Raw genomic sequence first — 142,954 nt, 5'->3', positions numbered from 1 at the left:
CTGAGTTCTTCTCAGACCTTCACCTGTGAGTTTTTTAGAAATCCTCAACAAACTTTGATTCTCTTCACTGAACAGTAAAGTTTGTGGAGATCAGAAGGTAACATTAGTTTGATCAATGCCTTCAACTACTAGTAGACTTTATCTGGAAAGCAGTTTTCTTAAATGAGTTCTTAGTAAATCTGTCCACAATCAAACCAAGAACATAGAAAGAGGAAATGTTCAAAGAAACAACTTGATGTTTTCATTTCAGACTAGAAAACAGCTTGAAGACCTTTAACTGTTTTTGCTCTTTTTGATTGTTTTATTGTCTCTTCTGTTTAATTTGATCTTCTAAAGTCTAACTGGTGTCTTTTCAAATGTTTTGTCTTTAGTCTGATTCTTCTTAAACGTTTAGTTTTGCTTGTTTCTCACCTTTTATTCTTTTCTAATGTCTGATTTGATTTCCAAATGTTTTGTCTTTTTAATGTTTAATTGTTTTTTCAAATGTTTATTCGGCTTGTTTGAAAAATTTCCTTTTCTTTCCCAATGTTTAATTTTTCGATTAAATCTTTAAGGTTTTTCTTTTTAAATGTTTTACCACCTTTTAATGTTTAATTTTCTTTTTAAATGCTTCATTGTATTTTCTGTTTAATTCCTATTTAAAGTTTTATTGTCTTTAAGATTCAATTTTCTAATTAAACATTTATTTTTTTAATTAAATGTTTCATCTTTTTAAAGGTTTAATAATCTAATTAAAATGTTTTGTATTTTTTTTAAATGTTTAATATTCTTCTTGTTTAATTGTATTTTTTTAATGTTTAATTATCTAAAATATTTCATCTTTAATGTTTAATATTTTGGTTTAATAACTTTAATTTCATAATTACATGTTTTTGTATCTTTAATTATCTAATTAAATATTTTGTCTATTTAATATCATTTAATTGTATTTGATATTTAATTTTCTTTTTAAAAGTTTTATTGTATTAAATGTTTTTTTTCCTTTGATTTAATTGCTTTTTTTAAATGTAGTTTATTTCCTTAATTTTTTTTCTGTCAAGATTTTAATCCCAACCTTAAAAGTGAAACAAACTCTTAAATCACAATGAAAATACTTCTGTTGTCACAATCATGAGTTAGTCAATTATTCAGTTTATCAATTTAACTTTATTTGTTTAGCACCTTTCACACATGACAAAACTAAACAAGCAAAGAGAAAAAACTATGCTAAAACTATGATTAAAACTCAAAAACATTTAAAAAAAAAAAGATTTGACATGGTAATAAAATCTGTTGTGTCCAGGGGATGGAGGGAGTTTATTGAAGTCTTCTTGGGCTCACATGGGAAATCATTTAAAATATAAACTTGATATTCGGTCTAAGGAAACTGCAGAGCGACAGAAGAACCAACAATATCTCCCGTTTCCTCCTTTAATGAGTCGACTCTTCTTGTGCTTTCAGACCAAAGAACTACAGACTCTTCACAGCCTGCTCAAACTCTTGGTACAGGACCTCACCACACGGGTCAAGAAGGTTTCCTTCTCATTTCTACTCTGAAGCTCACCTTCTCCTGCTCAAACTACTGACAAATGTTTCTGCTGCTCTAAAGTCTGGTCTCCAAAACTTCCTAAAAACTCTCATTGTCTCTTCTGCTGCAGGTTGCTTTGTAGAACTGTTCCAGAAAACCTCACTAAACCACATGGAGGGGCCTCAAGATAGTCGTCCAAATGAAACCGTACAAAAACCAAACTAGCACAACCCAAACGCTAAAGTCTCCTGCAGCCTACCAGAGAACCTCTGAGAACAGAGAATCAGGACAGGAACTCTTACCTTCTGGACAACCAACGCTGGTTCTCAAACAAGAACACAGAATGTGTCTGACCAAAAACCTCTAAAGACTCACTACAGCCAAGATAAAGACACAACTCAGCTGCACCAAATCCACTAATCACTGCACACATTAGCACCATGTGCTAACTGTGGCTAAAGAACCTCATTTACCCAGACAACCATCCAGTACAAAGCCCTAAAACACACCAAGAAACACATTAAAGACGATTTTACTGCTGGAAGCTGCAAGCCAACGCCTAAAGAACAAACTAATGCAACGGAGCCAAACCCAGTTCAATTGTGAAGAGAAGCGGAGGAAATGTTTGTCTGCAGCTAAATAAAGCAGGAAGACACTGAGCTCCTCAGGTGTTCCTGATAACACCAAGCAGCCACCTGGACAGCCAATAGGAACACAGCTTACTGGAAGTCCAGAGGGCTGGGTTAGTGAAGGAAATTTAATTTAAAGTTGAAGCAGAAAGTTAACAAACAAAGTTGAAAACCACCTTCTGATACCTGGAATCTCTGAGTTTTCACACAAAGAACGCCTGAACATGTCAAACTAGTTCCATAGTAGAACCCTCATTGTAAAAACATCATAGTATGGTGTGTTGCTCAAAAAACATGACCCGGCTGTCTAGGGTCGCCGAGGAGCAACACAAAAACAGGACAAACGCTGGTTTCCAGGGGGTTAGGAGGATATTTATTTGAAAGAGTAAGTTTACAATAACACAACATGAGCAGAAAAATCACAAAGTCGGTCTTTAGTTCAACTGAAAATATTAGTTTTTGTCTTTTTTTATTGACCAAACTTTTCAGGAAGTAGATGAAGAATAATTGAAGCTCTCATGTAGAAGTCCAGCTTATTTTGGATCCTTATGGAGAGTTTAATCTTAGAGTTTGTAAAGCTGTTGAGTTTTTAGAGTCACATGGATTGTTTTGACATTTAATAACTGAGTCCTGAAATAAAATTACAGTTGTGGATTTCTGTCATTTAGTCTGGACTAAACAAATAACAGCAGCATAAATCTCAAATGTCATTATGAGGAGTCTGGATTGAGGTTTCTCACTTGATAATGATCAAAACATGAAATTTAGGTTGGTTTAAAGGAATATTCCACCTTAAATCTTTGAATGTTGACCTAAAAGGTTGGTTTCAGGAAGTATTCCACCTACAAGGTCCTCAAACATCCACTTTAAAGGAACATTCCACCAAAAATCCTTGGACATGCACCTAAAACGTTGGTTTAACCGAGTATTCCATGCAAAATCCTTGAGCAAAAAATCTTGGTGTAAAGGAGTATTCCACCTTAAAATGTAGACCAAAAGGATGATTTGGAGTAATATTCTACTCTAAAATCTTCCAATGTTGACCTAAAAGGTTTATCTGATGGTATATTCTACCCAACATTTACCTAAAAGGTTGGTTTAATGGTATATTCCCAGAAAAACCCTTGAACATTAGGCTTAATGGTATATTCCACCCAAAATACTTGTACATATACCAAGAATGGGGCGCCCGTATAGCTCAGCGCGTTAAGCGGGGGACCAATGTACAGGGGCTGGTCCCGACGCAGCGGCCCGGGTTCAATTCCTGCTCGCTTGGGGCAGTGGTGGCGCAACGGTTAAGTCTCTGGACTACCTGATCAGAAGGTCAGAGGTTCAAGCCCCGATGCGGCCACTGTTGGGCCCTTGAGCAACGCCCTTAACCCGTCCTGCTCCAGGGGCGCTGTACCATGACTGACCCGTCGCTCTGACTCCCCCAGCTGGGGAGATATGCAAAAATCAGAATTTCCCCTCGTGGGATTAATAAGGGATAATGAGAAAAAAAAGAGAGAAGTCAGTGTAAAGGAAATGTAGACCTAAAAGGATTGTTTAAAGGAATATTTAAATGATTATTTTCATTATTTAATAATCTGTTTTCAGTCAGAACCCTGGCAAACTTATTTTCTTCAGTTTTTTTAGTGGAAGTCACAAATAAAGGAGCTCTTGGTTTTTCCTGGCGTTACTGAGTCAAAAGCTGCTGTTTCAACACAGACATGTTCACATACATCCACAAACCTCTCAGCACTCAAACACCCACAGACAGGAGGCCGGCTGGACCGAGGCTCGGCGGCGTCCTCAGACCCACGAGTCGGGGAGTCGCTGAACTTGTTGGTCCGGTTTGAAGGCCTCCGTGTGGTCCAGTAGAAGTCCATGTAGTCGGTGTTGGCTTTGAACCGCAGCGACTGGCCACCATCAGGTGGACCAGCTCGTCCTCATAGGACTCCTCCTGTAGCCTTGAGGGGACCACAGGAACATTCAGTAGCTGTTGGAGTTCTTCCTGTCAGGCTCGTGGTAGAACGGCTCTGAAGAATCTTGTACTTGTCTTATCTGGAACAATCTAACAGCCTAAACCGTTAACAGCGGTGTAAAGAAGCAAACACACAGGCATAGATTAGGACTCAAACTAGATTTATTTTAGAAAACAAATCAACTTAGAGGCATTTGTTCACACGTGGCTGAATAGGAGGCCGTCCAATCAGATTTGAGGTCTTCACTCTGTAGGTTGTTTGTTTGGTGAGACTCCATCAGCTGACATGGATGTTTGATGGTCTTCCTCTCTAGTGCCAGATGATTCATCCATGAATTCAGCAGCTACAGACTGAAATGAAGCTCATGCTGCTGTTATTGAATTCCTGTTCCAGATCAAATGTTCAGAGCTCACCTTGAATGCAGCTGTCTGCTGTCTGATAGTTTTTCTCATTGTAGTCTTCAATAAAGTCTTTTTCCTCATGTCAGGATGTGGTGAGACTCTTTCTCAGTCTCTGCAGACGTCCCTCATTGTGCATCTCCAGAGAAGAAGAAAAACTGGTCACTGCTTCAGCATCACAAACGCTCTCCAGCATTGAGAGTGTTTTAGGAATTCATTCATTGTGTTATGAACTTTGAAGGAGCAGAAACTTTACAGCTGCCAAAGATATGAGCTCCAATTGTGTATGTTTTAGGAAATGAAGTTCATCAAATGAACACTTGATTTTTGCTGATAACTCTCATTATATTACTGAAGAAATCTAACATAAAAACCTGTAAACTCTCAGGCAGCTTTTGTTAAAGTTTGTCTATAATTCTATCATCATGTTCTGGAACCAGGACACTGCAGAAGTTCCTTCAATCAGATACTTGTGTGTTTCTATTTAAGGCCTCAGGTTTGAACGTACAGCAAAGGATTAGAAAGGAGTGATTTTAATATTTAAATCAGTCCAGTAAATGTTTGGCAAATTGAAGAAGGGTGACACAGTCGTACTGGGTGAGGTAGAGCAGGAGGACCCTCAGCACCTTCAGGTCCTGAACCAGAGCCTTGGTCTTTGCTCCTAGCTGATGCCACAGGGGGTCCAGGTAGTGACGGATAGTCTGGATGGGAGTGAAACAAACAGAACTTTAAAGAAAGAACATTCACCCTCCTTTATAGGTTATCAACAAGGTATTACAGCAACAGTGGTGTTGTTACAAGACTTATTTATACAATTTCCTTCTTTAAATACTGCAGTAAAATAATCTATATTCATATAAATCTGGCATGTCCGTTCACTAAAATGGTCATGTTGATGATGTCAAACTCCTGAACAAACAGATGCAGTTTTCTTGTTTTGGTGTTTGTCTCTTTTCAAGTTCGATCAGGTCAAACAAAGAATGAACTTGTCCCCAACATGTTTAAATGAAATGTGTTCAGTCTGATATTCAGTTCAGTCACATTACATTTTAATTATATTCTACCAGTTTACTACATATGTCAACTCCAGGAACCTCATATAATCAGGTTAAGAACAGTGAAACCCAACAAATCCAAAGTTTCCTCTTTCTCCAAAGAGGAGAGGTGCATCATGGGAAGTCACCCAGCAGTCTAGATTTATAGCACCTTCCTTTAGTCAGAGATACAGACATAACTATGTACTAAAGTCTTCTGTAAACATGCAGTATCTGTCGTCTTCTGACTAAAGCCCATTTAAATTAGCAGTGCATCCTGCTCCTCCACGCTCCTTAACATCCTTCCTGTTCCTCCACTCATGGCTGTTGGTCGTCTCTGGGTGTCGTTGTCTCGTGGCCTCGGTCCCTCTGTCCTTCTGTCCTTCTGTCCCTCTGTCCTTCTGTCCCTCTGTCCTTCTGTCCCTCTGTCCTTCTGTCCTTCTGTCCCTCTGTCCTTCTGTCCTTCTGTCCTTCTGTCCCTCTGTCCTTCTGTCCTTCTGTCCCTCTGTCCTTCTGTCCTTCTGTCCTTCTGTCCCTCTGTCCTTCTGTCCCTCTGTCCCTCTGTCCTTCTGTCCCTCTGTCCCTCTGTCCCTCTGTCCTTCTGTCCCTCTGTCCTTCTGTCCTTCTGTCCCTCTGTCCTTCTGTCCCTCTGTCCTTCTGTCCTTCTGTCCCTCTGTCCTTCTGTCCTTCTGTCCCTCTGTCCCTCTGTCCTTCTGTCCTTCTGTCCCTCTGTCCTTCTGTCCCTCTGTCCTTCTGTCCTTCTGTCCCTCTGTCCTTCTGTCCTTCTGTCCCTCTGTCCTTCTGTCCTTCTGTCCTTCTGTCCCTCTGTCCTTCTGTCCTTCTGTCCTTCTGTCCCTCTGTCCCTCTGTCCTTCTGTCCTTCATGTGCTGACTGGGAAATCTGAGTCAGCTACATGAAGAGGTCTAATCTTGATAATATCTGGCTGAATGTAACCTGATCTGCAATGTCATAAATAATTGTGAACAAAAGTTTACATACACTTGTAAAGACTTTGAAACACACGCATCTTTGTCACAAATAACAATCATACATTTTGGTTCATTCAAAGATATATTATAGGTCTTCTGGAACGATGACAAAATCTGCTGAGTCAAAAATATACATACAGCTACTTGAATTATCAGTTCTAGTGATGTAGAAAGCTGTGGGAATCAATTGAAAGTGCCATGGCCTCTTAAATTTTCATGAGTGATTATGACTGACTACAGCTGCTTCCCCGAGTCAACTTAATTACAACCCATTTGATAGACTCAAAGTCGAAGGAGCAGAGTACAGATATGAAACAACAAATCTCGACTTCAACAAGTGAGGAAAGTCACTTGGAGCCATTTCAAAGATGTTTCAGATTACAAAATCAACTGTGCAATCAGTTGTTTGCAAGTATAACAAACTGAGGTAAAAACAAAATGGGCAAAGGAACACTGAATCCAAAATTAGAATTGCTGTATGTATATTTTTGACTCAGCAGACTTAGCCATATCAGTGAAAACCCCAAAATGCCCGATTGCTTTTTGTGATGCGTGTGTTTCAGTCATTCCATTCTAGAAAATTAAGAGTTGTAGGAGTCATGGGAAACTCAAGGCTGTCATGATCTACATTGTCTTTCAGAGTGTATGTAAACTTCTGTTCACAGCTGTGCTCCTGCACTGTACAGGCATTACTGAAGACATTCAGCATTTTATCCACAACAGAAGGGACACAGAGTAAGGAAAGGAAAAAGGTTCCTCCATCATACAGAATTATGCTAATGTGTGCCATGCTTTATGCATGAATTCAAGTTCACATTTCTCAAGAGAAGTCTCTACTTAAAATCATGTTAATTATACTTTTGGACTTCATATTTTTCAAAGGAAATAAGATCATCTGTCCTGCTGCAGATTTATGTGCATTTAGCAAGGTAGGTTTGCTATTCCAGGTGCACCATTTAGCATCCTAAGTGACACTGTGTTGCTAAATGCATTGCAACTTATAACTTTCTGTCTGGAAACAAAGTCAACAATGTTATAATGCAATATGCATTTCTACTTTGATTTTGGCATTTTTAGTTCGATTAGATCATGTTTAGGTGCACAAAATCATTTTTAAAAATCCAATTTGAAATTTTAATTCACATCAAGCAACAATTCATACAACGCTGCCTAATATGGTGCCAGACTACGTCAGACAGCTGATAGATAATATGACATCATCCGCAGCATGGGGCAACACTATTACAGCTACAATATATGGTGTTAATGAAGTGCAAATGAAAAGCAATCTGGTGAAGTCCTCTGATGAAAGCAGCATGTGCACACAGAAATATCGAGGTATAAAGCAAACATGCTAAGAATAACCTGTGATCATGGGAGCAATAAACAAAATTATCATACTGCAGTTATCAGCACAGTCAAAACGACTTTATGCACTCTGAAGTGCAGGATCCTGAGGATGATCCTGAGGTCCTGCATGGATTTCAAGGACCTCTGCATCTCCAATCCTCTCTGCAAAGAGACACTCCAGTCAGATTCCTATAGGGACAGCACTTTTACGTTTGCCACCTGCTCTACTCTGAAAAGAATGGAAACTCATTATGCAATCAGCAGTTGTTTTGTGAATGTTTAGTTCTTACTTGCACTAGATCAGAAAAGTGCTCTTTTTCTGCAGCTACATATTATCATAGATACAGATCATTGAATCAATGACATACTGTATAATGCAAAAGAGGCAGCATTTTGTCTACATTGTACATTATTATCCATGCAGATACGATACAGACAGATATTGCGCAGTGAGAAAGACTGCAGGACCACTGCTCTGACTGTTTTGTGATTATTGTGAAACTGCATAGTCTACACCCTTTAAGAAAAAAAATACAATGGACAAATCAATCAAGAAAATTTGACAGGAAGACAATGAACATTTCAAAAAAGGAGCTGGCTGAAGGATTTTATTGATTCTCAGGGTTTCCTCTGGTTTCATCAAATAGATTGATGCTAAAAAACGTCACACTTAAAATTGATCGTATCGTATAAGACAGAGCGATGTAACTTAATCCAAGGATGCACATAAAAGGCAACTGCATAAAAAAATACTCAATCATGGCAATAAAAGAAGGAGCAAAAAATGTTGTGTTCATAATTAACAGCAAACTGAGACACACAAGGAACAGAGGAAGTGTTGAGTTACCTGGTTTGTCATCGCCGGAAATCAGATTCGCTTTGTATGAGCTGTGGAGGAAAATAAACAAGATTAAAGGTGTCAAACTTGAAATATTTGCCAGCAGAGAAAACTGATGAAAATGTGAGTCATCGCTCTGACCTCGTTCTCCAGGGTTTTCTCCACGGCTGGTCAAATGATGGACTGTACGCTGGTGGAGATGCACCTGGATGAAAAGCCTGGAGCTGCTGGAAGGTTCGCTGGTTACGACGGCCTGAGAGGTCGACGGCGTCCAGAGCTCGTCTGAGCATCCCCATCACAAGGTCCTTCTCTGAGGGTGTGTTGAATCACATAACACCAGCAGAAGAGTTATCACAGTAATACAGGAAAATATAAGCTTTCAGTGGTTCACTCAGAGAGCTCTATGAGTTGCAGTAATTAAATACAGAACAGAAAACCTTTTTAACTGGAGTCCTTAAATGCATTCATCATTAAAAAAAATATTTCAGTATCAATAATTAGCACAGATGAGGTTCATATTCACAAGATGCACCAAAAAGAAGAAGAAGAAAGTGGGCACAGCTTTTTTTAATCGATTCAAGGCAATATTATACGGCCGTGGCTCACCAAGTGAATTAAAAGCCAAAGAATTATAATAAGAGAGATCCATTACTATGAGCTATAATGCCACTGGTACCACATCTGATTGACAAGTTTCTGAGATCTCTGTTGTCAATAAGATCAGTCATTACCTAAAAAAGTATTGCACACAATCAGTCGCATGTTAAATGCCCTGTAGTGAATAATCAGCGCTGTGCAGAAATCAGATGTCCCTCTTTTGCTGGATTTAAGAGCATTGCCTCTGGGCTGTGGTTGACACGACCTACCAACTACTCAATTTTCATACTTTGAGAGAGATATGTATTGATAAGAATCTATTTTTAACAATATCTAAGAATGACTATTTCAGTTTGGATTGCAGCCGTCTGCAGAGGACATTTACAATGGAGTTATGGGTATTTCTAGATGCTTTTGTAAACTATTAACTATTATCTATTATTATTTACTATTATTATTAACTATCAGCGGTCTGCAGGAGGCAAAGTAAAAAATAAAACAGTCTGATTATTTTCTTTATGGTATAATTCAGGCACATGGCCACAAGTGATGCAAGACACTGAATGAAGAGCCATGAATAACATATAGAAGTGTATGTGGAAATATAATAAGTAGAGAAGAGAAAACATTAAATAGGAAATCTATTCAATAAATTGACAACAGAAGGCTATTAAGCATGTTAGACTGAAGAACAGGGTACAGTAATGAGCATTAGTATAAAATTTGAGCCACAAAACAGATTTTTATCCATTTTGCATTTTCAACGTGACCAAATAACTGCCAAAAATATGTATGCTGTGGGCCTACAAACCCCTCTATTGATATAAATTAATTGTCACTAATGTTTAATGTGCCATTTGATAAATCATGAGTGTGTGGGAAAAGTGCACAGTGTCAGACTGTATAAGTCAGTCTGGAAACTACAAATTTATAATGAAGCTGCAGGTGATACTTCTTTGAACCCTAATTTTATAATTTATGCTGTTTTTATATATTTGAACTCATACAATGTTCAAATAATTTAATGAAACTGACTAAACATTAAGAATTGATATGTATAGGGCATTTAGAGTGTAATTATGGGTATTTGTCCATAGTTTTATTAACTTGTCTGTCATAACTGGGGTGAACATCAGATTCTCTACAGCAGTCGGCAGGTGACACAGTAAAAATTCTGATTCTTTTTTGACCGTATAAAGCAAAACCTTAACCACACCAGTTTGCAAAACATCTGATGAATAACCTTTAGTAAGCTATATGCCGATAGAAACTTAAAAAGGAATTAAATTGCAGTATTCATTAAAGAATTGATATTAGAAAAATATTTAGCATGTAAAACCCAAAGCCAGTGTACAGAAATGTCTTTTTTTAAATGTAAAGTAGGGCAAGATCTGAGCAGCAAACTTATTCTGACCATTTGCCAACCATCTGAGAAATGCCTAGTTGATATAAATTCACTGCCATTGGCTTGTAATGTGTCATATATTATACCATTTGTGGGTGGAAGCAGACTTTGAAAGGCTCCTGCAATAGAAAGCATTAGTCTGGAGACTCCAAATGTAAGTGAGAGTTGGTGGTATTTATAACTTGGCTGTCCATGTGGAATGACGTGTTTTACCTCTTTGGCCTGCAAGCAGAAGCCACTGCTGCACTGTGGACAGCGAGTCTGTCTGCAGGATCTGACAGAGCAGCTCCAAAACCTGACACCAGAGCAGCAGACCATCACAGCATTAGCTCACAATCCACAAAAACTTCACAACTTACATCAAGCGCCTCATTAATCTCCCGTGGTTCTCTGTGACAAAGCTGCGTCGAAGGCTATTTTTTAACAAGTGTAACTTTAGACCAAAAGCTTTGCTCTCTGAATTATTTCTGTGACTTTGGAAATCTGCTTTTAAACCCTTCTTTACCGAGATAAAATATTACTTAGCTGTGCTTCATTTCAACGCCAAACTACCCCAAAATGCCACTTTTTGACGATTACAAAGGAACTCAAGATGAGTGGAGCTGTGAGTCACCGTGAGTTCTTGATCCTGGAAGGGTTGAGGACACTTTAGGTGCTGGGAATGAGATCTGTGCAGGTAAGACTTGCTGGATGGAGGGATGATTCTCCCAGTATCAGCTGAATACTGAGTCTTTTGGTGCACAAATTCATCCTCAGGTTGGTCCTGGAATATATCGATACATGCATCCAGTTTAATGTCTACAGGGGCTAGGAGGAGCCATACATAGAACACTGCCATGCTAGCAGCTTGATTCTTTTGTTTTGTCAAGCACTTTATAGCTAGAATTGGGCAAACTGTATACAATGTTTCTGCATGCCAAAAGCTTCTTTTGCCATATTACAATTAAAAATTCCACTTCAGGTGATCTCTACTGCTAGAAAAGGGCATATTATACTATTATACTGAAATTTTAGTGCAAAGAGGTATGTTGTAGCTTCAGGCAAAAACAGTAGCTCGGCAAAAAGTGTGTCGTTATCTGGATTACAGCAATATACATACCTCATTTTTTCCCCAATTGTGCTCGAAAAGACAGATTGACTTTTGCAACAAGTTCTTTAAGTTCATCCCTCCAGGCTTCTGAAAACAGTGCTGCGAAATAAATCAATAATCAATCAATAGATGCTAAAGTGCTCAGGGAGACTGCAGTGTCAGGTGAAAATTCTCTACAGTTCCCTCTGAATGGAAACGCAGGCAGGTGTCAGAAATAATCTGTTTTTTAATTTGTGTTGAATAGAGAGTCAATTATGGTGATCAATAATTGCTCATTTCTCCATCCAGTAATGATCATGATAATGAGTGGTAACAATTAAACACAGCTCTAAAAAAATGCATATAATTATTTGAAAGTTGTTTAGAGGAAAGGAAAGGAAAGGAAAGGAAAGGAAAGGAAAGGAAAGGAAAGGAAAGGAAAGGAAAGGAAAGGAAAGGAATGGAAAGGAGTTAGTTTAGAGACCTTGTTCTGCCTACCTTGAATATGTGTCACCCGGTGTGGATGAGGGTTGTGCCGGGAGAAGAATGAGTGGTGACTCAAGGCCCCAAAGCGTGGGCTGCTTTTTGTCAGTGTCTTGGTAAATTCAGTGTTGAATGGGTCTTGATTTATTTGATTGTGGCTCCTTTCTCCTGTCGTTCCCTGGGAGTCTGGTGCTGTAAACGTATCTGAGTGATGAATGGTAGTTTTGTCTAAATCAGAAGGAGAAAGAAGAAGTGAAAAGCTCTTTTGATATGATGTGACAGAAACACCAAAACCTTATTATAGTAGTAGTTTTTTGTTTCAAAGTTGCTAAAAACTAAACACCTGAGAACTTATCAACTACCCTGGTGCACACAACTCTGACTTCATGAACTAAACTTCAAGAACAAGTAATGTGTGTTTTGTGTCTGATTGGAAAGAAATGCATCAGGTAAACACATTTTGAGAAAATAAGATTGAAGGACCACTTTACCTCTGAAAATAGGGTGCAGCTCCAAACTTCTGGTAGTCAATGTTTGTGTTGCTTTGGTTGCTAAGAAACCTCAACTAAACAATGGCATCTGTGTACTGGCACACTCAGTCAGGAGTTTAGAGTGGATGTGCAAAGCAAGTGCGATTTACCTATGGTATAATATTCTATAATTATGTATTGTATGAACAGCTGTAAATGAAATTAATGCAGAGAGAAGAGACACTGCACCCGACCACACATGTAGTTTTATCTGGCTGTAGTTCTATGTGGAGGAACAAGAGAAAAAAAACAATGTCTTACCAGAAAAATGTGTTTGAATTGAAATTTTTAACCCTAAAAACTATCTGCAGATGTTAGCTTCTCCTCTGCTCATGCATATATGCATTTTAATGCAGTCCAGTTCCTGATAAATCTGTTTTTATTTAGCTATTATTCAGTTTTTCTGTTGTCAGACTGTGGAAAAGTGTGAAAAAGTTCACTGGCAAGTTTTCAAACTGCTGTTCTGTTTAGTTAAAACACTGATTTTATGACTGCAGTGTTATCTAACAACCCCAGTGCAGTGATAACATGAACAGATGGCCAATGAATTCAGCAATTATTTCCAGGTAAAATAATTGTTCAGAGAGAAAGTTAGGAGTGACTGAAAGCTCTGATCTTGCACTGATTCATGGCTCAGCAGTGTGCTGGTTGGTCAACTGTTTTGCTCTGCGTGGTTGATCATAGATGCAGAGAGAGTTTTCTTCCTGAAGTGTGTGTGGACAGCAGTTATATTTAAAGTGACATACACTGAAACAAGCTGTTTAGAGCTCAAACTGAAATTTTCTCTGATCATAATTGAAAATTGACACACATAAGAGTTTAGATGCAGTTGAGAGTGATGGCTATGTGCCTGCTGTTTGTCTTCATTGTGGTTTTGTTTCTGTGTGTGTGCATTTCATTTCCTTTATTCATGTGTTTTTGAAATGGTACAATTTGTATGAATGTACATTTTCATGTAAATACAGTAGGTTGTAGTCATACAGTTAATTTCTGTGTAAAGTCTCACTGGCAGATCAAAATTAGGGAACATCATAAGACCATAACTGAACAACAAAAACATATATATATATATATATAAATATATATATATATATATACACACATATATACACACACACACATATATACACACATATATACACATATATATACATACACAGACACACATGCACATATATATACACACACATATATAAAATGATAACACTTAGTGGACATAACAGACAGAAGTTGAGATGTTGAGGCAGCTACCAACCACTAATTAATTAACATTTACACATGATTCTATTGCAAATATCTCTTTGTTGCTGTTGCCCATATCTCTCTACATTATTGTACAGTCATATTACACTTATCTATGAATGTGTATTGTTGAGTGAAAGAAATTAACCATGGGTTGTCATCAGTCCAAATCAGGTGAGTCGTTGTTCAAATGTGAAATCAATTAATAATTTTCATAAAGAACAATCTGAATGTAAGTGTGATGCATTCACAGGTAAAGTTAAATTTCATGCATTTATGGTGGTCAGTGTAGCAGGAATTCAGTCATTAGTCAGAGCTAAGAACACAGATGAGAAACTTAAGATCATTGCTCTTTTTCAGGAAGAATGGAGTAAGATAAAGAATAAAGAGGTTGAATGTGGATTTAACACAGAACCTGAGTCAGGATTCGGCTCAGTTTGAGGAAATGGTGATGTAGAAAAAGGAGAGTAATGATGAGTTGATGAAAAAGGTTCAACAGTCTGCATGTTCTTCATGTGTTTGTCTTCAAAGTGATCAGATGGAGGAGTCAGAGCTTTGTAAAACTAATGCAGCTTTCCCTAAATGCATGATAGTTAACACAACTGTGTGTCAGGTTTGGAGCTCGGTGGAGGCCAGAGATCTAGTGTTTAGTGTATCAGATCCTTTCACTAGTGTGATGAAATATCTTGATTGGTTGTGGGTTCCAGCTCTATTGTATAATGTTGTGGTTCAAGAATGAAGAATGAAGTTATTGTTGCACTGTGTGTTTTGGAACAGAGTGGTGTGTGGTTGAGGAATGTTTTGATCTACTTCCTACTGAGAATGTCCAGTGACCTGACAACCTAGATGTGCAGACATGGTTAACAGAGAAGGTTAAAAAGGCAGTATTTAAACATGCATGCTGTATTGTAAAACTTTACAGGGTTGATGTTTGTGTGTAGGATGATGATGATGAGCCTCTGTGAATATGTAATGAATGGTTTGAGGAAATGTGGGAGTTAGGAATGGGTTGTGATATGAATGAGAACAATGCAGTGGTGTTTGGGTTAGTTGTAGGGAGTGTATGTTGTGAGTTGTGTGTTGATGGAAATGTACAAGGATTGTTGTTTTCCATGGAATGATGTGCAAAGGTTAAATATATGTTTGAATTCATAGATCAGTGTGAGTGTTGTTTTTCTCAGAAGGGTGTTCCCTGAACAGAGTGGAAATGCAGACAATGCTGGAAGTATAGGAGAATGAGACACTGTGCCAAAGACTGCAGAGTAGTAAAGAGCTAGTCAGTAGAATGGAATGTTTGTAATTGTGTAAGTACTAGAGTTTAATATTGTTGTGTTGAAAATCTAATATGATGAGTAGTAAAAAGGAAAGGGATCATTTCAAAAATATTTTTTTAAAATAAAAATGATTTTTTCCTGTGATATAACTTCAGCATGTAATGGTTTGGTATTGGTGTGTTCAATAGTGAGAAACAAAAATTCCATTTGTGGTGGATTTAAATAAATTGTAATTTTAAAAGTTAACTATATGAAGTAAATTAATCTGTCTCTAGTAAATAAAATAGTGTTAAAGTTTTAGTCTGTGTAGTTTAAGGGTATTCTACAAATATTTAATTTGTTTTTAACATTTATAGAGTAAATAGATAGCAGAATAAATGGAACAAGATCAATTGGTGAAATTGTTAAAGTATATTGCAAGTTGTACTGATCAATATTTTAGTACAATATCTTTTGAAATGCTGTGCATTATTATGTAATTAAATTGGAGCTATTAATTGATAAAGGAGGTATATTTTCTGCTGTATGTTTCACAGATAATGTTTGCATTCCAAGTTCTCAAATGGTTGTTGTAGGAGTTTCAGGCACCCCATAAGTAAATTAATTTTTGATCAAGTTTATGTTTCAAAATCAGGATTAGATGTGAACATTGTATGTGATTCTCATAATGGTATTTTGATTTAAAGAAGGAGACCTGATCAGTATTTTTATCGATTTCTCATTTAGTTTACCATAGAGTTTCTATTGAAGAATTTGTCGGTCTGAGTCGAGTCGAGTCGAGTCGAGTCGAGTCGAGTCGAGTCGAGTCGAGTCGAGTCGAGTCGAGTCGAGTCGAGTCGAGTCGAGTCAGGGTGACGCAGCGCTCCGCAGGGTGACGCAGCGCTCCGCAGGGTGACGCAGCACTTCTTCCTGCAACAATAACAGAGCAACAACTTGCAGCAACTGACATTCTTCCTGCAACAACAACAGAGAACCAAGTTGCAGCGACTGACGTTCTTCCTGCAACAATAACAGAGAACCAAGTTGCAGCGCCCAATGTTCTTCCTGCAACAATAACAGAGAATCAAGTTGCAGCGACAGAGGTTCTTCCTGTGACAATGGCTTACAATCCAAACAATTTTTTTCAATAAAGGTTTTTGTTTTTATTGACAACAAACTTGTACAAAACATAAAAAACAATCAATTCTTGCAATTTCTCACAATAATCTATAAATACAAAAGGCAATCAATGCAGTCAAATGGAGTCGAGTGGAAAGGAGTCAAGTGGAATGGAGTGGATTGGAGTCGAGTGGAATGGAGTCAAGTGGAATGGAGTTGAGTGGAGTGGAGTCGAGTGGAATGGAGTCGAGTGGAATGGAGTCGAGTGGAATGGAGTCGAGTCGAGTGGAATGGAGTCGAGTCGAGTGGAATGGAGTCGAGTCGAGTCAAGTGGAGTGGAATGGAGTCAAGTGGAGTCAAGTGGAGTGGAATGGAGTCAAGTGGAGTCGAGTCGAGTGGAATGGAGTCGAGTCGAGTGGATGGAGTCAAGTGGAGTGGAATGGAGTCGAGTCGAATGGAGTCAAGTGGAGTGGAATGGAGTCAAGTGGAATGGAGTCGAGTGGAATGGAGTGAAGTCGAGTGGAATGGAGTCAAGTGGAATGGAGTCGAGTGGAGTCGAGTGGAATGGAGTCGAGTGGAGTCGAGTGGAATGGAGTCGAGTCAAGTGGAGTGGAGTCGAGTGGAATGGTGTCGAAACCAGACTGTGGCAACAATGACAAAACTCCTTGTGCAACATCCTCCAGAAAGGTCCGTGTTCACCTTTGAAACATTTATCAGCAGGTCAGTTAAAAATCCAGCCAGTCATGCTTAAGCAGGTGGTGTATTTTACCCAGACTACACTTTTATCAATGTTTATTTTTCCCATCTTGATAGAATCTAAAAACACAGACGTTGGCACAAATGATGGTCTAGACTAAACAGTGTGTACTTTCATTTCTTACCCATTTTCAATTTGTCTTTGAAGGTTGCTAGGTCTTCATGGCAGAATGATTTCAATCTTCATGGAAGCTGAAGGTTTCTGCTTGAATATTTCTGATCTTCATTAGGTGTATTTGTTACCCAGTAATGCTTTGTAGCAGATGGTCTGGGGGAGAAAAATATCAAAAAAAATGTGTTAAAGTATAGAAAGCTGAAAGCCACACACTAGTGCATATATATGAAGCATTGCATTTTATCCATGAGGAAATTCACCTGTGTGGGTTTTAAACATTTATGAGGATTTATACATTCACTTCAACTGGATATTTCATTTCTTTGTGTTTTCATGCAATGTCAGTGTATGCAACATGTCAGCAGCTCAACCTTTGACCATGATATAAACTAATGTGAGGACAGAGTCTACACAGAATAGATGCGACATTTTTAATCACCTCAGCTGTTGTGTCATGCAACATTGCAGGCATCTTGTAAGTATACCTCAAGAATGAAAGTGCCTTCATGCTTTATCTTGTTTTTAGCAGAAAGTGCATCAATAAATAACTGGTAACCCAGATGCAAGCACAGAAGCAGACAAACTGGTTTTAACAGAAAAAGGACTTTTAAAAAAAAAAAAACCTATGGATACAAGCTAAGGATGAACTAGGAACAGTCAGGGAGGAAGGGCTGAAAGCTGACAAGCAAAATCTAATTAGGAAAACAGACAAGACTACAAAATTCAATAAAGACTCTAAACTCACAGAGGGTAAATTTAAGAAAGCCATAAATGAATAACCTAAACTAATCCATCAAAACTGGATACTTACAATAGGAAGAAACTCAGCTGAAGGGGTAGGTAGGAAACCCAAACAGGAACCAGCAGGGGTACAAGGGCAGCATCGTGTCCAAGAAGCTCTGGTGGTCACGAGTTGATGCAGGATGTGCGCATCCATGGTGGAGCAGGGAGTGAATGACAGAGCTGGCTTATATGCTGGGAGGTGGAATTGCAAACAGGTGACTGGTGGTGAGCCAATTACGGCAGCTGATTCTCATTGCTGCAATCAGACTGCAGGCAGGTGGAACAGTCAGGGAGGAAGGGCTGAAAGCAGACAAGCAAAATCTAATTAGGAAAACAGACAAGACTACAAAATTCAATAAAGACTCTAAACTCACAGAGGGGAAATTTAAGAAAACCATAAATAAAAACCTAAACTAATCCATCAAAACTGGATACTTACAATAGGAAGAAACTCAGCTGAAGGGGTAGGTAGGAAACCCAAACAGGAACCAGCAGGGGTACAAGGGCAGCATCGTGTCCAAGAAGCTCTGGTGGTCACGAGTTGATGCAGGATGTGTGCATCCATGGTGGAGCAGGGAGTGAATGACAGAGCTGGCTTATATGCTGGGAGGTGGAATTGCAAACAGGTGACTGGTGTGAGCCAATTATGGCAGCTGATTCTCATTGCTGCAATCAGACTGCAGGCAGGTGGAACAGTCAGGGAGGAAGGGCTGAAAGCAAACAAGCAAAATCTAATTAGGAAAACAGACAAGACTACAAAATTCAACAAAGACTCTAAACTCACAGAGGGGAAATTTAAGAAAACCATAAATAAAAACCTAAACTAATCCATCAAAACTGGATACTTACAATAGGAAGAAACTCAGCTGAAGGGGTAGGTAGGAAACCCAAACAGGAACCAGCAGGGGTACAAGGGCAGCATTGTGTCCAAGAAGCTCTAGTGGTCATGAGTTGATGCAGGCCATCAGAGCTCATGGTGGAGCAGGGAGTGAATGACAGAGCTGGCTTATATGCTGGGAGGTGGAATTGCAAACAGGTGACTGGTGGTGAGCCAATTACGGCAGCTGATTCTCATTGTTGCAATCAGACTGCAGGCAGGTGGAACAGTCAGGGAGGAAGGGCTGAAAGCAGACAAGCAAAATCTGATTAGGAAAACAGACAAGACTACAAAATTCAACAAAGACCCTAAACTAAAAACAGAGGGGAAATTTAAGAAAACCATAAATGAATAACCTAAACTAATCCATCAAAACTGGATACTTACCACAGGAAGAAACTCAGCTGAAGGGGTAGGTAGGAAACCCAAACAGGAACCAGCAGGGGTACAAGGGCAGCATCGTGTCCAAGAAGCTCCGGTGGTCACGAGTTGATGCAGGCCATCAGAGCTCATGGTGGAGCAGAGAGTGAATGACAGAGCTGGCTTATATGCTGGGAGGTGGAATTGCAAACAGGTGACTGGTGTGAGTCAATTACGGCAGCTGATTCTCATTGCTGCAATCAGACTGCAGGCAGGTGGAACAGTCAGGGAGCAGAGAGACACAGTAAAAAGTTTTAACTACAGATTAAAGTGTGGCTAAATGCAAAAAAGAAAACAAAACAGCAGGAGAAAAAGGTGAAACACTTAATCAGTCATTTACTATGGAAGTCTAAAAACAACAGAGTTAAAGCTTTATTAAACAGGATGATAAAACAAGGCTGAGTATTGAAAGACTTGATTTCATAGATTCAACTCTATAATCAGTCCTATCAGTTCTCAAATCTCTGAAAATGTGGTTTCTTACTCATTTCATTAACAAAACAGAATGAATTAAGACTCCAATAACTCTTCATTAACAAATCTGAATGTCCCTTGAGCTACTTCCTCCCCGTTTTAGACAGCAAAAAGCCTTAAAAAAAAAAGAAAAAGAATCCTGAACATTGGACATGTTCTTAACACATTTTTAGTCTGACTCACCAAATGTGCTGTTGCAGGTAGGTGCCTGCCATTTCCAGCAGCATTTCATGTAATATTCTTTTCCCCTTTTGCTATTCAAGTGTTACTGTTTTCCCATTTACTTTGGAAAAAGCAACAATCACAGTGCTAGTCACCGTGCTGAAAATGGCAGGCAGGTCCACTTGGTTCTTTCAGTGAATTAGCCATTTTAATGAAGGTGCTCACTTCTATATGCACAAATGTTCCACCAAAACAAATTCCCTCAGAGGTGATTTTGCAGGAACTCCATTGATGCATGCCTAATATGATTTTGACTGACTGGGGTAAAGACATACAAAGAAACCGGGACGTATTTCCACCCACAGCAGAATAGCAATAGGTGCACATAGACCGTTCTTCAATGCTGACACATTCATCCATCCATTCATTTCCCTCCACATAACCAGTTCCAGCAGGCTAAGCAGGTCATTCCATCTGCAATTCCATTTCAAGAGAATTTCTTGCTTTTGTTTTTCAGCCCTCCTTCAAGGACTGTTTTCTGGCTCAGCTCAGTCATTCTCACACAGTGAAAGGAAAATACATTATATTAAAATATACAAAAATACATCTATTAAATAGATGTAGAATACATTACTGACTACTCATTAGACGTTCTATTCAAAGTTGATGATAAAAATGCAGAAGAAGATTTTTTTTATCCCTTTTTCTGGATTTAAAAACATATTCACACTGCTTCTGACCACCAATCTGTACAAACAGCAGCTCCATTCTCCTCTTTTTTTATCTACTTCATCTGCATGATTGCCATCTCGGTAACTTCAGCGCTGCCGTTAATCACCACCCCACTGGCCTACACTGCCGAGTTTTCACAACTCTGCCTATCTTTGGTGGAAGTCATCCACCCACCCACTGCAGACACTCTTCATTAAGTCTCGCTGTATATGTACAGACACATAACAGTTCTTCTTCAGCAACACTCATGGCTCTCAGGGCTATGCATTGCACCATGAATACAAACTACATTTGTGAACAAAGATTTACATAGACTTGCAAAGAACATGTATTTCATGGTGGTCCTGAGTTTCCAGTGACTCCCGTAACTCTGAATTTATTGTCATGGAATCATTAAAACACACTCTGTCACAAAAAATAATCATGCATGTTGTTTTTTCATAGATGACAGGTACTTTGGAAATATGACAAAATCCACTGCTTCAAAAAGAATGTGCAAACAGCAATGGTAATATTTGGTTAAACATCCCTTGGTCATTTTCACCTCAACTAGATGCTTTCAGTAGCCATCTCCAAGTTTCTGGCTGTGTCCTTGACCACCCATCTTGACAGAATCGGTGCAGTCCAACTAAATTTGTTGACTCACACAGACTTGTTTCTTCAGCACAGTCCACAGGTTCTCAATGGGGTTAAAGTCAGGAGTTAAAACCAGTCTAAACCTTAATTCTTGCCTGATTTAACCATTCCTTTACCATGTTTTTGGTCATTGTCTTGTTGGAACACTTAACTCCATCCAAGATCCTTCTGGCTGATGATTTGAGGTTTTCCTGAAGAATGTGGAGATAATCATCCACAAGAACCAACATGCATGAATGTTTTTTGGGACAAAGACACGTGTTTCGTTCATTCCAGCATAGAAAATTAAGAGCTATAGCAGTCACTGAAAAGCCAAGTGTCAGTCACAGCAGTGCAAGAGGACAATAAATGGCAAATGCTACTGAATTACACAGGAAGAGGTAAGGGTGTTGCAGTACACAAAAATCACTGTTCGGCACACACACTCAGCTTTGAGATCATGGTTCATTATGTTCAGAGCGTAAAATGGGAACAAGAAATACAAAGCATTACAGTGCTTCTTTTATCCTTTATTCAAATTAAACACGGGTGTGATGAACAGACTATGACTGCATTTTCTCAAAAAAGCCTGTCAACACTGCTGTAAGTGGCAGCAACTTACTAACAACAAAGTAAAATTTACAAAAGTAAATTCAAATCTTTTTTTTTTTACGCTATTTTTTTGGCTTTTTATCGGCTTTATTTAGGCACAGTGAGATAGAGACAGGAAACAGGGGAGAAGAGTTGGGGGAAGACATGCAGCAAAGGGCCGCGAGCGGGAATCGAACCCGGGCCGCTGCGTCGGGGGCCAGCTCTGTACATGCGTCACCCGCGTAACACGTTGAGCCATACGGGTGTTACAGCAAGGCCTTGAAGCATTTGGAAGATTATAGAAGTGCATATTGTGCTGACCTCAATATCATCCAAAATAACCAACACAAATGTGTGTAAAATGTTGATAGCTGTTTTATACAGCTAAAACAAAGGACACCGATGCGTATAATATGTGTACAGGACATTGAAAACATATCATCATGTTCATTTTATGTTTACCCAGTCGTCCTCATCAAATTAAGAAACGTCATTAAATATGAAGCAAAAAAAAAAAAAAACGTCAATCATTTATTTAGAGACTTTAAAGATTGAATGGAGTCAAACTGACCCCAAAAGTAATAGGAGGGCTAACTATATAGAGCAGTGATCATCAACTGGCGGCCCGCGGGCCGAATCCGGCCCGCCGAACCGTCCAATCCGGCCCCCGACTGGATTCCAAAATTGTGAGGATCAAAGAGAAAATATCATGCGGTCCACACTATTAAAGCAACTGAAAACAACAATAACTGAGACTCTTAACTATCAGTAATCCCCACCATTTATGACTCTATTTAGGCTACATTCCGAAATGAGGACAGACTCGCTGCACTGTTTAACATTTATTGTTTCACACAGTTCTTTTTTTTTAACATAACTTTTCCTCATGCCCTTACTTAACATTTGGTTTTTATTTCAAAGTCTCAACAACAAGCTTCAAACTAGTAGACTTCTCAGGACAAAAAAAGGAGGAAAAACCAACTGGCATAACTTAAAATAGCATGGTAAATAAATACTAACCTGGTACCAGAACAAAACAGGTCACAAATAATGTTCGCACATCAAATAAAACGTTAAGTGGGCTATAGCGATTTCAAATCACAAGGCTGAAATGGGCTCCTCACACTGCTTAATGGCTGAAGTTACATTTCCCCTCTGACACTACCTTTTTCACATCAGGCTTGGCCGCTGTCAGACTTATGCGCAAACAGTCCTCCAAAGACTGGTTTGACAGTCGGTTCCTCTCGTGTGTTTTTATCGAGTTCATCTTGGAGAACGCAGCCTCGCAGGTGTAGGTTGAACCCAACATGGTGAGCACATACATAGCCAGCGTCTTCAGTGTGCCATAGTCCTCGGGACAAGACAGCCAGAATGCGCTCAGGCTTTCAGCACCATGGAGAGCAGCCTGGATTTCAGCCAGCTCGCTCTGAATGGACGCCTCGTCCAACGGCATCATTTTCACTACGTTTGTGGAGAATTGTGGTGTTGTCCTCCAGCGGAAGCAACGCCAGCAGCTCCTCTCGGAAATCTTTGCCATCAAAGTATCTGACAAAAACGCACAACTGTGAAATATCCGTGTTGTCAGTGGACTCATCAATAGCCAGTGAAATGTATTTGGCTTCCTTGATCCCGTCAATGACAGCTGGCTGGACATGCTCTGCCAAGACGTGGACACGACGTGCAGCAGTTGAAGCAGAGAGAGGCATTTGTTTGACAGATGCAATAATTCTGTCCATGGATTTGTCGGGGGCACCAGAACGGTGACCATGCTCTCCTTTAAAAGCTCACTTTCCGTGAAAGGCCGGTTATGTTTGCAAAGCACCCAGGCAGCCTGCAGAGATGCACACCTTACTCTCTCTTAATCAGTTAAAGTTCGAGTAATAATGCCATTTGCACGGGTGCAGGCAGATTTCAATGTGGCCATTTTTCTCTGACGGGCCTCTGACTGCTCAGGATATGAATCCTTGAAATTTGTATGTTTAGTGTTGTGGTGACGGTACAGATTATATTCTTTTGCAACAGCAACAGTTTCGTTGCAAATGAGGCATACAGGTGACGCATTTCGGAAGGTTGGCATGATAAATGCCTACTTTTCAGTCCAGTCATTATTAAAGGATCTGTTTTCCACATCCCTAACCTAAACAGCTACCACAGCATTCTGCAGCTCCATGCAGAACCCTCTGGTCAGGGGTTTATCCTACAGCAAGATAATGACCCAGAACATCAGTCCACACTCTGCCAGAACTACTTTAGGAACAAAGAACCAGACGATGAGCTTGAAAACATGGAGTGTCAGCACAGTCTCCAGACTTCAACCCCATGGAGCTGGTTTGGGATGAATTGGACAGAAGAGTGAAAGTAAAACAACCTACAAGTGCCACACATTTATGGGAACTTCTGCAACAGGGTTGGGAAGAACTTTCTGAAGAATATTTGATTTCTATTGTGGAAAGAATGCCACGAGTGCGTTCAGCTGTTGTATCTGGCAAAGGCGGCTACTTTGATGAGTCAATAGTTTAGAATACATTTTGGTTTCTAAATAGGTTTTTTTGAACATCATTTGTTTATGTGTTCTATGCTTTCATTTCAGAGTACAATGAGACATGAACATGCATACTTTCCAATACAGAACTGGAAACATTTAGGTGTTCTAAAACTTTTGACCGGTAGTGAGTGTGTGTGCGCACACACACACTCACACACACACTCATGAACGCACACAGGGAGAGAGAGCAATGTTTCATACGTTATAGGACATAAGATCAGCAAGAAGCATGACGTGACGCCGGTCGATGCTCATTCCGTGGTTGACCATGGTGTACTGAATCTCATTGATGATGGTGGATCTTGCAGTCTCAACACCCAAAGTCCTCTCAACCTGAACAAAGACACAGAGCAGCTTGTAAAGAAGAAAAAACATTCTGACATTAGTCTTGAGGCTAGATCCACAAATAAATCAATCACATGGTATTTTCTCTTATGATGTAGGGTCTTAATCTGCCATCTAACTTCTCTGGCACTTTGGCTCAACAGCCATTATCTTAAAGGTGCTGTATAAATAACGACTTGACCTAAGTTCAAGATTAATTACTATTTTTTATAGGAGAGATGTGAAATCATCATCACATACACATTTGCCTTTACCTAATGTAAATCAAGCTATCAGCTTCCACCCACAAACATTAAAATCATTTTCTTCCTTCGACAGTAAGTAACCTGCACTGGGCTTCAAGCTGGGACAGTCTAAGGGACTAAATACTCCTGAGAGACCATAAACCAGGCCAAACAGAGCCAAACAGAAACCTCTGCAGAACAATAGTGGTCATTCTACAACTGGTAAAGGTGTTTGGCGTTGTAGAATGCAGATCTGTATTCTGCAGACCCCTGACTCAATACAACTGTCCTGCTATAAATCACCTTCATGTAATCTTGCAGACCAATGTTGGAAAATACCTCTCATTTTAAGACTATCCCAGTTTTTGAAAACCTCTTTCGTTCAAGGGAAATAAGTAACGCTTGAACACAACTTATCACACCTTAAACTGGATTAAAAAAATCCAACCTACTACAGAGGGACAGTGTGTCAGCCTTAAGGGCCGTTTAGCTCTCTGTTCTTTTGTAGCTTCAACCAGAATGTCTGCTTCGTTAGTGCTTAGTCTCACTCCTGTGCTCCTGTTTGTACAATCATCGTTTGTATGTGATCACATGCAAACTGAAACGATCCTGCTTCACACTAAAAGCTTTCCAAAAATTTTTTCGAAATGCAACATGTTTATCGCACAGTTAGCAGTGCTTCGTTAGCAGTGTAAGTAAACTATTTTAGATTTCTGTGCAGTGCAGTGAAAAAAACTGCAACACAAAACCAGAAATTATTTTGCAAAAGCTTTATGAAAAAGTGAAAACATCCAGGTTAGCATACTGCTTAGACAGACAGCAACCTAAAGCACAACTGGCTTTAACTCTCCACTGACTCTTACCTCGTATGTGTTGTTTGATGTGGTCCTACTCCCATTCACTCCGTGAGTTGCCATGACAGCTCTCAGATTGTCGCCCTCCACCAGAAGTTTGTACTTGTTCTTGCCACTCTGTTCGTCGATGTGAATAACTGCTCGGGCGACCTCTGGTATGCCTTGAACCACCACCTAAGAAGTGAGAAATGACATCAGTGTTAATTAAAAAAAGCAGTGACTAATGCAGGGCTTTGTGCTTCCTTTTCATAGCAGAACACAAGTAGTTCTTTACTTGAATCATATCTCAATTTATGAGAACTACGTAAATTAACATAACAGCACAGATATTTTTTTCCATTTTATTTGTCTTACCTGCACTGTGGTTTAGAAATAATACAAAAGATAGAATGATAAAATGTGAAAGGTGTTGCTTTAACAAACCCCCCAAAAATTATAACCTGACTTTTTAGCTCCAACATTTCAGCTTCTTAGTCATTTTGATTTTCCAGCCAATTATTTCACCATTTAAGCAAACTCTCACTGCTCTCAGCAGACTCTTTCTGGCAGCAGCTGTTTTCAGTCATATAACTGCACTGCAAACCACCTGTTTATCACAAAAGGGCAGACACACAAAGTTGGTTGCATTTTCTAGACTTACATTTTCTAGAGGTCAGCAGCCTTTTAAGAAAATAGCAGCTATAATATTTATTTTGGTAAAAGTGTGCGTTTCAGGTTTAGAAAAAATAAAGCCGGTATGCACAGAAATCAGTTTTTTAACTTTATTTTGAACTGTCACATCAGATTCTCAGCTTAGGAAGTTCTTCTTTTAATGACTGCAGCACATAGTACATGGAGCTTTTGTTGTTTTCTCGTGGAGACACACACACCACCGCCTCGCCGTGCACAGCAATGTCTCCAGGTTTGACTCGTAGTTTAGACATGCAGATGGAATAACGCACTGTTTCTGCATTTACCTGAAGGATGAACAAAAAATATGCAAACAAAGCCCCTAGTGCTTTTCTTATCACGCATTGGAAAAGCACTACTCTGTCATACTCTATCAGGAACACACAATGACGTGTGAGAGCACTCTGCTGCAGCTGCTGTTGGTAAAGCACATTTCACATGTATTGCATTATGCAGAAGAACAAAGACTGCAGGGACTGAACGGCTCAAAATAAAGGAAGATGGTATCCTCTGTATTGCCTACAAGATGTATATGTATCCATGGCAACCAAATCACTACTCGAATGGATAGGCTGCACATAAAAGATGAACGCAGCGACCGCCACATCACCCACTGGTTTGTGGACTAACATTGTGAAGTTTGGTATTTGGCCGTCACCATGTTGATCTTTTGAAGCCGATCGTGTCGAGTGAGTGGTGGATCTGACTGGTAAAAATTTGTGGATACTACCAAAATTTATAAAATGAACATAATGCCGTATTGACTGACACTTGAAACTAGCAATTGAGAATAAAACCCAATTATGAAAATGTTTACTGAGGTAACAAATCAAGTGAGAAGTAGGCTCATTTTCTCATGCACTCATATACAATCGGCCTTCTTTTTGCAACCAGAGATGCCATCCCCTGCTAGCCATGAGAAAAAAATGTGGGGTTAAAGCTACGCACATCTTTTCTACACAGTCTGCTTAAATGTGATGGCCTTCACAGGAATTTTCTTTCTAATCCAACAATAAAGTGAGACTATGTAACTTTTGCTAAACAGTCCCTTTGAATTTCCTAAATATTTTTGAGCGATCTGCCTTTAGTTATTTGAAATTTATAGAAAATATTCCTATTTGCTTTCTTGCAGGTTAGTTTATAAGATCAAACCACTCTCGTGTCTGTATGAAAAAGCTGAAACTACCAGCAGCAGCTGGTTAGCGTAAGACTGGAAACATGGAAACAGTTAATATATGAAAATGTCTAGTAGCACCTCAAAATTCACAAAAACCACAATGAATTAATTTTACACTCTGTTTTTTGTTCGGATTAAACAACTAAACAGCAAAATTAGTGAGATTTCAAGGTGCCTCTAGGTATTTCCACATTTACAGTCTTTGTGCAAAGTTAAGCCAACAAGTTTGAGTGGTGTTAATCTTCTCTTCCAACTCTGGGCAAGAACAGAAGAAGCACATTTCTGCCAAAGTATTTAAAGACATCACCACTGGATCACCTGACTAAGAATGATACTACAACCACAGAGGGATATAGTGTGTCTACATCTAGTCTTATTTTATTGGTAAGGCAAGTTAAACACTAATCTGCAACATGGTAAAGCATCATTTTACTGTAACAAAAAACTGTCAGTCAGAAAACTAACTCAGTTACACAGCAAGGTCTAGTGTGCTAATTATTAGCAACTGCAGTGACAGTTTTGGGGTTATTGCCTCATTAATAAAGAAAGGTTTTATCACTGGTTGTGGTGTTTTTTAAAAATATATTTGGCCATATTTTGCTTTTATTGGATAGTAGATAACAAACAATAGGGTGAAAAAGATGGGTATGATCAACTACAAAGATAAGACCCAAGTTGGAACAAAACTGAATAAATTTCTAATGAGTCTAGGTGGGAAAGAGGGGATGTGTTTGAAACATTCACAGAAAGCTGTAGTAACAGTAAGAAAGTTGTACCTCCAGTCGCAGCAGTCTGATTCTCTCCAGTGATAATTTCACCAGGATGAAGCAGTCATCTGGAAGAAAAACCTCTTCTATGTACTCAGAAATCTATAGAAAACACGAGAGAATTTGACTTTATTACAGCTCTCTACTTCTTCATGTCTCGCACAATGCCTCTTCTGGAACCACTTATCAGTTTTTTTATCTGATGGCACTGATCAATTAATACAAAAGGAACAAAGCAGGTCGGAATACCTCTCCTAGAAGAGTCTTCTCAATTCTCCCCTTCACCAGCCTGGCATAGTCAGCGTCGTCTTCCACATCCAAGGGAGCCGTGATTATAGGGGTGCTGAGTGATGAGTAGAGCATTTTCAATAGAATACTCAAAACAGACTATATTCGTTACTGTGCCTCAAAGATATTTGCTATGGCCCAGCAGAGCTGATTCTGCTCTAATTCCATGTTTCAGCCATGAATTCAGGCAAATGATCAACATTATGCTTTAATGAATGCGGTGCAAAGCAAAGCGGTGATGTCTAAAATGCTTTATGAATACAAGAATAACTCAGCATGTTTTGATTCAGTGTCATCCATCCATGAATGAATTTTAAAAGTCACACCTGGTTTATCCATATATTGAAAAAGGATTTTTATACTTAAAATCAGAATGACTTGGATAGTCTTCGGATTGCCAGCTAACATTAAGGAATTCCATTAATAGGTCTGAACAAATAAGTTAAGTGTTATCAAAATTGTAATATGGCCAAGTGCAGAATCCAAATCACAGGGTCCTACAAATGTGTCACAACAAAGCATTATAAATGAAGCACTGCAGTTACACAGAGATGTTCAGGACTACAAATTGTATTTTCCAGAAATGAGGCAACAGGTTTGTTTGGTACAGGCCCTAGCAAAGATCATATCATCATTTTTGCTTCAATATCTCCATCGTAATATTTATCAAAAGATATCAAATATGATTTTTTCCTGTGGGAAGTGGGACAGTCAAAATGTTTTCATTTATCTAAACAGACACTTCTGTGATAAAGGCAAAGACACTACAATTTAGAATCCAACGTTTATTACCTCATAAAAGGCTCTCCTTCTCTGAAATGTGACAACACTTCTGTCTGAAATATTGTTAAACACAAAGAGGCAGCTAAGATGAGGTGTATTGCAGCAGTGTTAGTGACAAACAGGACAGCACTGATGCTCTGTTGCTTCAGCTATGTAAATTACTGGTAGGAACATGTCAGGTTGTTGTTGGATATTATTTTTAGCCACAGTGTCTTTGAACAAATAACAGGTGTTGTGCCAAAAACTGATCATCTACCCAAAACTGACAATTAAAGCTGTATCATCCAGATTACACACGTCTACAGCTGCTTTTATCTGGACCAAATGGTCAGAGCGTCCAAATACACATAATTTTATGGCTGTGGTGATAGCAAAAGTTTATCTTTGTGAAACTTTGTCTTAACTGCATAATTGTGACCAAGAAACGTAGGAGTTTTTTATGTAATCTGGCCTGACATTTAGAATGACTATAAGTAATAATACTGTATTATTTTCTATGTTTTGTATGTGTTTGGTATGTGTAATAACCTTGTTTACATTTACGTTGCAGAAGGGTTTTAAATATATATATATAAACAGAAGTGATCTCTTTTGCATTTACGATATAAGCCATAAACTTCAAATTACAGCCTCAGTGAATGAAACCAGGCAATTCTGGTGCAACACCACCATTTAAGATACAATGAAGGGGCTGCAATCACTTTTGCTAGGTGGGAAACTGCATTATATAAGTTGAACTGGTCCTTTAAATCACTGTCAAGTCGTAAAAACTAAACAGGTTTTAATGCAGGGTACAGAGCAGGCAAAATAATACCGAAACGTCAAGATAACAGCGAAAAAGGCTGGATTATTACTGTTTTACTGTTGTCCATATTAGCCGCCTTGCTAGCACCTACCACCTAGCAACGGGTGAGGCGTTCACAGGTAATGTGTAGCATGCTAAGCTAAGCTTACCTGTTCAGGTGTGGTTGTGTTGAGCAGGAGGACCAGGCTGCCCTGCTCCGAGTAAACCCGCATGAACTGCAGCAGGATGCGGTCGACCCCCATCCCCTCAGCCACCACCAGCAGCCCGTCACAGCCGAAGAGGCTCAGGAACATCTCGGTCTCAAACTCCAGCCGCGGTCCCGCCATTTTGGAAACAGCTAAAGGTCCACAAGATAATGAAATCACCAAACTGCCACTTACTGCCAAGAATTACTGTTAGCTGAATGTAAAGTAAGTCTTTGTGATGTACAGCAGCTGCTCTTCTGCCTGTTCAGTGTTTTGAAACCGAACTTCCTGCGGTGACGCTAAAAACAAACGTGGAGTGAGAGACAGTGAGTGGTGCGTTCAGGGCCCACAGCGCCATCAAGTGACAGGGAGGATCTTAGCAGTTATTCTGAATCTGTCTTTATTTACTACAGAACAGGGCTGGCTAAGCGACTCTACTATCTCTGTAAGTATCATATCTTGTCTACAAAAGTAATCAACAAAAATATCAACATAGGATTTCTTATTTTAGCAAATTCAGTGCATTCTTTTGAAAACAACCAAACCTGAGCAACACATTGTTATTTACGCTACATGCCTGTACATGCTACATGCCCATTTGACTCTGGTTCTTATTTAAGATGTGCTGGTATAAAATCAGCATTGATGTTTCCAGTCTAGTTATCTTTTTACATCAAGGCATGCAGCCTCCTGGTGTCATACAGCTTACCACAGTGTTTTTTCTTTGTCAGCAAGAATTCTGTTAAATCAACACAAACTACGTTCTTTCAATAAGCAAAAGCAGTTACTTTGTGATGATACAGACGTACTGAAATTTGAAATAAGTAAATTAAAAGACTTTCATTTTGGAAATGATGTGTAAAAATACATAAACAAGATTTCTACATAGATGATTCTGTTTTTTCTCTTTCATTTCTCTCTCAAAAAAAGTCATTTTAGACAAAACTGATGAGAAAAGAGTTTTTCAGAAAAATTTTCAGCTGTTAAGAAGTTCATGTAAACTCTGCAAAAATGAGGAATAAACTGGTTATTAGTTTTATTTGTATTATTTCATTATCTACTGTATTTTGGTAATCTCAGAAAACAACCACTAGAAATGAGCTCAGTGTGTTAATACTATGGGATGCAACATTTGTGTATTCAGTAAATACTCTCTTTTGTGTTTATCCCAAGTTACAAATAACCAGTTCTTGATTCAAATGCTGTACAGTTTTAGAACAACATGACAGATGTTTTTCAGTTTTAAATACATTGTTTCAGCCTAATATAATTTCCCAGCCAGAAAATGTGATTCTCTGAAATCTAATATCAAAGGAAAGGATGATGATGTTAAACTCCTGAACAAACAGATGCAGTTTTCTTGTTTTGGTGTTTGTCTCTTTTCAAGTTCGATCAGGTCAAACAAAGAATGAACTTGTCCCCAACATGTTTAAATGAAATGTGTTCAGTCTGATATTGAGTTCAGTCACATTACATTTTAATTATATTCTACCAGTTTACTACATATGTCAACTCCAGGAACCTCATATAATCAGGTTAAGAGCAGTGAAACTCAACAAATCCAAAGTTTCCTCTTTCTCCAAAGAGGAGAGGTGCATCATGGGAAGTCACCCAGCAGTCTAGATTTATAGCACCTTCCTTTAGTCAGAGATGCAGACATAACTATGTACTAAAGTCTTCTGTAAACATGCAGTATCTGTCGTCTTCTGACTAAAGCCCATTTAAATTAGCAGTGCATCCTGCTCCTCCACGCTCCTTAACATCCTTCCTGTTCCTCCACTCATGGCTGTTGGTCGTCTCTGGGTGTCGTCGTCTCGTGGCCTCTGTCCCTCTGTCCTTCTGTCCCTCTGTCCCTCTGTCCTTCTGTCCAGAAACAAAGCAACATTTCACTTTTGCTGCATCAACAAACACAAACAGTTTCTGCTCCTTACATGTTTACATTCATCTGATGACAGAAAAAACAGTTTTACAGTAAAAGAGGACAAATACAGAAAACGTTCAGAATCAGTCTGAGGACAGAAAATGTTGAAGCTGCTCAGTTACTGATGTCAAAGACGGACATGATTCACAGGTTTCTGCTCCTTAATATCATGTAACAGAGGAGCTGAATGAGGAGCATCATGTTGTTGCACTTTACAGAACGAATACATGGAGGTTTTACTGCAGTAAAGTTACTGTGTACAACAGGCTGTACTTCTATTTCTGCACAGACATCGTTCCATTTAAATCCACAGTTTGTGTGTCTTTATTCAGCAGAGATGTGCACACAGAGCTCTGCAACATCTCTAACCACCTTGTATATATTTAGCTTCTTCTACATCTCCCTCATATTATAGTTTATCTATTATACTTTTAACATACACACTGTAAAAAATGGAGAAAGTCTAGTAGCAAGAATGCCAGAAAAAATACATTTAAAAATAGTGGAATATTGCATTGAATGTTAAAAAAGTGAAAATAATAGGAAATATCTGGGAAATGTGTGATTTTTTTTTGTCTATTTAAATACAGTACAAAACAGTGTCATTTTATAGTGACATGTTGGAATAAAACAAATTGCAAATTATAAAATGTCTTATGTGGAAATTATCATGTCAGTTACTTGTGTTGTCACAGTTAACGTGTACATTTTTTTCTGTGATCGTACTAGTTACTATTTGTAATTTCACAAAACTGGAAAAATAATCGGAAAAATAACAAAAATAGCATTACATTTAAAAACAAACGGCATGTAGAAGCATCATTTTACCGGATTCACAACATTCGACCCAAATAACCACATTTGTCTCATATTAAACATATATTTAAACATATTAAAATGAATTTTTATCAGAAAGTTTGAAAAGAGGCTCTGAGGGCCTTCAGTGATCCACAGAGTGTGTTTACAAGATGATGCCATATTCTTCATCACCACCATAAAACACTGATACACCGACCAGCTGCAGCGCGCAAAACCGCGTGCGTAATTACGCACGCTGACCCTTGGCTACCCTCACCATATTATGCGCATCCAACAACAGGCCTCATCCGAAATTAATAAACAAACGTGAGCTTCTGTAAACAGTTTTATAGTAAGATTTAGGTTTTTTTCAATGAATCTCCAGGTTAGAAGTTGTAAAGAGTTGTGAGGAGACCGTGGCGCCTTGACGCAGGACGCGCACATACAGTCACTCAGTTGTATAATAAAACAACAAAACAGCTCTCTGTCTGACTCGGAGTGAAATATAAATTGAATAATAAAACAACAATGAGTGAAAACACATTTCAGACTGATGAAATAACAACATGTGGAGTTTAAGTCTCCTCAGTGATGATACATGACAGATTCCACAGTTTCTAACAGTCAGACGCTGAGTTCACTTCAGCTCTGAGTTCAGAACAACACAAATCTGACGGTGAGTTTTAAACATCTGAACATTCATTTAGAAACAGGATCAGCTCTGAACATCTTCAAACTCAGCTGCATCGTTTTAACCTGCACGTTCTGACGACGTGACGTCTCCTCCTAGCTTCTCCTAATAGTTCCATCGTCTCCATGGTTACCAAATATACAGATTTGAGCTTTTTATGAAAAATGATGCAGTCGCCATCTTGTTTCTACACATTTAAGCTAATTTTGACTAATTAATGTCCCTAATAAATAAAAAGAACTATTTTAGCAAATCATAACAGCATTATAAGCGACCTTTTAAATCATATTGTTCACTGCAGCTTTCTCTTCAGTGCTTAATCTAGTTTCTTGTCTTTTAAATGCACTTTTGCGATCTTAATGCCTGCTTTTCTGTTTTATTTCTATGATTTTTATGTACACTACTGTTCCAAAGTTTGGGGTCACCCAGGCAATTTCATGTTTTCCACGAAAACTCACACTTTTATTTATGTGCTAACATAACTGCACAAGGGTTTTCTAATCATCAATTAGCCTTTCAACACCATTAGCTAACACAATGTAGCATTAGAACACAGGAGTGATGGTTGCTGGAAATGTTCCTCTGTACCCCTATGGAGATATTCCATTAAAAATAGTCATTTAGCACATTAACAATGTCAAGACTGTATTTCTTATTAATTCAATATTATCTTCATTAAAAAAAACGCTTTTCTTTCAAAAATAAGGACATTTCTAAGTGACCCCAAACTTCTGAACGATAGTGCTTGTCTACATTTAAATCATTTTTCTGAATGTATTTCTTTGCTATTGTAAAGCATCTTGAATTGCCTTGTGTGTGAATCGTGCTACACAAATAAACTTGCCTTTTAAACAGTAAAACTGAACAGTTACACCCAGAAAACATCACTATCACTCAAATTCTGTTTTTCAAATGGAACATTAAATTCTGTTACATGACAAACTTCCATTTTTGTACTGAAAAGGGTTCAGTTAATGAACTAAACACAGAAAAATCACGAGTTAAATGTTTCTGCCTCCAGGGTGTCTGTCTGTACAGGTGCTGCTGTCTTCTTCTTTCTTCTTCTTTCGTCTCTTTTCTTCTTCTTCTTTCTTCTTCTTTAACTTCCTCCGGGTGTCCGATGAGTTTTTTCCGTCAAAAAGTTAGTTTCCAACAAGCTTTCGAGCGCAGCTATCCAGCTTTCGGGTCCAGCTTTCGGGTCCTTTTGCGAAACGATCACGAAGACGTCCAAGTGCAAAAGAGAACGATGGAAGGTCTGCAGGCCTTTTATAGGCTCATCATGTGCTGTTGCCATGGCTTCCAATTAAAACACGCACGGGCCTGTGCGTGGAAAATGTTGATACGCAGTTAAATAAATGGTCTATACTGTACATTTGTTTTGTTCATGTATGTGCAGTAGTTTCCATCACCTCTGTCTGATGTGTGTGAAGCCCCAACGTTATCTGACACAAACCATATATGTATTTTAAAATATATAATTGTTATTATTACTATATAAGATGTAGAAAGTCAATTTTTGAACTAAAATCATTCTTGAGTCCTGCAGCTGATGTGTCCAAATTCAGCATCACTGTTCAAAACAGGATTTCAAAAGACATTGTTCTTCTACTTCATTAATCCTGCCTGCACCTTTTAAAAAAAATAAATACATAAACAATCTAATGTCATGACTGAGATAAACCTTGTAAGCTGCAAACATTAGTTCAGTGGGTGAGTTTACACAATAATGTTGGTAATTACACCAGTTTATATGTTGCGTTTCATTTAAAGTTCAGTTTTTACCTTAGTGGATTTAAAACTAAATTCAAACTCACAGCTGGTTAAACGTTTCCATCTGCCTGATTTTTGAGTAGACATATTGGCCTCACTTTAGTAAATTTACATGTATGTACGTAATACCAACAAATGCTAATTAGCAGTTTATTTTGCTGCATGAGTTGTGGTATTTTTCCCTTATTTTTTGCCATAAAACTTATCTAACTGCTGACTGCTTTCTGCTTTACAATCTGCAGCCAGTCATCTTCCTCTGTTTTACACTGCAGCCTTGTAGAAGTTGATTCATCCTGTGATAGAGAACAAAGCTTTAGTGGCGTTAACCAGGTGAGAACTTGCTTTGCACAGCCTGCAGTGAACATAATATCATAATAACATGCCATGTTTGTTTGGAGACCTGCAGTCTGACCACTATAACAGCCTGGTGGTCCAGTGGAGCCTCTCTGCAGCCAGAGCTATGGAGCCCTGACAGGTAAGTGTGGATTGTCGGGCTCTTTATTTTCATGACTATTTACATTGTCCGCAGCCGTGGATTTGTAGTAGAATCACAATCATGTGATTGTCAGCAGGCAGCTGATGTAGCGTTCACTTGTTGTCATAGTTACTGTGATGCTGTGTGCTATCTCACAATGATACAGAAATCTTTAACGAAACCGGGGATCCAGACTTTAAGCCGCATCACTGCCAAAATCTAATCAGTTGGTCCTTGTGCCATTTCTGACCTTCCCTGAAAATTTCATCCAAATCTGTGACTCCATTTTTGAGTAATGTTGCGCACAGACAGACAGACAAACATACGCCAATCATCACACAACTCCACTGCATTCCTTAGCAGAGTCATTATGTAATTTTAAAAAAAGTATGAAATAAACCAGAACATGTTTTATATTTTAGATTATTCAAAATAGCCATCCTTTGCTTTGATTCCTGCTTTCCACACTCTTGGCATTCTCTCCATGAGCTTAATGAGGTAGTCACCTGAATGGTTTTCCAACAGTCTTGAAGGAGTTCCCAGAAAGGCTTAGGCCTTGCTGGCCCTTTTGTCTTCACTCTGCAGTCCATTTCATCCCAAACCATCCGGATTGGGTTTAGATCAGATGACTGTGGAGGTCTTCTTGGTCAAATAGTCCTTACACAGCCTGGAGGTGTGTTTGGGGTCATTGTCCTGTTGAAAAATAAATGATGGTCCAATTACGGTATACGCAATCCGGCTGGGATGGCATGTCGCTGCAGGATGCTGTGGTAGCTATGCTGGTTCAGTGTGCCTTCAATTTTTAATAAATCTCCAACAGTATCAGTGTTTTTTTTAGGACCCAAAAAGGCCAGAAACTACTGGTTTAATCTTCAATAATGTATTTTTAAAGCTTGTAAAATCATCATCTTAAAGGTAGTTAATGCTGGATTAGAAAGTCAAATGTGTCCCTCTAAAATGAAAAGAAAATGTAAATACTCAAAGCACCTTAAACATGCATTTTAACCCTTTGATGTTCAGCATGGGTCACGATATACCCATTTTCCATTGGATTTGGGTCACTTTTGACCCATGTTGTGTATCAAAGGGTTAACGTAATACATAAATATAAATAGTTATATATGAATGAAGATGACAATATTCAACATGTTAATGAATATCAATGCTAATGTCTCCTATTTTATTCAGGAATGACATGCAAGACCGCAATGTGCTCATTCATTCTGAGGGTTTTGTTAAGACAATAACTGTGACCACTAGATGTCAGCAATATGTTGAGTTCCAACTAACACACACTCAGATCAGACAGAAGCAATGTTTAAGGGCATAAGGAAATGTGAACTGTCCATCTAACACTCAAAGTCTTGTTTGGGGAGACAAAAATATTCTTTATTGTACTGAAAAAAACTAAGAGAGAAAACTCACATTGGTCAGTTACCACTTTTATTTTCACCTTACGTCATTCAAACATTGTGGGATAAAAAAAATGCAGTTAAATGTGTAAATGCAAATTGATATGTCTAATTTTAATGCACTGTTTGTTTAACTTCACAGACATAAAAATGCTGAAAACAGTGGACAACATATTGAATTTTAAACTGTTAAAATCTGAAATACACTGTGAGAAAGATCAGGATTGCACCTGAAGGCGCAAATGTCAATAAAGCAGACAATGATTTTAAAAAATGAACAAAGCAAACACAAAGATTAGTCAAATGAGACAGAAAAGAGGACTTTGGTCAGATTCATACATCTTGTGTTTGTTTAGTTTTGAGATGTGGCACTTTATATCTATCCATACCTGTTAAACCTGAAAACTGCAGCCATATGTCCTACAGTAGTCAAGATCTGAAAGTGTTGTACTTTGAATTAAACACAGCAGTGATTTGTGGGATTAACATCAACCAACAGTAACACAGTCATCACAGGAAGCAGCTGCCGTCAGGACTGTTGTCTTCACAGGTTTCTCTCTCTGCAGCCTGCTGGTTTCTACTCGCCATCTGTGACTCAGCCAAAATAAATCAGTGAAGATGTCCTCAAAAATCATACAAAAAAGTCAAGAAATCAGAGGCAACAAGATTGGTTTACGGGCAACACAGTGGCTTGGTGGTTAGCACTTTGGCCTTGCAGCTAGAAGATCGGTTTGCATCCCCGCCTTCCCTGGATCTTTCTACATAGAGTGTGCATTTTCTCCCCGTGCAAGCATGGGTTTTCTCCAGGTTTTGCGGCTTCCTCCCACAGTCCAAAAACATGCTGAGGTTAATTGGTAACTCTAAATTGTCCATAGGTGTGAATGTGAGTGTGATTGTTTGTCTCTATGTGAAGCCCTGTGATAGACTGGTGACTTGTCCACGGTGTCCCCTACCTTCACCCTAAGACAGCTGAGACAGACTCCAGCACTCCCGCCACCCTAATGAGGATTAAGCGGTATATAGATAATGGATGGATGGATGGAAGATTCACACATTTCCACATGATGAAGGCATCTCTTGGTCAATTATTAACATGCACTGAGATCACAGGAACAGCACCACTGGACAAAGACTAAATGTACATAAACTAAGAGTTGTATTTTTATGTCATTTGTCATGCACATGTACGTTCAACACACAGACACACACAAAGCTGTCTCTGTGTGATCATTTAGCGACATAATGTATCCTCTTTACTTACTCCTTACTCTAACTAGGTAAACCTAATTCTACACCTCCAAATGTCCTCCACCACTTGGTTTTAAGATGAGTCTTGAGCAGTCAGATTGAAACAAAAGTGTAGACTTCCACCAAGACATATTATGATCTAATCACTTGCAGAGGGAGTCTGGTTTACATTTGACTGAAGCGATAAACTCTGAGGCTTAAAATGCACTTCCTCACATGGCCACTTGAATCTGTCTCCAAAAGTGAGTCAATCCTCATAGACCAGCAAACAACTTTCCAACAGAAATAAGCATGTTTAAAGCCTGGTATAAAAACATTATTTTGATCTCTATAGGTAGCTCACCTGTTCAAGACAATGCACAAGCGTAAATTTTTATCATGATCTGAAGTCATGCAGGCTGTTCATGTAACAGTAAGAATGTCCTCAAGTATTGACACGGATGTAAAAGGTGAGGTGTCTCAGCTGTTTACCTGTGTTTGGACACTGAAATGCATTTTGAAACTTAGACTGGACAATGACACACACACACACACACACACACACACACACACACACACACACACACACACACACACACACACACACACACACACACACACACACACACACACACACACACACACACACACACACACAACCACACTCATATGTTTTCTTGTCCAGGTTGATTCCTTCGATGCCACGGTGAATGATGAATTACACGTGTGTTGTGAACAGGAAGTGTGGGTGTGTGATTGTGTGCAGGCCACTAAACATGAGAGTTAACTGAGTGGCGTAGGGATTGTACTAATTGAGTGAGGGCATTCTCAGCTGGTTATAATTGCTTTAGTAATTGTTTCATTCAGTCCTCCCCAGTGACTGTATCTTGCAGAGGGTTAATGTACGTACGAGGTGCAGAAAAGCAGCACAAAAACTCTTGTGGACTGAATCACAGAAGTGTGTGTGGTTTCACAGCACTTTATCTGTGTGGAGTTTTATGACCCGACCAACCTTTGTTCCCTTTTTCCCAGGGTGTCATTCAGAAATCTATAAGCCTTGTGTCTGTTTACTGTCTGCCTCTATCTCTGACGTCCACTATAAGGTACAGATGAGTCAAATACCCTGTGTCTATATAGGTCGGCCAGTTATTTAGATTGCGTGCATTCAGCACCATAGGCAACAAATACCAGTAATAAGACAATAAATTCATAAAACCCTCTGAGCTCATTGGTGTAAAGCTGTAGCTCCTCCACTGACTGGCCTCTAGGAAAAAAGAGCATTATGGTAGCTTAATTAAGGCATGGGGATTTTCACCAATTGCAAACTTCGGTACTCAAAGTATATGCTCTGGTTGCTACCATAACAAATGGGACACTTACTGTATTAGACATGGCAGCCTGTGGCAACAATAATGCTGAGACTATATCACTCTATACTTTCTTCAACACCACCAAACTCCATTGACAAAAACAACAATTTCCCTCATAAAACACTAAATCTGCTGGTCAGCGGCTTTGTGACGCTGGAGTTCGAACACGTTAAATATTAAAACTCCAGAGTCACAATATAACACAAACAAACCACCCAACTGAAAACACCAATTCTCTACTTATGCGAGCTAAAAAATACAGTTTTTCTCAAAGGAGTCTGGTATATAACTAGAGTAATACAATGGTATCAGTAGCTTCAGTTCTCTGCCAGAAACAGCTAATCGTTGTGCTGTGTTTGAAATGACTTACTGTTATTATATAGTGCACCACATTTACTATCTGAAATACTAAATTTTGCTAGCAATCACACAAGATGCATAAATGACCCATGCAAGACTGAAAAGGGACTAAAAATGTGTCAGCAATGTTGATGAAATCTGCAGTTGCCATGAGAAACTGAGGTCAGTACAGAAAACCTGCAGCTTCCATTAAAAAACTACAAGCATGGTAGTACAGGTCATATCTGGCTATAATTCTTGCAATTCTCTCAAGTCCCCAACGCTCCCCTCTAAAGCCACTTTCCAACTTCTACGGCATCAAATCCTCTCTGTCCTTCTGTGTAGGGCATATGGGGAATGATATTCATTAAAGATCTCTACAAAACAAATATTGAAAAACTATTTTTGAATAAAAAAACAAGGACTTGATACAATACAGTGCTGAGAAACATTCTGTTCCAAACACGCTGTTGTACTTGTAGCTGCTACAGATGGGTTTTGTCTGTTTTCTTTGTTACAGAACCAAACCTGGAAGTGTCAGTTTCACACTATGATGGAGCTGCATTGTGTGATTGACAGGTGTGTCATTATTACAGTTATTTTTATCATGTGAAAAGTGAGTTTATTTTAGCTCTAAATCACAATCAGATATTCAGATATTAGCTTTTTTTTTTTTTTTTTTAAACAATGGACTGTATATAATCCTAATTGCCAGAACTCACCTTTAAAATGACAGGCTTTGTCTAATTTGTGATCAACTAAAGTTAAAAACCAGCCAAAATCTGTGTTTGCCTGTTTCCAGACCGTAAAGCAGACCTCGACACAACATCGAGAAAGTTATATGGCCTGCCTCTGTGTCATTACAGGTTGTATATTAACATGTTGATATGGAAAGGACAAGTGAGCGGCCGCTTGGAGGAAGAGACGGAGTGTGAATCTAAGGAGCAAACAGCTAAGAGGACAAAACTTTGGTTCTGGATATTGTTTTTGTAAATTTTAGTAAGGCTTCAGTGGATCAAGGAACATTTTATTTCTGGAGCTCAAAAGGACATTTTTAGAGCGTTTGGTGACTTTATTGCGCCGACGACACACAAGAGGATCAAGTGGGGAAAAATAAAACACTGAAAGCCTTCACTGTATCATGGACTCTCTTTAACAGCTCAGAAAGATACATCCTGCCTTCAGAGCTGAGAATGGGTAGCTGGTGGTTGTGCTTGTGCACACTGGGAATTCTTGCAGCTCCATGTAAAGTCACCGGAAATTGCCTGGACAGGACCTCGATCAGTGTGATCCTGCTGGAGGATGGAAAGTCTCCCTGGAGCCTGAAGTATGTGAAAGAAGAAATACTGAAGGCTATAGCTACAGAGCCAACCATCAATAATGCAGAAGGTGAGTAAATAAAGGAAACATAAAAGCAGCTGCATGTGTAATTAGACATGTAGTGTAGTAGCATTATATTTATGTATATGTGTATATTACTACATAAATGTATGTACAGGTTTTGGAATCTGAGTACATTTATTATTGCATATTTTTCATGTATAGTGCTTCGCATAGTGCTATGAATCTGCTAAAATGTCCCAACACTTGTCCTACAATTTTTGTCATAACTTAGTTTTCCCAACATGTAACCTTTTTTTCCAAAGGTAATGTTGTCAAAGAATAATCCAGGATTAGTTTTTTTGTTAAATACTACCACAGTAAAATACATTAGACAATATTTTAACATCTCTAAGGTTTTACCAAGTAAATAAGTGACTGATAACAGTTAAGGTATTACACAGTCAGTGTAATAAATAATTAATATGGGTCATTATACAATGAACCAAAGGGAAGTAATCTGCATTATTTTCTTCATGTTTTGTGCTCGACCTTTGGTTTACATGATAACAACCAACAAATTAATCATCAGTGCTGACTCACTTAGACATGACTGGATAAACCTGCTACGAACCCCGTGGAAAACGTGTGTTAAGGGGCTCCTATTGTATAAAAACTTGATTAAACACAATGTTATTCATTTGTCCAGTTACTAATTCAGCTCTGTATCTAATCAGGTTTGGTATTACTGGCAGTGAAATTAGCCCTGCACCTATTTATTTCGGTTTCTATTCCAGTGTCCTATATGCAGTTTCCCGTGACAACAATGGTAAATTTACTATAGTGGCAAACAACAGAACAATGACAAAAACTCTTTTTCAAGTTTGATGTCTGATATCAAGAAAAGCACAAGTGAGGCAATTATGTTTTCACAGTTTATCAGTTCCATTAAAGATCTCTTTCTAAGATAATCTTTTACCAAGTTAATGTGTCTATATGGTGTTTTCTATATACTGAAAGGTACATCATGAGCAAAATAAGCAGCAGGCAACATATCTGAAGATATCCGCCTTAAAACTGCAGCCTCTCAAAAACACTGATTCACTCATGTAATGCAAAGACGAGTTTTTAAGGGGTGTAATCTGAAACCTAAAGTGTCCCAGAAAGTCTTGACAGCAAGCAAAACTACCCAAAACAAGGATCCTTCAACTGACTTACCGAAATGGAAGGCAGCAGTTTTTTATCTCATGAATTACACATGTGCTTTTCCTGCTAATCCAGGACAAAATATCAGATGTGAAGTTTTATCAGCTGTAGCTAGCTAGTTAATATGTTTGGTTCTTATTAATCTTTCAAGCTGGAGCGTAATCTGACCTGAATCCACCACTGATAGCAACACTTTGATATAGGAGCACTCAGGACCAGCGTCCTCAACAAAAGCGCCACACAGTATATCCATCCCGCACTCTTTCAAACATTCAGACTCTTGATTGCTTTAACAGAAAGCCCACAAAGTACACAAAGGTAATACTTGGTTTTGTCGTTCTTTCCACGCATAACTCCAACAAAGATACGAACTTTACTCTCACGGCCAACTTCGGCGGGTTCAACGCATCCTTGTACAAAGGTGGAGGCTGCTTCATCACTCAGTGTGGGGGTGTGGAGGAGCTAAAAAGGTTCCAAGTAAGTATCAACCATTGAATATCCGCCATAGATGCATGAAATGCTTTTTACCAACAGGCACACAGACTCTTCCCTGCAATAGATGGAATGTACCCTTAGGACAAAAATCTTTATCCAACAGGGACACATTCACATCAGGGATTCATCATCCCTAATTGGTTTGGAACAGTTTTGCTTGTTGCTCACCTGATTTCCAACGAAATAGTGTCTTTGCAATGGTAGTCAGCCTCACATTCAACCACATCCTGAGGTCTGTCCATTAGGAGCAGGCTTTGTAATGTGAGCCACCAACCCTGCCATTAAGGGACAATACACTCTTCCAACTGAACTGTAGCTGTTCCTAAATGCATCATCTCCTAACCTCAGCTCCAAGGTGTTCGTGACTCAGATAAAAACTGAGGCCCAGCTGTTTTCTGTTGTAGGAGCAAGATGAGCTGGGATGTGTTGTGCTTGGACCCACCTGCGCCTATGCTACTTTCAGCATAGTTGAGTAAGTTCATGTCCATATTTGAGCAGATACATATGAAAAACCCAGTTTACATGTACAAAAAGGATCTGACAATCACTTGTTACCTTAATCCCTTCAATGTAGATGTCATTGTCGTGTCCCTCTATTGTTCTTTCCTGGCAGTGCCGAAAAAGGCATGAAGCTCAGAACACCCATCCTGTCAGCGGGCAGCTTTTCTCACTCCTGTGACGACAGACCCAACTTGCATCGCCTCCTGCCGCCGGCAAGGAAGATCTCCGACTTTTTAATCAACTTTTGGCAATACAAAGATGCAATCAAATCTGAGTGGAAGGAAGTCTACATTTACAAAACGCAGAACGCTGCAGAGGATTGCTTTTGGTGAGTCACTCAAGAGGTGTCTTCAATGAGAAACTCACTCCTGGGATAAAATGTAAAATGACTATATTATACAATCAGGTGATTCTTGTCTCAGTCCACAACATGTGAAAAGATAATGTTTGATATTCAAAGGTTATCAAAACCATGAAAAATGTAAAGATTAGTTGACCTGAAGTGGAAAAACAGAGGACCTCTGATTGTGCGGCCAACAGATGCTCGTCAGTCTATTTACAGTAAAACAGTAATATGACTGTCTGAGTAAATATGTTATTCTTCCACAGGTATGTAGAGGCACAGAGTACAGGCCTGAGCCAGATTACCGAAACTATTCAGAGGACAGTGCTGCGCAATGCTCAAGATCTGGAAGCCGTACTGAAAGAACCAACGAAGAGGAAAAGCAATCGTAAGTTGCACTACAACTTGCAGGAGCTCTCTGTTCACAAGGCAGGACTGAAATGCTCAGATCTGCAGTGATAACACACATCATACTATAAACTTAGGAGCTGTTCAGTTAAAGGTCAAACTCAAGATCTTAACATGAGATGCCTTTGAAGTTTCTGATGAATGTTTTTGTCCCCAGTTCATGACATGATGGACCAAACACAGTAGTACTGTCAACATGTGGATTTACAAAAGCATATACTGTAAAAAACATTTTAGTTTAGTTTGATTTTTAGAGGTTAAAAAATCACCATTTTTAACCTTCAAAGTATGACCTTAAACTGGCAAATTATCTCCCAGCTACCACTGGCAAGCTTCATGCCTTGTTTTCCATGTTGATGCAGTCATAAAAGAGGACATTTTGGCTTTGGTATTAACTTTGTTTTCAAGGTTGAAAAGCACATTTAAATGTAAACTAGAGCTTTAGGCTGAATAGGCTGCATCTAGGCCGTCCTCCAAGGCCACCAAGGCTAAAAATGGTTCCACTGTTGGACGGCTGTACCGTGACATGCATCCTCTCTGTTTGCAGTGTTCTTCTTGTGTGGATCACCAAAGGACCTAGTGGAGTTGAAAAACATCTCTGCAGCAGCAGACAGCAGTGATCTTCTGTTCATCCTTGTTGATCTTTTCAAGTCAGTGCTGCATATATATATATATATATATATACATATTTTTTTCCTATTCCAACTTCCAGTTCATATCTTGTTGTCTTTCACCTTGTTTTCTTCTACTTACTGAACAAAAATTGACATACAATTGCAAAGACCAAGTATAATCATGGCAGTCTTGAGTTTTCAGTGACTCCTATAACTCGAACTAGATACACTTATTGCCACAAATACACTGGAATATCTGAATACAGATCTGAAAAAGTAAATTTGGACTTGAACAAGTCTGGAAAGTCATTTGGAGCAATTTCAAAGATGCTTTAAATCCCAAAATTATCTGTGCTAACAACTGTTTGGAATTATATAGTTCATGGTACAGTTCAATCAATCAACCAATCAAAGTTTATTTGTATAGCCCTTTACAAGAGCCCAAAGGGTAACTAAAGTGCTTCACAGTTGTTTCACTGCCACAAGGAAGAGCACAAACTATCACCTGCTGCTGAGAGACAGTTGGTCAGGATGGTCAACAGTCAACCAAGAATCACCAAAAGCAAGGCTGTAATGAATTAGAAGCTGCTGGAACACAGGTGTCGGTGTCACAGTCAAGTGTGTTTTATATCGTCATTGACTGAGACACTGGCATGCAAGAAGGAAGCCCTTCCTCCAGGAGGATCACTTTAAAGCTTGACTGAAGTTAGCTGTTGATCAAACAGACAAAGAAAAAACCTTTGAGTGAAAAATTCTGTGGTCAGATGAAACAAAAATTTAGCTATTTGGCCAAAATTACCAGAAATATGTTTGGAGGAGAGAAGGTGACACTTTTAACCCCAAGAACACTAAACCTACCATTAAACATGCTGGTGGTAGTATTATGCTCTGGGGCTGTTTTTCATGCTAGTGGAACTGGTAGACTAGAATAACAAAGAAGGAGGATTATCTCTACATTCTTTCGGAAAACCTAAAATCATCAGGGTGCATGTTGGATGATGTTGAGTGTTCCAACAAGACAATGACCCCAAACACGCTTTTTCTTCTGGATGGCTACAGAAAGTGCTTAGTTGATGGGAAAATGACCAAGGGAGGGTTATCCAAATGTTAGCATTATTGTATGTTTTAAACCCAGCAGATTTGGTCATAATTCCAGAAGATTGATAATAAATGTATGATTGTGCTTTTTGTGGCAAAGAAGCATGTGTTTTTATGATTCCATCATAAAAATAAATTCAGAGTTATAGGAGTTGTCACAAACTCAAGGCTGCCATGATATACATGGTCTTTGGAGTGTATGTAAACTTGTATTCACAACTGTATGTTGGTACTCATTGTACTGTGCAGTAATTTAGGTTCAAAGTTGTTTGTGGTGCCAAGTCGTTCTTTTTTTATAGTTTACAACTGTGATTCCGAAAAAGAAATAGCTCCTCCCATTTGGTGAAGGTGTGTAATGACTTTTGCATTTGCCAGGAAAAGGTAATTAAAAAGATTGTGAAACTTTTCTATGAAGACAGCACAATGGAATGCATTCCAAAATGCACTGAGATGCTTCAGGTGAATCAGCCAATCAGAGTGCAGCCTGAGGTGAAGGGAGACGAGGGATTGGGTCAGGTTCAGCACGGTGCAGAACTGTCAAACCGAGATGGATACAGTACGACATGTACAAGAGACGTGTCCAATAAGATGCATAATAGATTGGTTCCATTGACTGGTTCAAGTGACTTGAAAAGATTAAAAAAATAAATAAATTGTACGTCACTACAGGCTGTGGCTATGGGAGGTTATAAAAAGCAAAAAATAAATCCCTGATTACACACACAGCTGTAGACATCACGGACACATAATTGTTATTTTCCTTCTCTGGTTCACTTTGTGGAAGGGGGTTATTGTGTTTAGGGCTGAATCTACACAAGTAGCATAGTGCTGACAAGCATGCACACTATTATTTTGGGTGACAAATGGCACTCAAAACAAATGCTGGTTATGAGGACAGACTGTCAGAGGTGAGTTTCCATTCACCACATCTTCATAATTCACCATGAAAGAGTTGTAGTTAAAGTAATCGACTGCCGGATTTTTGAGGTGCTTTGATTTGTTCATGATTTCCATCAGTGGAGGCCAAACACAGAGGAAGGTTCTAAATTCTCCAGAAATCCCGTGCAATAACCTGCTGTGCTTGCTACTATTTACCTGCTGTATAGATGGCTGTAACACTAAAGTTATTTAATGAGGCTTGATGTATTCCTGTACTAGCAGTCCTTTTATAACTCCTCTGCTTCCTCTGCACAGTGATGTCTACTACACCAACTCATCATCAGTACCAGAAATGAAGAACGTGTTGGTGCTGACTATGCCCAACGAGAGACATTACACCATCAACACAAACCTTCAGGACAACAACACGGTGAGGGCTACCAAAATCACTCAACATTGTTCCTTTGCAGAACTATTTCACTGATTTCTAGGAGTCTCACAGTGTTGAACTGTTGATGTAAATTTTATTGACTCCAGCACAGCTCTTCTGAATTAAAAGATTTGCTGTTTGTATCTTTATTTTCTCAGCGGGCTTGTCTTGTTAAAGTGACATTTTAATAGTTCCTAGTCATACAGAGAGTTTTGGTCCTATTTGCCCAGTTTTGAAGGAACTGTCTTTAAGATTTGAAAATAACACAAATCCCACAGAAACATCTCTGTCCTGCATCAGAGGTCTTATTCCTCTAAATAATCCACAGAACATTGTGGAAACAGTTCTAACAGGGATATGCTGAGAAAACTGTTCCAATCCTCTGCCTCTCTCTCTGCAGATGAATGACTACATGGCAGCGTACCATGATGCAGTGCTGCTCATAGGCCAAGTGATCAGAGAAATCAGAGAAAAAAATCAGTCCGAGATTGCACAGATGGACTATGTGAACTCAAATTACTTCAGAAACATCCGCTTTAATGGTAAGAACACAAGGCACAATATGTGGGAATGAACGTGAAATGAGTCTTGACCTCCAGTGTTTCTACTTTTCAGTGTGATTTAGCAAGTGTTACGCATCAAATTTAACACAAGTAGTCTATGAAAATACTGAATTCAGCTCATGAAATGCTCACAAGGTCCAAATCCTTTCCCAAAATACTGACACTCTGGATTCAGTGGCCCTGAAAGCAGCCCTGTGAGATGAAGTCATTCACTCTGAGGTCAAACAGATGAAGGCTGTCAACTTCTATCACTTCTTTGTGTTTTTTGGTGACATGATGAACAGATTAGGTGTTTTGGCCTGCAGGCTGCAGCAGTTTGTGTGTAACTGGGAGTGTGAGATTGAGAGACACGCTCAAAGAGATGCTGCTTATTACGTCGCAAAGGAACACGGCAGAGTTATGTGATGATCGCCGTTGGTTTGTCTGTCTGTTAGTCTGTCTGTGCGCAACATTACTCAAAAATTGAATAACGGATTTGGATGAAAATTTCAGGGAAGGTCAGAAATGACACAAGGATCAACTGATTAGATTTTGGCAGTGATGTAGCTTATAGTCTTGATCCATGGATTTGTTAAAGATTTCTGTATCATTGCAAGTTAGCGGCACGGCGTCACTGTAACTATGACAACAAGTGAACACTACATCACCTGCCTGCTGATGATCACATGATTGTGATCCTACTACAAATCCACCGCTGCAGAGTTATCGGGAGTTATCTGTCGGAAATGATACAAGGAACAATTGATTAAATTATGGGGGTGTTTCCAAGTCCAATCAATTCCCACCGCCTGCTGCATATTTAGGTCACGTGATTTGGTATCTGTACATAACGTACACATGCATCACCTGTGCTCAGCACAAGGTAATTTTGTTTGTGACTACATCTATATTAAATGGCCATATTCTATGTTGTCATGATTTCTGACTGTCAATAACTAATCAACAAATGCTGCATTAAAAAAAAAAAAGGAAAAAAAGCTACATTTCTGACAATGCCATATGGGGGAATGAACAGTACAGCGCTCTCTCTGAATGCTTTTCTTGTTCATAATGTGATGGAACACATTTCATTAAAGGATCTAAAGCACTATGAGTTAGAAAACCATGATTTTTAATTTAGCTCAGTAATAACATTATATACCTCTTCCAGTTGGGACACTATTGGAGTGGTTTCACCCTGATACCTGCTCAATGATTGTCCTAATGTTGGCCATAAATGAATGACTGGTACCATATTCAACATTTTTAAAGCTCCTATTGGTGCCGATCATAGGGAAAAATCAGCTTCTCGTGGTGAAAAATAAAGGTTTTTTGGTTGGCGGAATGTTGGAGGAGATAGAAAGACTGACATTTTTTGACCAGATTTGCAGTATCATACAACTAGTTTGTCTTATTTTATCAAAGCAGGGTTGAACCATTGAAGAACATATGCACACATCAGTCAGCCTGCAAAACTTCAGGACTCTAGCTACATTATTTCTTAATTTATGGCACAACATTGAGCCAAAGATTGGCACGAAGAAGAATGAAAAAATGGACATGGCCCCACCTTTTTAACTCAAAATCTAATGATACCTTTGACTGGGGTCAGAGGCATCATTAGATTTCACACATGATCAACTCTAATATTCACCACTTTAAAAAAATCTGTCAGTCGTGGGGCGTCCGGTGAATTGAGATGGAGTAACTCTGCTGTAAGTTTGAGTCTGAAACTGTTTCTATGATTCTGCTCAGGAAGTGCCGGGACTTATAAGCTGGACAGAAACGGAGACAGAGACGTGACTCTATGCATCATTTACACAACCACTGACCTGAAGGTACCTCGCTCTCCCTATTCTTTCTACACTGTAAAAACAAAAAATACAAATTTATTTAAAATTAGAATCTGCAATTTTTCCTTTCTATTTTACAGATTTTATTTCTGAATTTACATATTTAATTTTAAATGTCATTAAAAACCTGTATCTGCAAATAACCACAAAATGTAAATCATCATCAATCAATTTTTTTTCTACATAAAAATGCTGTTAATATGTAGTACATTTGTAATATACATGTGTAATTTCTCACTTTTTTTAATATAAAAAGGAAACTTAAATTCAAGTGTAAAATTGTAAATATATTTCTAAAATTAGATACAATTTGACAAGTAACAGAAAAAGAAATATTGATGCTGACATTTTACAGAGATTTATTTGTTTAATGAGGGTTACTGTGTATTATTACAGAATCTTTCACTACAAAAAGGTCAAATGAATATGTTTTAATCAGTGTAGGATAATTATAAGCATCTGTAAATTGCCAAAATGTATTTTGTCTATACAATTATACATATATATTATTGCTGTTATTTCATATATTACATAATTTATTGTCTTTACACATGAAAGGCTTAAATGAACATTAAAAAGTAAAAAAAGAAATACACATGATCTCATGTAAAATTTAGGCTCGAAAATGTATTTAATTCTGAAAAATTATTCTGTTTTTATGAGATGGATGTTTTTCTTTTTTTTCAGTTTTTTCTTTCTTTTTTTAGTTTTTACATATAGCAGTGAATACACTCAAGAAACACAAGACACCCTTCTTATTATTATTGTGTTTGCAAATATGTCACAGATAGAGGTCTGAAAATAAAACCACCTCAGTATTTAATCTCATGGTTTTGTTTTTAAAGCTGAAATGTGTTCTATGTCATCCTCAGTACGAGGTCTTATTCAAATTCGACACGGAGAGCAAAGAAACTATAGTCATGGACCCGAATCCATCCTTCATCTGGGGAAAAAGGCTTCCTGAGTCCAGTCCAGACAGCGGTAGCAACTCACACACACTCTGACTGTGTCACAAGTTGTAATCATTAACAACCGTACTGTACACACATACAGTACAAACACACCTGTTAGCTGACAGTAAGTGACAATCAGCTGTTAATTGCTACCAATGAGATGAGCTATCAGGCGGCAACAGATTGATCTGAGATCAAACTCCAGATTGAGATGAAACTTTTTACTGTCTTGAAGGTTAAGTGTACAATGATGTTTGTGTTTCAAGGCCTAAATACTGTTAAGGAGGCTTTTAAACCCTTTCATGACACTGACATCTTGCAACCAAACCTGTTAGAAGCTGTACAGTCACTGCTGACAGTCTGTTTGATCAGTTTGCGTTTGATAATATCAGCAACGTAGAACCACTTTTAGACAAAAGCACTGCTTTAGTCCATGTTTGACACATTTAAGTTCACAGATTTCCAAGTCTCTCTTAAAACAGCAATGAGGTTGTACATGAGCACTGAGACATGTTTTACTTGCTGAAATCATTCATCCACTTCATACTGCCCCCCAAAAAGATAACTCCCGTCAGATGTAATTGATAAGGGACAAAGTCTTTGATCTTTATTCTGTGTAAGAATATATTCCACAGTTCAAGTGAAGCTAATCTGAGGCTTGAGCAGTCCAAAAATGAAGACAAATACTTAAATACTGCAACTTTCAACTCAGACTGCCTGATATATTACATTCAACATTGAATGTTTTCGTGTTTTACGGTAAACCAGAGTTTTAAATCTGGTTTTCTCTGATGACATTCACTCACCGACAAGTCGTGGTGGAGCCCATGGTGGAAAAACTTTGGAGGTTTCCAGGAAGTTTTGTTGCTGTAGATGAAAAAAAAAAGTTGGTGATCAGAGGAATGATTACAATCTAAAAAAATAAGTGATAGACAGCGAGGCGTACGTCTTAATCAACAGTGTTTGTGTAATTATGCTCATTGCCTAAAGGGGGAGACAAAAGTTAAATGCAGATGGCCGCCCTCCTGATGGGGGTTTTTGTACTTCCTCTTAAATGTTTATTTTTTCCCTTACCTCTGTTGGCAAGTGGTTGCTCAAAGGGACTCCAATAGAAGCTTTTGTTGTGTCTCTGTATAAATTTTAGAAGATGCCCACCTTACTATGACATGTGCCTTGAGACAATACATTCTGTGAACTGGATTAAGTTAATAATAATAATAATAATAATAATAATAATAATTTTAATTTGTAATGCACTTTTCATTTCATGCTACATTAAAGATAAAGCTGAATTGAATTCAAAACTTCCAGGCTGACGGTTTCATAGTTTGGATGAACAGAAGTTACAGCAAACAAAGCTTGTTTCAGTGTTCTCATGAGAACCTCATTATTGGAAGACATGCCTAAAAAACAGTGATTCTTTGCTTTAAAGGTGCTCTGTGGAGTTTTCTTGTATACAATACGATAAAATATCACAACGGGGCAGGTTGAGGGAAGCGAAAGGAGCTGAGGGAGTAAACAGCACTGACCTGAGCACTGATGTTATTATTGAAGAGTAACAGTTACAACGTCAGAGCTGCACATTAATGAAACTGCTGATGCCAAATGGACAGTCTAGTGCGACTTCACTCATCCTCCTGAATGAATGCTGCGAGTCCTATTTGTAAATTTGACTTTGCACCAACTTTCACTGAGACTTTCATACGTTTTATACACAGTGGCTTTAATGCTGAGTAAATAAACCTCTAAAAAACACTTTATTTTCCTTTTTGTAAGTGACCACACTGCCTTATCAGTGGAACCTACTGTATATAAATATGAGTTACCTGGCAGCTCAGTCTGAGTTTATCTGTAGTCCTGTTTTTATAAATGTACACTGATGTGGAAGAGTCGGCGTCTGCCAAGTGCATCAACTCTGAACTGAAGCTGTGTTTTTCTTTTGGTCTTCTCCACTGCAGGTCAAGATGTTTATGACATCATTGTCATTGTGTTGGGCGTCACAGTGGTTGTAGTGGCCACTGTTGCACTCATTTTCTACAGGTATGCCGCAGTGTGTACTGAGTGAATATGAACTGAGATTAGCAGGAACATCTTCAAGGCTAAACGGTGAACGAACCCAGAGATTTGCTATCTGACAAGGATTTCAGTGGCTGTTTATGGTTATGTTTGTCTACTGTCTAGTTTCTCCATATCAGCGCTTGGCCCAGGGGAGAGACACATTATTTCAAAATGTAATTAATTACTGAATACAAATTATATGGCAGTTTTTGCAGTTAGAGCTGTGATCCACTGAATTCTATAAAAACATTGGAATCCAATTTGAACACATTTTAATTACTTTTAAATCCAACACTGAAAATGTTGCGCTTTCTACTGAAACACAAATTTTTGAATTTGATAAATATTTTCTTTCTCTTTCACCATCTTTCTAGATCATCACCATCTTTCTCTTCTTTTTACCATATTTAATATTTAGAGTTGGTCAAATCAGATTATCAGTTCAAGAACAGTACATGTGTTCTGCAACATGCTGGATGCTGTTTCTTTTGGTTTTGCTTGTTGTTTGTAATTAAAGGACAACCAAGAGGAGCACTTACTTAAAATCATCATCTTCCATCTTCACTTCCAATAAAAAAAGTTTTTTAAATCCCCCAGAAATCACTAATGAAAATAAACTAATATTTACTAAGTCATTATCAAACCGGTAATCTGAGAGAAGTATTGATATGCAGCATGCAGCATTTTAAAAACTGCAATATTTCAAAGACAGAGTCAAAATGTCACCAAGTACTTTGTGACTGTGCAACTGTAATTTAATTACACATTTTCTCAAACAGTTTTCCTAGTTTTGGCTATCTGTTTATGTAAACCTGATTACATGTCAGTCTTCTTTACTGCACTTCAATCGGGTAATTATAAGTAAAGCTTATTACTGTACACAGTCAATATTGCATTAGTTTGAGATAATATTGGAGAGATTTATTTGTCTTATAACAGAGTTAGAATCATTTTAGACAGTAATTTTAGACAACTTAATATAATATACCCTACTGTTCAAATGTTTGGAATCACTTAGAAATGTCCTTATTTTTGAAAGAAAAGTATTTTTTTTCAATGAAGATAACATTAAGTTAATCAGAAATACAGTCAAGACATTGTTAACGTGGTAAATGACTATTCTAGCTGGAAACAGCTGATTTTTAATGGAATATCTACATAGGGAAACAGAGGAACATTTCCAGCAACCATCACTCCTGTGTTCTAATGCTACATTGTGTTAGCTAATGGTGTTGAAAGGCTAATTGATGATTAGAAAACCCTTGTGCAGTTATGTTAGAACATGAACAAAAGTGTGAGTTTTCATGGAAAACATGAAATTGCCTGGGTGACCCCAAACTTTTGAACAGTAGTGTACATAAATACAAATATACATATAACTACTTTTAGGTTACAGGACAATAGAATGAAATATTATATAAGAAAGAAGAAAAATATTATATGGAAAAAATGTAAATAAAATCCGATGTGTGAGGCATAAGTAGTGGAATCACACAAGGAGTTAAAATGGTTTTCTTTAAATGTAATATATCAACATTTGGTGAGTGTCTTTGTTCTGAATTTAGAGTCAGCTGAAGTTTTGCTGTGAAATCAAATGCATGTCTTAGACACCAGTTTCCCTCCACATGTGTATTTTTAATGTCCTGGTGGTATTTTGTTCTCTGTGCAGACAGAACAGGAGAGATCGGCGGCTCAGGAAGGGCTGGTCTCACATTAACCCTGAGCTCATCACACTGCTGCAGAACAACACACTCAACGTCATCAATCTTAAAGTAAATGAGATGTGAACCTCTCAGTCAGCCTCATTCAAACCCTCAAATTGTGTTTCTTTTTTTATACAAAGTGCTTAATTGAGTGAAACTGAAATCTGTGATGAAGTATAAGTTATCTCATCTTATTCTTGATTGCACAACATGAAAAACACTGTTAATGACCTCAATCTGCCCCCGTCAGATTGAAAATGAGAGGAAAAACAAGAATTACAAGATCCGCCGTGCATTCTACGATAAGAAGGTAGCTGGACACAACGGCCTGCTGCAGTTTCCAAATCTATCAACATGCTTCTGAAACAAGTTGATGTCATTTTCTTTTTCGTGCTGCTTCAACATTTTCAGATTGTAATCCTTAAGGAGCTGAAGAACTCAGATGGGGACTTCGATGAAGACCAGAGGATTGAACTCAATGCGGTAAGATGCACAAATTGTTTTGTTTTTTTCATTGATTGGATGTCTTGACAGATTTTTGTTGCCAATAATCTTGGTTAATATTTCTCCAAGCTAACCAATGTGTGTCTTTGGGCCTTTTCACTGCAGCTACTGCACATCGACTATTACAACCTCACAAAGTTTTATGGCACAGTGAAGTTTGATCAGGGTGTTTTCGGAGTGTTTGAGTATGGAGAGCGTGGGTCGCTCAAGGTACGTGCAGAATGTCACTACAGTAGCACAAAACAAGCAGCATAACATCAAATGCAGAAAATCACTAAAAGAACAACATAGCAGAACACATGCAGATAAACCATCTGTCCTTTCCCAGTATGTGCTGAATGACAAGGTTTCATACCCAGAGGAGGCCTTCATGGACTGGGAGTTCAAGATCTCTGTCATGTACGACATCGCCAAGGTGAGACAGAAACTCCTCATTCTGCTGATAAACAACACAATTATGTACATTACAAATGTTACATTCTATGTGGGGCATCATGAAGAGCATTATGGCACCACATGTGTAGGTTGAAACATAACTCAGTGGCCTGGAGGCGAAAAACAGTCACATGTATTGTTCATAAAGCAGCAAGACTCAACAATAGCAACCAGTAACAGGGAAAATACCATCATCTGCTTATTTTAAGTGTTAAAACTTGACTCATATAACTTTACTTGACGCTATCAGTTATTACCTGTTGTTAGTCGACTTTTCTTTCTTACATTATATATATATAATAAAATAATGACAAAGCAAATCTTAGAAATGGAGAAAGCAGCATAATAACCTTACTTAACCTAATAAACAAACAGAGACACTGTTTTAGTATTTATAGTATGTTATAGTAGTTATACTATAGAAGACACTTGTTTAAGTGAAGTGATTTAAACTGTGTAAAACACATACAGTCACGTTGGCAAAAAGCAATACTTTAATGTGACTGATAACACCTTACTAAATCATTAGCTAGATTAATAGTCAACAGGCTTTATGTGGAGAGATTAAATCACACCAGCAAAAGATGAGTTAAACGATGCAGAGGTTGGAAATAATAATTGTAATTGCAGTTCCCCCTTGCTGCCAGTAGAGGTCAGTAAACATCAAACAAGACTCTCCCTTTGGTTGACTGGAAATCTGTCCTGCTCTCTGAATTCCTCTGTGCAGGGCATGTCCTACCTGCATGCCAGCGCCATTCAGGTGCACGGTCGCCTCAAGTCCACCAACTGTGTGGTGGACAATCGCATGGTGGTGAAGATCACAGACTTCGGGTGCAACGCGTACCTCAGCCCCGGCCAAGGTGGAGCCACACGGTGTCCAACATCCCAGTGCTTTGGTTAATTTCTTCACCTGCTTACATTAACATTTTTCCTCACTTGTCTGCACCTCCTCGGCCTCTCAGACTTATGGACAGCTCCAGAGCATCTGAGGAAAGAGGGCATCTCTCAGAAAGGAGACGTCTACAGCTTCGCCATCATCTCACAGGAGATTGTTCTCAGGAAGTGCACCTTCTTCACTGAGTCCTGCTCCGACCGATCAGGTGTCCAACTCTCAATCAGCCACTCGAATACAGTCACGCGTAAAAATCTAGTTCAGAGTCCTCTGATGTGTGTATGCATGAGATCCTGTTTGATCCACAGCAAGAAACTACTCCTCTAACTTTGAATAAATAAATGTTTGTGTTTCCTGACAGAAAAGCTTTCCAGGGTCATCATATCCTACTTCAGACCTGATCTTAACTTTGATACGACTTCAGAGAAGGAATCAGAGGTCTTTAGCATTTGTGATCTCACTTTGTGTACATGTTTTGTCTGAGAAGTGTTTAAAGTTTTCTGCCCTCTGTCTTGTAGGTGTACATGTTAATAAAAAGCTGTTGGGACGAGGATCCAGAAAAAAGACCTGACTTTAAGAAGGTAGAAAACTGCCTGGGGAAAATCATCAGGTGACCAAACTCTCTAGCTGATCTGGATTACACAAATGTAGTTGGTTCTAGTGAAAGTCTTTTTTTTTAACTTTCCTTCTCCCTGCAGTAAAATCCATAACCAGGACAATGAGAGCTATATGGACAACATGATTCGACGGCTGCAGATGTACTCCAGAAACCTGGAGCATCTGGTGGAGGAGAGAACAGCGCTGTACAAAGCTGAAAGGGATCGAGCTGACCGCCTCAACTTCATGCTGCTCCCTGGGTCTGATCACAATTCAATTCAATTTTATTTATATAGCGCCAACTACAAGTTAGATTGTCTCAAGATGCTTTACAGAACCCATATGCCTGAACCCCCAGAGCAAGCCTTAAGCCCCCCTCACACCTAGAGGAGCATATTTAGACACTGATGACAGTTACTAAGTCATACATGTACCCCACATAGAGGATTGTTTTTGGTTCTGAATATAGCAGAAAACTAGCATTATCTGAAAACCAGTAACTGAAAACATGTCAGCCCAGTGTCTCCTTACTGCTGGCAAACTGCTTTAGCTAGCTAACTTCTGAAGTTTCACTATATCCTCTAAGGAAAGATTAAATTGCAAAAAATACTAAATAAAAGAGACTTTATGCTCACGTATCAAGTCACAATATATGGGCCTCAAAATGGTTAGCAACCAGGTAGAGAACAAAGAGAAACAGTGAAAACTAAGCTGTTTAGGGGTGGATAGATTTTTAAAATAGTAATAAAAAGTATTGATAACTGAAAGAAATAAAGATAAAGAAAGAAAGAAATAGTAGAAATACCTAAAGAGATGCAATAATTAAAGGTTTGAAATAGCTAAAACTAGTTAAAAGGTTTAAATTGTTAGCTTAAAATAATGGAACAGTTCAAAGAATAAAATAGTTAGCCTAAAGCAGTGGATAAATGGATGAAATAGGTAAAAAAGTAACAGATGAATGGATTTAAAAGTTTGAAACAGGTACATGGTTGATATAGTTAAGAGATAAATGGTTGAAATAGTTCAATGGATAAAGTAATGGACAAATGGATAGAAAAATGAGCTTACATGTGATAAAGGAGTTGACATTATTTGCTTATGAATAGCTAATAACAAATAGTTGATGGAGTCAACAGTAAAGGATAAATAGTTTAAGAATTAGCTTCAAGTATAAGTGGTCAAAATATCTAGTAGTGAATAAACAGATAAAATTACTAGCTTAATGTAGAAAAGGGTTGAAAGAGTTAGCTTAAAGTAGTATATAAAGGGCTGAAGTAGCTTAAAGTAATAGATAAATGGATGAAATGGTTGTAATACTTAATATGGCATATTCAAAACTGCTCAAAGTAATAGATAAGTGGTTTTAAATTTAGCTTCAAACAAAGGTTATTGTTGAAACAGCTAATAGTAAAGTATAAACGGTACTATATTCACTTCTGTCACTGTTTATTAAATAATCTGAAGTTAAAATTAATTTGAAATATGATGGGTCCATATCCTGATTTCATCTGGCAGGACTATTGAGGTTCATCTGAGTACAAACTTTGGGGATCACTGGTTGAGCGGATATAAAACTGGACAAAAGCTCAGTGGATTATGTGGTCTCTTCTGTCTCTCCATTTGAAGACCGGTGGTGAAAAGTCTGAAGGAGACCGGTGTGGTGGAGCCAGAGTTGTATGACGAAGTGACCATATATTTCAGCGACATAGTCGGCTTCACCACTCTGTGCCACTACAGCACCCCGATGGAGGTGGTGGACATGCTCAATGACATCTATAAGGGCTTCGACAGCATCGTCGACAACCACGATGTCTACAAGGTACTGACAGGATACTTTCAATAGATAGATGAACACATTGTTGAGAGGCAGGACAAAAAACACAAATTAAAGCTGCAAGCAGCATTGATTGGGTCCTTGCATCCTTGCTGCTCAGTGAATCCAAGTATGTCCACCAGGTGGCGCTGTGACTCAGACTGTATTTTGGCCTATGTATCTAGTGAAGGCTGGACTCTGATCACACATGGAAAGTTTCAGGCAGATTGGAGGATGTACAGGCTATTTAGACAGCACTTCCTGTCCATCCACCAGGTGGTGCTATCACTGTGACTGTATATTTGCCTATGGATGTGATGAGAGGCCGACCGATCAGACATGAGGCAGACTGGATCATGCACAGGCCAGTTACACAGTATTTCCTGCTTTATGGCAAAAAGTCGAAATTCTGCTGGCCGCCATTTCCACACCCTCAGACTTTTGCAGAGCATTTTGGTAACCTTTAATCACCCATGCCTGGTGTACATCCTGGCCAAATTTCAGCTCTGTCGGGGTTACCCTGTTTGAGTTCATAGCTTTTGAAAATGTGCAAAAATTGGTCCAAAATATGACACATAATTCAAAATGGCCAACTTCATGTTGTGTTTTGGGCATGGTTGTAATAGACTTTTTGTGAATCTTGACGTGTTACATGATACCAAACTTCACAGCTGCAGATGATGTGTACTGGCTGCAGTAAATGTTTGAATTTTTTCAGGTGGCGCTAATGAGCTATTTTGGCACACACCTATGCAGTTCCCCTAAAATATCAAATTTTTCGCCGGTCCTGATGTGTGTGCAGATTGTCACACGTTTTGGAGTATTTTTAGGCTGCCGAATTTGAGTTTCAAAACACGGGAAAAGAATCTCAGAATAATACTAAACCCATGGGTTTCAATAGGGTCTTCACAGCATTCGGTGCTCGGACCCTAATTATAATGTCTTTCTTCTGTCCTCAGGTGGAAACCATAGGTGATGCCTACATGGTTGCCTCTGGCCTGCCCAGAAGAAATGGGAACAGGCATGCGGTGGACATCTGCCGCATGGCGTTGAACATCCTGGCCTTCATGGGCACCTTTCAGCTCCGACACCTGCCTGGTATCCCTGTGTGGATACGTATCGGCGTCCACTCAGGTAGACCAGATATTCCTCCTCTGTCTGTAGGCCTCAATTCAGCAAGAAGAGCATCAGTTCCCTCATCCTTTGCTTGGCCGATTCACTTCACTTTCACCTTTTTTCTTTTCTAAACAGCTGTAATCTGTGGTGTGAACCTGTATATGTGTGTGTTTGTGTCCAGGTCCCTGTGCAGCTGGGGTTGTTGGGATAAAGATGCCCAGATATTGTTTATTTGGAGACACGGTCAACACAGCGTCTCGTATGGAGTCTACAGGACACCGTGAGCTCCAAAACAAACACATGCATAGAGACATTTAACAAGCAAACCCGTTTAAACTGGTATTTCCTGGAGCCACCTCCTCTGTCCCAGTTATTTTACATTTCCGTCCTACAACTTAATGCTCAAGTGCAATTACAGAAGCTACCGGTCAGTCTGATTAAATAAAATGACCACAGCCATGCTTCACTGTTTTTTTAAAATATATCCTCCAGCCCTGCGGATCCACGTCAGTCAGCCGACTATAAATATCCTGCAGAGGACAGACTGCAAGTTTGAGTATGAGGTCAGAGGAGAAACATATCTGAAGGTAAAAATGAGTCTCTTTGTTAATCTTAGCAAACATGTCAGTCACATGGAGAGTTTTTAAATGAATTCAGAAAGTCTGATAACAGTGATGACATCTCCAGGCTTCACTGACAAATCTGTGTTTTTATGTGTTTTCCAGGGTAAAGGCACCGAGACGACCCACTGGCTGACAGGTGAAACTGGTGAAGACTATGACCTCCCGACTCCACCCACAACGTGAGCAAACAATCCAACTCCAGAAATTAAGTCTATCCAATATTTGGATATTCTGAAGAATTAAGGATCTACTTATCATCTTAAAATGAAAAGACTAACTACATCAGATAATAATTTGTCCAAAAAGGTAATTATTGTGACAGATGTACCTCTTACTCAGATATATTATACTAAAGCAATATTCATAGCATGTGGAGCAGCTGGACCAGAGATAGTCTCTGATTTACCTTTCGTTGTCTGAGCTCTGCATGCCTTCATTTCTTTCTCTGAACTCTTCCTCCTCCATCTCCTCTCTGGGATGCTCTTCCTCCTCTCTTCTTTTAGGCTGGGAAAAGCTGCTGGTGGTTCCCTTCCTCTTCATTCTTTACTGTCTCCTACAAGAATCACACTGACTGAACTGTTTTTTCCTTTGATAATCTTCATTATTAACTATGATACAATCTGATGTGTACAATTTAAACCTTTAAAGAGACATGTAAACGTTCTTTCAGCTGCAAACTAAATGATATGACTGTACTATGATGAAACACATCAATGTTGGTGTTATTATGACCTTGAAACCAAAATTATGAAAACAGCATTAAACAAACAGGATGTAGTTTTCAAACAGTGCATGAAAACCTGGTGTGACTGGGGGTTTGGTTACACTTTAATGTCATGTAAAGTCTTAGTGAATGTGTGATTTCTTTTGACTTACAGTCTGTTGTCAGAACCACAGGTCGTAATTATCAAAAAAAAGGATAAAAACTTCCACAGACGATCCCCCACCATCCTTCTGTGGCTGTTCTCTAACATTAGCTAGCTACACAAGTAAAAATTAGCAAGGCCCAGGCTCACTGGAAACCGTGGCTCGTCTCGCAAGCAAACACTTTGTGTGAATTTAGACACTATTAGCATTTAATACATTGTGAACAGTTATATTAGCATGTAGTCTAACCCAGTCTAACTAGTGTCTTACTGCCACACCGAAGTCCAGCTGTCATCCACATGAGTGAGGTCTAAGATCAGCCCCCTCAGGGGGGCGTGTCACCTCGTATCTATAGCAGCATAGACTGTACAGGACGTGACGTCAACATGGTGCATTCAAAAGCACTCGGACATCGGAGTTTCATTCGGTATTCGTCTTTCCTCGACTTTCGCTCTTTACGGCCGGCCACAACCTTTCATATACATATTTTTGAATTAGATCGTTCAGAATGGGGTGGCAGCCGGGGTGGCAAGGCATCTTCTAGGGGTGGCAGTTGCCACCCTATGCCACCCCAGTAGATCCGCCCCTGCAGCCCACTAAGCTGTTTTATGTACATAATACTGTGTACATATATTTTCAGATAATTGAAAAAAATATTCATTTTTAGCTAGTTTTTAGTGTACTAACACCTTAAAAAACTGCTTCCGAGAACACTGGCCGACTTCATATTAAATTAACTCTGCAAGACGTGATTAGTTGGCATTTCTACCATCAGGCTTCACCTCCTGGTTGTCTGAATCTTCTGCTCTGGTTCCTTCTTCCTCAGGGAGAACTTCCAGCGGCTGCAGCAGGACCTCGCTCACATGATCCTGGCTTGTCTGGAGCGCCGCTCTCGAGGATCTGTGCGGAGGAAGAAGCCGCTCTCGAGTCAGACCACTGAGGAGGACAAGGACCGGGAATCAGAGGTGGAGTCTGAGAGCAGCCAGCTGGAGTATCTGCACATGGCCACGGTGGAAAACACACTCAGTACCTTCCTGTAGGACAATCTGTTGTTGCACCGTGCAGTAAGAGCAGGAAATCAAGCAGCAGGTGGAAGGATGATATGTTTTTGAAAAGTGTTTAAGGACCTCAAATCTTCATGTACAAATAAGTGCAGGATTTAAGAGAAGGTGTGCTTGTCATTATCTGCTCTCATTGTTGGTTTGTGCTGCATAACATGGATACAGTTTTATTTTAGGATATATTTCTGATAAGCAGCGGACATTTAAAAAAATAGAAATGGCAAATACTTTTTGCTTTTTGTGCTCCTTATGATAATAATTTTCATTTATGCAGCACATTTCAAATTCCACATTACAAGATGCTAAACAACAGCAACAGAGCAGTCATGAAATCATGTTTTGATGACTGAAAGTCAACACAGTAAAGGAAAATGTGCCTGCAAAGACTCCTTTAGTTTCCTTTAGTTTTCAGCTGGCGCTCCTGTAAAAGGACAAAAGAGCTCAGCCTGAGGCCTGTACCAGCACGTGCAGGACTAAGGGGTCAGAGACAGAGAGGCCATTAAGGGACTTAAAAGTAATTACTGAACCCCTGGTTCAAAAGCAAACAGCAGCGAGCAGAGATGTGAAGATAGCAGGCAGCCGAGCAGAGACACCACCTGTTTGTGTTGGAATCGATCGGTTGCTTCCTTTTGAGGTTAAACTGAGGCCATGAGGATCACAAATGTCTCAGACTTCATTTAAATAATGTTCTTACATACACTACCATTTAAAAGTCTGGGGTCACTTAGAAATGTCCTTATTTTTGAAAGAAAAGCAGTATTTTTCTATGAAGATAACATAAATCAGAAACACATATAGACGTTGTTAATGTGGTAAATCACTATTCTAGCTGGAGATGGCTGATTTTTAACGGAATATCTAGAGGAACATTTCCAGCAACCATCACTCCTGTGTTCTAATGCTACATTGTGTTAGATAATGGTGTTGAAAGGCTAATTGATGATTATAAAACCCTTGTGCAGTTATGTTAGAACATGAATAAAAGTGTGAGTTTTCATTGAAAACATGAAATTGTTCTGGGCGACCCCAAACTTTTGAACAGTAGTGTATAAAACACATTACTGCTCAAGTTAATACAGTGGTAGCTTGTTGTGGCTAATGCTAGCTTTTTCAATCATGTTTCTAGGCAATGTAGATAGCTAGCTGACTCTAGGAATACATAACTTTAGTTCGCTTATCTGTAGGTGTCACGTGTGTCAGCATTGGCAGCTGTTTTGCAAATGTTAAATACGGACGTGTGACAAATGTTAGTGTATACGGGGACCACTTCTGCAACATGCCAACAGTCAGTTAATAAACAAACTATAACAGTTATATTATTTTTTCTTTAAAACTGTTTACTTTCAAATGAACTGAGTGACAGCCAAGGGCTGTTACTAAACATTTATGAGATACACTAACAAAAAAATTCAAACCGTTTTGTTTTCGACCTCTCAGCCTCCTATCACAGGCCTGATTTGCCCTGCGGGCCGGAGGTTGAGCATCACTGATATAGACCTTCTTCCTCTATGTGTACATTCATTTGTTCATTGTTAAGTTTGTAATGTATAGTATTTACTTCTTAGTTGAAAACTTGCTACATTTATGTACAGAGCTCATTTTCACATTAGTTTCACAAAGGGAATGCTGTATCTTTGTAAAGCCGAAGGACAATAACAATAAATAAAAAACATGTAATATAAGCAGAAGTCTCTAAATATGTGAAATTGCAATGATAGCACAACTTTGATTTAAACCCACAGAACTCAGCATGTTCCTTTGTTTTTGCGGTGCAATGTTCAGATACAGTATTTTTAGCCAAATCACATCTCAAGATGATTTTTGTTTTTGGCTCTATATGACCCTCATGTGAACCAGCGGAGGTTAAATATAGCAGGTCCAGGGAGGAAAGAGCTGCGCTGTCTTTGTTATTATAGCCAGCACTAAATACCAGCGTACAGTGAAACGTGGGCTCATCGTGCTCTGGTCAAAAACACAACATTTTAAAAGCTCTTAAAACAAAGGACAAAGTTTTATTTTTGTTGACAACGGTGACATTCATTTACAGTAAATTAAAAAAGAGAATTAACTCCCTGTCACTTTGTTGAAGATGTTGTATGTTGCTCAGGCCCTGATGAAATACACACAGCGTTTGTTGAAACCTGTACAGGTTCGTCTGAGGCGTTACAATTCAATGTGTCATATTGTTTTGTTGTGTGTTTACAGAGTACACTGAGGCTCGATGAACAGCAGATGAGAGAAACTCCAGCATCAGAGAGAAATATTTCCTATCATATTTGTCTGACAGACGTTTGTTTTTTTTGCACAGAATAATGAGAGAGCACTGCTACGGAGACTTTTACACATCAAATACTATGTGAAAACACTCCATCGTACAGCAGAAACCATTCAACAAATAGTGTACAAATTTTAAAAATAAGTGTGGATCCAGCAAACCAAACAACTTGGACATGCAGATGGAGGTTTACATATTTCAGAGGAAAACACTAAACTGTATTCTCAGGGCAACGCCTGTAGCATTTACAGTTTGGGAATGATGACTAAAAACTAGCAAAATTGGTAAAGCTGGTGTTTATATTTATATAGACTGTTTAAAATTTCAGGCTAATCAAACATAAAAGCTAGTGTTCAAGTAGAAAAAAGCAAAATCCACCCTCCCCAACTAAAAAAAAGACAAAACAAAACCCCAGAACAAATTCTTACAGCACAACAGGCATAGACAGAGAATAAATTAGACGACAGAACTTAGAAAAAACGCTTTAAAAATGTGTTCAATTTTATACAAAAAAGCATAAACCTTCCACAAACAGGAAACAGCTTCACCTTCTACATGCGAGCTGCTTGTTGTGTACATTTACTCTCTTTATATCTACTCAAACACCTTCTCAGAGCAAATGCACTGGAAGAAACTCTCAATTGTAAACTATCCATTCTTTGACTAAAATACTAAAACATCTGTTTTAAAAATGCATGTAATAACAACCACCTATGATCGTTTTTTGACACGTTGGTCTTTTTGACGCGTCGGTTTTGCTGCTTGAACTCAAGGCACTGAATAATCCGAGTTAGAAGAGCCACGAATAAAGGAACAGAACAGTAAATGCGTCTCTTTCAGTCTTTCTGCTAATATCGCTGTTCTGATTATCATATGCATGTTGAGTAACTCTAGTTTAACTGCTCTAACATTTACTGCTAATACGAATGTTTCTATTCAATGCTATAACTGGACGGGAAACTATACTAGACACACACATACACACAATATTGTATTTGTAGCCTTTTTTCAGATTTAATTATCAAAAAGTAAAAAAAAAAGTCGCCAACCATGATCGTAATATTCGATTGTCTGAAATTATGAACCCAGCTGCTTGTATGAAACGGCCCGAGTGTATCTGTGCTTCCTCACTGGTAAGTCAGGAGCTAAACAGCAGGAGGTCAGACAGAAGCTGCTGACAGTCGTCTCAGAGGAAGAAATAATCTCTCAGGGTTGTGTTAACCTCAGCGGGCAGAGTCAAACAACTGTAGTTTCTAGGCTTAGTGCAGGTTAGCTTCAAACACAAATAATCTAAAATGAATGTTTCCTACCAAATGTTGATCAATCTGCAGCTGTAACAGACCCCAATGACTGCACTATTTACTCACTATTCACTCACTATTCACTCTGCTGCTGTCGTCTTTTATGCCTCCAAGAAAGGACTGAAAACAGAGCCAAAGACAAACCCTATTTCCATGTTAGTGTCCGTTCTACAAAGTATTTTCTTTTCCCAATAAGCTACAACATGATAGTTGACTATTCTCCAGCATTCAACAAATACACCTCCAGAGTTTTACCACATGCTTAAATGTGCTTTCAAAACCTTGTGAGATGTGTATTTGCTGAGTGACATCTAGAAATTAAGCCTTATATTAACAAATGTCATTTAATGTGGCACATGCTTGTGCAGGGATTCAAAATTTGATCTGTGGTGCAATTCTTACACGTTACCAACAGAGGTTGTTATCCGGCTCAGTGCTTGTTAAATTTTTTCAGTCACACACCTGCACTGCGGCAATCCTGTCTACTGTGAGTTTATAGTGGGAGCTGTTCTGTGTTTTAACAAAAACAGAGATAGGGGACGCTGTGAAAAAACGCTGTTACCAAACGCAAATACTCCAGACTCTCCTGCTCTCTCCTTTTGATCTCCCTTCGTCCTCCTTCCCCCTCCTCCTTGGTGACTCCTTTTTAAGCCTTTCCTGTTTTACACCACCGTCTCTGTCAGCTGAGGCCAAAGCAGGCTCTGGACCCCAGCCATGGAGACAGACTGAGAGGACGCTGCTGCTGCTGCTGAGGGAGCACCGACACAAGGTGATGCAGGTGAGTATCAGCGAACAGCAGGGTTTCAGTGAGGGAGGAAATGTAGAGCATTGTGCATCTCTGTCATTGTGGTTCATGTGCTGCCTGCTTCAGTGACAATGAGATCTTAATACAATGGAGTCAAATCACTGGGAGCAAGAAGTAATTCAACCCCAAAGCAAGTACACCGAGCTCAAGACACACAGTGTAACTCAGAACCGGAACTGCACTGACTCACATGTGAAGCCGTCTCTACTTAAGGCTTGACTTAGTGGTTTAACACATTTCTAAACACCAGATCTGTTCCAGCCTTCGCTCAAACCAACAATGACCCTCGTTCACACTGACAGATATTTGAATTATTTGCTGTAAACAGCTGGTTGGATCACTGTGGTTGTTTTTCAAGAGCTAGCTTCCGTTGCAAGTGCAAAATAAAAGATTAAACAGCAGGTGAATGGTCTAAGGTTTGGGGAACAGTTTCATCCATCACCAGGATGACAGGAGTTAACTGATTAATGCCACATTAGGAAATGTAATGACCCAAATGCTGCACAACGCAGATGCAACACGATCCTTCCACACCATCTGTCAGATCATAGAGACACGGCGACAGCTCCTCACTGGGGAACCACCACAAGGTCAGGTCGCTTTTGGCAGATTTGAATGTTTTCTGCCATGTTATGTTTCAGCACCTTGGTTCAGTCAGCTTCAATATGGATCTTTGGTCATGATTTACTAAGCTCCACTACCAACCTTGGCAAATATAACGTTTGCACACACCAACACATGACTATTCCTACTAAAACACTGCATGCACAGATATCAGGCAAGTAAGTATTTTGCATTTGTCATTATTTCTAAGCACATTTTCCATCTCAAAACCAAATAAACTTGAGTGATTGTTGGATTTAATCCTTTTCAGGTAATATGTGTTGAGGTTGGCCTGAGGTGATTAACATCTTATATTAAAGTGTGCATAATTATTAGGCAGCTTTATTAACTTGGGTAAAATGGACTAAAAAATCCTTTAACTGACACAAACAAAAAGTGTAATCCCTATTCTGACTGATACAAAACTCTTCTATTGAGGCGTGACCACCGATCATTGAAACATTTTGTTGTGAATATTTGTAAAGAACACATGGAGACTTGAGAAATATGAAAACTACCTGGTGGCCTTTATTCTCCAGTGCCTGGGCTGAGGACATGAAGGCTAGAACATGACTCCACTGAATAGGATTCACAAGTTGAGGAGACATGATTCCAAGAAAAACCTGACAGATCAGACATGTCAAAGGACTTACGGACAGATGTAATGAGTGACGGCTCAGATAGATGACCTGTGGCTGCATCACTAATGGCACCGCTCAACTCAGGCATCTGTAAGGTGGAGGAGGGCTACTGGCGCAGCATAAGCTACTCTCATTAAGGATGAGCTGGTGGGACGTTTGTGAGTTGAAAATGGACTGAAAGTGGACTCCCAAACCTGTTTTTAGTGTCTAGTAGTGATTCAGGAAGACATCTGCAGCATTTAAGATGATGTTTACGCAGGACAACACTTCAACAACAAGCCTCCACGTACTGCTCTCCTCAAACACGTCTGAATAATGAACTGGGGCCAGGTGGCCACTTCTCAAGCGTGAAATTTACAGTGGAGGAAGACATTTGACCTGGAGAGGCTGTGGTTGCTGCTTTAGTAAAAGTTGATAGTGAACAGATGAGGAAACTGAGCCTTTAGCTCATGGCAGGAAAAAAAAGGCTGTTTTGGTCACTGAGTATTATTTAGTCTTCATTTGTGTTCCACTTACTCTAAAAATCTATAACAAGTGAGTTGGGAAAAAGTGGGTTTTTCTGTCTAATAATTGTGCACACTATATTATACTGTATAATCCCCCGAGAAAGGCAAAATTCAATTGTCTTCTGTGAAATGTTCCAAGTTTTCAGGTTCAGATTGACTCAAAACATTCAACAGTAAAATGAACCCAGAAGAATACAGTCTTCCTAATAACTGTGCAAGCAGTGTAACGTTAGTTTCACTGACATATTTTTGATGATATTGCTGCGACTGACTGATATTTAGGTGTTTTTGGTCGTTTGGTGATGCTAACTGGCATTTTGTCAATGACGTGGTTACAATGCTACAAATTCTGATGCGGTTCATTGACGCGACACACAGATACACCATGTACAGAATGTCGCAAGCCTAGAAAAAATAAATTCTTGCCATTTCTACATCCGGGACCCGTGGATCTGGAAAAGCTGAAAAATGAGAGAGAAACACACATTATGGTTTACAGATCTACTGCACTATAATCTACAATCATTTGATATGACCTAAGCTATGGTTTGGCTGTGATGATGGTGATGATGGTGAACATGTTGAGAGAATGACAGTAAATGGTTTACCTGACATGCATAATGACTGGGAACACCAACAAGACATACACAGCCATCTTGACCACTTATCATATGTCTTTATAAGTGTGTGCGCCTCTGACATGTACTCATTTTTTGATATTTAAATGTTGCTTATGTGGTGCTTAATACTGTGTGATTTTACATTGACACTGTACACAGACTGGGAAGGACATCCAACACTGCTGCTGCACTGAAAGGTCAGGGATATTCCATGTCACGGCATCGGTAATGAGAGCCCATAGAGATGTAACGCTCGATCAATACCTGTAAGGGCGTGTCAGGTCACCGTTGGACCACACTGAGCATGTGCACAGCTGGTGCAGATCATTACGACAAGCAGCACAGCAAAGCGACACTTTCAGTCGCTGGCAAATTAGCAAAATCCATAGCACACATCAAAAGTTTGATTTACAGAGAACGAATTTTCAGCAGTGAGATGAAGCTTTTTTTTCTGACTGTATTTAACCACAGGAAATTTTGGATCCAGCCTCCTAACGTGTTTTACTTCCAGTCAAAAAGTAGCTACTTCTAACAGATGCTGGCCTTTGTGATGCCTACTGAGGGAAAGATGCTGGTGAATGTTTGAGGTCAGAGACCTTTAATAGGCAGTATCATGACCAAAGATTTGTAAATTTTCAGTTTCATATTATGTTTTTCATTTCCTATGCTCTATATTAAGGGGTTACTATGTATTCTGCTGCCTGAGAATTTCTTTTTGAAGTTTGCCACAAAATCTCTGCAATGCAATCCAACAGTGCATTTGTAAATACTGCCGGGTTATTAAGTGATTATTCTTGCTGTTATCCTGCTGTGCATTAGTGTGTAACGGTACCAGTGAACATAACCTCCACTCTCCACTGTCTGCAGCAGCCCTCCGCATTGGAACAGCATTTCACTTTAGGAAAAAGTACATTGGTGTTGGATTTCTTCTCCTATTTGTGTAACAGCAATCATTGGAGTCAAAATGGTCACTGCATGATTGTCTCTACAAGGTGCAGTGTGCGGACAAAAGTGTTTTTATCCTTTTGAAGCACTCATACAGCTTCAGTGTATCTGTTTTTTTTAATCTTTTAAAGAACAGTAAGCTACAGTTTCATTACATTACTCTGTAACGTAATGTAACTTTTACCTGACTGATGTACTTTGACACAAGTTTGACCATAGCGAGGCTATTTTTGTGAAAGCTGGTACAACAAAACCTAAAACACCAATCAGAGATAATGAGAGTCAAGACAATTGGCATCCAACTTCTTTGTTAACCACACTCTTCTTCTTAGGGCTCTGTGCGTTTACATAAACACGTCTTGTGACTCTTCTTCCATACAATTGCACTGATTATGTATCACCTACTTCAGTCAGAAAGAACATGCTGTTGTCATGAAGAGCTATGAAGAATATAAAATCTTTTTACAGTACAAAGTACAAGAGAGGAATTCTGGTAGAAAACTGTTAATGGTGTAATATTTAGTTTACCACTCAGTGACTCTCAATGCAGCAGCTTATGTCTAAAGCGACAGCTGAACGTTAGAGCTGGTAAACGTTAGATATCATACTTAAAAAGTGCATCTGGGTCTGACACTGTCACATAATGAAGGATGTATGGATGCATAGAAACCACTTTCGTTTTTGGCGAAGTCAGAGTAAAATTTAAGTCATTGATCTAACATTGTCTGTACTAAATACCAACAGACTACTTAACTTCCTAATCTTTGTTCTATTAGCTGCATTACCAGCAGCATTTACTTGGCAGCAAATCTGGACAAAACATAAAAGCATATCTCTGTGTTTTCTGTATCCCCACAGAAATGCGATTCGTACAGTTTGCCTGCTGCAGCTGCATGGCTTTGTTCAGTGGGATTACTGATGCACAGCTTAACAGGTTTACAGAGAGAATGTATTCCTGCAGCTGAGAATCTGTATCACTTAAAGAGAATCATCAGGAAATTTACTGGAAAAAATGAGACATTTCTTACGGCCAATTAAAATCCACAGCTCTAAACGTAACCTGGTCCAGAGCAGGTTGGTCGTGCAGCTGTGTTATCATGCTGATCCAGCAGGCTAAAAGAGAGCCATCTCCGTAACACTGAAAACTCAACATACCTCATTAACTCATTAATCTTGTGTCATAGTACATCCTCCTGGATTCACTCATGTTTATACTATTGTCCTCCTGCAACAGCTCACCTCCTGCAAGATTTCAGAGCAAGACTTCCGTTACATGTTAGACACGCGTCTGTCTTTGTAGGAATCTGAACCATATTGCTGTCGCACACTTATAATAACAATCGGAGTCTGTCAGTGGCAAAAACAAGCACATTTACTGTTGCTGATGCAGTGTAATCCTGTGGTAAACATGTTTGTCCCTATTAAGGATATACACCCAAAATATGGGAGAATATGGCCGAGGTTTAAAAATATCAGAATTATCCTTTAATTGAACCTAATAAATCTAATTAACATAACAAGCTGAAGCTTCTTTTTATGCAGGCACATTTACACATGCGTTTTTTCAAGATACTTCATTTAACATTTCCCATGAGTCTCTAAGCCACATTTACCCTCTATGATCTCTCCAATTGTGAACAACTAAAAATAGCACTCAGCAACTTTGTAAGACATACCTTGTTTCTTATGCTGAAAAATATATCTTTTTATTCACGTGTATGTTTCAGTGATCTATAGTTTTTTTTTTTATTTATATATATATATATATATATATATATATATATATATATATATATATATATATATATATATATATAGCAAGAGATCTGAGGATCCTGCAAGATAAAAACAAAAGCCCGGATTAGAGAAACTTAAACACAAAGCTTCATCTGAACTGCTAAAAATGTCACTGTAATGTCTTAGCATTTTCACTGCTGTTTGCATTTGTCCTATTTTTAATACACACTCATTTCTATTAGCACTGGGCTCACAGAAACAGACAGCTGGCTTGGAGATCACACTCGATGCCGTGCCATGAAACACTCTGCTTTTCTGTAGACATCACACATGCACACACGCACACTAAAAATCTACTAGATCTACCAACTAGCACATCTTTTGCACAGTTCCTCACCCATTCCAGCCTCTCTTTGGAACAAAGAAACATGACTCCCTCATTCTCTAAGCCACTCATTCGGTGTGGTATCTCTCCCTCCCTCCTCCTCCTCATCCTTCGCTGCTTCCTCCTCTTGCATCTCTGCCGGCTTCATTCAGCATGAAGGAAGGAGGGGAAAACACAAAAGAAAAGAAAAAACAAGACAAAAAACAACAAAAATGAACACGCTGATGAGTGTCAGTGAGTGGACAGTGAGAGGTTGAGAGGTAAATACAGAGACAGATATATATCAATATATCCAAGTGAGAGACCAAGAAAACAAACTGATACAGTGAGATAGACAAGAGGATGATCGATAATAGCAGGAGAGAGAGGCAGAGGCTTGTGAACGATGGAGTGAACGTATTTGTGAATGACATTTCGAGGCGAGTGACATTTGGAGCTTTCAGTGGAGAGCACAGGATCAAAGCACACTCGTATCCACTTCAATGAGAGGAGACACCTCTCTGCTCTTCTACACATACCACAACAAAACAGAAACACACACATACAAAACAAGGAAAGAGCTACGTACAAATGCATATCTTAGCAGCATGATCCTATTGTGTCTTTGAACATGTATTTGTGTGTGTGTGTGTGTTTGTCAAGATGATCGATATGCACCTTTGTCTTGTGGCTCTGTTCTGTACCGAGCCCAGATCCGGGCGTGTGAAGCTCCTTGGATACGACGCAGAGAAATTCAGCCTGGTCCTCTGTTCCATAGCTGTACGATGAGCCGATGTTCACCATCTAGAAAAAGAGTGAGACACAGATCCAGAAAGATGTGCAGAGGGAGAGAGGGACAGAGACAAAGAGACAGTGAGTGTCAGGAAGCAGAAAAAACAGGAAGTAGCTGAAAGAGCTGAAATCTCATTCTAAAGCAAGGAAAGATTTTTGTGCTCATGCATGGTTGGGGTGGGGGGCAAAGAGCGGACAGCTTTCTATTATGCACACAGTAGTGGACTCAACAAACAGCCTTGTTTACTCGTGGGGACAGCAAAGCAACTGCAGGTCAGCTTTCGCTGGACAATGAGCGCAAATTGTAGCTGTGCAGCATGCAATTGAGTTAGGTGCCAAAGCAGAGGTGTGGGAGAGGGAGGGAGGGTTGAGAATGCGATTTTAAGGCTACAGTGTGGATATGCTGACCAATTTAACTCCATTATGCTTAGTTGGAAGGTCATTAAATAAATTACAGACTCAAATCGGCAGCTCTGGCCTTCTTGAAAGATAATGTTAGCACTGAGAGACTTCCAGCAATTACTGACATTACAGTGACTCAGAAGATCAATACAATCAATATATTAATATGTCTTTCCTGCCAACACAGTTATTGGGTCAGTTCTTCCTAACAGACTGTCAATACTGTGACAATAAATAGTGGACTCCAATTCTGAAACTTTGGTCATTTGCCACAGATTGGCACTTAAAATGTCTCGTCTCACAGCTGTTCTTATCAATGTGCAATGTTAAAAAGTAGTGGAAAAATTATTTTTGTGATGTCTCAGAGGCCTTGATTATGTCCTCAATTTACTTGTTTGTTGACAAAATTGTAAAATGTTCTATTTATCAGCTATGGCAAAGAAAGCTGGAAGCAGAGATGGCATTTTTATTTTGCTGCTGCTTGCTTTCTGTATCCACCAACAACTGACTAATCACATTGTGAACACATGATATGTGTCATTACATCCTTCTAAATCCTTTCATTTGCAGTGGATTTAATAAACATTTTGTGGATTCTTAAAATTCTTTGAAAGGTTCTGAAATACAGTTTTGAAAATGACTCATTTTTAACCAGGACAAACGCTGTATTGATTGTGTGATCATCTCTAGCCAAACCCACAATCGATCCTACCATTGTGTTTGTCTTTTATACTGTACCATAGAAGGCAACCGATTCTCTGGCCTGCAGAGGTCCATCCTCTTTAGGTATTCATAAATACAACCTTTAAGATTACACCGACTGCTATTATAATAGATTAAAATGCTACTTAATGTCAAAAAAATCAAGATTATGGACATAACCAGTTTTTTGATATAAGGGTAATTCTGGGAGTGCACATAGCAGGGCTCAGGTCGGGGCCAAGGGGTCAGACCAAGGATCGGGATTAAAGGGTCAGCAGCAGCGTGAGTCCAACCCACAGTCCAGAGCAGTCCGGTGCGGGGCTTTCTGCAGGCGCGCACGCTGACCTGCTCAAACTTCCAGCCGTCCGACATCGTGGAGACCATCTGGGTGAGCTCCTCCTCCTGACACTGCAACACCCGGTAAACATGCTTCGGGGGAACCTGCTGGGGAAAGACAGATGAAGATGCTGAGGGCACAGGTGGTGGATAAAAAGGAAGGTGTAATCCTTGTCAGAGACATAGAAAACAGTTTGTAGTAGCAATTAGAACTTTAACATGACTGATGCTGACAGACTGAAATTAATACAATTGTATGCAAACAAACAAACAAAAAAAAGTGTTTCTTCTATGTGACTGCAGCTGTTGATATTTTTTAACAGGAGTAGAGGAGAGTACATGCTATATCTTGCAATATTTTGCACTACAGATGCTTACAATCGAGATCAATTCTCCATCTTGTAAGTAAAGCATATAAACAGGAATTGTGCTTACCCGATAATGTTAGGACAACAATTACAACAGCAAGCACCAGTTGCATGTTAACAATGACGCAAACAGTGCTGATCACAGTTTCAAATTTATCATTTGCTGAAGGTAAAACAGTCCTATAACTTGACTAGAGTATCACACAGTAGCCTAACATTACAACGGGGGCAGTCATTTGATAAGAATCTCTGAGGAAACACAAATCTGTGAATTGGGAGAAAAGGAGAGACAGGTGAAGCGAAAATAAGAAATATTTGAGGTGAACACCAACTCCTTTTATAATTGCAATAAAAACTTCCAAACAACTAGTAATTTGTTGAAACCAAAGACAGACCAAAATCAAAAATCAAACCAAACTATTTGCATTTGTTAAAGGCACCCAAGCTGAATCTGCAACCTACTCGCTATCTCAAAGCAGTCAACCTCCAGGAAAATGCAGCTGTTCACAAAAAATGGAACCAAAAATGTAAACGACTGACTAAAAAGACAAAAAAGCCCCCACAAATGCTCAATTATAACATGAACGACACAACCACCTACAATAAAAAAATCTAATATGTTGCAGTCATTCCCTATGGAATCATATTAGGAATCCGTAAAACAACATTCCAGACACTTTATGACCACATCCCATTTGTTCAGTGAACAATTAGAAAGCTGAGATGGTAGACTGCAGTTAAAGACAAAAAAAATAAAATGGTCACATGCTAGCTAAAAAACCTGCACTTCTATTTTCATATTTTTGCAGCACATTAAACTCCAGGCAAACACTAGCAGTGATTCTAGTAAAGTACAGTAGAACACAGGGACAGTGGGTGTATGATAGAGAAGGCAGAGGGATTACATAAGAGAAAGTGCAACCATCCTGAGAAAAGAAAAGACTGGAGTGAGAGGCCTGATCCTCCAGCAGTGATTTCTTTAGAGCACAGAGACAGCTGAGGTCATTAAAGAGAAAATTACTGAAAGCCATCTTAGTACACAATAACGGTGCATGTGCCTGTCTGTACAGTACGTTTTGGGTCCACATAGTATTACCACATATAGCACAGTACCTGTTAGCACAGTATGGTTTAAGAATATTTCTACAATTGCTATGCTGTAAATCTTTAATTTCACAGACACGGTATGTGGTAGTCTGTTAAAAAATGAAGTGCAGTGACTGAGGAGATCCGTGTTTGACTGATACAGCCCTATCACAAAAACACTTTGAAAGGTTGTGTGCATACCTGTGTGGCTTTGGAGTCCCTCTCTACGATCCTCTCCTTAATAAGTTTGATCAGTGGGGTGATGTTGTAAAACTCAGCCTCCTCCAGGACGCCTAGGAAAGAAAAAACACAGCTAAGCTGCAGTGTGACACTTCAGTGCAGTGGTTGTGAACCTGTGATTGTGAACACACTGTACCCTTCATGCCCGATTAACTCAAGTGTCCCTTCAGCACGCTACAAAACAAGTTCATATTAATTGGACGGTATTTAAACATTAGTCATATGATATCATGACATACACACATGGACAAAATTGTTGGTACCCCTCGGTTAATGAAAGAAAAACCTACAATGGTCACAGAAATAATTGGAATCTGACAAAAGTAATAATAAATAAAAATTCTATGAAAATTAACCAATGAAAATCAGACATTGCTTTTGAACCGTGGTTTAACAGAATTATTTTAAAAAATAAACTCATGAAACAGGCCTGAACAAAAATGATGGTACCCCTAGAAAGACTGAAAATAATGTGACCATAGGGACATGTTCAACCAAGGTGTGTCCTTTAATTAGCATCACAGGTGTCTACAAACTTGTAATCAGTCAGTCAGCCTATTTATAGGGTTACAAGTAGTCACTGTGCTGTTTGGTGACATGGTGTGTACCACACTAAACATGGACCAGAGGAAGCCAAGGAGAGAGTTGTCTCAGGAGATTAGAAAGAAAATTACAGACAAGCATGTTAAAGGTAAAGGCTATAAGACCATCTCCAAGCAGCTTGATGTTCCTGTGACTACAGTTGCACATATTATTCAGAAATTTAAGATCCATTGGACTGTAGCCAACCTCCCTGGACATGGCTGCAGGAGGAAAATTGATGACAAATGGAAGAGAGAGAATACGAATGGTAACAAAAGAGCCTGGAACAACCTCTAAAGACATTAAAGGTGAACTCCAAGGTCAAAGTACATCAGTGTCAGATCGCACCATCCGTCGTTGTTTGAGCCAAAGTGGACTTCATGGGAGACGACCAAGGAGGACACCATTGTTGAAAACAAATCATAAAAAAGCCAGACTGGAATTTGCCAAACTGCATGTTGACAAGCCACAAAGCTTCTGGGAGAATGTCCTATGGACAGACGAAACAAAACTGGAACTTTTTGGCAAGGCACATCAGCTCTATGTTCACAGATGCAAAAATGAAGCATATGAAGAAAAGAACACTGTCCCTACTGTGAAACATGGAGGAGGTTCTGTTATGTTCTGGGGCTGCTTTACTGCATCTGACACAGGGTGTCTTGAATCTGTGCAGGGTACAATGAAATCTCATGACTATCAAGGTATTCTAGAGAGAAATGTGCTGCCCAGTGTCAGAAAGCTTGGTCTCAGTCGCAGGTCATGAGTCTTGCAACAGAATAATGACCCAAAACACACAGCTAAAAACAGCCAAGAATGGCTAAGAGGAAAACACTGGACTATTCTGAAGTGGCCTGCTATGAGCCCTGATCTAAATCCTATTGAACATCTGTGGAAGGAGCTGAAACATGCCGTCTGGAGAAGGAACCCTTCAAACCTGAGACAACTGGAGCAGTCTGCTCATGAGGAGTGGACCAGAATACCTGCTGAGAGGTGCAGAAGTCTCACTGACAGTTACAGAAATCGTTTGATTGCAGTGATTGCCTCAAAAGGTTGTACAACAAAATATTAAGTTAAGGGTATCATCATTTTTGTCCAGGCCTGTTTCATGAGTTTATTTTTTAAAATAATTCTGTTAAACCACGGTTCAAAAGCAATGTCTAATTTTCATTGGTAAATTTTCATAGAATTTTTATTTATTATTACTTTTGTCAGATTCAAATTACTTCTGTGACCATTGTGGGTTTTTCTTTCATTAACCCAGGGGTACCAACAATTTTTTCCACGTGTGTAAAAGTGAATATACTGAAATGGTAGATGTTTCGTTTCACTTTTTCGACTACTACTACTTCAACTACTTCTTAGCATTATAGCCTATTTTTTAGGTGGTCTTAGTCCCTACTTGTGGTGATATAAAGCACACTGGGTGAGGGTGTCTGATGTGAGACCCGAAACACCCAGTGAACCCAGGAATCATCACTGATGATGTTTCTAAGCTGCACCAAAAGTGTATGTTAGAACTAGTTGATCTGGCCAAGCCGGACGATGACCATGAAAGTATGGTGACTGCTGGAGAGACAGCCGACAACTGGAAAACAGTAACCGTGGTGATATACAGCAGCAGACTCAATATGTGGGCTAGGGCTGAATGATCTGGGGAAAATATCTAGTTCAAATTTTTCTGACAGATATTGCTCTGATGATGCCATTTTGTAAAGTCCTGCTTCAGATAAGTATTTACTGTGTAACAAATGTAAAACATTTGGTGGAATATTGGCCCATGAAATACCAGTAAAAGCGTGACTGTCACACTAGGAGGACAGCATCAATTTGTTAACACAATTGACATGGCAGTTTAAAGCCTCGGTTAGGTGCTCTGCCAGACTTTACCTTGAATAGAAGCCTTTGCAATTTAGCAATTGAACGGTTCCAAATTGTAACTTGATTAGAAATCAATTAATTGTTTAATTGTTTATTATTTAATTAGTTTTTTCATCAAATAGAAATTAATATTTTAATAAAATTACTTTGATTACTAGTCCACAAACTCACAGCTACAGTTGGAAGGAAATCGCTGTTGTTGCAACATTAACAAGATCTTCGTATACAGTTTAAACTATATACTATAAATTCATATTTCTGATGTATTTAACAGGTCACATGGACATGAAACTCATGCACCCAGAACCCATTAGACTGAAGCCAAAGTATGCAAGACCTTCTTCAGCGAGCTCCTTGTTGTAGACCAGTTTGCCATGCCGTAAGTAGTTAAGGATGGGGCCGAAGTAGGTGGGGTCTCTGTCGATCACATAGGCTCCTGTTTCATCCTGTTAGAGAGGAGGAATCAGAGACAGACAGAAAGAACAATGTCCATTATACCATCATCAACTGCATGTATTTCATTAACACGTTTTCTTGTGTTTTAAACAAGAACCACAGAGAGTTCTTTTTTTTTATTAACTAGAAGAACAATGTTATTCCACGGAAAACAGTGTGTACTGTAACATGCAGCTCAAGATTACTTTTTGAGGTGATGTTTAACTTAATGCATTGCTTCTTCCATGTGTGTTGTTCAGTTTTTGTTTTGAAATATTTGTGCAAAAAGATAACAGCTACCCGTAGAATTTCACCAATGTTGATTATAAAAAGTTCTGCGCTGTTTTTTAAATTCCTCTTCGGAGCTCTGTGTAACAAAAGTCTTTTGCAGTGGGATGAACAGGACACTGGTTACTGGCACTCAGAGCAGATGACGGGGACTTCTGTGCTCACACGTGTGTCGACAGCCTGCTCGTCTCCCACCTCCAGGCTACTTCTGACAAGGCTGCCTGGATGTTACGTCATGATTACTGCCCCTCCAATATATACACGCATCCTCCCCATGCCCTTCCTCGTGATGGCTGTTTGAAGCTAAATTCACAAAAGATCTGCATCTGGAGAAATTCATACAAAAATATAAATGCCTTTTAGGCGATTTAAGCAGAGGGATATAGAGGACTAACTGTTGAAAATTGCATGAAAGAAGAAGTTAAAGAACATCACTGGCATCGGCTGATGATGTGTCCATAACAAATGTGGGTTACTTCAGTACAGACTGAAGCAGAGAGAGCAAGCAGAAAGACTGACGCTAAAGTGTGTTATACTGCAGAAATGAACGAAACAGGCAAATTTATATTTATAATTTTGACTCTGAAAACCAACTCTGACCCACAGGGTAGTAAATTCCAAGACTTACAACTTTCCCTGCTTCACAGAAACCACATGTTTAAAAGAACAGGAATAGTAGGAAATTCCTAAAATAACATAATTTCTAGGTGGTGAAGTTCTAACACTTTAAACTATTATCTCCAGCTTGCACACTGGGGACACCAGAGTGTGTCCTTGCATAGCTTTGATTTTATATCCGAATTTGGCTGTTGGCATGTACATTACTATTTTGGGCCTCCATATATGTATCGGACAAGACAGATAAAACAGAGTCAAGGAGCTGGAAGAAGATGTTCAGCTTGATAAAGGGAACCCGCTCTATTCATGTGGCTAACTCTTTTAGCTGCTTACTGAAGCAGCAAGATACAATCTTGGCCTCTAGCAGCATCTTGCACAGATGGATGTTAGCCCTTTCATTAGCACGTCCTGCACATGCATAATACAGCTCACATAACTGTAATTTTTATGAAATTCCATTATTTTATTATTACCTCATCTCAACGACAAAACACACAAAAAAGCACTCCTACACCGGTAAAAGGTCAATACTGCCAATGTGTTTGCCGTTACCGGTCCAGTTGGGTGCATGTGTTGAAAGATCTGCATCTCCCACACAGTTTTATATTGATGTAAACCTGGACACAATAAAGCTGGAACTTCTGTACAGTATTCATTACTGTATTTCAAACTGAATATTCTGAAATCTGTGGAACGACAAATGTCTAACTGTCTAAGTGTTCACAATGTCGACTCTACTTGTTATGAATCTGCTTTGAATTTAATGTTGCTTTCACCTATTTAAGGCGCTTACTTCAACTTTGAGGTTGTTGTTTGCGAATCCGTTTGTTGTTGAGAAACTGCAATTTTGTCAACTCCTACATGTGATTTGAGTGCTCCAAGTTTAATATATATTGCTGTGTACCTGGGCAGCAAGCAGTCGAGCTGGTTTATAGTCAGCTTACAGCTCAGTTTGTCTGTCGCTTTTTCTCTGAGGATTGACCTGCTGAAGTGGCTTCTTTTATCCACAGCCCTGGATAATTTGTTTGCAAGGAGAAGCCAGGAGGAAGGGCCATTTCTGCTTTGAAAGGTTATAAAATCAGGCAGAAGGGGAGTTGGCTTGCAGTGAAGTCTGGTTCAGTGTTGTGACTGTCTCTCTGTTTCTTGTACTCACTGGTAACAGGCTCTGTGCTGTTACTGGAGTATTGAGGAGGTCCTCCCTCTAAAGAATTTTCAACCTCAGTCTTCCATTTTATGGAGATGAAGGCAGTGACACAAGCTCTTGTTGAGCTTTAGGTTAAGTATTAACTAACTGGGGTTTGAACTTAGAGAGGCTGTACCACAGTGCTTAAGTGGAAATATGTAGAGAACAGAATGATGTAAACTGTAAAAAAAAAAACAAAAAAAAAAACAATATCCATAACCGTTTCCCAACCATGTTACACTACAAGGATACCACAAACTCTGAAAGGTATTTTTTCATATATTATCCCCTTCTACCCTGAAAGTTCCTGCACTGAGACCAGACGGTTTCTGTTACTAAAATGAAATCTGCCAAAGGTTTAAAGGTTGTCAGGCATGGCACATTCACTGAAGAGACTGTCTTACACGACTATGGCTAAAACGGATGTAGCATTGTTGTGCCTCACGTCTGCTTCATTAAATTTAGAGTTGCAGGTGAGCATTTTTAGATCAGGTTAAAGAGCTTGTTCAGTAAATCATTGTTTTGAGACAGATGTTTATTTATCATTTCGATCAGATGTTGTGTTTCAAAATTTCTTATCCACAGAACTCAAGGTTCTTCTTTTCAGCCTTACAGTTGTAGAGCTGCAATTCATTGAATTTAGTGATGTTTTTCCAGGTGGAAATTTCTAAAAACAGCCAAGAGCGTGAGGGCTTTATAAAACAAAGCCACACCTATCTATAAAAGGCAGTACGGGTTAACATGAAAGTTGTGCTGCAGCTTGTAATGCCAGCACACAATTTGCACATTATTCAAGTCTACCGTGGTGCTACCTAATTTAAAAAAGACACAAGTCTGACAGAACTAGTAGCTAGGAACTTATAAGGAACACTCAAAAACTTAGAAAATGGATTTAGCTGGTATATTCTATCTTGCAGGGGCTGACTGGTTATAATATGCAACTGATCCAATCCACAATACAGGTTCTCCATTCAAGTACAGCATCAACATCCACATCTAAAATGGGTTATTAAACTAACCCCTTATCTTTAGTGTGACAGACGGTGGCAACAGAAGTAATTCCAAAAAAAAAAAACATTTTCAGGAGAAGAGGAATGTTCCGCAAGCAGCAAAGACAGATTTTTGAATGACAGATGGTGTCCCTCCTTCCCAATTTTCATGGGGAAAATTACTCTGTCCCTGACACTCACCTCTTCAAATCCAGCAAATCTTCTGCTGAGCTATTTCCAATGTGACACAAGAAATTAATATATTGAACAAGGATGGCTACAAACACAAATAGATGAATTCCGACTGCACAATGGTCTATAGGATGGCGATGCAGCATAGGAAGGAATGAATTAGAGGAGAACAAGACAAACAGCAAAAGCAGACGGCAGGCAGGGAGAGACATGGACATCATCGGAGGGCAAAATATAAAAATGTTAGGAGAAATAGTGTGGCAAAAAACTGAATAAAATCAGACATAAAGGCTAGACAGACTTGCAAATACGCACAAAGAAACAGACGGAAACTGTCAAGACATGGAAGATGAAGACACATGGGGCTTTCATATTTGTGTGTGTGACACAAAGAGAGGATAGACGCAGGATCGAGGGATGTGATACGAACACCAACAGGTAGAGTGTATAAACACAGCGTGTGTTTCTGTACTGAAAAATCACTGTGATTAGAGCGTGAAAGGACTGCGACTGCAGCACAGAGCGTAGAAGGCGGCACATGCGCGCACACACCGTCCTAAATGAGTGGAGCTGCAGTGGAGGACAGACGGACGCCTCATCAACGTGACTTGACTTGACAGTGTGGGCATGACAACACGAGGGGAAAAGCTTTCTGAATATATCACAGTCTGACTTTCTCTCTCTCACAAACACAATTTGCAGTCATCCATTTGGATAAACCCATTTGCAGCTCAAGTACAATGATTGTTTTTTAAATATGATAGATCAACATTTATGCAACTGCAAAATTCTCTGTTGAATGGAGTCTGTGAGCTTGCTTTCATCATCCTCCTCTCTTGCTCTTGTATTTTCTGTACTACAGATGGCAGAATAAAGCTAAATAATAATATCTGATATGCTCAGAAAGCTCTAAAGTACAAGGGCATTTGGGAATGTTTCCGATACATAACTGGAAGTTACTGATGCAAATTTCATTGCATGATGTAAATATTCTACATCCGCTTGTGTCAACAGTTTTCAACCCCGTGATGCTGTTACAAAGTGAAAAATCAAACACCAGTAAGGCTACAACATTCGTCACAAAGCAGCCAGGAAAGATGTTCCCACTTGAGGGTACTTCAGAGCTTCAGAGGTATTTGGCCATTTTTTTTTTGGATTCAGTCTGTAGCTGCAGTGTGCTAACAAGATAACATTTTCAAATGTTGAAAGGGCAGGGGCACTAGCTGGTGAGTTGGTGGCTTACAGAGCATTTGTTCAGGGAAATCAGCTCCACAACATTTCCCTGTAGAGGTGAATGCATCCCATGGGCTATCACCAATGGCAAAACAAAAGCCCCGTCACGTCTCCAAATATGCACACACACCTGCCTGCCTGCCCACACTCTGCTGCTTGCTAGAGCATGTGCCAACAATGGAGCTGACTGATCCTGAAATTTGCAAAATGCCATTTTCAATGCAAAACATTTACTACTCAGATTTCAGAGGAACCAGTGCAGATGTTCCACTTTTCTGGTTGATTCAACATGACACCTGCCAGTCAGTCTCAATCAATCAACACTCAGTCAGTCTAGGCTTGTCTTATGGTACATGTCCACACGATTCATCGTTTTCACACCTTCCATTCATTGTCTATGTGAGCAGCCGTGCACTGCTTTCTGGGAATAGCAGCATGCGTTTTGAGAGACAAGTCGTCACGTTTGCTGCCTCTGTTTTGCATAAAAGTTGAGGTCTGCACCAAATTATGCTAATCAGGGGAGTGACTCGCTGCCCCGCTAAACTCTTTACACTAACTGTTCATCCATTAAGGTGCAGCCAGTGTTTGTGCGGTTGTGGGAGGATGTAGCAACCTTGGAAAAATGGGCCCATGCTGGTATTTTATTAATTTTGTCAAGGATTTAGACAAATGTTTAAAAACTCTGAAGCGTTTTCAAGTTTTTCAAAGGTAGGAACTTGTAGCCCATTACAACATACGTTGTCTTCAAAACTGAGGTCATTAACATATTAATCAGAAATGCTATAATGTAGGTTTATATTGTTCAGAGTCCCATCGTGATTTCAATTTCACTTTGCACATTGGAGTAAATGCATTTTAGCTATTACATACGTATACATTGTGACATGCACGTTGGAATTATATATTGCTCAGTGAAAATGTGACTTAACACGTTCATATTTGGCCTGTGCATGTAATTCTGATCTAAACGGGGGCAGGAGCTGTGAGAAAACTCTACAGGAGTGTGATTTCTAATTAGAGGTCTGCCTAATTTATCATTTGTGGGATCACAGATGGTCTGGCTGAACCGATGACTTCTCAGTGCTGGTGACATTTTTGATGTAGGAGGCATCAAAGCAGCGCCACACTGATGAAAACATTCAAAACTGTGTGCTTCCACTCTTCCACTCTCTGTGAACCAGACAGCTTTGTGCGTTCAAAAGACTACTTCTGGAGACCTAATTAAATATTTTTTTCCTTGCAAACCCTTTCAGAACAGAATCCATATCTTTGTGTGCATATAGTGGATTTTTCTTATTAGTTCCAATCAAATGTGTGCCCTTCTGTACTGATTTAATTATGGTAGTAATTTTGAACAAAGCAATTCAGGAAATTATTAAGAAATGCAGTGATAAAACTTCCATCCTGGATCAAGTTAAACACCAAACAAGCCCTCATTGTTTGAACCAAATTCACATTTTTCAGTGCTGATGGTAACAAAGCGACAAGTTCACACAACTCTAAAATATCATAAAAACCTTGGCTCTAGCATTTATTCAAGATTACGGCTCCCTGCCAGCACTTCATATTCAACATTTCACAGCACAAATAAGGTGATAAAGCGAGTCCAAACATGTGGTGGAATCCATGCTGGCACTGTAAGATGGGACGAGTCCTAAAGAGATTTGTAAAAAAAAAAAAATTAAACGAAATAAAGTTTGTACATGCAACTTGAATGACATCATCAGGTCATTAAAAACACACCTGCACAACCCTCATGCTATTTAATATGAATCATTACACATCAGTTGTAGTACAAATATGTGGTTAAAGGCAGAAATCTGCTGCCCTATTGCATCTCTTTGGCTAACATCATCCAGGCATCAAAAAATGAATCTTTACCTACACATTGTAACTGGCTTCCAATGGTGTGAGGTCAGTTTGGGTTATATTAGCAGAAGAGAGGCTTTGGGTTTGGTTCGGTAAGGGGGCAGGGCAGCCGAGGTGCCAGTAATCTCATTAAAACAGTCACACACAGACTGTCTGTGTCTGGGTGGGGGTTTAGAAACAGCCAAGAACCCCTGAGCAGAGACACGCTAACACCAGCGAATTAAAGGGGGACTCCAGCACAGATAAAATCAGCTTCTCTCCTGAGTGGAAGGAGAAAATACACAGGTTGAACTGCAGCGAACTGTGTGAATCTGCTCCACAATGCTCTGTGTACTAAACAACACGTGCAGAGGCTTCAGCCTGGTGTCTGCTGGGTATTACAGTATGCTGACACAATGAGCCCCTTCAAAGACACTTCAATGTGCACTTCATACAAAGGCTGAAGGATTTGGGGAAAATACTTGAGAGTAATTTTTCTGACAGACATTGCGATTTGATTCACAATTAAATTTTTTAAAGTTGTGCTTCAGCCCAATATTCACTGCGTGATAGATTTTAGACATGCGATGGAATGTAACAGAAAGCATGACTGTCACAAAAGGACAAGAGGACAGCATGAATTTGTAAAATCACTGACACGAACAGTTTAAACCCTGGGTTAGATGCAGTGTGTAAAATATCCTAAATTGCATCCTTTGTGATTTACTTATTGCACTGTTTCAAATAGTGTTTTTTTTTTGTTATACTTTTGGAACAGGATTCCCCGGCATCATCAACTGATTGCTTCGCTAACTGCACTAGGAACAATGCAAGTTGTCAATAAAAGGGTTCCTTCAGGAGAATGTTAAGCAGAGGTGGTAAGCCATCCAGATCCTGACACATCTGCTCTCATGATCCATTTAGTTAGTAATGACAGCCTTCACAAAAGTAACAATAGTTCTTTTAAAAGAGTGGATTTCATCCAATCTGATCTTAGTGAAGTTTATTTTTAATCCAGGTTAAATGTCCCATCACTGAGGAAAACTCTGTGCATCTATTATCTTAAGAGGTGTCATGTTTGCAGTCAGCTGATGGTACAATATGGACCAAATTCAGCGAGCAGTGTGTATTTGTTGGCCTCTAATATAAACCTTCACGTACTAACACAAGTTTGACAAGATAAAAGGATTCAACTCTACTTGCTGTTAAATATTTCTTTCAAGAAGACAACCGAAGTTGCATGTGTGTTGACTTTTTAGAAAATTCATAAAAGAGGCCAACCATGCGCTCAATCTGTTGTATCTTTTATGCTTGTGTGCACTCACAGCTGTTATGATCAGTCAATATTACTGATTGAAAGAAACAATTCATCACGAGATTTCAGAGAGTGAATAGATTTTGTCATTTCTAGTGTATTTATTCTTGTGACTTACAAGAGAAATAGCTAGCAGCATGCTGACTATCTAACCAAAGTGTCTTTTTTGATGGGGGGGGGTTACTGGATTTCAGTCTCTAATCTTTGAGGGACCAGTTTAATTCTTCCTCCGGTTGAACACTCAGAAATTTGTTCTTGTACCGGTGGCGTGGGAGCATTAACAACTTACATAATGACACAAGTACGCACAAGCACACATTACACAGGAACAACGGCAGCTACAACAACAGATGATACTAGGATCAATTGGCAAAGCCCTTATAATAACCTGAAACATGTGTCTCTCTGGTAGGTCTATCTATAGTGCACCATGTTTTGTTGTATAAACACTAAATACTGACTCAGACAGCTACGCGACCATCTTGCTCATAAGCCACAACTCACGGAGGATTCAGAGCCTCGCCTACAGCTCAGTTCCTGTTTTTAAGATGACAGCAGTGTGATGGAACTAGAAAAACAAAACTGCTCAGTCTCTGTCTGTGTGTCTTGAGATGCAGGTATGCGATAAAAAAAAACACAAATAAAAGGTAGCAATTAAAAAAATAATTGAATAAAACATAAATGTTCATTCAGAGTGAGCCAGTTGCTGAGAGTGAGGCTGAGGAGAGGACAGGAATGTAATATGAAGGGTAGAAAAAAAAAAAGACAAGAATGAAGGAAGGTGTGTGTTTGTATGAGGCAGAGAGAGACTGGGTGTGTGGCTGTGTGTCTTCAGGCAGTGCAGAGGGAGCTCCTGTTAGGTCGCGGCTGAAGGTCACACGGGAATATTCTTTCCACAGTGCCTAGCGGCGCAGCAGGGGAACAGTCATCAGTGCCGCACAGCAAAAACCTCTTAACTCCAATTTTGGTGGCTGCCCCTGGATTTCTAAGTTCAGCTGATGGAAAACCTACTCTTCTGCTGAGGCTGAAACATTTCTGCAAACCTGGAAACCTGAAATCCGCTGTTCCTCAACATCTAAAGTGGAGGTGGGAATCACAAAGTACATCACGATTTGATACGATCACAATATGCTGCCCACGATATCGACAGTGTCACATAGGATAGGAATGTGCCATTAATGGATTAAATATTCAGCATTTTCCCAATTGTTTGTGTTTGTTTCCGATAAAATAAATTCAATTAAAACCTGTAGTTACCAATGCGTGGTGTTGAGCAATAGCCTTCCCACTGCACAGTCTGATTGGCTACATATCACCAGTAACAGCCAACGAACACAGAAGAATAAATGTTGAAACAATACCTAAAAATGTAAAACAAAAAAAGCAATACAACAAAAAACTGCAATTCGATACATTACGTCTGCAATAGATCACAATATCTGTGTAACTAAAAAAAGGGAAAAAAGCAGGAATTATGCATGTATTGTACAGGTATTATCAGTAGTGTTCAATTTTAATAATGTGCCAATTTAATTGATTAGCTCTGAGATGTGCTTTCCTTTGTTGTCTGTCATTTCCCCGCAAGTTTCCTCTTCTACACTGCAGGCTAATTAGCTTCCATTCACCTTAATCTCATTCGTTTCATAAGCACCACCACAAGTACTCATGAAGCAGGGACTCCACAAAATCAAAGTGGTCATGGGAATCTATTTAGTGTCTGTATTTTAATAAAAATATTGATACTTGGCGCCAGTGTATCGATAAAGTATCTCAAGAGGATGTGATACGATATATTGCTGTATCGATAATTTGTCCCATCCATAATCAAAAACACACGGTGATGAAGCTACACACAAAGCTGATTAAGGTTTGAGTGTATAACACTGTATGAATTTGCCAGAGCAGTGCAGCTCTGACAGCATTCATGTATTTTTATATGACGTGACAAATTATTGTAAATTGTCTGGTATTACTTTACTGGACAAGCCAAAACCAAAACCAAAGACATTGCTGTTTGACTACATTATCCACAAATACGCCATTAAATGATTTTCAAATTACTTTACTAGGGCTGTAAGTAAAAGTAATTCATCTTTGGTTTAATTCATTAATAATTCTTCAGCCCACAAAATGTCAGCCAACAGTAAAACCGAAACTTCTCAGGTTCCCAGAGTTAATTTTAAAATGTGTTGTTTTACTCAAGAAGCGGTCCAAAAAACCCAAATATATTCCATTTACTGTCAATAAGAATAAGAAAACCAGTTAATACTGACACAGGCACTTTCTCTCAATTGATTAACTGAACAGTGGTTTCAGGAGTGGATTTAAATAGCGAATTAATGAATAATTCTGTCGTGTCCTGCTGGCATATGTGATTAAGACGTTCACCGTGTAACTGTGCCATCACCGGTTTGTGTTCGGTCAGGGGCCTTTATTAAATGTCAGCCCCCACCTTACTTCCTGTCAGCTCTCTGCTGTGCTACCAACCAAAGGGATACTGTACTATGGCCAAATCAATACAGCTACGGTAGTATAATATTGCATACGTGTGACACTTTATCAATATTATGCCCTCCTATGTCTTATTTTCCTTACAGCTGAAAGAGCTGACATTCTGGAGGGATTTTTGCCAGATAGAAACAAAATGTCAACTTGCAGTCATGCTGTGAGAAAGACCGAAACCCTTCTCTCTCTGTCACACACGTGCATATCAAAGCCCGCAGCATAATAGAAATCTGCATCATTTATGAGTCTTTCCAGCCTTTACAGTGTGTTCAGTCTACATGTGACTGGGAGACGCATAATACATTTCTCTCTCTCCCCATACGATGCCAGCTGTACAGCTACTGACTGTGTGGCTCCCTGCAGAAGAGGAGGCACGTGTTCATCCATCTGACCCAAGCTACATTCACACCACAAAATGATGCAAAGACACACTCACACACACACTCACACACTCTCACACACACACACACACACAGAAGAAAAGCAGAGAGTGAGACAGCTTCACACTGCACATTTACCAGCCGGTCATTAGACAGCTGCATGGAGCTGCAGGCGTGCATTTCCGGGGCACAACAGAATTGGAGTAATAGGTTTTAGAGAAAATTAGTAGTTCGTTGTTGAAGGCTTTTGTGATAAGAGATAAAAACATCACAGTGCACAGCTTAGAAATTGCAATTTTACCTTTCAGTCTCTACTGGATACACAGGACCAATCCTCTATCACCAAAAATGGGCTTTCCTTTATGCCAAGACATATTTTAACCAGGATTAAGAACATAAACCTTTCATACCAAAGCAGTGCCTGTTTGAGAAAATCAGACCATGTATGTCACAAATGTATATCAAGACAAACTTTAACCACCTGTCAAGTAATAGTAACAGTGTTATCAAGGAGTGATTAACACACACATATTTTTGGTTATCAACGTGAACTCAGTATAAAGAGCAGCGATGAGTCACTGGAGGAATGCTGTAAAATGCTATTCTCCAGGTTTTCCCCTTATATAAACCATAGACTGTATAATTCATTATACAGTCTATGATTTAAACTAAGACAGAGTCAGGATTTCACAGGCTAGTACCAGAAATATTAAATGCTAGCTAACTGAGACATAAACTAGATAACAAATGTGATAACAAAAGTTTAAATGGCTACATGACTCTAACCAAACGGTGGAGTCGGAGGTCACTGTTAGCTTATTAGGCTACTCGGCACCAGACAGCCGCTGAAACTAAGTTCCTCTCCGCCTGCTGTGAGGCACCGTTCACCGGGGTTCAAGTGTCCTGACCGGACTCACCGTGTCTGAGTGCAGGTCCTGCTGCTGGCACAGCCGGTACAGGAACGAAGTTTGCTCCTTGAGGAGGGTCTGCCGCGTCGTGAGGAACACCGTGCCGCCAACGTTCAGCCGGACCCACTTCCCGTTGTTCCCGCCGTTGGGGTTGATGACCGAGCCGTTACCGATGCTCTGCGGCGCCGTCCCGCTGGATTCGGTAGCGGTGGCCGTGGCGGAGGTCGCGCTGTCCCCCGCCTCGCTGTCTTTGTTGTTATTGTTGTTGTTGTTATTGTTGTTGCTGTTGTGACGACCGGGGTGCGTCGACAACGAAGCGACGTCCGCCGTTTCCCGCTGGTCGTCCGCGGTCGTTGCCATTTGGAAAAAGCCGCTGGACGCGAAGTGAAGCAGAGCGAGGACGACCGTCCCTGACTGCTGCCTCCGCTGCTTCTGTCCGGTACTGACCGAGCAGGCTCCGCCCCCTACCCGGCCAGCCGGGTCAAGTTACCGGAAGTTAGTTATGGTAGATCCGGGAAGTAACTTCAAATTAAAGACCATCCGTTTGGTCTTGAATCTAGTTTTAAAATTTTGAGTTTTATGAAGTATAATGCCTTAATCGTCTAGTGGAGCCCAGATCAAACTTTTGTCTTTCCGTCTTTTATTTTTATTGTCATTCTCATCCAAGTTTCTTATTTGTGCGCCTACATCTCTTATATTTTTACTAGGCTATGTTGTAAATGAGGCCTCCATACCTCTGTGTATGCCTAGTTAAAATAAAGGTTGAAGGAATCGCGAGTTGTCTTGTAGGCCCTCATATTCTGTAGAGTGTGTACAGTTATTTTACTATACTATGTAAGCAAGAGATACACTGAAATAAAAATAAAAAAGTAAAACTTGAGGTTAACCCTAAATAGAGTAGCATAGCATCTTATAGGTCCCATGTGACAAAAATACTCTGTGTGTTTTGATGTCTTAAAAATACTGAAGAGTAAACTAAAACTTGAAAGAATATGAAGATGCTTACTACTACCATTCCTCTCGCTCCCTCTCAGCTACATAGCATCCCAACGCTACAAGCCAGTAAGAATTTTATAGAACGTTATGTTCCAACTGAGGAACCAACAATCCTTCAACTAAAAAAAAAAAAAAATACAGCAGAACTGCCACACAATAAAATGTCATGTAAGAACTGTTAAGTCTTGGAGTTGAATTTATATACATATTTCATCCTTGTAGCTGAAACGTGAATTTGAATGTTTTATTTTGAAAGGAACATTTGCTCCCTTTCCGGATTGCGCTTCATTCTTCTTGTGCAGCACAGCCAAAGACCTCTATTGTAGAAATTGAGACTTTTCTCAGAGCTTAACAAGGCAAAATGCACCAAAATGTTTAAATATGAAAACTTTATTGTTATCGTTTAAACAAAGTTAGTAACATAATTTAGCTCCAAACTGCATAAACCTGAGTAAAAACTGCATAGAACTGAAAAACAATAACACATTTAAAGTCGTGTATAAATATAAAAGGAGCAGCATTTCCCTGGTGGCTAAAATCCAAACCTTTTACATATCGGAAACAAGTCATAATGCTGCCACTCATGCATGAATACTGAGAAATAAGACCTATGACAAGCATCCCACTGAGTCTAATGGCTGGTGTTCAGCACAAACAAGCAAATTGATTCCAAATGCCTTTAAGAATGATGTACAAATCAATTAGTAAATAGTTTAATGGAAAACCATCAATATGGTTTCCTTCTACCTCAGACCAGTTTGTACCAATCAGCTATGAAATCAACAACAGTAATAATACCAATTTCAGACATGTGTATCATATACATCTTGCCAATATTTTACACAGTGTTCAGTGATAGCATTTGCACCAATAGGATGTTCAGTGTTGTGACAGCACGTTTTAGGATTCCTGATTTGAACAGACAACAGGAGGGTTCCACCTGGATGGACGCCACCTTCCGTCTCTGTGCTCTCAGGGCCGACGCAGTGTGGGCCTCATGGTGACGAAGGGAAAGCTGTAGGTGTGTGGGAGACCCTGATGAGTCGTGAGGTTGAAGGATTGCCACGAGAACGGTCGCAGGCCCCCCTGCGTCGTGGGACCATTTATGGCCTCAGCGACCAGCTGGAGAGCCATCTGGTAGTCCGTCACCTGCACCACGAGGCAGACATGAGAAGGATGGAGAGAGTAACAGGGAGAGTCATTTAGTACAGCTCACATAAAAAACCTAACATTGTCATTTCGCCTATGTAGGGTTCAAACTGTGGCAGTTTCAAAGCAATCTTAAATAAAACAGATTCAGTTTTCCTACTTTGTTTTCCTTTAGACTGGAAAAATCTGAAAAGAAAGCGCTAGTCTTACATCCTATAAAACAACTGTGGCTTGAGGCTAAAAACTCTGGAATTTCGAGGTTTCCCAACGTTTCCTAAAGGGCCACTGGGTCAAACTTTTCCAGTTAGTGTGTAAAATATCTTGACATTCGCTAAATGTCCCAGTGGATGAACCCTAAGGACTCCTACTGATCACTTGACTTTTACTTCAGCACCACCATAAAGATGACATTTGTGGTTGATAGTATAATGCCAGGAAATATGGTGCTCACATTCATGGCCCCTTCAGGAAGAATTGTGATTCTTTAGCTGCTCATTTAGCATCAACATCAGGGAGAAATTTATTTGTATACGATACTTTAGTCCTTACTAAATGCTTGCTAAAATCATGACATTTTTATAGCCTTAGCTATGCTTGTGGTTATGTGTGATTGACAATGTTGCACATTAAACCTAGAAAATTAACATTCTAAACACTATACCTGCTCAACACTGTTTTGTTAGCATTGCCATTTAAGCAGCGACAGAATAAGTGTTAATATGCTTTACTGAAGTAAAAGCAACAAAACTATTCGGCTACAAGCAAAGCTCCTGTATTCAAAATTTTACTTAGGTAAAAATACAAAAGTATTAGCATCAAAATATACTTAACGTACCAAAAGTAAAAGTACTTATAATGCAAAATGGTCCGTTCAGAATCATATATATCATATTATTGGATTATAATTATTGATTCATTAAATGTGCACACCACTTTATTTTTCAGCTGGAGCTAACTTTAATGATTTTATATACTGCTGGGAACCTTTATCTATAATAATCCAGCATCATTTATTGGTTTATCATTTATCTTTTATATTCAGAACCTGGCCCTGCAAAATAACCAGTAACTAAAGCTTAAAAATGAATGTAATGGAGTACAAAGTAAAATATTTACCCCCAATATATAGTGGAACAGGAGTGTGGCTAGCATGGCTGTAGGCTTTTAATCTTATTAAACAATGAATATATACACTGATCAGCAACAACATGAAAACCACCTGGCTAATAGTGTGTACACCCTGTACACCTCAGGGGGTGTCCTGTAGTGTCTGGACATTGGCAACTGATTCTGTGGGTTTTGGGTGGGGCCTCTGTGGGTTTGACTTGGCCAAAGCATCCCATTGATGCTGAATTAAACTGGGTTCTGGAGAGTTTGGAGGTAAGTTCAACACCTTTGGCTCCAGCAGGACCCAATGTGCTACAGTCAGGGAGTGTCATTGTCATTAAGGGTGTGCCTGGTCTGCAATAGTGTTTACATGAGCGTTATGTATCAAAGTAACCTCCACATGAATGTCAGGACCCAAAGTTTTCCAGCAGAACACAATGTTATTCACTTAATCTGTCAGTGGTTTCCATGATGTGGCTGATTGGGGTGTAATAATATATGTAATTAAATGATTAAATGACTAAAGTGGGAACAGAACAAGAAAAGAAAATTAATTATCAATGCAGGTTTAACTGCATTTTAGGAATCTGAGAACATAAAAGACTTATATGAAAGTGGTGAGTCATTAGCCAAAAGTTGCACTATTCCTACAGAAAAACACATTAAAAACACACAATGTTTTGTAAAAGCACTGCTTTGTATCCTTCCACTGTAATACAGCACATATCTTGGGGTTGATTCTGTCCCTGATGTCCTCTGACCTTAGTATCATAACAGCCTCCTGGCCGTGGTCTCCTTGGTCTCAGGTCGTTACGGCAACAGATGGTCTTACATGGATGGCCCTTGGAGTACGGATCTCTCTTGTAGTCTGAAACAGAACCAGTGCAACTTTTAGTCCTGCTGCTTATAGTCTGAAAATATTAATATTCTCCTCATTTATCTGTGTTTCTGTCACATCTCTGAAGTACTTGAAATTCAATGGAGAATATAAAAATGCTAAATGTTAAAAGGTATTGTTCCACCTACTGTTGTATCTCATTAGGAGTTTGAGGGAGCTGAGGTCGGACACCTTGGCCTGGTCCCTGCGGAGGATTTTAGCTCGAGGACAGAGATCGTAGGAAAAGTCTTCTCCGTATCTCTTCCACATCACACTGTACCCACTCAGGTTGTAGATGTCAACATGAAAGGGGATGTTGTATGATGGCCAATAACCTGTCAAATGCAACACATTGAAGATGGAGGCCATCCAGCCAATTCAACATCCACTCTGGATCAAACTGAAAAACTGTAGAAGGGGGTTCCTTACCTCTTCGTAAAGCCTGAGTCTGATCAGAGTGGATCACTTTTCCTGGAAGCTGCTCTACAACAGTCAGAGCTCCATTCTTGATGCTGTGACGCAGAGAAATCCTGCTCAGGTCCACCACCATGTACTGACTGTTATATGTTCCTGAAGCACAGAATGGAGATCAGCTCTTTTTCCACTTGAGCAGATGTTTGAGATGCAGAAACCCTTGCAGTGAGCAATCTGCTGTCTTAATTGTCATTACTGAGCTACAGTACCTTTGCATTTTACATTTGCAAGCAGGAATCACTGTCAAAACTCACCATACTGGAACATTAACCAATGTTTAGACAGAGTAAGTTGCAGAGAAGGAGATATATTATCAGAAAACAAATCCAGAAGATATAATCATGCAAGATATAACCATGGAAATCATGCTTTCATAGCTTCAAAAAGAAAAAAACAACAGTTTTTCAGCTAATCACAATAAAGCTCCTGTGTTGGCAATGTTGGCCAGTTGGCTACAGACATGTAGAGGACGAAGCTTGGTGACTGGTCTTCTAGTGATTCCACTGACAGATCAAAGTCGCTACACTGAAACTACCTGCCTAATACTGTGTAGGTCCCCTTTGTTCTGTTAAAACTGCTCTGACCTGAACTCCGCAGACATCTGAAGGAGTCCCGTGGTACCAGGCACCAAAACATTTACAGAAGTTACTTTATATCCTGGAACTTGTACCGTGGACATCCCACAGATGTGCGACTGGATCGAGATCTGGTTAATTTGGAGACCATGCCAACACCTAGAACTTATCCTCACGTTCCGAAAAACATTCTTGAACATGTATGTAGTCTTGTAGGGTATGCAGACCCTAATGTGGCAAGTTGCCGTGTATCTAGGAGCGTTGGACACCCATGACCCCATCACTGGTTCATCAGCTGCTCCTCGCTGAACCACTTTTGGTAGGCACTAACCAGTGTATACCTAGAACACCACACAAAGCCTGTTGTTGTGGAGATGCTATGACCCAGTTGTTTAGCCACTTTGCACTTGTAAAAGTTACTCAGATTCTTATGCTGTCTATTTTTCCTTCTTCAAATTTCAGTTTTTTCAACTCACTGTTCACTTGCTAACTAATATGTCCCACCTCTTTACATGTACCACTGTAAGGACATAATCACTGTCATTCATTTCACCTGTCACTGGTGTTAATGTTGTGGCTGATCAATGTATATCTTGACATTGAGAGGTTGCACATAGTGTTTGCACTTCTTTAGGTACATGGTTCCTACACAGTGTTTTTTTGAGTATGTATCAACAAGTATTGGATGAATTGCCCTGAGGTTCGGAGATCTGATTCATATTTCACTGACCACCCCTCAGGATGAATTGTAATAACTTGAACATAGAACATATATGGTTTGGGGGCGTCCCAGTAGCTCACCTGGCCTCATGTACCAAGGCTGTCCTAACCTCAGCAGCCTGAGCTCAGTTCCAGCCCAGGCCTCTTTGCTGCCATATCATCTCTCCTCATCCCCTTCCTGTTTATCTTCAACTATCTCTACAACAAAGGCAGAAAAAGCCCCGGAATAATCCCATAAAAAACATACATATTCCATTGCCACAGCAGATTTGTTTCTACTCAAAGACCAATAGTAGGAGTCACAGCCTCAGTGGAACTCTTGTTGCTTCTGCTCATGACTGGCACAGGGAAGATAACATGTATAGTCTTGTATGGCCCTGAGGGGTTTGAATCTAGTGGAAGTAACACAGTAAACTTCTGGCTCATGACTTCCTTACTTGCACAGACTAAAAGAATCTAACCTAACCCTTCCTAAATGAAAGGAAAACACAGGCAAAGGTAAAGGCTCCTGTGTTGACTGCCTACGGGCCTCCAAAACGTTTTGGCAGAAGGGTGAGTATGACAGCTGGGTCTGCTGAGCGATGAGAGGACTGTCAGTCTCAGGAACACCCTGTCCCTCTCCTCTGCCCTCCCATAGCAACATGACGTGAAAGATCAAAGCAGCTTCCCAATTAACACACACAAGAGTTGTGTAATGAGACGGATGATCTGTCTGAGAGCCTAAAATCTCTATGGAAATTTGTCTTGGTTCACTTTAATAAGCCTGCTCTGTAATAAATAAATAAGGAAATAAAAATTGTTCACTGTATGTATTCCATAAAATACACAGTTTTACGGTATTTCAATCAGTTAAAAATATCAGTGTTTTACAGACATGACATTATTTTCAATGTTGGTTTTTTTTTTTGCATTTTTAGAGTTTTTCAACATAACATTTGAGTTTTTTTCAACCTGCTTTCCCATGCCCATATATTTTTTCTTTCAACAGTAAATATATGTAGAAATAAAAAATCATTTTTGATAATTTAAAAAGTAAAAAAAAGTCTAAATTTTATGGTCAAAAGTTGTAAACATACAAATAACCATTAATAAAAGTACACATATTTGATGTGGACATTATTTACAGCTTCTGTCTGTGTTTTTTATGGCCTACTGTAAATTAAGCCTTTTGTCTGTGATTTTACTAGTTATTATCTATATCTAGATTTATATTTTTCTTTTTGAAATAACTTAAAAAAAACTGTAAAAAATATGCTTATAACCCATACTTTTTTATTTTTTAAAGTGTTTCCTTTTAACCACTTGTTTTAACTGTGATCTCACCTGAGTTGTATTTTGAGAAAACTTGTGCCCACTCCTCTCCGCTGTGAGCCAGACCGTTGGCCAGACGGACTCTCTGCCAGGCCAGCAGGCTGTGAGGGCTGAGCTGAGAGAACAGAGACGAGTTGAAGACACCGATGGAGGTCTGAGTCATCAGCAGGCCACTCCCAAGCAGGTAGAAGTCATCCAGCGACATCAGGAAGCCTGGAGGAGGAGATGAGGGTCATAGAGAGGTCAGGGGTAAAAGGTCATCAGGGGTGGACAAACACTGAAGAGTAAACATTTCAAGATGGTGGGAGAAGTAAACAGGGTTGTAACGAGATCATATCTTCACCTCCAAGCCTAAGCTCACATAAGCAGCACAACAGCTATCAGTGGTATTAGATGCTAGTTGCGTTGCATATTTAGATTAATAATACAAAATAATCAACAGAAAATGTGAAATAATACTAAAGATAAAGATAAAATGTTATTGATCCCCAGGGGAGAAATTTACAAACTTCTCCACAGCATATAAAGTCATCAAGAATGCATAAATTATTCAATCCAATAATATAATATACCAATATTAGGAATACTTTACTTTTGGTACACTCTTGTGCTTGTACTTCAGTAAAAAAAAAAGAATGCCACATGTTACTTGTAACAGAGTACTTCTACACTGTGGTACTGGTATATTTCCACTTAAGTACTAGATCGAAGTACTTCTTCAACCTCTGATAGTGATGAACTCACAGAGAGTTACGAGAAGCTTTTAAGTACCTTTCAGCTCATTGTTTCTGGTTTTCTGGTCAGCAGCTTACAGTGCAGGTTCTCGGTCATCAGTCTAATGGTGTTGGACTCAGCTGCAGCTTCAGGCAGTTTTCAGAATAAAAGCTCTTAAGAGCCAGTGAACATTATCTGGGCCAAACAGCCAGACAGAGTTAGTGACTAGCAGGTGAACAAGGATCACCATTCAGTCCATACAGGACCAGAGACGACATGACCTTCAGGGTTTGGTGGTGAAAAAGAGCCTGAATATTGGACTTAGATTCCACGGACACAAACCCAAATGAATGCTGATGTTGGTCTGCATCTTCTCACTGTGCTGCTGTACACAAACAAGCTTGCCATGTCAAGTTAATAATATATGAAAGTATGTTAATGTTCATCTGTGTAAACAATGCCTGCAGTTCAATCAAAAAAGTCACCTAGATTTTTTTTAGGTGCTCGTTGATCTTAACTGGGCCACTAATGGCTTCCTGGATGCACTGAGAAATGGCGATTTTTTTGTATTTTACAGAATCTAGTTTCTGCAAACACTTCATTTTGATCATTTTTTTTAAAAAAGACATTTTGATGAAATATCACAATTTTAAGCTCGGATTTTAGTTACGTTCTCAGATGGAATCACATGTCACAGATGAGTAATTTTAGGACCAATAGAAAATATTATTTCCTAATGTTATTTCTGTTTTTACAGTTTCTGGCTCTGATAAATTGTGTGATGTTGCAGATATTTTTTTAAAGATAACATGTCTTTTAAACTTGCCGTAGGCTTTGGGGTTCAGAGGTTTAACATTGTTGCTACAAGTACTGCTGCTTTGAATATTAATTTTGCTGGTGCTGCAAGAAAAACACAGGAAAAGGAACATTTTCACTGCCACAACTTCTTCTACACAAAGTATTAGCTCATAACTGCATTGTGCTTGCGATCGTCAGAGACAAAGCAGCTGAAGAAGGCTGCAGAAGCTTCACATCACCTCCACTGGCACCAGTGTTTTTCACCTCTTCATTTTAATATAGTGAAGTGGTATCTTTGGCCTGCTGGCCTCTAAAAATAGTACCTTAAAACCATTTGTGTTCTGATAGCAGTGGAGCCTGTAAGAGGATTTTTAGGGCCCGGACCACTTGACAAATCTTTAGTCACAAAATTGCACAGCCTCCTGATTTGGCAGTGAGAGAATACATTTCATCACAGCTATGTTTGGGTGAACACACTGTGGGTTCAATGCTTTCTTATTACGGACTAAGCTGTGCGCTTAGTAGAAGAATTACGCTGAGGGGAGAATGTTCATTGAGGATTTGGGTTAAGTCCTGGATGTCAGTGTTTATGTTTTCCCTGATGAAAATGTGGATTAAGGACAAGCAGCTCACCTCAGCTCGGGGATTTTACAAGAAAGCTGCGCTGTGGGTTAACAAACTCTGGACTTCGAGCTGCAGATCTCACTTCTGCAAACTTTAATTTGCCTGCGTATCTTTAAAGAGAAAGCTTAACTACAGTCTTGTGCAGAATGTGATATATTGTGATTGTGTGTACCAGGATAGCTGCTGAACGACATTGTTCCAGTGGCAGAGTGTGTGTCGGACACCCTGAAGTCCCAGTGTTTGTAGATACGCATGGTGGCCGCATAAGTATACCAGCTGGAGTGGCCCAGCAACAGGTTCTCAAAGCCTGGCAGCACCTTGGACACAGAGGAGGGAAAAAATACATTTTAATCAGAGATATTTGCTGGTTTTGTCTAATACTGGTAGTAATAAAATTCTCCCACTGGTTATGGAATCTACGCGGTTAAAAAGGAAAAGAATCACCCTTGAATTGTGACAAAAATTGTAGAAGAAAATTAAAAATAAAAAAGCTTAAACTGAGCATAACAGTGCATGTCTTCTGATTGCACCACATCACTCAGTGTCCTCACCTCTATTTGCACTTTGTCTTTGTTCCCTGAATGGGCGTAGGTGGAAGAGGAAATATCCCTCCTTGCAATGGCCTTTTACACTCACTGACTCATTTAGAAGAAATAAACCCACACACACACACACAAACGCACACACTCAGAGGCCAACAATGAAGCAATTAGGCCTGGTGTTGAGGTTTCCCAAGTGCTTCCTCACAGCTTCAGCCAAATGAGCTTGGTCTAACCTTTATGAGAGCGGTGCAGTGGCCCATTCCTGGCATCCTGAAGGCCCCGGCCCCTGCAGAGGAGTTGGAGCGAGGTGTCAGAGCTGGGACCAGGTCCAGGAGGTCACCGACACCATTGAAGAGCTGGATGGCGAGCGCTGACAGAGGCTGGGGCAGGAAGGAACGAGCAAGTGGCAGAGATAAATGAAACGATACTGAGACGGCTCTCTCACCAACACAAGCACAGACTCACACAGACTCACACAGACACACACCTCTCTGTGTTTGGTTTTGGCCCACTGTGCAGCTCCTGCGTGGAGTCCATCCAGCTGGGCCAGGATCAGTCCCAGATGTTTCCACAAGGGGTCGCTGTATCTCCTCAGCTTGACCTGCTCTCTGGCCCACTGGTCCTGTTTGCTGAGGATCATCCACAGAACAGAGACACTTTTGGACATTTTGGTGAAGCCAAGTAATAATAATGATAATAATTTTATTTATAGAGCACCTTTCAGAAGAACATTCACAAAGTGTTTTGACAGGTAGAACATAGCGGTAAAAGAGAACTTTACAGGAAGGCGAGTCTATAAAAGTGGGTTTTAAGAAGTGATTTAAAAGAATCTACTGATTCGGCGAGCCTTCTCTCCTCAGGTGGGTTGTTCCAAAGCCGAGGAGCCCTGATTTAAGACTCGACTTTGGAACAACTAGGAGGAACCCACCCGAGGATCTAAGGCTGCGTGAGGGGACGTACGGAGTTAGCATGTCTAAAATATAGCCAGGGGCAAGGCCCTGGCAAGCTTTAAAAGTAATCAGTAAAATCTTAAAATCAATTCTAAAATGGACAGGGAGCCAGTGGAGGGAAGCTAAAACAGGGGATGTTGTTTGCTTCTCTAATGTGGTCCCTGATTTTACTGTGCATCTAAATGTGCACCTACAACAACCACAGGATGAAATCTTTAAAAAATTTGTGGTCCACACCGATTGATTTGTGTTAGGATTGCAATCATGTGATCATCAATAGGTAGTTGACATAGTGTACACTTGTAGTCATAGTTACAGTGATGCTATCTCGCACTGATACGGAAGTCTTTAACCAATCTGTGGATCCAAACTGCAAGCTTTATCACTGCCAAAATCTAATTAGGTGGTCCTTGTGTCATTTCTGACCTTCCCTGAAAATTTCATCCAAATCCTTTGGTCCATTTTTGAGTAATGATGCGCACAGATAGACAGACAGACAAACGTATGCCAATCGTCACATAAGTCCACCGCATTCCTTGACGGAGGGATAGATCATCATTATCTGTACTTTTAGTATAGACTTGTGTGTGAAAATTTTGAAATAACACTGGTGAATCCGACAATAATTTATTAAATAGAAATTTGAATGCAAATACTTAGCATTTAAAAATATCTTCATGAAAGATAACAAGCCGCTGAAAAAACATCTTTACCACAGAATGGAAGAAGAAAAGAAGAAAAAGAAAAATGCTTACAAGGTAATTATTAAAAAGATCATTTAAAGAGAGCAGGAGAAAATCATAAAAGGATTAGAAAAAAGAATACACAACATACCAAGTATGCAAGACAATTCCACATTCCAAGTTTTGGCAGTGTTAAATGCAGTTATAGTTCTATAAAAATAGTTTTTCAGTCTGTTATTCTAAACTTTCATTGTCTTAAAACTTCTGTCCAAAGGCAACAGTTCAAACAGAGTGTGTCTGGGGGGATGGGTCAAAAAAATGAATTTATTTCCTTCACTGCAAGTTTTACAAATTTGTTCTGTGCAGCTGAGGAGAGAAACTGCTGGGATATTAAGAGAGACACCAGTATGAGACCAGTTTCTCTCAATATTCATGACTGTGCTTTTATATAGTTAAGACTGTACCTCATAAAGTTTTTCAAGGGATTCAGAACCTTCTCGTCCTTTATCAGCTGAGGGTACATGTTGGAGTAATGGCTGAACATCTGTCTGCAGAGGATTAGATAAAGAACAGGAGGATTAAACCACTTCATTTCCTTTTCCCCATGTAATTATAGCCCACATGTTCCAGTTACAGTCAGTGATATCAGAAATCCAATTTTAATGTAATCCCATCCCTTAATCCAACTCTGCGATATAAACCAATTTTCAGAAAATATATCTTAGTTTTAAATACAAAATAAAAATTGGAAGAAGGACAATAAGTGCAACGGTCATCTGTAGATAAATGACTAAAGCTAACATTTCTTTGCATTTATAGTGCCTAGAAAAAGCAATATGGCTTTTTTTTTTTTACAAGAATTTATCTTAAAAAAGACTATTTCATATCAAAATGAAAACAGATTTCTATAAAGTAATGTCAGTTAATTAAAAATGTAAACTGTAAAATACCCAACTGCATAAGAATTCATCTCCTTCAAGTCAGTATTTAATAGATGCACCTTTGGCCACAATTACAGCTTTAAGCCTGTGTGGATACTGTAGGTCTCTATCAGCTTTGCACATCTGGACAACGCAGTTTTACCCCATTCTGCTTGGCTCTGCTCTACTTAAATGTTCCAGTAACATATGACAGTTTGACAGTGAGCCACAACAATTCATCCATCATTCTTTTCTTTCTTTTTTAAAAAAAATTGTAGTGTGGCATGTCAAAATGTCATCTGGAACGTGATACTAATATTCCATTTGATGCACCTCAGACATCAAATCTCTGGATTCATCATTTTCAACCTTTTGATACACAAAAAGATACTTCCTGGTTTTCTTTGTTGCTTTTCTTTAATCAGTTAAAAACCCTTGTTAACAGACATTCACTTAACTAAAGAAACAAAACAGCGAATAAAATGCAAAAGGGTATGTTGCCGAATATTCTACACATTTATAAACTCATTAAAAGAGGACAAACTGTGCTTATGTAGCATTTACAGTATTGCCTGCTATTCTGGGGAATGATGTAAAAGACAAGGTTAGGGAACTTTACCAAGCAGGAAATCCAACTTGGCGTTTACTGGGAGTTTTTGGAGTCAGCTTAGAAATTTCAAGTTCCCAGTTGGCAGTGAATGCAGCATCTTACTGAGGCATCACATTGCTCCCACAGCAGCTGTGAGATGTTACCAACATTGCTTTGAGATTCTGATCCATGCTGACATGATTTCATCCCATCATTTCTACAGATTTGTCAGCTGCAACATTCACGCTGCCAATCTCCTGTTCAACCACGTCCCAGAGGTGTTCGGTCAGAGTGAGGTCTGATGACTGGGGAGGCCACTGAAGTCCACCGTCAGGCACATGAAACCACTTTAAAAAGACAATCTGCATTATTTTGCAGGAAGCAGCCATGCAAGGACCGGATCTCATCGGCATTAATACTCCATCACGCTGTGGCATTCAAACCACTATTGGTTAGTTTTAGGGGCCAAAATGTGCCAAGAAATCATTACATCACCAACAGCAGTGGTGGCACAAGACAGGTTGCTTTGATTGATTCGAGCCATTGATGCCAAATTCTGGCTCTACCATCTGTGTGCTTCAGCAGAAACCGAGGCTAAGTTATGTTTTCCAGTCCTTAGCTGTCCAGTTTTGGTTCTCATGTTTAAGATGGACATGAATTGAAGCTCTTTATCTGTGTCTGCAGCCACACGATTCACAGATTGGATATTTGCATTAATACACATGTGTACATGTCTTCCTAAAGTGGTTGATGGGCATATTTTGATTTGTCTTATGATATAAAACAATGAATATAACAACTAGCTAACTCTTTTAGCTCAAAGACTTCAGTGTTATTTACGTTTCCACTCCAAGACCTGTGCCACTCACCCAGCAGTGAGGAAACCCTCCAGGTAACCAGCCAGGAAGAAGGTGGTCTCATCTTCCTGTTCTATTGCCCCATAACCTGCATTGATCTCCAGGATCCCCCATCCAGAGAGGAGCAGAGAGTCATTGAAGTATCCGTAGGCTCCCCCCTCAGTCTCCATCACCCCCTCCTTCAGGATCACGCTTTTCTGGGCAGCATCCCAGTGCACGGTGGCCTCTTGGAGCTCTACCATTGTAGGAGGATGGACAGGGTTACAGGGTTGAGGTTAGATAACACTCATTATGTAAGATAATGTCATGACACCAATAGAATTAACTAATGGAAAATGTAGCATTTGTAAAAAAAAAAAAAAAAAAATGTATGTGTTGCTCAATTGGTTGCTCTCAAATTAATTTCAGTATTTATAGATGAACACAGAGGTTTATATTGATTGAAATAAAATCTACTCTTTAAAAACAAATCTGGTTTATCAGATAGGTAAAGCTGCACATATTAAACTTGAACACCCTTTTGCTCTCAGCAATCATTAACTGACATAAAGCAACACAGCTGTTTAAAAAAAGATAATGGCTGTAATATATAAAATATTGATGTTGTATTTCAAGGTAAATATTCTAATCATGATGTGCCATTATTCTAACAAAAAAGAAAAACAAAAGAATTTTATGGAAATATTTAAAATCAGAATGTGTTTTAGTGCTGAGCAGGTTTTTGCATAAGAGGAACACGACTTTTTGATGTTCAGTAAACACTGAAGTAGATTTGAAAATTTCAAAAAGTCAAATAAAAAGCAAGTATAGTCAGTCAAAGATATCTAAAGTAATAAACTAATAAAAGTATTTGCTTTTTCTCTTTTGTTGCATGTAAAATAGAACACATTTGACAAATTATATAGAAAAACATAGAAAACTCTTTAAAATTAAACAAAATAGAGCAAGAAAAAATGCATTACATAAAGCGTAGCATACGAACAATCGTAGAAACAATCATATCCTTAACCCGCCAAAAAATATTGTCATACAATGTCAAATGATTTTTTTTCCTTTTTCAGTTTAGCTGTACTGGATGGATCCAGACACCACAGTAACGTTACTCACGGTAAGTTTGCACCTTCACACTCGTTCTCCTCAACACATCCATGGATTGCATTGATACAGCCAAGGTGCTCAGCAGTACGCACAGGTTGACGCTCTGTTTCTCCATGTCAGCTGATGAGGTCCTGCGACTGTCTACCTTTCATCTATTTCAGTAAATAAATGCTCTTTTTGTGGTTGGCTGTATTGAAGGCGACGATGACGGTGTGCGCTGTGCCAAGACGATGATTCGTTTCAATCCCTTAACTTCTTTTAGGATTCTTCGAAGACTTAATTTATCATCAAGATCAACGCGTTAACCTGTTTTGCAAAAGGCAAAAGCAACCACCCCAGATGGGACTCGAACCCACAATCCCTGGCTTAGGAGGCCAGTGCCTTATCCATTAGGCCACTGGGGCTGTCTGTCAAAGGGGCGGAGTCACTCCTTTTTATATAAGCAGTGCAAGATGGATAGTATTTCCTGTGCACTTTGCATTACAGTTTCAGTTAAGTCGGTTTTAATAGAACAGTTCCGCAAATCTTTTCTCACTAACTTATCCGAATAAACAACTGTTCCGTGTTCCATTAACTGAACTGTAACGCTTGGAGCACTCACCATGGTAATGCAGTTGCATTTCGTGGACGGTTCCATCATCATTCCAAAACAGGGGTATTTATGTAGCCCAAATGTGAGAGAGTGTTACAAACTGCAAACAATGTCTCAAATAGAGAATTAGAGCGCCGGTTTGATTTTTAAATGTCTTTTGATTGTTCGTATTGGATTTTTTTTGTCAGCTAGTTTGTACTGGATTCATATAGTATGACACAAATGTGTCCATTTTGGACGAATGGAACTTGCACGCATGCGCAGTAGCAAGCATGTATGGAAAGAAAAGAAGCTCGACCACCACCATAAGAGCTTAAATGAATAGACTGTATGGAGGTAAATATGTAGCCTTGTATTTTCAGTGACACAACTACTAACCCATCTGAGAGGCACTCGACAGTTTCAATTAAATGTCAGGTAATTCACATAGCTAGCGAGTGGTAGCCACCTAGCATTAGCTCGGTAATGTACCGTTGGCAACAATAAACACAGACTGTAGCTGCCTGATTGATAGCCAGAGTTGTTTTAAAAGGGATAATTACCATTTGTGTGCTATTTCTAATGCAGGACCTTAAGAAATCACTGAAGATGCCGCTCTTTGGAAACACATTCAGTCCGAAGAAGACGCCTCCTCGCAAATCTGCATCCCTGTCCAGCCTTCACACGGTGAGTTAAGAAGCTCACTTATATTTGTATCACCTTATAGGAATTACATTATTAGAAATACTGTGAAATACGTTTAATAGTAGAGTATGTCCTCTTATGAATAATCATAAAGCAAAGCTTTTAAAACACAGGCCTCAAAGTAGAAATGAGACGGATGGAAAATGATAGAGGAAGGACGGTGACCAACCAAAAATTAATGCAAACATAGTTGGAGCAGTATTTAGGAGGTCAAGGCAAGTGTTTCAGACTTTGCACCGGGGTTATCAGTGGAAATTTGAATTTTTATGAAAGCGCAGACAGTATGATGGACACTGCGTAACATTAACCTCTATGAATAGTGTTAAGAGTAAAACCCCGTGCTTTTTCTGTAGCACAAAACTGCAAGACTAAACTTTGCTAAAGAACACAAAATATAGCTTGATTAATGTTGGCAGGATAATATTTTCTCAGATGAGACCTATATAAAAAGTGAATGCAAAATCCTGACAGTGAAGCACAAAGTTGGGAGCGTGATGAGGTGTCGGGGAGATGACATTCATAGATGACACCATTTATGCATGTGAATGTAACAAAATACTGCCTAAGAAGATGATTCCCAGTCTGTAGATCCTAAGAACCTAGAGAAAAGAGAAACATTCCAGCATGATAATAATCAAAGCTTAGGGTTTCAAGATTTTCTAATGAGGAAAGTGCAGTTCAAGGATATAATCTCTGAAGGATACAAAATATAAAAGGGGTTTTGACTTTTGTTGCATTGAGTTCCTACCTGGGGTCTATATTGTTAATAAAGTATATCTAAAGTGTATGTTTGATATTTAAGTATATTTAATTGATATTACACAGGAGTGTACTCACTTCTGTTGTGTACTGTACATACAGGATAAACAAATTAGTTAAATAACATGTTTTGGGGTATATTAAATTGTGCAAAGGTCACAAAATAACATCCTGTGAGCTATTATTTGTCCAGTGCACAATCAGAATGTTCTGTTTACCTTCTGATCTTTTATAGTTGGATCGTTCAACAAGAGAAATAGAGCTAGGTCTTGAGTATGGGCCTCCTATGATGAACATCGGAGGTCAGAGTTGGAAATTTGAAGATGGACAATGGATAACAGGTAATGACTTTTCTATTCCTAAATACAACGTATGCAATTGTGTCTGTTGTCATATCTGCAGGGTTGTCATTTGTCTCGGATAAATAGACACAGTATTTTTTTTTCTTGGTTTGTTAACCAGAATCTGGTGGAAATGCGTCCGGTAGGGAGGTGCAGCGGCTCAAGAAAAGAAATGTCCAGTTGGAGGAGGAGAATAACCTCTTAAAACTGAAGATTGAAGTTCTCCTTGACATGGTGAGCCCTGAGCAGCTCTCATTGTATCCTTACATTCCAGTAATCCACCTATTATCTATAACTGCTTTATCCTGTGGAAGGTTGTGGGGGGGCTGGGGGCTGGAGCCTACCCCAACTTACATAGGACAAAAGGCAGGGCCCACCTTGGACAGGTCACCTGTCCATCAGTGGGCCAACACAGAGAAACAGACACCCAAGCACACTCAATACGAGATGCTGAAGTAGAAAACAACCCTCTCAAACTACTGCAGTGATCTTGAAGAAACCTGTGTTTGTCATGTGTTAAAGGGCCAGTAGCTTCTGTTGCTCTCAATCTGTATAACTGTGCTTGCAGCAGGTTTAAACCAGGCCTAATACTGCTTAGCTTTGTTATAAAATGTTGGTTACTGCATTGTAATTCTATTAGTTATGTAACTTAGTTAGTCACCAAAGCAGTTAAATAATAAGGTTTCTTCTCTTCCTTCAAGTTGACTGAGACCACAGTAGAGTACCATCTGATGGAGAAAGAAGTGGAAGATATAAAGACTCAACATCGAAGGAAAAAGTGACAGACTAATCTGAGCCCTACATCCGAATAAATGTTCTTAAAATGGAACAAACTAATTTTGTATTTACAGATCATTTGAACTTTGATGTAAAAAAGGTTACAGGATAAAATAATGAGCTCATACTTTTTCTCACAATGAAGACTTATTGTGTCGTAGGTTTTAGCTAATCAGATTTAGTGACTTCCTGTATTTATTCTTTCCTGCATTTGTTAAATGATTTAACCGTAAATCTGAGTCAGCTGTGAAGATCTTTGTTCAGTTCACAGCCAGTTTTCTACTCATTGTACATATGTTTGACATGTAACAGCTGGAATTCTCCTTTGTAAACTTTTGTACTGTTTTCTTTTTATAGATTAAAAGTAAACTTAATTGCAAGTAAGCAATTGTTTTTCTTATTTTAACATTTATTTTTTTAAAAACTGCCTCAATCACTTATTGGATCAATATTTTCTTAAATAGTCACAAATGAAGAATGAAAAAGAAACTTAAGGAAGAGAGAAAGGTTTTGTTCACCATTTAACTCCAGCTTGACACAATAGGAGCAATGTTGCCACTATAAGACTACATCATGATCGTGCAATGTCAATGTGAGGTATGGATTTTATACCATGGAAAAACGTGTTCTCTATTTCTGGATCACTATTGTGGATCATAAATAATAGCATTACCAGTACTGGTAAATGCACTGCTTTTCCAGTTATTCCTCAGTAAAATTTAGTTTGGAATTCCCCTTTAAAGAAAGTAGTTGTTTTGCATCGTCTTATTTTTCAGTTTTTAGAAAATTACTTTAACCACCTAATGAATTATTGCTATTTTTAAATTATAACACATTATGAATGGACACAAAGGAGCATAATAAGGCTGTGTTCACTGTTCTGACTTATATTTAGTGTATGAGTGGTAATGTTGTTGCTTGTTATACATATATACGAATTATTTTTCCATTGTACATATCATAATCTTCCGTATTAGAAAATCAATCTGTTAATGAAAGTATGGCCTTTTATGAATTAGTTTCAGTTTCTGTCTCTAATTGGTGGATTCACATGTCACTCAAATGTGCAGTGCAGTGATTGGTTTAACGCTCCTAAATGCGCATGCGCACCATGCGGCAAGTGAATGCAGGCATTTGCCGATGTTGGTGCCTCCAGCAGCGGGAGAGACGAAGTAGTTTCTAGCCTTTTCTTCTAGCACTTTAAATCTCCGGCTTTACTCGTGGGCTGTCGTATTATTCCGCGACATTGTAGTGGACTCTGTCTGTATAAACCTCACTTTTAATAATGCCTCGTGGTGGTAAGTGTTATCAGTAAAATTAACCTAACATATCAGGGTTTGCTTTTTTTACCGAGCTAGTACTAGCTAGCGAATTGTTAGCTTAGGTAACATGAATTCCCGTTCAGCTGCACATGCTTAGCTATTAGCATGCTAAGTGGTTAGCAGAGTGTCATTATTGCGGGTATCTGCGGTTCAGGAAATACACTACAGATTTACTAATGGTCATTTATTAATTTCTTCTCATGAAACAGCTACCAGCCAGGTGGTAATTTCAGCGTATGAAACTGAATTATTACAATTATTGGTTATTTGTCTTCTGCCGCTAAAGCCATGTGCACAGGAGACCGCGCCGGCTCCCTTTAACGTATTTCTTATCACTTTCATCAACTCCTGATAGATGGAGGTTGTTGGTATCAACAGATACATTCATATAATGGTTGTTAAAGTTTCCAGCTGCTAAGTTTGGGGTTGTTTTTGCTCATGACACTGACTGGCCGTGACATTTGCCGGTGTAGGGAGCTGGCCCTCTATAAACGTCGATGTGACTCACCACACACACTCTGCCCAGTTCACACCGCAGACTGACATCTTCAATGTAGTCCTGTGCATCTAATGTGAGAAACCATCAGTGTCTAGTCCAGTCTTGTCATTATCAGAATAAAGCTCTATTCCGGCAGTGTTTACTCAAGCTCTGCTGTATTAAGTCATTTGACAGGGAACACTTGTTGTCTCTTTTGTGCGACCTCTGCCTGTAATGTAAACTTGCTTGTAAAGAGAAAAAACTTCCCACACGGCTCAATACAATTTATTTGCCACTGACAGTTTTGAAAATTGCCTTGCAGGGAAAAAGGGCCACAAGGGCCGAGGTAAGCAGTTCAGCAACCCTGAGGAGATTGATCGACAGATGAGAGCCCAGAAAGAGCTGGTGAGGAAAGGACAACTGTGGCCAAAAAATGTGGTTGCCTTCAAACAAAGTGTAGTAATGTAGTTGTTTTGTGTTTTTTTAACAGGAGGAAAATCCTGGTGCAGAGAAAGAAAGCTCTGCAGAGTCAGATGAGGAGAGCAGCAGTGAGGAGGAGTCTGACGTGAGTGAGGTCACCTAGGTGTATAGTACAGTAAAGCTGTTTGCTTTGGTAAATTGACCATTTGGGGCAAATTTGTTCTGTGTGAAAACAAAAGTGAGGAAGAACAGAGTTTCAATGTTTCTTATTATTGTAGCTTCTATTGAATTGCTACTTCTCTTTGTATATGTTGAACAGGAATTCTCTGAATGTCCCCGTTTTTCTCTCGTCCTAAGATTGATCGTTAAAAGCATTGTTCATTGCAGCAGTAATAAATACAGTGGTATTAACATCCAGCCAGTTGTCAGATGAAATGGTGGCATACAGAAATAGCAGCTATTTTAGTTCTGATAGTGTTTTGTGCAAATCCTTTGCTGAAAACTTGTCTTATAGACGTGTTTTCCTGTGATTAGTCCAGGAAGAGGAGTGGAGTGGAGGGGCTCATAGAAATTGAGAATCCCAATCGTGTGTCACAGAAGAGCAAGAAGGTAGCTGAATTAGATGTCAGTGCTCCCAGAGAGCTGTCTCGCAGAGAGAGGTGAGTGTCATGCAGGAGAGGAATGTTTGTATTTGTCTTTTTGTTTGTTTGTTTAGATTCTAAAACTATATTCTGTCTCAATCTTTGGTTTATTATGTTTTTTTTTTTCCCGGTGGGGACTAAGTATCACTTTATCTTTATCTCTGTCAGAGAGGAAATAGAGAAGCAGAAATCAAAGGAACGCTACATGAAGCTTCACCTTGAGGGTAAAACTGAGCAGGCCAGAGCCGACCTGGCCAGACTGGCCATCATCAAGAAACAGAGGGAGGAAGCTGCTAAGAAGAGAGATGAACTCAGGAAAGGTAAGAAAACACAACAGAGAATCTTGTGTAGAAGTGCATCTTTTATGCATCTTGTTGCCAATTAGAATTCTAATGTTTGTAGTAGATGAAAACACACATTAGGACACACAACAGTAGATATCCTTTCTGGTTTCATCTGATTGTTTTCATGCAGTTCTTGGCAAGTAATATACTGTATCATAGTGGCACTTTGAGTCACCAGTTAGTGGAGCTCAAACAGAAAAAACTATGAAACAACATAATTTTGTTTAGCCTAATGGTTTGATGGTTAAGATTTGTTTGTATACGTGCTGACAAGTAAGGCTTGAAAGTACACATGTTTTAATTACTCTCTGAACCCCAATCAGCTTCTAGGTGTTTGTAGCTTTTTGTCACATTTTGTCTCACTCTGGACTCATTTTTCACTGCAAAATGAAGTTCTGAACTTCTATGGAAAAGGCACGACTATAGCTAGAAGCAGAGAGTGGTCAAAAATGTCTTTTGTCTAATTTTATAGTTATAATGCCATAAATCCTATAAAAAAAACAAGAACAATCTAAATTGAATAAATTTTCTGATTGACGTTTGCACAAATTGAAAACCTTGAATTAAAGTGTACAACATTTTTCCAAGTATCCACAGATATTATCAATACTGGAAAAATGGTGACTTGTCACAGTATAGCTATTTCACTAAGTACAGCCTGAAGTTAATCACAGTTCAGCTGTAAAGTCCCTGAATTTTTCTAAAGTGGCTTTTGGTTGCAGCTTAGTCACTAATGACTTAGCATTTGTGCAGTGAAGTGCATAATTTTTTATTAGTTAAAGAATCTGACTAAAATAAATGGTTTATTTTTGGTGTATTTTTAAATGATATGTGGAAAAACATGATGTTGAAAGTGATCAAATGTCATGACATTAACATTGGTTTAGTTTTGGGGTTCAGTAGGTTAAGGGAAGAACAAGAGAGTCAGGATTTCACTTGTCATCATTCATTTGCTGCTCTGCTTGGTAATGTCTAAAGGTATTTGGTGGAATTTTATGGATGTTTTTACCATTTTGAAACTCAAAGCTTTACACTTTCTTCTGTCATTTCATTTTTTTAATCAGAAAAAGAAGCTGAAGAAGCCAAAGCAAAGCGCTAGTCGTCCAGCTCAAAGCTTCCACATGCACTTCAGTCTTCGAGGGATGGAGGGAGAAGGAGATCTGGAGGAGAACGGGGAGGGGACCAACATGAGTGGTGTCAGATCAGGGCTGCTCCTGAACCCCTGTCCCTCATTTCAAATCAGGGGCTGTGGATCTTCCACAACTGTGTGGTGAGGACAGGGAAAACGGGTGGAGCAAAGCAAGGTGAAGAGGAATGCAACATTTGGGATGCCTCAGGTCTTCTTTAAAATTCCTTGAAGGTTCAAGAGGAGACAATCACAGGTTTTCCAAGTGCTTCACAGCCTCTTTATTTTTCCCCACCAACCAGGGTTTTAATTCTAAAGCTGCTGAAATTATTTCCATTCCTTCTGATTTATACATTTTTACAAGGTTACCTTATACAAATTTTACTGGACAGTTATTACATTGAGCATGCGCGATTTTTTTGGTGCTTTTTACTCATTTGTTTTGTAAGAAGTCAAAGAACATTATTCAACTGATATATAGAAAGTATTCACTATCTTCCTCTGTATTTAAGTTCATCATGCTGCACCACAGCTATTGAATTCACTGACAGTTGGGTGAATATGTTGTATAAGATCTTTCCCCTTTCTCCCCCCAAAATCTGAGCAAAACCGGTTGTCAGTTCAAAAGTGTCTCAAGATGTATTCTGTAATCTCTGGCTTGCATTCTAAGGTTGTTGAACATCAGTGCTGGAAAGCGCAGTCTCAAACCGCCTCACTAACTGTGCTTGTGCCCTGTTTCCGATGAGATCTGTAGGTCTCTGGGAGAGATTGTGTCTTCTGTTGCCTTTTTTAGAGTTTGCACAAGACCAACTCACTGTCTTTCTCCTGTGATTATAGTGCTACAAACAACCTACACAGGGTTAGTTTATTAGGTACACTTACAATCCACAGTAAGACACCGCTATGCATCAGCAACACTAACAACAGTCTCTAAATTTTCAGATAGCTCAACTCCTTGCTTGCAGTATAAACAAAAACTAAACAATATCAATTTGACCAAGATAGGACTCGCATTGGTAATGTTAAGACTTCACAGGTGTACATAATAAACTAGTAAGTCAGTATGCGGAGGATTTGGAATTGCCTTGACCAGAAAAACAATATTCCCTATAAAATGGAAGCAGTTCACTTAACAAACTGTTGGATCCACAAAGTATAAGAAATGTAGTTAAATTTTCCATCATGTATTTGAAGTAATTTTAAAAAATAAAATCATCAATAAATATATGGTTGTTTGGTGTTTGAATTGTAAATGTTTGCCTCGGCTGCTCACCTAATGCAGCTGGGATTTGTAGTTTTGATTCTGTTGAGCATCTTTCATAAATAAGTTGTTTTGTCAGATACTTTGCAGCATGTAGTTTGAAATCTAGTAAGAAAGACTTCAGTCTTTATTTATGTTGATACAGAAATTGTACCCTACTCTTAGTAATGTGCATTTTGCTGTTTCCACCACTAGACTGCAGCATCTGTCAGGCACAAGAGTTAATACGACCTCCACCTGCAACTATCTATCCAAAGAGGAATGTTCAGCAGTTCAACGGAATAGAGGTTAGATATCATTTTGCAGCAATCAAAAGTGAAAATTTACTGTTTATAGATTTCAACTAAATGGAATGATTTTTACAAGATGATGTGTGTGCTTTAAATTGACAGGACTGTGAGTCAATCAGCACAGTTTGCTAAAAGAGCTGAGCTTATAATTAAAGGCTGTCACTGAAGGTATTAGGTGAGCTTCTCCAACCACACACACGGAAATCTGAGAGTTTAACAGTGATATTTGCAAAAATGCAACATCAGACCTTCCCACTTATGAAAGCAAAAATCATTGTATTTTTTTTAATGAAGGATGTTATTGTAGGTATTTATTACATTCTACCAGTTATGAATTTGAAGGTGTCCATTTGAGGAATAACATTTTTGGTGAGGAACAATTAGATATTATGGCACATCTTAAATATATATTTTATATACACTGATCAGACACAATATTAAAACCTCGTAGAAGTGAAGTGAATACCATTGCTCATCTTGTTAAAATGCGATGTTCTGTTGGGTTCTAGCCTTCATGTGGATGTTACTGTAGCACCTACCTCATTGAGCCCTGCTTGAGCCCAAGATGTTGACGTGGCCTCTGAACTCTCACGTCATTATCTGGTGAAGCATTTGTGAGATGTGCTGATCCACAGACGCTGCACTCACAGGACCTGAAGGATCTGCTGCCAACGTCACGGTTACGAACACTACAGGACGTAGACCTCTGGAGGTCCAGTGTCGATGCCTGATGGATGAGAGCTGTTTTGGTGGCATAGGGGTGGCGCTACACAATATCAGGCAGGTGGGTTTAATGTTGTATGTGCAACCACTGCTGCAAAGAAGACAAAAACACAAACAAAAATCCTGTATACACTCATTGCCCATGTTATTAGGTACACCTTGCTAGTAAAAGGTTGGAACCCTTTTTGTCTTCCGAACTGCCTTAGTGCTTGGTGGCATATTTTTAACAAGGTGTTGGAAACATTCCTCAGAGATGTTGGTCCATATCGACATGGTAGCATCACGCAGTTGCTGCAGATTTGTCAGCCGCATCCATGATGTCAATCTCCCGTTCCACCACATCCCAAAGGTTCTACTGGATTGAGATCTGGTGACTGCGGAGGCCATTGGAGTACAGTGAGCTCAATGTCATGCTGAAGAAACCAGTCTGAGACGGTTTGAGCTTGGTGACATGGTGCAACAATACTCAGGTAGGCTGTGGCATTAAAACCATGCTCAGATGGTACTAAAGGGCGCAAAGTGTGCCAAGAAAATATCCCCCACACCATTAAACCACCACCACCAGCTTGAACCATTGATACAAGGCAGGATGGATCCATGCTTTTGTGTTGTTTACGCCAAATTCTGACCATCTGAATGTCGCAGCTGAAATGGAGACTCATCAATCCAGGCAACATTTTTCCAATCTTGTCCAATTTTGGTGAGCCTGTATGAATTGTAGCCTCAGTTTCCTGTTCTTAGCTGACAGGAGTGACACCCGGTGTGAGCTTCTGCTGCTATAGGACATCTTTTTCAAGGTTGGATGTGTTGTGCTTTTAGAGATGTATTCTGCATTCCTTGGTTGTAACCAGTGGTTATTTGAGTTACTGTGGCCTTTCTATCATTTCCAACCAGTCTGCCCATTCTCCTCTGACCTCTCACATCAACAAGGCATTTTCGTCCACACAGCTGCCGCTCACTGGATATTTTCTCTTTTTCGGACCATTCTCTGTAAACCCTAGAGATGGTTGTACATGAAAATCAAAGCAGTTTGTGAAATGCTCTGACCAGCCCTTCTTGGCACCAACAACCATGCCCATTTGAAAGTCACTTGAATCCCCTTTTTTTGTCATTCTGATGCTCGGTTTGAACTTCAGCAAATTCTCTTGACCACGTTTACATGCCTAAATGCATCGTATTGTGGCCATGTGATTGACTGTTTAGCTATTTGTGTTAATAAGCAGTTGAATAGGTGTACCTAATAAGTGGCCGGTGAGTGTATATCACTATACTACCTGGTGGTGGAGACCAAAACAAGAGTTAAAAGTACAGTCAACAAGAGACAACACCACAAATGACCAAATGCTAATGTTGATCAAATTCTTCTGGGTGTGTCAATGTATTAACCATTTAAGTGAAAGTAGCAAGCAAAATAAGGTAATATGTCAATGTTGTATTTACAGCTAGCAGCAAGAGTTGAAAAATCTGTGACTGCTTGTTGAAGGCAAAAAAAAGAAACTGAATCACACCTCGTAAAATGGCTCAGATGTAACTCCACACTGTGGCTGACTCTAGAATGAGTAGATCCATGCAGGACCCGCCTCCCTCCACCGCCTCTCTGCTTCCTGCTGCAGCTTGAGTGCACCAGCTCACCTACAGTTCTGCCCAAACACTATGAAGCTTCACAGCAGCAGGATGTCATATTGGAGTAATTCAGCCATACACATTTGAACTGAAAACTGATGCAGAAGAATGATACAGAAAGCTCCCCGCTGCAAGTTGATAGTTTGGTTTGTTGCATATGGAAATGCTCAGCTATGGTACTGGCTGCTTATTTTCCTCACTATTTGTCTTGTAGTGTATAGAAAACACCATGTAGACATGTTTTAAAAAAGCACATAGTTTGACTTGACTGGGTCTTCAGGCTGACAGGAAAACATGTCACAAACAACAGCACTGATAGTTTCCTCTTTTGGCCATTTCACATCCTTGTATCTGTTAAGCACACACAGTTAGCATTTACAGAAGTACATAATAACCACAGTCTAACAGGAGAATGTTTTTAAAAAGTGAGCATCAGTGTAATTACAAGCAGCCCTGGTACACAATACTGAACAAATTATGTTTAAGTTTTATGACACATGAATTGGCAAAGTTCTGCCCACTCGTATGAAGGGAAACAGAAGTCCAATGTTCTGCCATTAAACCTCCACCTACATAATTCCCTTCGTTCTTTTCTGTGAATACATCTATCGGTGGCGTCTAACTGTAAAATCATAGTGTGACAGTCAAACCTGAAAAAAAATCTCTCTTCCCTCTCACAGCTGTCATTTCATCTGTGCAACTTCCTCATTCGCTGCCTTGTGTTAGATGAGACTGTAGAGCACGCACCTGAAACAAGAACGAAAACCGACGACCAAACCACGCACACATAGACACAGAGAAGCAGCAGCCACAGATACAGAGCGACTGGTCAACACCGTCTCCTCCTGATGAAGCGGCTTTAGCCTGCGTGGACGGTTTGGTTGGAGAAGGTTAGCTCTTAGGGCGGCTGAACAGGACTGAGGTCAAGTAGAGAAGCTGGTTGGACTCCACTGCCAGCATGCTCCGGCAGTCTTTGAGCATCCTGAAGCAGCTCAGCTCCACATCGAAGTAAGCCACTCCTTTGATTTTTGTAAATTTGTTGCATTCGAACTGTTTTATACACTCAGTCAAGTCTCATATATACCCTACATTCAAAGGCTTTGAAAGTCTTGTGTGAGCCCAAGGGTGTTTTTTTTGTTGGAAGACATGTTTCGTGACTTACACATATCAGGTAAATCAATCATAATTATTATCAGTAACCACAGTGGTGACCATAGTTACATGTTGGCTGCTAAAAACTTTGTTGGTTTGATCTGAGTCGAAGTTTACGGAGGAGGATGTTATCTACTTTTTGATATCGCTGTGTAACAGAAACTGCATTTGTGACTATACTTGTGCAACATTTGCTTTCATCATTACCGGTACCTCTTTTCCTATAATATATACAGTCCCCTCTCTGCTGTGAATCTACGTCACAAAGTTTAACTTGGTTGACCTTAAAGCCTTTTTTCTATTTTCCTTAAATCCAACAACTTTTATAGACGCTCACAGAGTCTTTGAGACTTCCTGCGCCTTGTTGCACTGCCAGGGTTTTCATTTCAGTGTTATTTTCTGCTTTAAGGAAATGTTGAATATTGCCTTGTTTTCCATGTTATCGTTTTCACTGTTGCCGTGTTTAAAAGTGTGTAGGGCTGCTACGATACCGTTGATGGTTCCTCTTGAAAGTGACACATGCTGTTTGGTTTTTGAGGGAAACCTCAGGTTCTTGTAAGCGATAAAGTCAGAGCACTTTAGCACATCTAAAAGGATGATATGGTTCCAGGATAGCTGTTGATATCTGTGGGCAACACACGCTGTGATACCAGGGAGCTCCTTGTGGTGTTGTGCCATTTCTTGGTAGCAACAAAGTTTTGAAACTGTTGAAAATGTTGCATTTTTTAAAAAAATATTCGCTGATCAAAAACCTGAAATATCAGAAAAATCGCAGACTCAACTTCATGAGTAGGTGTCACTTTGTGTTCAACAACTATGTGCTAAACATAACAAATGAGTGGGTGACCAAATCATACACAGTTGGAACACTGTTTGGTTTTCTTGGTGCAAACCTGCATGCTAAAGGAGTGTGGTTTCAGGCCAAGCTGCCGCTACCTCTGACGCATTCTCGTTTAATAATAAACCTACGTAGCGTGCATCTGCAGCAGAGCAACGTGGGCTCCAACTACCACAGGATCCTTTCACCCAGTTCATATTTTGTGCTGAAGCTGTAACCTTTGCAGGGACAAGTACATGTGCACGATGCACTTATCTAGACATGCACACCTCTATATGCACACTTTGGCTGCCCTGTTGGATTTTCGCTGTGCATTTAATCAAACATTTGTTCTGCCAGAGACAAAAGAGGAACTGACTCGTGGTTTAAACATGTTGGATATTTCTCCTCTTTGTGTTTTGAAACATCACCAGAGGAAATTTAAAAAAAAAAAAAAAAAAAAACAAACTACACCTTGGAGGTGCTGAAGCTTATCTGACCCCTTTGTGAACTGGGTTGGGTTTCCTTGTGGTGCGCACCACCTTGAAGATGTTGTCAAAGCTGCTGAGAAGTTTTTGTCACCTCTCTGTAGATGTGCTTCACTCCTGTTTGAATGGCTGAATGTCACAGCAGAGATGGAGGAGAGCGTTGGTGTTTCAGTCCTCCCCTCCTGGTGCTGAACTAAACCACAGCCATTACACTCAGGTTTAGGTTGCTGTGTCTGTGTTGCTTATTAGTCAGACTGAAAATGTCTTTTACCTTTATCACTCCTACACGCGGACACATCGAAAGTTCTGAAGCAGATTAGGTTTCTTATCTTAACATTGGAGTGGTTAACCTCAGTTTATTTGATTATTAATTGTCCTTAAAGGTGATTTTTTTTAAACCAGTACAGGACATCAGATCAATGCTTTTAACTTAGTTCTGTAAAATCTTAATCTCAAATAGTTGCACCTGCACGAAAATGCTGCACAGTAGTTTCAACTTCTTGTTTTATTAAGAATATGAAACTATTTGGACTTGATGTGAATCGTGTGAAATCTGGTTTTCTTTTAAAGTACCCTGTGCAGCAGTAACTTTACCATGTGCTATGGTGACATATTGTGACAACTATGGGATGGATTATCAGGAAAATTCATGATCCTCTGAGGAAGAATCTTTCACACTGGTGATCCCTTTCTAGCTCAAAAACGTTCATCATGTCTTCTTGTTAATACAGTAGTTTTGAGTTCTTTTGTTCAGACATAAAATCAATAGATAGATGTTGATTACCTTGACAGTTTCGACGAAAACTTTCGCCTTCTTTAAAAGCGTCTCACTGACAGCGTGTGATGTGTCACAGAAGGCGAAAGTTTGCGCTGAAAAGTCAGCGCAGACAACAAGGTGGAGAGTAAGTCTGTACTGTAAATACTTGTTCCTACGTTGGAGTGTCAACCAGATAGTTACTGGATCAACTACCGTATATCTATTGTCAGTCTTTGTTTTTAGAATATCACAGTTATTGTCAGTATCATTGCATCACCTCTCATTATACTGAAACAATAATTAGCTGAATTTTTGTCGTTCATACATTTTCTGTTTGACATTAGACTTGTTCACATATATTCACTAATTGAAAAAATGCGCACACCTGCAGGTCACAAGATGCCACTGAACTCCTGCATGAGGACCTGGTTATGGTGAGAAAAAGAAAAAAGCTTTTATTCCTCTACTCTTACTCTACTGTAAATACTGTACATAACATTAATACAGTATGATTAGTTTCACAGCTCTAGTTGTATATTGTTAAGGCTCATCACTTTATTGCACACTTTGCTTTTAATAAGCTTTAGAATATTCCCTAAATAGAACCGACCTCTGTTACTATGTCTCATTTATTCCACACATTATGTTTAATACTGCCTTTGACTACTATAGCATTGCTTTTTATGCAAGCTATTTGCAGACATTACGTAGAGCACATAAAACAGATGCATGTTTTTCAGCTCTAAGCTTCACTGTACATGTGTGTCTCTGGCTGAATGAAGGTGGATCAGCGGGTGGAACCGGCCAGAAAGGCAGCTCAGGTTCTCCATAAGAAGCTACAGGGCTGCATGCAGAGTCAACCAGGGCTGGAGGCCGAAAAACGAATGGTAGAGAGACTACTGCAATCACAGAATGTCTGAAAACACTTTATTGGTTACTGAAAAATGTCCCGTGTGCTTCTGTCTCCACAGAAAAAACTTCCTCTGATGCTGTTGTCTATCAGCATGGCAGAGAGTCTCAAAGACTTCGATGCAGAATCCTCAATCAGGTTTGATCCATCCATCCATCCATGCATGCTCTTTACTTGAACTCCAGAATGACGGTTGTCATGTGAAAACCTCATGACTCTAGTATTGAGACTCTCAGGTTTTCAGTTCTGGGTAAAAAAGAAAGAGGATGCTGTCAACAGCTTGTGACTAGACCTCTTCGCATGTGCTTTATTTATAGTTTCAGGCTCTTAATAAACTCCATAGACTAGATAAAGTCAACATCATGCCATTTTTTTCTATATAATAATGTGTCAGCTAAAGAAGACACATGCTAGATCAGAATATTTAGTTGCTGTTGCAACTTCTATAGTGTGTAGGATCTAAATGTGTCTGCGTTTCTTCTTAATACGAACGTGGTTTTATGATTTTTAGGTCTGACGTTTCCAAAAAAGTAACGTAAATTGGAGACAGGTGTTTACTGTGAGTTATTTGTGTGACAGGAGGGTGCTGGAGATGTGCTGCTTCATGGAGAAGATGTTGGCCAACATGCTGGCAGACTTTGAGGTGAAAGTGGAGAAGGAAGTCCTGGAGCCACTCAACAAGCTCAGCGAGGTGAAAAAATCCGCTCATATTTCATGTTGTTGAACAGAAGCTATATGATACCCGTGAAATGAGTCTGATTCTCAACATAAACCCACTTATGTGTTTATACACTACGGTTCAAAACTTTGGAGTCACCCAGGCAATTTCACGTTTTCCATGAAAACTCACACTTTTATTCATGTGCTAACAATTGCACAATGGTTTTCTAATCATCAATGAGCCTTTCAACACGATTAGCTAACACAATCCAGCATTAGAACACAGGAGTGATGGTTGCTGGAAATGTTCCTCTGTACCCCTATGGAGATATTCCATTAAAAATCAGCCGTTTCCAGCTAGAATAGTCATTTACCACATTTACAATGTCTAGAATGTGTTTCTGATTAATTAAATGTTATCTTCATTGAAAAAAATGCCTTTATTTCAAAAACAAGGACATTTCTAAGTGACCCCAAACATTTGAACGGTAGAGTACATTCATATCCACATGGTGGACAAAATAGACCAATGCAAGCTTTTTAATGCCATTCATTTCACTGCACTTGCCTTCTGTCTTAAACTGTCATTGCTTTATTCTGCCCATCCACCATATGTGCTAATCTAGTAGCATATACCAAGTCTTATTGTTCATTTCTGCCCCTTTATGTTTCCCAGTTAAATGCATGGGTAACTATATACAACTGAATTAACATTTAAAGTATTTTCTTTTTTACTTTTTACCCTCTAGGATGATTTACCAGAGATCCTTAAGAACAAGAAACAGTTTGCAAAGCTCAGAACAGACTGGAACAATGCAAGAAACAGGTGAGTTACACAGTCAGGAAAAGCATGTGTTGCAATGCAACCACATGCCACATTTTTTACACATATCTGTGTGTGTGTGTTTGTGTGTGTGTGTGTGTGTGTGTGTGTGTGTGGTCAGGAGTCAGTCCAGCACCGGTCCCCAGGCAAAGCAGGACGGGCTCAGAGAGGAAGTAGAGGAGGCCTGGAGGAAGTTGGAGAGCATCAAGGTACCGGTGTTGTGTTTTACAACCACCTGGACTCCGGTGTTACTGGGCAACACAATGAACCTCCGCTGCTTCTGTGGAATCAGTGTCTGTTTTTCTGTCTGTGCAGGACCAGTACTCTGCAGACCTGTATCACTTTGCAACTAAAGAAGATGACTACGCTAATTACTTCATCCGCGTGAGTTGCATTCAGGACGGTGATGTGATCTTTTCAAATGTGTGCAAACACTATTTCATTACAAAGCTGTAGGCTAACCACAGGCTGCTCTTTATATCCATCGCTCTTTTTTCTCCAAATACAGCTTCTTGAGCTACAAGCAGAATACCATAAAAGTTCACACGAGTTCCTGGACAAAAACATTAGTGAGCTCAAAGAGAATCACAGTCAAAAAGGTGAGCTGAGTTTACTGCTGCTGCTCTGTGCTTTTATATGCTGCAGTGCGTCTACATGTGTTCTTATTTCCTCTGTGAACTTATCTGATCCTGCAGGCCCACCTCTAAGTGGCTCTAATAGGAAGGTCTACGGGGAGCCTCTACTTTCACATCTGACTGAAAGCGAAAAAGAAATCGCTGCACCTATCCAAGAGTGTATTCACATGCTGCTGAGAACAGGCATGAGAGAGGAGGTAGGACTGCAGGGTTCACTGTCAAAATCACAACACTTGTGCTCTTTACTATGGAAATTCAGCTTACAAGTTGCTTTATTTATTAAAGTTCCTATGCACTGTTCCAGAGCAGATCTTCATTTTACACACATGCACATTTAGTTTGACTCAGCTCTTTCTCATTCTCATGCACTCCCTGATGTTGATGTCTTTAAAAATTTTATTGATTCTCTTCACACTGCAAAGAGAATTCAGCTCAAGAAATTTATTCTGTGTGATGTTTAAACATCCATATATAAACACACATTTATATGGTTAATACTTCCATCTGAGCAATTAATTAGATCATTAATGAGACATCTAAAAGAGGTCTAAATGGTAAACAGTGTAAAAGGCTACAATCCTTCACCTATATATATGTTAAAATTTCATCCTTTAAACATGTATTTAATTGATTAATACAATGAATGAAAAAATCATTCCAACAAGGAACAAGACAAACAGTGTGTCTGTCCATTGATCAAACCTGCAATCATGTCTTTACCAACACCATCACTGGCACACTCAACTCATCAGCAACATCACAGTTACACTAAAGACTAATATTGATTATAATGGAACAGCAGAAGGATGATTATAAGATGCTGTGACAGTCCAGAGACCTGTACAATAAAGCTTGACATGTCACACAATGAGACGGGGATATAATTAATAGGCAAAGTTAAATTAATGGAATAAAGTTACATAAAGGGGCATTGAATAACCAAGAAATGGAAATTGTAATTATTTCAGCACTTCAGTTGTGCATCTTACATAAAACAGTTATTGTGTATATAGTGGTATATATGAGAAATGTGTTGAATCATGTTGAAAACAGTGTAGTGCATCTGTTTTGTTAAAGATGTTTTTAAAGATAATATACAAATATGAAATAATTCATTTAAATTATTAATTAATTGCTGTAAAGGTGGGCTATAGGTAGAGGGACATACACTGTCGTTGAAAAGTTTGGGGTCACTTAGAAATGTCCTTATTTTTGAAAGAAAAGCAGTTGTTTCAATGAAGATAACATTAAATCAATCAGAAATACAGTCTAGACATTGTTAATGTGGTAAATGACTGTTCTAGCTGGAAATGGCTGATCTTTAATGGAATATCTCCATAGGGGTATAGAGGAACATTTCCAGCAACCATCACTCCTGTGTTCTAATGCTACATTGTGTTAGCTAATGGTGTTGAAAGGCTAACTGATGATTAGAAAACCCTTGTGCAGTTATGTTAGCACATGAATAAAATGTGAGTTTTCATGGAAAACGTGAAATCGCCTGGGTGACCCCAAACTTTTGAACGGTAGTGTATTCTGTATTCTCTCATCTGAACTAGAATTTCTCCAGCTAACTGTAGCCCACTGGACTTTTATAATTGTTCTGGTCACACAAATATTTAATAATATTTGGGGTAAAACTGTGGTATATCTAGCTTTGACATAGTAGTATCACTGAAAACTGACAGTTCAAATGATTTTCATACAATATATGTTCTTCAGTTGTGAGTCTTGGATCTTTACAGTTTGTGTGATATGTAAATTGCACTGTAAGGAAGTGAAGTGGTTGGACTAGTTGGACTAAAAGCTGCCTATATTTAGCTGGAGATATTCAGGGCTGTATGAGAGCTAAGGAACACAGCTGCGACGATGAAGTCAACTGTATTGCTCAATGGTTCATGCTTTCAAAAAGCTTTATATGTTATTATTACTATTATTACTGTATTTGCAAAAAAAGATTTAGTCTTTGTAATGTGAAAAAAAAAAGAATCTGCAGCCATGTAGGCGGATCTGTGAGGCTGGACTGTGAGCTGAATGCCAACACGCAAAGATGCTCACACTTACAGTGGTGGAAAAAAGTTTTTGGACGCCATATACATTTGTGAAATATTGCATTAAGAATCACTCTTAGGTCTTTAAGTGCATTTTCTTTTAGTACAGTCACAGCCAAAATACTAAACAAATCCTTAAAAAGCCATTAAAAACTTAAAATTGATTGGTTCCATAAAAATACATAAGAAACTTTGAGTATTGGGTCATTTTGGTACCAGTGATCCACTAATGAAGGTCGTGCTTTTTCTAAAAGATGCAATTTTTGTTGCGGTGCTTCGTGTCTATATAAAGTCAGCACATTTGAAAGTTCTTCAGAGACAAAAATGGCTAAAACAAGGAACCTAATGCAGGAAACACGCCTGAAGATACAGATTCTCAGCCAGGAAGGGTGCAGCTGCCGCCAGATAGCCAGGAAGTGCAGATGCAGCCCTTCAGCAGTTGGATATATTTGCAGAAATACAGATGAATCAACAGTTTGGAAGAAAAAACAAGATCTGGGCGTCCAAGGGTTTCTTCAGCAAGAAACGACAGCATCCTTATCCACATGTGCAGGGAAAACCACCCAATGACATCACAGGAGCTTCAGCAGCAGTGGTCAAACCAATCTGCTGTCCAGTGTTCCACCCACACAGTACATGGCTGACTTTTAGATCATGGCTTAAGGTCCTACAAGGCTGTCAAGAAATCCCTGATCAATGAGAGACAGAGGTTTGCCTGGCATCATTGGGCCCAAGCACATAAGAACTGGACAGGAGGGAATTAGAAGAAGATTCTGTGGTCAGATGAGTCCAGTTTCCAGCTTTATCTTCCTCCTGCTAATGTGAGGGTACACAGAAGGCCAGGTGAAGCATTATCTCCAGCGTGTACAGTACCTACTGTCAAGCATGGTGGAGGCAGTATCATGGTTTGGGGATGCATGGCTGCTACTGTTGTTGGTCATCTCACTGTGATGGTACGTTGAACTCTGCCAAGTATTGTGCCATTCTCCAAACCCACATACTCCCTTCTGCACATGCTCTGTTCTGTTGAGGTTAAAACTGGATGTTTCAACAAGATAATGGTCCTTGAACACATCCAGGACCAGTAAAACTTGGCTGCAGGAGCTCAGTATCCAGGTCTTAGAGTGGCCAGCTCAATCCCTGGACATGAGCCCCATTGAAAATCTGTGGTGGATTATCAAAAGGTCTGTTTCAAAGAGTAAACCAAAGAATTTGTAAGAAATAAAAGCAGTAATTCAAGAAGAATGGGACAAGATTACCCCTCAACAGTGTGAAAGGCTTGTGGGGAACATGCCAGGTTGGACTACTAGACATTAATTTGATGATGTGCTGGTTTATTTATTTTTTTTGTTCAGTTTTGAACACATTTTCTGTTATTTGTTGACTTTGATACCGACAATGTTGAGAAGTGCCATATTTGAAACTTTCAAGAATTTAGTTTTGTTGTTTTTTCTTGTAAACAATAAACAAAAAAATATAATTTGTATTTGTTTGTGTCTGTCTAATGGAGCCACGCCTTTTGAAACACAAAAAAGACTTTTCCACAAATAGCTCATGATAATATTTGAGATTGTGTAAAATTTTAAGAGTGTCCGAAAACTTTTTTCCACCACTGTACTGCACCACTACTGATACTGATGTGAAGCATCATGTTCACCATCTTCGTGTAGCATGTGTTCGCTTTATTAAACACAAAGTCCAGGCCTGTTAGTTATTTTAGTCTGGATCAACATAGTGAACTGACTGGCCTTGTCATTCCTCAGGTCATGCCTGCAGAGTTTGCCTTCTGTAGGCGCTTGCAAAGTACAAAGACATAATAAAAGATTGAGTTTAAGAAATATGTACACTCTTAAATATTTTTGTGGCATTTGTTGTATAATTAGTGGACGGTATAGTTAGTGGACTGCTTGGGGTTATTTATGCTCACTGCTCTCTGCAGTCTTAGCTTTGTTTGCATCTGACCTTGATTAAAACTCACTACACCTGGTCTGAGTCTGGACTTCAAACAAACAAAATCTCTTCCAACTGATCACTTTTCCTTCCTTTTTAAAAAAAAAAAAAAAATTTGTTCCCTCAGGGTCTGTTTCGTCTGGCTGCAGCAGCCTCGGTGGTGAAGAGGCTGAAAAGTTGTCTGGATCAGGGGACGGTCGACCACAGTGAGTTCAGTATGGATCCTCACGCCGTGGCAGGTAAGGAGTCTGGCTTTTTGTCAAAGGAGCTCCTCCTCTTCTGTGCAGCTGATGTGACTTTCACTGCTCATTGTAACTGCCCAGTTCCTCTTCTGTTTACTCCAAACACACCATCAGCTGCAGCTTCCAGTAATGTGAAATGCACCATTTCCTGCACACAAGGGAATTTTTTAGAGCAGAAATATAAACACGTCCATGTGCAGGATATTACATAAATACTATTTTTATCAAAGCTGCGAGACATCTTCTTCACATGACAGTTTTCTGTATAATTTATTCAGCATTACAAAAATGTGCGGTGAATGAGTACATTAACTGTGATTCCTTTTGCAAAACTGTGATTTATCTCTGAATTTGTTGACAGGAGCTTTGAAGTGTTACCTTCGAGAACTTCCTGAACCTCTAATGACCTTTGAACTGTACAGTGATTGGTTTAAAGCAGCCGGGTGTGTATAATATCTACACATTTCTACATTTGTCATCATGCTGTGGTCTGTTTTTGAATTTGATCTCTTTCGTGACAGGGAAAAAGACATGCAAGAGAAGCTGGAGCAGTTCAGGGTGCTACTGAAGAAACTGCCGCCTGAAAACTACAACAATCTTAGGTGTGTACATTTCAGTTTTCACATCATCATATGTTTCTTTGTGTTTAGGTCATTATTGTTGGGTAAGTCCAAAAACAATCAGCATTTTAGGAACTACATTTAACAAGAACAGAATTTTAATAGTGTTGCCCACATATTTATGGTGCCCAGAGAATGAAGTCTACTAACTCGGGTGAACGCCTTGCTTTTCCTGTTGCACCACAATTAGACTGACATTTGTGGTTTCTAGTGAACTTTGTGTTTAGTGCAACTGCAAATAGGATATGTTAGCAGCTATGTGACAAACACACCAACTTAGATGATAAATACAAAAAACACTATACCTGATAAACACCAACATGTCACCATATAGTATTCTAAGAACGTTTGCTTAACAATTAATATTATTCTTTGCTAGCATAGTGAGCATTTAGAAAGTTGCTAAACCCTCATAACCATCACATTTTAAATTTTGAATCATTTTGTAATACAGTAGTTGTTTTCATCAAAGTATGTAGGATGATATTGGCATCATCATCGAATCTCTCAAATTAAACATCGACATCATCCCATAATGAACACTGACAGGCAGACAATGTCCGTCAGGGTAAAAGTTTACAGTTTTGTTTGAAATGGTTACATAAATATAGATATGACATGTTTTAAACAGGCTTGGTGGTTAGCACTTTCACCTAGCAGCAAGAAGATCACTGGTTCACATCCCGGCCTTCCTGAGATTCTTCTGCATTGAGTTTGCATGTTCTCCTTGTGCTTGCGTTGGTTTTTTCCAAGTGCTCTGGCTTCCTCCCACAGTCCAAAAACATGCTGAGGTTAATTGGTGATTCTACATTGTCTGTAGGTGTGAATGTGAGTGTGATTGTTTGTCTCTATGTGTAGCTCTGTGATAGACTGGTGACCTGTCTAGGGTGTCCCCTACCTTCACCCTACATCAGCTGGGATAGACTCCAGCCCCCCATGACCCTAATGAGGATTAAGCGGTTTATAGATAATGGATGGATGGATGGATGTTTTAAACATAGGTTTAAATAGTTTTCTTATTTTTTGCACAGTGAATGTGTGCATTTATGTCTGTGTATGTCAGACAGAGATCACAATAAGAGCAGGAATAATATGTTGATTCCACTTCAGGAGAAACTTGATGTTCTCAGGGGAAAAAGATGTGAATATATCGGCATCAGTAACTGACCAAAATAGTTGGAAAATATGGGCATACTGAATATTGGCAAAAATCCAATATCATGCATCTCTACCTTGATCTTAAGCACCATTAGCTACCATCAGTGCTTGTTCAGATCCACCACAGGACAACCCTCTCAAACCTAAATTGTCCTCCTCACACATCGTGTACTTTGTTTTCCTTCTTTTTCCCACCAGGTACCTGGTCCAGTTCTTGTCTCTGTTGTCTGAGCACCAGGCTGTAAATAAGATGACACCCAGCAACATTGCCATCGTTCTGGGACCAAACCTGCTCTGGCCAAAAGCTGAGGGGTGTGTAATAAACAGCATCCTAGTGCTGCCTGCTCTTATTCATTCAATCAGTTACCTTTATAGCAGTGTTAGTCTCTGGTCTGTAGTCCTACATGAGATCTGTAACCCTGTGCTTCTTTAGAGAAGCTGCTCTGTTGGACATGGCGTCGGCTTCTTCAGTCCAGGTGGTGACGGTCATTGAGCCTCTAATTCAGTACAGCTCCAGTCTCTTTCCCGAAGGTATGCAAACACCGATCCTCCCCCTACCCTTGATAATGAATTGTCATTCATTTTGTAAAGATTGCTTCTGGTTTATTTATGTTTTCAGCATTTTAGCACTTTAATTGTTTATAATACCACAATAGTATTGCTAGAATAATTAAGCAATGCATAAATAAGCACAGTTTATGCTAATACATTAATAATATGTATCAACGCAGTTGCCACCTAAATGCCCTGCTAATGTCTGTATTACCACACAGTATTATTCAACAAACAAACTGTGATAATCAATCTGTGAAGCACAACCTTTATTGAACCTGGAGTATTGTATTTCATTTTAAAAACTGATTCCTCTGATAGATGCTAACAGCTAACCACTGTGCAGCTGGAGAACTTGCTTGCTAGACAGTGGGTTGCGTTACCATAACAACTGTGAACTGTCATACAGTAAACTGAATAGGCTTCTTGTGGTGATTTTGATATTTATTTATAGCTTATTTCTTATTCTTTGATATGTCAGAAAAGTTGAAATTGTTATCAATGTAAGCTTTGCCTTGTTTTTTATGCAATGAAATGTCATTAGAGTGTACAGTAAGAACTTAGACTTTGTGACTGCTGCTGCACCTACTGTAGAGGAAACTACTGAAACTGTGATGAATGGTTAACCCAGTTTGGGCTGTAATTCTATTTCTATAAATAGATGAAGCCTATATGTGGGTTTAGGTGCCTAGTTAAGTTCTGTGTTTGCAGTGCCACTTCATTTTTATACCTCAGCGCTAAACAAGAGAAGCACCATGAAGCCCCAAACAACATAAATAAGAGCCAATGTGTAATTACCTATAATTCATTTTTAAATGAAACACTGCTCTCGTAAAAATTTTTTTTTTTTTTTTTGTTTTGATCAGCTGTTTCATTTGAGGTCCCAGACTTACCCGAGGTCCCAGATGTGCCTCTGCCTGCTCCTGGTACCCAGAGTCTGTTCTCGGAAAAGGAGAAACTGAAAAGAACAGTTTCCTCAGCTTCATCCACAGCGTCCTCCTGCTCCTCTTATCACCTCCCTCTCTCCAAGACAAACAGGTGCTCCTTTATAAGTAACAAAATCTCAGTCTTCCTTCAATCATCACTGGACCGACAGAACAACAAAGACACACTTATTGACTTATATTATGACACCAGAGGGTTAAAGCTGCAGGTTTATGCACAAGTGCCTCCAAGTGACCTTTATCTATTTCCTCTAACAGCACAGCCTCTCAGGACAGTGGTGGCTTCTGCCTGGTCAAATCGGGCTCTGTGAGTAGCCGCACTGGTACCACTACATGGGGCAGCCCTACAGCTGAGACAGCAGCACCGGCCCACCAAAACACAGCATCCGGGAGCTCATCCTCCCTGGATCCCGGCCCCGCTCCGGCCCCCATTACTTCCACTGAGAGCAGCTCAACAGCAAACCAGAAGCCGGCCCCTCCTCCTAGAGCAGGAGCATCAGCAGCAAACTCAGGTCAGACGAAGAGTCCCACCCAGAAGCAGTGCTCGGATCAGGGCCAGCTGGAGCCGATTTTGGAAGCGCCGCCAGACTCTCCCAAAGCATTTGTGAAGATCACATCACCGTATAAACGTAAGTCCAGCTGGGAATAGACTATTTGAAACCGACCACATTTTTGGCTCATCGGACAGCGTGACAACAGCAAAACCTCTAAACAAAATGTCTCTAAATATCCCGAGCAACAAATAAAAGCCTCAGTTGCTGACTCCCCAGCATTTCAGTGGTGCACATTTGTTAATGTGAGAATCTCACAAGACTCCCTGTATTGGCTAAATACTACACTCTACATTAATGCACCATCTACACAGGGTTTTTCTTAAAAGTTTGAAGTTTTAACCTCAACCTGAGACCACACTCATTAACAGGGTAATTTTCTCTCTCCTGTCAGAACTTCAGTAGACATTAGACAACAGTTTTCACAGCTTGATAAGAAAACTGATCTCTGAGTAAAATTGGTGGCATGACCCAAAAATGTATTTTCCTCCACAAACAGAGGCCCCTTCATCCCCTGTTGTTTTTGGGCTGAGGGTTCAGGCGTGTCTCATTACTTACATATCTCTTGTCTATTGTGTAATGTCCTGTTCAGATTCTTTACTTCTGCCCTTTTCCTCTCACAAAGACAACGTGTTGGCTTGTTAGGGCGAGCTGACAGAGAAAAAATAAATCTACCACTCTTGTTGTAACAACCAGGATGTACACAGGAAACAGGAAGTCTCAGACCACTGACCAAAATATCAATCTCTGGGTTCCTGCGTCATCTCTCACTGTTGTAACTGCCTCGCTGGAGGGCAGCGGCTGAAATACTTTTCCTTATAAGTCCTCTCATCCTGATATGTTTGTCAGCCTACAACTCAAGCTATTTCTGTGTTTAACTTTGAGCCGCAGTGTTTTACTGACTTTATCATCCCAACTCACTGAGGTGTCTTATAATGTAAAGTACAAAGCACTATATAGCTCCATTAGTAATGAACAACTCTCTAAATTCGACTAAAGTTTGTCTTCCAGGATTTCTTTTCAAAATGCAAAACAATCGGGCAAATGTCGGACCTGTTTGGCTTTTGAATGCGGTATAGTGGCATTCTAAACACTGATAATAATCTGAGAAAGGAAATTCTATATCCCTATGACAACACATAGAGCAGTTGATCCATGGTAGTTCATTGTAAATACCTCCCTCTTGTCAGAAAGAGGAAAGATAAACATTTTCTCATGAATGGAAATACTAGAATATATATTAAATGTCTTTGCTTTTTATGAGCAAATGGATTATGAACTGTTTTTCATTGATTTAGTTAACAATTAGGTATTCTGAGTTCATGTTTTTACATTGTTATGTCATTACTGTCGTTAAAATAGTGTCTCAGTAAGGTGATGGTCCACTACCTGCCACTAAAACAGCTTCATTGCTCCGTGGTATTGATTCTCCGAGTCTCTGGAACTCTGCCGGAGTGAAAAGCACAATTTTTTCTAAATACATTCCCTCATTCGGTGTTTTGATGATGTTAGTGAAGAGCGCCGTCTAACACATCAGCCCAAAATCTCCCACAGATGTTCAATCACGTGATCTGGTGGCTGCAAAGGCCACCGCAGATGATTCATGTAATTTTCGTCCTCATCAAACCATGCAGTGAAACCTTTTGCCCTACAGACTGAAGCATAGTCATTCTGGAAAAGGCCACTTTCATCAGGATAGAAAAGTTTCATCACAGAATTTAAGTGACCGAGCAGAACTACTTTGTATTGATTTGCAGTAAACAGTTGTTTTAAACCATGTCAGCAAAATATAACATAACAGAGGCACCAAATCTCCTCATTGTAGGGATCAAGGCTTCAGATTTTCCTTTAATTTGTCACATGTCCGTATTTAACATTTGCAAAACAGCTGCCAATACTGACACGCAACACGTACAGATAAGCAAACTAAAGTCATGTATTCCAAGAGTCCTAGAGTCAGCTAGCTATCTACGTTGCTTAGAAACATTATTGAAGAAGCTAGCATTAGCCACAATAAGCTACCAGTGTGTTAACTTGTTTTATACACTACTGTTCAAAAGTTTGGAGTCACCTGAACAATTCCATGTTTTCCATGGAAACTCACACTTTTATTCATGTGCTAACATAACTGCACAAGGGTTTTCTAATCATCAATTAGTCTCTCAACACAATTAGCTAACACAATGTAACATTAGATCACAGGAGTGATGGTTGCTGGAAATGTTCCTCTGTACCCCTATGTAGATATTCCATTAAAAATCAGCTGTTTCCAGCTAGAATAGTCATTTACCACATTAACAATGTCTAGACTGTATTTCTGATTCACTTAATGTTATCTTCATTGAAAAAAACTGCTTTTCTTTCAAAAATAAGGACATTTCTAAGTGACGCCAAACTTTTGAACGGTAATGTATGTTAAAATCATTCATTTAAAAGTTATGCAATGCTGTTTTAACTAAAATCATGTCATAATTCAGCAATTTAACATTTCAATATCGGAGGTACATGTGTGGTAATCTTAATCTGATTTCTCTCTTTTTTTCCTGCTGTCTTTCTTTCATCGCCCTACAGCAAAGAGAACCTTCAACCCGAGCAAACCTAACGAAGCCAGCGAGCCCCCGACAGTTCATTACACCAAACCCAAAGCCCCGGCACCTCCAAAATGCCAGGCCCCTCCACCCCCAACCACAGCCCCTGAGGTTTCAGACACCAGGCCCCAGCCAACGCCCGCACCCAGAGCTCAACCGCCCACCTTGAAAAAGCCTCCGCCGAAAAAACCCGGACTCAGAGCGCCAAACTGCCCTCCACCACTTCCTCCACCATCACAGGCGAAAGAGGTTCCTTCTATAGCTCAGTGAGAAGAATAATATGTTCTTCAGATCTGTTTTATCCCTACTAGCAGCTGAAGCACCTTTTACATGATTCAGTGCGTGCTGCTCAGTGTTTGAGTGAAAGTTTTACAGCTTATTGAATTTTGGGGGGTCTTCCAATGTTTTTGTTACCAGCATCTTTTATTTATTCTGATGTCCTGTATCTTCCATATCTTTCTGGTGAAAGAATAATACACAATAAATTCACCAACATATACTAAACTTTGTTTCAGTGTTTGAGGGTGTAACTTTCCATGAATCTAGAAAACAACAGAAGTAAGCTACTTAAATATGAGACAATTATTTTATGAATTCTTAAACCTAATTGAGATTTGACTTTTCACTGCGTATCACTTCCTAAACTGACTGATAATGCCAACTTTTTGCAGCCGCCACTTTTTAAGTCTATGTGTCTAGAATTTTGGAGGAAATGTTAATTTAAGCAAATCTTTTAGGTCTATTTCAAGGATTTTTGGGTGATATATTCTTTAAACCAACCTTTTAGATCCAGGTTTGAGGATTTTGAGTGGAATGTTTTTGAAAACCAACTTTTCAGGTATTCGTTTGAATCTTTTATGCAGAACATTCCTGCAAGTCAACATTTTGGGTCTACATCTGGTAGTATTTGGGATATAATATTACTTTAAAGTTTAAGATGACTGTAGTTGTCAGATGCAACCTGCATGATATTCTGGGATGTCTTTAGCTAACAGCTGCGAGGAAATACCTCAATAAGTATCAAAGTATTTTTTCCTTCACAGCACTTTTTAGTTTTGGAAACAAATAGTGCTGAAACTAGGAAAAATCGATTTGTGAATGGGTTTTATGAGTGCTAGAATAGCAGGAGTATTCCACTGAATCTGGTTTTCCATATCTCCATATATCCAATAAATTTAACTCTTTCATAAAATAGTGTATTGTCTTCCTCAACACTTGGTGATTTATCTCTTGACGGCTCTAGTGTACAATTGAAACCTCTAGCTAGTACAGTGTCCAGAAAGATTTGAAATTGGCAGGAATAAATTGTTATAGAATTTGGAGTCATCTTCATTTGGACTGTAAACATTTATCAGACTTATATTTTCAGATAATAAAGTACCTCAGACCATGATATATCTACCAGCAGGATCCCCTATAACATTATGGATTCGAATCGTTTCAAATCCAGTCTTTCACAATAATGATAAGCAAACAAACCGGCCAATAAAAAAATAAACAGACCCCATCCTCAGGTCCATTCTAATCCCCCAGAGACTGGAGAAAGTTGTCCACTTCAGCCAGAGTTTGGAAAAGGTGAGATCTGTTATCGTGTGTCAACGGGAATCGTGCTGCGAAGATGATCTTGTGTTTGTTGATCCCCTTGACGCGCAATTTCTTTCGCACATCATCATAGCTGCGCTGCATTTTGTGCACTGCAGCAGAAAGATGTGGGTGAAAGCAAACTTGCTTGTTCTCATAGAGGATTTTCTCCTTTATTTGTGCTGCCTTCAGCACTCGCTCCTTGTCTCTGAAATTCAAGAATTTAATCATAAGAGTCCTTGGATACCACAGTCCTGTGGTTGAGTTTGAAGTGCTGATTCTGTGTGCCCGTTCAATTACCGGCTCCAGCCCCAGGGATCATTCCTGCACTTGCTTTTTTACTTCAGGAACTGTTAGTTGCACAATGTCGATTTTCCTGTAAAGATCACTTTTGAGTGAAATTATGGCCTTCATGATATTTCCATTAGTTTTTCTGCCTGAATTAGATAGTTGGCCAGCATCTTCTTCCTCAAAGTCCTCCTCCGCTTTGTCTTCATGTAGCGGCTTCTGATTGTCTGTTTTGTTGCACTTTGGTGTTTTTTTTTTTTTTTTTTTTTTTTACGTCCAAGTGCTCTGATATTTGTTGCTTAAATTTAAATCAAGTTCTGGGTAGCTTTGCAGGATTTGCGACAAGCTAGCAGCAGAGATCAAAAAGTACTTGCTACCTAGTGCCATGCCATAAACGGTCTTGTTACTTTTCTACACACCACAAAGACAGGTTTGATGTGGATCCATTAAAATCTCACTGAATAAAGCTGCTGTTCTTCTCAGCCATCTAACCTGTCAGGACGTGGATTTTATTGTTATTCTTATCTTACTGTTGGTTACTGTACTGTTGATTGGACTCATCACCAATGTTCCCTGTAATTTTTCATGAGTCTGAGCAAACACACAAACTCCCTGAGCGTCCCTTGGACCACTGTGAGCAACATCAGACGTGTGCACTGTGGTCACACCAGCATCACATCCATTCAAGTTACATGGTTCATTAAAAGAATCACATTACAGCATTTACATTTCTGTTAAAACACTTTGTCAACAGGAGCCAGTTGAAGGCTGCAGTGATTTTAGTGACACTACAATGTATAAGAGTGAAGTTATTGAATATTTGTCTCTCTTTACTGTTGCAGTGGTTTTGTAAATTGCAGACGGACCCTGTTCACTCCATAGACACCAATGTTATTCCTGTAGCTTGAAAGACAGCTACTTTTGATAAAACTGGGCTTGTAGCACATTGTCTGCCTTGCAACAATGGGAAAGAGGCACCGTTTATGTTTTGACAACCTATATCTAATGAGTTATTGATGCTGGAAGTCCGAATCTATGAATATCTTTCCAACTTTACTGAACTTGGGGCCACTACCACCTAAGGAGTGATATATTTAATTCTGAAAAAAGCATTTAGCCATACTTAACGCTTTAAGTGCTTTATTAACACGGAACTAAAAATTTTGTATTGTTTTATTATCACAGGTTCTGTCTGAAAAGAGGTGGCATCATTTTAAACAGTGAAATCAAACTAACAAAATGTAATGACCAACCAGTGAGCAATACTGGATTCTGCAAAAACATAAACAACTTTTTTAAAAAATCTAAATCTTATCTTAACACAGTTAATGTATTAACTTATTTATGTGTGTATGCATGTATTTATTGATTTATTTAGTACTGTTAACATATCAGAGTTCTGAGTGAATTTTTCTTAAGATAGGCAAAGGCCATTTATTGATTACATATAGGCTCTTAAATGTTTATTAAAAACTGAAAAGCATTAAAAAAAAACAACTTAGGCATTTATTGAGTCACTAAAATACTGTAGAGTACAGACCACATCAGCATGATTATAAGCATCCTCTGGTAAATGAACAACCAGATACTGATGTCTCTCACCATATGGACTTCAGGAGATGACTGGGGGATGATAAACTGTGACCTACTGGTTGGGTTCTCTCTGTTCTCATGTTTCTTACATGTTTGTCCCCTGACAGCCGGGTCCTAATGTTTTTTGAGCAACACACCATACTATGACGTTTTTACAATGATGGTTCTACTATGAAACCAGTTTGACATGTTCAGGTGTTCTTTGTGTGAAAACTCAGAGATTTCAGGTATCAGAAGGTGGTTTTCAACTTTCTTTGTTAACTTTCTGCTTCAACTTTAAACTAAATTTCCTTCACTAAGCCAGCCCTCTGGACTTCCAGTAAGCTGTGTTCCTATTGGCTGTCCAGGTGGCTGCTTGGTGTTATCAGGAACACCTGAGCAGCTCACTGTCTTCCTGCTTTATTTAGCTGCAGACAAACATTTCCTCTGCTTCTCTTCACCAGTGAACTGGGTTTGGCTCCATTGCTTTAGGTTGTTCTTTAGGTGTTGGTTTGCAGCTTCCAGCAGTAAAATCATCTTTAATGTGTTTCTTGGTGTGTTTTAGGGCTTTGTACTGGATAGTTGTCTTGGTAAATGTGGTTCTTTAGCCACAGTTGGCACATGGTGCTAATGTGTGCAGTGATTAGTGGATTTGGTGCAGCTGAGTTGTGTCTTTATCTTGGCTGTAGTGAGTCTTTAGAGGTTTTTGGTCAGACACATTCTGTATTCTTGTTTGAGAACCAACGTTGGTTGTCCAGAAGGTAAGAGTTCCTGTCCTGATTCTCTGTTCTCAGAGGTTCTCTGGTAGGCTGCAGGAGACTTTAGTGTTTGGGTTGTGCTAGTTTGTTTTTTGTAGGGTTTCATTTGGACGACTATCTTGAGGCCCCTCCATGTGGTTTAGTGAGGTTTTCTGGAACAGTTCTACAAAGCAACCTGCAGCAGAAGAGACTTTGAGAGTTTTTAGGAAGTTTTGGAGACCAGACTTTAGAGCAGCAGAAACATTTGTCAGCAGTTTGAGCAGGAGAAGGTGAGCTTCAGAGTAGAAATGAGACGGAAACCTTCTTGACCCGTGTGGTGAGGTCCTGTACCAAGAGTTTGAGCAGGTTGTGAAGAGTCTGTTGTTCTTTGGTCTGAAAGCACAAGAAGAGTCGACTCATTAAAGGAGAAAACAGGAGATATTGTTGGTTCTTCTGTCGCTCTGCAGTTTCCTTAGACTGAATATCAAGTTTATATTTTAAATGATTTCCCATGTGAGCCCAAGAAGACTTCAATAAACTCCCTCCATCCCCTGGACACATTTTTTATTACGATGTTAAATCTTTTCTTTTTTTTTTTTTTTTGAGGTTTAATCATAGTTTTAGCATAGTTTTTTCTCTTTGCTTGTTTAGTTTTGTCATCTGTGTGAAAGGTGCTAAACAAATAAAGTTGAATTGATAAACTGAATAATTGACTAACTCATGATTGTGACAACAGAAGTATTTTCATTGTGATTTAAGAGTTTGTTTCATTTTTAAGGTTGGGGTTAAAATCTTGACAGAAAAAAAAGATTAAAGAAATAAACTACAGTGAAAAAGCAATTAAATCAAAGGAAAAAACATTTAGTATAATAAAACTTTTAAAAAGAGAATTAAACATTAAATACAATTAAATTATATTAGACAAAATATTTAATTAGATAATTAAATGGAAGATATAAACATGTAATTATGAAATTAAACAAAAAATTTTAAACAAAAACATTAAGCATTAAAGATGAAATATTTTAGATAATTAAACATTTAAAAAATACAATTAAACAAGAATATTACACATTTAGAAAAATATAAATCATTTAATTAGATTATTAAACCTTTAAAAGTCAAAACATTTAATTAAAAAATTAAATGTTTAATTAGAAAATTAAATCTTAAAGACAATAAAACTTTAAATAGGAATTAAACAGAAAATACAACGAAGCATTAAAAAAGAAAATTAAACATTAAAAGGTGGTAAAACATTTAAAAAGAAAAACCTTAAAGATTTAATCAAAAAATTAAACATTGAGAAAGAAAAGGAAATTTTTCAAACAAGCTGATAAAACATTTGAAAAAACAACAAACATTAAAAAGACAAATCATTTCGAAATCAGATCAGACATTTGAACAGAATAAAACGTGAGAAAAGAGCAAAACTAAACGTTTAAGAAGAATCAAACTAAAGACAAAACATTTGAAAAGACACCAGTTAGACTTTAGAAGATGAAATTAAACAGAAGAGACAATAAAACGATCAAAAAGAGCAAAAACAGATAAACGTATTAAAGTGTTTTCTAGTCTGAAATCAAAACATCAAGTTGTTTCTTCAAACATTTCCTCTTTCTATGTTCTTGGTTTGATTGTGGACAGATTTACTAAGAACTCATTTAAGGAAATTGCTTTCCAGATAAAGTCTACTAGTAGTTGAAGGCATTTATCAAACTAATGTTACCTTCTGATCTCCACAAACTTTACTGTTCAGTGAAGAGAATCAAAGTTTGTTCAGGATTTCTAAAAAACCCACAGGTGAAGGTCTGAGAAGAACTCAGATTGATGGTCTAAATGTGAAATCAAGACTCATGGTCACAAGTTTTAAGGCTTCTGTTAACCAGAAAGTTCAAACTAACAGAGAAGTACTGAGAAACTTTTAAGATTTCAGTCCTCAGACTGTCTGAAGGTTCAAACTAACAGAGAAGTACTCAAGAACTTCTAAGATTTCAGTCCTCAGACTGTCTGAAGGTTCAAACTAACAGAGAAGTACTCAAGAACTTCTAAGATTTCAGTCCTCAGACTGTCTGAAAGTTAAATCTAACAGAGAACTACTGTGGGACTTAGAAAACTTCAGCCCTCAGACTGTCTGAAGGTTCAAACTAACAGAGAACTACTCAGGAACTGAGAAGATATCAGCCCTTGGACTGTCTGAAAGTTCAATCTAACAGAGAACTACTGTGGGACTTAGAAAATTTTGGCCCTCAGACTGTGTGAAAGCTCAGGTCCTGAGGACTCGGGAGGTGTGGAGGCTTTGGAAAGTCTTGGAACTGAGGGTTCCACCCTCCAGCTCAAAGGCTGAAGTCCAGCCTCCTGAGAAAAACGGTCGAGTCGAGACTCGAGTGAAAAAAAAACTCGAAAACGACAAAAAATAGATGATAAATGCGCAAAAAAAAGAAGATTTAGTATCTGAGCGAGTAGCTCAGGAGGATAAGAGGAGAGACTACAGAGCGGAGGGTCGCAGGTTCAAGACCCACCACCGGCCTTTTTCTTTCTTTGTCTTTGTCAGAATTTTGAGAAAATTTAAGAAGTGTCTGGTCTTGAACCGGCGACCTGCAGCTCCATAGGCAAATCCTTAACTCACTGAGCTACAGATCAGATAAAAAGAAATGATTTCGTCGTCCCTTTGACATCGTAGTTTCCGAAGTGACCACATGGGTGGAGCCAAGGTGGAGTCTGGGTGGAGTCAGGGCGGAGAGTAGGCGGGGAGGTGGGTGGCGGCCTCCCCCCTCTACTCCCCCACCTCCCCGCACCACCCACCACACCTTCCCCCGCCCGACGAGTTCTTCGAGTCTCCACGAGTTCTTCGAGTCTCGACAGGTTTTCCCGAGTTTCTGGAGTTTCCACCAGGTCGGAGGCAGAACAAGTTGTCATGAAGAGGTGTTGAAGTTGGCCAGGATGGAGTGACTTTTTACAGCGACTAGAAGGACGACGACTAGAAGAGCAGGTCTTTAACCACCATCCATAAAATCCATGGAGTCGGCTCCAGAGAAATGAAGGGAGGTCAACTTTTATCAACCTCCATCCAGATGTTCAACTTGATATCTTTACTTTGACATTTTTAGCACCACAAACCTTTAGTATCACACTTTATTATCATTTATTAGGACTTTAATGGAATCCACCAGCAGATTTAGTTTTTGTTGACAAACTTTATTCTTGTCGTCGTGGGACTGCAGTATTTAAAACTGTTCCTTCTATTTGACCTCATGTTTATTAGTTTTAGTGGAGAAAGTTTGAATTGTCAATTAGTCTCTTAAAAACTAAATAATAAATTGGATTAGTCAAGAGGTTTAAATTTCTTACTTTGTCATATTTTAAATATGACAAAAAAATATAAAAATAAAGCATCTTGAGACAATTTGACCTGTAATTGGCGTTATATAAATAAAATTGAATTAAAATTGTATGTATCTTGTAATGTTGGAGTAATTCAGCCATATATGTTGGAAAACACATTTTCTTTGTCCATTAATCTGTTGATTGTTTTCTCCAGTAATTCATTTCTTGTTTTGGTTTATAAAATGTCAAACCCAAATATATTCAGTTTACTGTCATAAAAACCAAAAAGATTTACATTCATGATGCAGGAATCAGGCAGTTTTTCACTTTTTATCTTAGTTTAGTCAGAAAGATAGTTGATAATGTGTGAATTGTTGCAGCTTGTGAGCCGTAGAAGGTTCTACTCTTTGGGGCCGAGTGTCAAAAAACATTTAGAAACCAACATCAACAAAACACTCAACGAAGATTTGAACATCACTAAAGGGAAACCAACTTTTGCATGACAATGTCTAATTAAAGGACATTTATTTCCAACGTAAATGTGTGCTATTCATCCTCTGGAGCTTTCTCTTCACATCGTCTTCCACCTGGACTGGTTTGGTCGGGAGCATGTGCAACAAACATTTGAAAAACTGCACTTTAACATCAATGAATGACACTGAAGTTTAATCTCTACATAAATGAGACTGAGTCTGGATGTGCTGCTCTGTCATTAACTCCTAAGTTTAGGGAAAGTTCAAACAAAAGAGGACAGTTCAGATAAGACTTGAGAATGAGCTTATTTTGAACAAACATCTCAGACTTTCTGAGCTTCAGCACCTCTAGCAAGATATTTTAACAACAAGCAACTCAAGAGATCCAGAAGTTGGAGAGAGTTAGCTTTAGCTGAGCCAAAGAACATGTGGGACGCTAACCTAGCAAACATTTCAGACTTTTCTCTGTGAATTCTGAGAAATAATTTCCTATTTAATGACAGAGCTACACATCTTAACTCAGTCTCATTAAAACAGACTCTAATTCAGTGTCATCCATCCATATTAAAGTGCAGTTACCCAAAATGTTTGTTGCATGAGCTCCAACAAAACCTGTCCAGGTAGAAGGCCACTTTGACAAACAGGAAGTGGAAGATTCCAAGCAGATTTATAGAAGGGGGAACCAGACTGTACTAAGTGTGGTTGAGTATAGAGGGGTGTTTTGTGGGTTTTTAAGGCTGATAATGAT

General features: G+C 39.2%; 8 protein-coding genes, 1 long non-coding RNA gene and 1 other non-coding gene across 20 annotated transcripts; 4 read left to right on the top strand and 6 right to left on the bottom strand.

Moving 5' to 3' along the window:
- Positions 1-3,714: 3,714 nt before the first annotated feature.
- On the bottom strand, positions 3,715-12,866 carry LOC118470090 (protein TBATA-like). Of its 4 annotated transcripts, none has more exons than XR_008599430.1 (10): positions 12,755-12,866; positions 12,279-12,491; positions 11,811-11,900; positions 11,325-11,474; positions 10,925-11,006; positions 8,851-9,019; positions 8,719-8,759; positions 7,923-8,033; positions 4,514-5,199; positions 3,715-4,450 (listed from the first exon to the last, which is right to left on the bottom strand). XR_008599430.1 is itself a non-coding variant. In XM_055004300.1 (9 exons), exons 3-8 carry the CDS (start codon positions 11,874-11,876, stop codon positions 7,951-7,953), a joined length of 591 nt encoding a protein of 196 aa, XP_054860275.1. In that variant the 5' UTR covers positions 11,877-11,900; positions 12,279-12,491; positions 12,755-12,866; the 3' UTR covers positions 3,716-5,199; positions 7,923-7,950. The 4 variants fall into 4 exon arrangements, 1 of the variants encoding a protein (XP_054860275.1); XR_008599431.1 differs by having other exon boundaries at positions 3,715-4,443; XR_008599432.1 differs by having other exon boundaries at positions 3,715-4,409.
- Positions 12,867-21,989: 9,123 nt separating this feature from the next.
- On the bottom strand, positions 21,990-30,932 carry LOC111563053 (DNA-directed RNA polymerase III subunit RPC1-like). Its single transcript, XM_055004353.1, has 6 exons — positions 30,860-30,932; positions 30,539-30,671; positions 28,763-28,856; positions 28,523-28,615; positions 25,910-26,074; positions 21,990-24,810 (listed from the first exon to the last, which is right to left on the bottom strand). Exons 1-6 carry the CDS (start codon positions 30,930-30,932, stop codon positions 24,673-24,675), a joined length of 696 nt encoding a protein of 231 aa, XP_054860328.1. The 3' UTR covers positions 21,990-24,672.
- Positions 30,933-41,482: 10,550 nt separating this feature from the next.
- gucy2cb (guanylate cyclase 2Cb) lies at positions 41,483-64,570 on the top strand. The gene is made up of 27 exons (XM_023292735.3): positions 41,483-41,966; positions 43,468-43,580; positions 44,003-44,070; positions 44,212-44,427; positions 44,709-44,830; positions 45,398-45,500; positions 47,757-47,871; positions 48,272-48,413; positions 50,169-50,251; positions 51,139-51,247; positions 53,178-53,259; positions 54,947-55,049; positions 55,231-55,290; positions 55,392-55,463; positions 55,590-55,694; positions 55,813-55,899; positions 56,647-56,779; positions 56,882-57,019; positions 57,173-57,249; positions 57,330-57,421; positions 57,510-57,668; positions 59,035-59,227; positions 60,181-60,355; positions 60,519-60,617; positions 60,830-60,924; positions 61,063-61,139; positions 62,654-64,570. Exons 1-27 carry the CDS (start codon positions 41,771-41,773, stop codon positions 62,865-62,867), a joined length of 3,228 nt encoding a protein of 1,075 aa, XP_023148503.2. The 5' UTR covers positions 41,483-41,770; the 3' UTR covers positions 62,868-64,570.
- A 310-nt stretch (positions 64,571-64,880) lies between these two features.
- Positions 64,881-91,438, bottom strand: kctd17 (potassium channel tetramerization domain containing 17). 2 transcript variants are annotated; one of them, XM_023292742.3, is made up of 7 exons: positions 90,975-91,438; positions 79,409-79,517; positions 76,573-76,664; positions 74,927-75,022; positions 73,364-73,489; positions 72,719-72,848; positions 64,881-69,480 (listed from the first exon to the last, which is right to left on the bottom strand). In XM_023292742.3, the coding sequence occupies exons 1-6, from the start codon at positions 91,323-91,325 to the stop codon at positions 72,759-72,761; spliced, it is 864 nt and encodes a 287-aa protein (XP_023148510.2). In that variant the 5' UTR covers positions 91,326-91,438; the 3' UTR covers positions 64,881-69,480; positions 72,719-72,758. The 2 variants fall into 2 exon arrangements, with proteins under 2 accessions (XP_023148510.2, XP_023148507.2); XM_023292739.3 differs by having other exon boundaries at positions 74,879-75,025; positions 90,975-91,420.
- A 903-nt stretch (positions 91,439-92,341) lies between these two features.
- On the bottom strand, positions 92,342-106,580 carry plbd1b (phospholipase B domain containing 1b). The gene is made up of 11 exons (XM_023292746.3): positions 105,959-106,580; positions 104,864-105,086; positions 102,950-103,033; positions 101,340-101,481; positions 101,086-101,232; positions 100,483-100,627; positions 98,187-98,387; positions 95,524-95,664; positions 95,244-95,429; positions 94,979-95,085; positions 92,342-93,110 (listed from the first exon to the last, which is right to left on the bottom strand). The coding sequence occupies exons 1-11, from the start codon at positions 106,062-106,064 to the stop codon at positions 92,934-92,936; spliced, it is 1,659 nt and encodes a 552-aa protein (XP_023148514.2). The 5' UTR covers positions 106,065-106,580; the 3' UTR covers positions 92,342-92,933.
- Positions 106,281-106,353, bottom strand: trnar-ccu (transfer RNA arginine (anticodon CCU)). Its single transcript has one exon. It is a non-coding gene; the product is annotated as a tRNA-Arg (tRNA).
- Positions 106,581-106,768: 188 nt separating the features above from the next.
- cby1 (chibby homolog 1 (Drosophila)) lies at positions 106,769-109,486 on the top strand. Of its 2 annotated transcripts, none has more exons than XM_023292747.3 (5): positions 106,769-106,877; positions 107,109-107,207; positions 108,220-108,325; positions 108,447-108,559; positions 109,027-109,486. In XM_023292747.3, exons 1-5 carry the CDS (start codon positions 106,872-106,874, stop codon positions 109,105-109,107), a joined length of 405 nt encoding a protein of 134 aa, XP_023148515.1. In that variant the 5' UTR covers positions 106,769-106,871; the 3' UTR covers positions 109,108-109,486. The 2 variants fall into 2 exon arrangements, with proteins under 2 accessions (XP_023148515.1, XP_023148516.1); XM_023292748.3 differs by having other exon boundaries at positions 106,801-106,958.
- A 743-nt stretch (positions 109,487-110,229) lies between these two features.
- Positions 110,230-114,658, top strand: pdap1a (pdgfa associated protein 1a). The gene is made up of 6 exons (XM_023292745.3): positions 110,230-110,400; positions 111,225-111,307; positions 111,393-111,467; positions 111,857-111,981; positions 112,132-112,283; positions 113,372-114,658. Exons 1-6 carry the CDS (start codon positions 110,388-110,390, stop codon positions 113,404-113,406), a joined length of 483 nt encoding a protein of 160 aa, XP_023148513.1. The 5' UTR covers positions 110,230-110,387; the 3' UTR covers positions 113,407-114,658.
- A 137-nt stretch (positions 114,659-114,795) lies between these two features.
- Positions 114,796-134,732, top strand: sh3bp1 (SH3-domain binding protein 1). 6 transcript variants are annotated; one of them, XM_055004573.1, is made up of 22 exons: positions 114,796-114,981; positions 115,087-115,159; positions 115,620-115,768; positions 116,057-116,177; positions 118,011-118,338; positions 120,936-120,978; positions 121,327-121,431; positions 121,516-121,592; positions 122,034-122,145; positions 122,864-122,940; positions 123,059-123,146; positions 123,253-123,321; positions 123,446-123,536; positions 123,633-123,769; positions 127,701-127,812; positions 128,177-128,258; positions 128,337-128,417; positions 129,792-129,905; positions 130,027-130,124; positions 131,012-131,183; positions 131,348-131,718; positions 134,212-134,732. In XM_055004573.1, the coding sequence occupies exons 5-22, from the start codon at positions 118,289-118,291 to the stop codon at positions 134,496-134,498; spliced, it is 2,166 nt and encodes a 721-aa protein (XP_054860548.1). In that variant the 5' UTR covers positions 114,796-114,981; positions 115,087-115,159; positions 115,620-115,768; positions 116,057-116,177; positions 118,011-118,288; the 3' UTR covers positions 134,499-134,732. The 6 variants fall into 6 exon arrangements, with proteins under 6 accessions (XP_054860548.1, XP_035814291.1, XP_054860549.1 ...); XM_035958398.2 differs by lacking the exon at positions 116,057-116,177 and having other exon boundaries at positions 115,635-115,768; XM_055004574.1 differs by lacking the exon at positions 116,057-116,177 and having other exon boundaries at positions 118,057-118,338.
- On the bottom strand, positions 127,017-131,177 carry LOC129347392 (uncharacterized). Its single transcript, XR_008599479.1, has 2 exons — positions 131,039-131,177; positions 127,017-127,963 (listed from the first exon to the last, which is right to left on the bottom strand). It is a non-coding gene; the product is annotated as an uncharacterized LOC129347392 (long non-coding RNA).
- Positions 134,733-142,954: the final 8,222 nt, after the last annotated feature.

This window comes from Amphiprion ocellaris, chromosome 18 (genome assembly GCF_022539595.1).
Source record: "Amphiprion ocellaris isolate individual 3 ecotype Okinawa chromosome 18, ASM2253959v1, whole genome shotgun sequence".
NCBI classification, from domain to species: domain Eukaryota; kingdom Metazoa; phylum Chordata; class Actinopteri; family Pomacentridae; genus Amphiprion; species Amphiprion ocellaris.
This window is presented reverse-complemented; position numbering and strand designations above follow the sequence as displayed.

Bases quoted from the DNA above. Each gene is read 5' to 3' on its own strand.
- LOC118470090 (XM_055004300.1), bottom strand. From the start codon at position 11,876: ATGAACTTAAAGAACTTGTTGCAAAAGTCAATCTGTCTTTTCGAGCAC. The intron at 9,020-10,924 runs GTAAAACACGTC...ACACACCCTCAG, and splicing joins TCTGCTTGCAGGCCAAAGAG to AGAAGGACCTTGTGATGGGG. The intron at 8,760-8,850 runs GTCAGAGCGATG...TTTCCTCCACAG, and splicing joins AGAAAACCCTGGAGAACGAG to CTCATACAAAGCGAATCTGA.
- LOC111563053 (XM_055004353.1), bottom strand. From the start codon at position 30,932: ATGGCGCTGTGGGCCCTGAACGCACCACTCACTGTCTCTCACTCCACG. The intron at 30,672-30,859 runs GTTCGGTTTCAA...GATGTTCCTGAG, and splicing joins TTTTAGCGTCACCGCAGGAA to CCTCTTCGGCTGTGACGGGC. The intron at 24,811-25,909 runs GTAAGAGTCAGT...GTCTTTGTTCAG, and splicing joins CATCAAACAACACATACGAG to GTTGAGAGGACTTTGGGTGT.
- gucy2cb (XM_023292735.3), top strand. From the start codon at position 41,771: ATGGGTAGCTGGTGGTTGTGCTTGTGCACACTGGGAATTCTTGCAGCT. The intron at 41,967-43,467 runs GTGAGTAAATAA...ACTCCAACAAAG, and splicing joins AACCATCAATAATGCAGAAG to ATACGAACTTTACTCTCACG. The intron at 56,780-56,881 runs GTGGAGCCACAC...TCGGCCTCTCAG, and splicing joins GTACCTCAGCCCCGGCCAAG to ACTTATGGACAGCTCCAGAG.
- kctd17 (XM_023292739.3), bottom strand. From the start codon at position 91,325: ATGGCAACGACCGCGGACGACCAGCGGGAAACGGCGGACGTCGCTTCG. The intron at 76,665-79,408 runs GTCTTGCATACT...TTTCTTTCCTAG, and splicing joins CAAGGAGCTCGCTGAAGAAG to GCGTCCTGGAGGAGGCTGAG. The intron at 75,026-76,572 runs GTATGCACACAA...GTCTTTCCCCAG, and splicing joins GGGACTCCAAAGCCACACAG to CAGGTTCCCCCGAAGCATGT.
- plbd1b (XM_023292746.3), bottom strand. From the start codon at position 106,064: ATGGAGAAACAGAGCGTCAACCTGTGCGTACTGCTGAGCACCTTGGCT. The intron at 101,233-101,339 runs GTGTGTGTCTGT...TTCCTGCCCCAG, and splicing joins CCAAAACCAAACACAGAGAG to CCTCTGTCAGCGCTCGCCAT. The intron at 100,628-101,085 runs GTTAGACCAAGC...TCTGTGTCCAAG, and splicing joins ACTGCACCGCTCTCATAAAG to GTGCTGCCAGGCTTTGAGAA.
- cby1 (XM_023292747.3), top strand. The intron at 107,208-108,219 runs GTGAGTTAAGAA...GATCTTTTATAG, and splicing joins CCCTGTCCAGCCTTCACACG to TTGGATCGTTCAACAAGAGA. The intron at 108,560-109,026 runs GTGAGCCCTGAG...TCTTCCTTCAAG, and splicing joins TTGAAGTTCTCCTTGACATG to TTGACTGAGACCACAGTAGA.
- pdap1a (XM_023292745.3), top strand. The intron at 111,468-111,856 runs GTGAGTGAGGTC...TCCTGTGATTAG, and splicing joins GCAGTGAGGAGGAGTCTGAC to TCCAGGAAGAGGAGTGGAGT. The intron at 112,284-113,371 runs GTAAGAAAACAC...TTTTTTAATCAG, and splicing joins GAGAGATGAACTCAGGAAAG to AAAAAGAAGCTGAAGAAGCC.
- sh3bp1 (XM_023292744.3), top strand. From the start codon at position 118,289: ATGCTCCGGCAGTCTTTGAGCATCCTGAAGCAGCTCAGCTCCACATCG. The intron at 120,979-121,326 runs GTGAGAAAAAGA...GGCTGAATGAAG, and splicing joins TGCATGAGGACCTGGTTATG to GTGGATCAGCGGGTGGAACC. The intron at 128,259-128,336 runs GTGTGTATAATA...CTTTCGTGACAG, and splicing joins GATTGGTTTAAAGCAGCCGG to GGAAAAAGACATGCAAGAGA.